A 144,179-nucleotide genomic window follows, 5' to 3' on the forward strand; every position below is an offset into this window, starting at 1 on the left:
CGGATTGCACCAAGCCCAGAGTTCTGCAGAAATTGTGTACTGTAATATCTAAAACCTTTTTCCTGCAGAGTTACAGAGTAGAAATTGAATGTTTCCAGACAATACAAAGATCTGTAATTGACACAGAGGAGGATAATATAATGTTACAGAGAGATCTGGGGAAGCTGGAGGCTAGGGCAGACAAATTAAGTTTAATGTGGATAAATGTAAGATTATGCACTTGGGCTGAGGCAAAAAGATGGATGACTATGTGGTTAATAGTAGTAATAACACTGGGTAAAACTACTTCTGAAAGGTATTTGGAGATATTTGTGGACAGTAAGCTCAACATTAGCCACCAGTGCCATGCAGTCATGTAGATTCTCATTAGAAGAACATTATTTTGTCTCTATAGAAAACACCACTGGTAAGATAGACTAACATGCTTGGGGTTATTTACACTGTACTGTAGTTTAAAGGAAAGATGTCTTAGCAGTGATCTGATTACCATGTACAAATATATGAATGGAGAGTACAGAAATATTTGTAGTGATCTTTTTATACCTAGGCCGGTAACCATGACAAGGGCCTCATCTATGTCTAGACAAAAAAAAAATTCACCATCATCAGAGACAGAGATTCTTTTACTTAAGAAGATATTATGATGTCTGATTCAAGTTCAAGATGGGCCTGGATGCCTTTCTTGAAAACTATAGTATTATTAGTAGAGATGAGCGAATCGAATCAGACAAATCCGTATTCATTACAAATTTCCTGTAAAATTCAATTATAAGCATCAGGGGGCACTGAGAGGCAGGGGCTGGAACAGGTTGTAGCTTGCCTTGCGGCGGACCGCCAGCTCGATGCTCACCAGACTAGTCCTCCAATGGGTCCTCAAAAACCTCCAGTGATTCTAGTAGCGACGCCTGTAATCTGCATGTCATACTGAATAACAGTATTATTTCACTAACCCAGCACACTCCCTATGCTTTTTACAGTAAGGCAAAGTGTTCTACACCCCTATTGAGGCTCTCTGTAGCCCAGAAATAGCCATTTTTAATAGCTATTCACCGCAAATAAATTTGGATCAAACCAAATTTTTTTTAGAAAATTCGGCAAATTGGCCAAACAGAATTTTTCAAAAAATTGCACATCTCTAATTAAAAGTAATGTTTAATAGGTTTCTAGAGGTGGAACATTGATGCAGGGATTTATTCTGATTGCCATATTTGGAGTGGAGAAAGATTTTTTTTCCCCTGGTATGGGGCAATTGGTATCTTGTTTTTTTTTTTGTTTGTTTTTTTGCCTTCCCCTGGATCAACACCATGGAGTTATAGACTGAATTTGATGGACTCAAATTTAACAGACTTTTTTATCCTTAACCTTAACTCTTAGGTGAAAGCTTCAGGTTTTCTTGGTTGTTACAGTTTTATTGTTCACAGTAATTGTTTTTAGTCTGCAACTACAAGGATTTTTTGTTGCTTGGTACCTCCCTCATCATCCCTATCCTTCTAGGGGTAAATGAAAACCATACACTACCATAAAAATTAGTGTAGCTGATAAAATCTAGGGGTCTGCATATTTGTGTGTCTTAAGTCACATAACTTAGTAATGTAATGTACACATTCTAGGCCAAGTTTATGCTTTATGTTACTTTTATTTGAGCATTTCTAGTCTATTCGTGAACTGGCCTGAATCTTTCAAAAAGCTGTGGAGTGTAATGAAACAGTTTTGCAAGAATGTGTCAAAGTAATGAGACAAGTTGAATTAATTGTGGAGATGATGGAGTGGCCTGGGGGGTTACTAAGGGACTTATGGATTTTGGGCCAGTAATGGGTGGATTTTCTAAAGTGGTTACTTTCTTTGATTTTTACTGAGGTATTCCCATCTGGGACATAGGATATGCAATAAACATCTGATAGTTGTCCCACCCACACCTATCTCAAGATCAACACACACCCAGCCATCTCTGGCCTGTTTCAGGCAGCCAGAGGTTAGAAACCTGCCAAGTGGGCTTTTTTTTACACAGTTTGCATAACTACCTTAGAAGTTTAGGGGGTTGTGTAAATTCTATTTCTTTAACTCAGGGCTTATGTAAACAACATAGCTTGTGGTACACTATTTATGAAAATGTCAGCTGTATTTTCTGCTAAAATCTGCAGACACTGTTGGATAGTTGTTAGAGTGTAAAAGCAAAATATACATTTCCTGGTGCTGAACGTGGTTGCCATACTTATCGGTGGTGCAAAAAACAAGCCTTATATGGGACTGTAGGTGAAAAAGCAAAAGTGTTATGGCTATAAGAAGGCGAGGAATATAGCAGCTAATTTTTTATTTAAGTTGATAAATTTGTTTGCCCCCCCCCCCCAAACGATTTTATAAAAATATTGTTTGATAGATGGTTTACAAGATCATAGTGATATAAATATATATCCCTAAGCAAAAAGAACAGGGTCCCAGTTCTGTACATTCACAGTGGAATGGCCCCAAGGGGTTAAGGCATATTTATCTAATTCAGCTATTCCCGGATAACCCCTTTAAGATAGCATTCAGCAAAGTTTACTTTTTCATCTTCCCTGAATTCAGGAAAATTTTAGTAATTTGTAAATATAAAAAGCTCTTATCAAAATTTATGGAACAAAACAAAACTTGCTGCAAGTGAATAATTTCCATGTTTGTTAAATGCTACCACTTTCTGCCAATTCATGTAGCAATTCATTTTACAGCTATTTACCCATCTTTTCATATTTCCCATTACTTAGTATGATGAAAGAGAGGTGATCTTGTTCCTTCCAAATCATTAGAAAACAATGGCCTCAAACCCTTTTAAGAGGTAAAACACCAGGCATCCTCAAGCGGAGAGCAGGATGGAATAAGAGCATCAAAATGTTTTAACAGAATAATAATGACATTAATATTAAATAATAATGGACTCAATAATATCACAGGACTGGATACTTACTTAGGATAAAAGAGAGATAGAAAACACTGCTGTGTAAAGTAAAGGAATCCAATCAAAGGATATTCTTATTGTTGTTCATAATTTACCTGAACATTTTCTTTTGATGATCTCTTCTTAAATTTAGGGTAAAATTGTTAATTTAAAAAAATGTATAAAGACAATTTTTTTTACCCCTTTTCCATCATCTTAGGAGAAGGTCTACTGTGATTCATTATATATTAGATCATGTAGAAGACATAAGTCCAGATTAACTTTTTTACAGATATTTCTTTTCTCCGATGGACCAGAATTGTGGTGCACAACAACAAGACACAATTTTAGGCCAAGTGCATCAAAATTAAACTTTTAAGCAGTCTACAGATGTGCCAGACCTGTGCCAGACTCAGCCTGAGCCACTTTGATAAATCTGGCTCATTTGTAGACTGTCCATCCGAAGGCCCTTATGCATGGGCTGATTATGGGGTTAATGAATGTTCCTATGATTGCTCATTTCCAATAATTGTCCCATGTAAAAAGGCCACCAATCATCTGACAAACATGCTCATTCATCATCAGACATCATCGTTTGTATGGCCAATAAAATAATTCCCCTTTGGAAATGGGATGGCTGATAATTATGAAATTAGAGGGCTCAATGACTAATTAAACCTTGTGAAGGCTTAGCTATTGAATGCCAGTATCCAAAATTGACATGTGTTATCTTTAACCCCACAAGTCATCTAAAAGGGCTCTGTTACATATGTTTCTTACCTGGCTCCAGTGCCACTTCTATCCTTTTCTCAGCACTCCCAGAGGCTCCTACCATCACCTTGACAACATCTTTGCATGTAAAAGGCAGCAGATGATATAAACTTACAGGGGCAAATTATATAAACTGATCCACATCTAGTCCTATGCCTGTGATTGTGCTTTGTCCTGTCCCTGCGTTCCTATATTATTTGACTTCCTGTGACGTGACCTTTGCCTGATCCCTGACTTTGTACTTTACTGCTTTTTAGGTTTGACCATTGTCTGTCCAACTGATATTGCACTTAGATACCTCTTGGCTTGCTCCTGGTAACTCTTTGTCTCTTTGACACTCACTGATGCCCCTGCACTTAGTTAAGCTTAGGGACCATTGCCCAGTTATGGGCCGCCATTTAGGGCTGATCACTCATGTAGGTAGGGACAGGGGTTAGGCATAGATCCATGTTTGCACTAATTCCTTCTCCCGGAGTCCTACATTTTTTTTGAATGATAACGTTTTAGTAAATCTGGACCATTCTCTCCTCATGTTGCCATATTTATAGTCAGAGGTATAACAGACCTCTAAGTCTCAATGCAACATCTGTAACAGAACTTCCAACTATAGGGGTCTTTGTCTTCTTATGTGGCAAAAAGGTCTCTCAGCCCCCTCGGGCACCAGAGAACATATGTGTCTTCTACTTCTAAATCCTTTATAGCTATGCCTGATGCATGGGTATATTAGAGGAAATATAATAAAAATCAACCCAACAAAAGTGTTTTCATACATCTAAGGCCATATGCAATGTAATACAGGGCATTGCACACATGTCTTTAAATAAATAAGCAATCTGAACCAAACTGATGGCAATATCTTTCATATTAATCCTGGTTTTATATCTAAGTGCAAAGCACAATAATTTTTTATCTGATTTGGTGACATTCATTGGTGGCAAAATTCAATTTGGTAGTTCCAGCCATACTAAACAAGCCAGAGATCATATTTATAATAAATTGGGTATATAGATTGGTATCGAAGGTCACTGGCAAATGTCAATCGTCTCATTACATTCCCTTTAGCAATATAAAATGCTAAAGCAATACCATTAAATTATTAACTAATGTCTGGGATTACACTTTGTAAATCAATTTTCAAAGCCTAACATGTGTGTATAAACATATAGGACACAGATGAAACAACCATACAGAGGTTGCACTCTGCTAAATGAATATGCTGATGGAAGAAAGATTAGAATGCAGTGGCAGTGCTCATCCTTTTGCATCGTAAGGATAGAAGAACATTATATACCATAACACAATGATATTGGGGGACATTTATCAATGTTTGCTTATGTATTCCTTTTTTTAGTTATTTTTTCCTTTTTTTGCTTATGTGCGACTTATTTATCAACTGGTTTCAGCCTGTTGTAAAATTTCTTTCACGTGAGTATTTTAAATTGTTTTTGCTTTGGTAGTGGCTTTTTCTGCTCCATGTCTGAGCTGGAGTAAATTTAGTAGGTTTTTTCATGCAATGCGACTTTTTTGCGACTTTTGCACTTGAGAAATCTCTGACCACTGCAAGTCAAAAATCCCTTTTTGCTTTGGTAAGCAAGATTGTTATTTTTTGCTTAGGACACTACATAATCAAAAAGTCGCAGAAAAAAAGAGTGTAGTCGCACTTGCGACTTTTTGCAACAATTTTAAGCAAAACAAATCTACAAAATGCTTTGATAAATGTCCCCCATTAAGTTTGAGGATGACACATAAAAGTTCAAATGCAAAGAGGTCCCATAGGTGCCAACCAAAGACAGCGAGTAAAGACTCAAAGAATACACAAGCTTTTTTTTATTATTATTAAGGGATAATTTGTCTGTTCATTACAAAGAGACCCATATTATCCAGAAATGTGTCACCTTTTTAATAATTTAGAATATTTTCTTACTGTTCTGTTTTAACTTAGAGCTCCACTAATGTTAAATAGTGTTGAGCATGCCGCTATATTCGAGTTTGCGATATTTCGCGAATATATGGACGAATATTCGTCATATATTCGCTAAATTCGCATATTCATAATATTTGCGTTTTATTTTCGCATATGCGAACATTCGCATATGCTGATTTTCGCATATGCGAAAATTTGCACGCCAGTCTCACACAGTAGTATTAGAGCCTTCTTTACACCACACAAGCTGAAAGCAGAGAGGGATGATCACTATGATGTGTACTGTGAAAAAAACAAAACAAATATTCGCAATTACGAATATATAGTGCTATGTTCTCGAATATTCACGAATTCGCAAATATGTGATATTCGTGAATAAAATTTGCATTGCGAATATTTGCGAGCAACACTAATGTTAAAGTCCATTCTCCCCTTTTTAGTCACAGTTACATACATTGTTACATACTCTTCTTAGTCACAGTTACATACATTGTTACATCAGTTTTGAAAGAAAAAAAAGGAGCAAAAGACTGATGCGCATCTAAGCGCGATTATCCTTTTATAAGATAATATATATGATGGGGAAAAAGGTTTGCTCACTTACTAGTGTTGTACTTTGAACACAACCCCATTGCAGACTTGATACCACTGTCTGTGGTGCAAAGGAGGAGTGCAGCCAGCACCGGTCCCGTTCTCAGCTGGCAGAGTATGGTCATGAGAAATAGCAGATGGGGAGAGAGATTCTCCAAAAAAAGGTGTCTCTTTTAGCGCTCTCCTCCAGAAGGTCTGTGCCTTGATTGGAGCAAATGAAAGACCAAAATGGACTTAAAATTTTTATTTATTTATTCAGAGTATGCAAGTAAAACAACGCGTTTTGAAGGGCGGGACCCCCTCTTCATCAGGTTTTCTGATTGGAAGTTGGAAATGACGTGCTTTATATATCCAACAAGCCTGTGAAAAACATGTTTGAATATTATATATCCGGCAAGCCCGTGAAAAACATGTTTGAATATTATATAATATATAACATAAAATAAAATCCATACAATACAAAGTCATGAAAAGATCATAAAAATGGGAAAACGTTTTTATGTGTAGCTAAATGTGATTTAGACAGTTTTTTTACAATGTTCACAACTCATATCATTGAAGAGGCAGTGTGTTATTAAATTGCGGTATTCACTGCAGTGATTTATTTGGTGATAGAAACCAGCGCACCCTGTTGGGGGCATACTCTTGTCATACATGATTCTGTATTGTTAAGCAGATAGAAGTCCAGTCACAAATGTGATGGGGGACTGTATTACAAGAGTCAAATGATCAGAAGGTTAAAACAGTGGGAGAAAAATAATTTTCCTACAGCGCTTCATACATTATACATGGATGACAGACGGAATGAAGAAAAGCCGCTATGGAAGGTGAATTTAAACTTAATTTCTTGGTGATACATTGGCCCCCTCATTCTGAACGGGGGAATTGTTCAGCTGGACAGGTTCGGGCATTACTCAGCTGGACGGGTTTGGCCGCAACAGATCACGGCCGGCGTATTATACATGAATAGATCGTGGCCGACATATTATACAAGGACAGATCACAGCCGGGATCTTGCGCATAATTATTAAAACTTCCATAGGTGAGTGGCTTTTACGATGGTGATATTTAAAGAGCGAGATCATATCAAAGAGAAATATATTTGGAGATATATTTAGACATTATTTAGCTAAATGTTGTAGGTGACCGGCCAGAAGAGCACAGGCTTAGGCGGTGGGCGAACATAGTGTTCCTGCAGCGCTTCAAAAAATGAGCCCGCAGGTGGAAGAAGCTAGGGATTTTTAGTATTACAGTAGTAGAATTTTCTATATAGTAAAAAAGTCTGTTTCAATAAGAATATGTTATTATTTAGACAGAATGAGGTATATGACTTATAGGTAAATGTAGATGTAGTGTTATACTGCATCTAACGGGTGGGCATGGATAAATACATTAAACAAATGAGGATGGATTGTAAGAGGGATACAGAACTGAATATTATGCTGATATAATTATTATTATTTGGACAGCGATGGTGTTCTAATGTGAATGGGGGACTGTAGGGACTTGTGTGTGACATGAGAATGGGGAAAGGGAGGGGAAAGCAGATGGAGAAAAAAGAAGGAAATAAGTCGTAATAATTATTGATCTGAAAATATTAGCATATGAGTTCCACAGCTTCATTTAGCCCAAACAGGTGCAAAGTCTGGAGACTGTAAATCCAGAACATCTATTTGCAAGACAGGGTCTGCAATCTAGTTTTGTTTCCCAATGGAATATGTTCCAGGGGTGTGATGGAGAATGTTGCAACTTCTCCATCATGTGCTAAAGTAAAATGCCTGGATAGACCATGTTGCATGAATTTCCTTTTGATATTTGACTGGTGTTGATTTAGTCTAAGATGTAGGGGTTGGGTAGTCCGTCCGATATATTGTTTTTTACAGTGGCATTGTATAAGATAGATGACAAAATCGGTTTGGCAAGTGCGATACTGTTAAATGGGGAAAGATTCCCCCGAATATGTACTGGAAAAAGTTTTGCCTCCATGATTTATAGTTTTACAGCATAAACACCTTGATTTTTTGCATTTGAAGACTCCAGGATTCCCTTTTTTCTGAAAGATCCTTTGGGAGTGAATGATGGTGTTTTAGATTGCTTGGGGCAATCATTCCTTTAATAGTGGGAGCACATCTAAAAGACCAGGATTCTTCGGTAAAATTTTGGCCAAATGGGGTCGGATAACAGTATCTGCCAGTGTTTTTTTTTTTTTTTTTTTTTTCTAATATTTTGCTGGCCTGCTGAGTATATAGTAATGAACTTGCATTTGTATTTGTCTTCTTTGACAGTTTTTCTTTTTTTGCCAGGACTGGATCATTCCGAATCAAGTTTGTCCAAGCAGTCATCCTGAGTAAGTGTGTGTGTTTTTTCGTAGGCATTATTTACTAGACCTTTTGGATATCCTTTTCCACTTTTATTGAACAATTAAATACCCTAAAATCTCAGTTCATGGCAAAAGGATATCCAAAAGATCTAGTAAATAATGCCTACGAAAAAACACACACTTACTCAGGATGACTGCTTGGACAAACTTGTGTTTGCTAGCATGGTAGCTTCCTACAGAGGGAGAAGTCCAACACCAGTTATTTCCATCCAATAAGTAAGGTAATAGAACCATACATAGCTGGACCATAAAAAAATAAAAAAATAAAAGATACCTTGAAATTCTTATAGCAAAATCTGAAATATGATTTTACTTAGCATGTGCCATTTATAATACTGGAGTGTTCCAATGTGGTATAAAAGCTTCCCAGCCTCCCCAGGCACCAGGACTGGGGTGCACCTCCACAACCCCAATTATTACACTATAATCTCTGCTCCTGGACTGTAGCTGCAAAAACTGCCTTTTTGACACAAGGTTTTGGCAATAACTGGGCACCAATCATATGATATATGAATATAGAAAATAAAGAATTCTAAACAAAATGTAATGGGTGAGATGCTAATCCAAAATATACTTCACCAAAAAAAAAAAACACACTGTACTATAACAACTGACAATTACTATGAACCCAAGGGAAACTAGGCATACATGATCTGGTGTAAAAATATTTTTCTGTAAATTTAGCATTGTCATTGAGTAATATTTTTTTTGTTATATTTTTGTTGTTCTGAAAGCCATTGAACTTACCTGTACTAAATTAAAACTTTGCTTGTAGACACTAAATTTATTACAGTCTGAAACATTCCCACAGCAGGGACTCACTTTTTTTAAGCACAATCCATTTGTCAACTATTTTCTATCACTGCACCGTTTGTAATATTTTTTTGTATCCATAAAACATAAGAACTAGAAACCGCACTAATAAGGGGAGTGCACAGCAGCAATACTGCAAAGGCATTAGGATGTCATTTTTTGTTCCTATGACAGGTCCTAGACCACAGTATATGATCAGTACACCCTTTCTTGAATTAATATACTGTGATGTTAGTGCCTTCACAGTAAAGGGAAAAAAACTAAAGTCTGACCTGCTGATAACAGTAATTTGACAGTAAAGGCATAAAAAATAGAGAGAGGGCAATGAAGGTACATACTGTCACTTCAGTCTCCCTTTGAAACAGGGGTGACAGATTAAGGATTAAGGATGTGGAGTGTCCCTATCACTGGGGGAAAAAAAACTGTTCTCAGCTTAACAAATCATTTTAGAATCTTGAGGTGTATGGGTTTAAGTCAGTTCAATATGACCAACATGTCCTTTTCAGAATTCATTTTCTAGCAGACACTGAAACAAACATTTAGTAGTTGTTAAGGCCAACAAAGAAATCATTGGGAAGCAAAAGAACAAATACACATTTTATGGAGTCTAAAAGTGAGAACAGACACAAATTAGAAATATTTCAGAAGGCTGGGAAAAATCCTCCCGAGATGTCAGGTTAAGCAAGACATGGTGGCCTCTTCTTCTCCTTCTCCTCTCTCAAAAAGTTATTTGCAGAAGAAAGTTGTAAATAAAGTTTCAATTTTATAATCTTATGAGGAACCTATGAAGGCATGAGGGCATGCTAATCTTAAGCTTCTTGGTACCTTCAAGATGAATCATTTATTCCTATCATCTGCAGATCCTTTTTCTTTCCGGTATTGTGTCAAGAGTTACTTGATTGTCTCATTGTAAAGAAAAATGCTTTTAAGATTTTATAGACATTGTTCTTTTTTTGTTAGTAAGTGCTTAAACTCCATTTTCCATGTTCCCTCTAATAAACTCATTGTCATAAACATCACTGTGTCAAAATCATGTCTCTCTTGCCTTCTCGTAATAAAGAAAAAAATGGAAACATTTATCATTTACAAGTGAGTTTCTTCTCTCTTTTATGATTATTCTCTGCAGATTGTTCTCATTTACATCCCAAATCAATTCTTTTGGCTCTTGACTACAATAGTTAGACCTTGCCTCCATTATCTGACCTTCTGTAAATGGCATAAAAAAAGAAGAGACAATAAGAATTGCAGCATGGAGAAGCTTAATTATTATTTGCCATCGTTTTCATGGCTCAATGTTCAGAGCTTTCATGAAGAGAAATGAGAACGTAACCTTGCTCAACCAGACTGAGAACACCTATGTACAGATTATGACAATGTAATGTAAACACTTGAAATAATGCTTACAACTAATCTAATGAGGGACAGCTCAAGTAAAGAGGTTTGTCCATGAAAAAAAAAAGTTGCACTACAAAAGACAAAGTGGCACAATTGTGGATGTCCTAACAAAAGCTGCAGGACAACAACTCATTCATATGTCATGCGGGAAATCTGGGTCCTAAGCCTGCGAGTCCGGAGGTCCTGGGAACCAAAGAACTCATAGTCACAATAAAGTATGCTCAAGAAGAAAAGCACACACTGCTAACCTTCAGTGGAACGACTCCGCTGTATCGGCTCTCACGGACGTCTCGGGTGTTAGACCCGCTGCAGGGTGCTCAGAGGCGACTGCCGGCTGGTTTTGTGCTGGTTGCGCTTCTTCCGACCTCGCAAGAAAAAAAAAGTTACTTACTTTCTGTTAAAATGTAATTTAATGAAACTTTCTTACAGATTGTAATTCTGAAAGTTGTAACACTCCCATACATCAGCGAAGGTCCCCGGGTTACATAACCCCTAATTTCTGGTTGATCTACACACAACAAAGTGTTTTTTCAGCACTATAAGTGTGAATGATGAGCTGGAAGGGGTCTAGGTGTGTGGCTCAGAACACAAACTAAGCCAACCCCCTTTCAGCTCATCTTTGATACAGAATTCACAGTAGTATGTGTTGTGTCAAGAGCAACCCAAAACTGGAGGTTAGGGAATTAGCACTGATAAGTGAACACATGGCAGCTTTCATTAATACAAAGGTGGTTATTTACTAATGTGATCCCGACTCTTTTTTCTCGGATTCTGTGCCCAAATTGTGCCCCCCCCCCCCCCCCCGATGTATCGATAAATCACAGTTCAGCTAATGAGCTTTGGCAAAGGGAAAGCTGAGCTGTGATTGGTTGCTGTGGGAAAATCACAAACATTTTTTCTCTCACACAGTTTGATAAATCTGGGCCATGATGTGTATCTTAATAATCCCCATGTCTGTAAAGGCTGTCCATTACATGGTTCTGCAGAAAATAAACTTTTATTTTTGTATGCGTTATATTAAAATTAGGGCTAACTACTCATTGGGGCAGGCACCTAACTGTAAAAAGTCACTGTGCACAGCCAATGCGCATGCACAAAGAAAGGGGCGCTTCTGGACATGCATGTGAAATGCATGTGAAAAAAAGTGATGAGGTAGGCACCATCTGCCTTGTCAATCATGCCTATTGAGATGTGATTGGATTGGTGACCCTGTGAATTTTTGCGGTAAGGTTCCCACCCCAATGAGTAGTGGGCCCTGATTGAAATTCTGCACATGAACACAATTTTTTTTTTTTACTGTACCAAAGTAGGGTAGAGATCTTTATTAAGAAATCTATTATGTATAAATGGCCTGTATCGTATGATAAACATGTTGATAGGTTATCTTTAACTCCTCCCACTTCTCAAAATACTCAGCACCTTCAGCTTTCCACATGTACATGGCAAACAAAATCAATTATGGATTTTGCAATGAATCATCCACACATATTACAAGTCGTATGTCACAGATTTTTGCTGCAGTTTTGCCTTCGCAAATCCAATGCAATACAGCTAAATAATAGACATGGAACAGAATTAGAAATCCGATTCAGTGCTGTACTGTAATTTGGTGCAGTTTTTCAATGTAAAATGTGCAGAAAATCTGCTTCATCTACTTGAAACTGAACTTTCTGTTTTAATAAACAACTTAAACATAATGGCCCTCATTTACTAAGAAAATCGGGTTGTAAGTCTATGTTGCTTTCTTACCCGACTGCTTTTTTCCCCTGGTATTTATTATTATGTCGCATCCTGTTTGTCGCACGTGGGTTTTGTAGGTTTTGGTTTCCAACTCCTCTGAGCTGTCGGGAAAAAATCCACAACAATTCAACAAATTCGGGTTGGAAACCTTAATAAATGCGTGGGAAAGCTCAGAAATGTCGGGTAACGCCCCTTTTTCGGGTTTGGGAGAATCCACATCGGGTCCGTCGGGAAAAAATGTCGCATAGTGTCGCAGACTGGCGCACGATGTCTGCGACATGGCGCAGACAAAGATGCGACAAAAAAACCCGACAAAAGAGGTCCGGTTTAGAATAGTAAATGAGGGCCAATATGATTTAATATTGGCAAAGAATGAAATGTGAAAATTTATCAGGAATGTAAACTTTTATTATATGCACTGTAACTGTTTAATGCAAGTAAAATAATAAAGTATGAATACACTGTGAGTTTTGACCTTTACTTGTTTGTTTTTGTCAAGGCTGAATGTTTTACTTTTATATTGAACAATATGAATTCCTTTTTTATGCTTTATTTGAAATAGTTGTTGGGAATGTGTTTTTTTGCATTAATCTTAGACTTCAGAAAATGATAAAGTAAAGAGGCATAACTATAGAGAGAGTACATAGGTAGCAGAAGCACCTGGGCCCTGATGTACCACAAGCCGCTATGTCACATGAGAAAACATCAGTATTGTAAAAGGAACATGGAAGATGAGGACCCTGTAATAGATTTTGCACTGGGGCAATAGTACTAGTAGTGTGCTGATTGCATACACCAATACAATGCATAAGTATTGCATTGACCTATATAACCAATGGAATAATTACTTATAAAAGCCCCCTAGGGGGACAAAAAAAAACTTCACCCCCTTTTCAACCATTTTCCAAATAATGGGGGTGTTTAGTTTTTTTTTTTTTTATAATATAACAAAAGCATACAAATTTGATATTGTTGGAATAGTAATGTCCTCTAATATAAAGTTAGCACATCAGTTTTACCCCCACAAAATTGTGCAATTGTGTGTTTTGTTTTTCAATTTTGGCCCACATTTTTTTTTTCCTGGCTTTGAAATACATTATATAATAAAGTGAAGGGTGCCAGTAACAAGTAAAACGAATCCAGCAAAATATAAGCACGCATAACGCTCTGTCAGTAGTAAAATAAAAACATTATGTGACTTAGAAGTTGAGACAGCAAATTATTGAATGTCACATTGGGCAGTAATATGTGCAGCCCTGAGCTGAATGATGGTCCCTATACTGAATGAGTGCAAGTCGCAGCGATGTCAAAACAATAAAATACAAACACAGTAAAATTAAGTCAGGGATCAGGTCAGGAAACAAGGGGTTAACAACAAACTGAACGGCAAGCAGGACAATAGATGAAGCACAAACCAAACGTATAAGCAATTTCAACAAGCCGTGTTGGTAACAGAGATAGAGGCACAGTACAGAAATATTAAGCAAAAAGAGTAGTTAGAAAACAAGCCAAGAATAAATCCAGGTAAACTAGGAGATACAATCCCAAAGTCAGTAACAAGGAAGGGTCTAATAGTGCAGACATGAAACACTGAAGTGAGTGGAATATTGAGAGCCTAGAGAGATACCAGGACAAAATTATTTTGGACCAGACTCCAGGTTTGGGAGCATTACAGCTGCAGGGATGCTGTCAGGGAAACGAACAACGCCCACTACGCACACAGGAGAAAATAGAACTGCTAGATCCCAGGAGAAGCATAGATATGACATAAAAATTCAGGGGTTTAGGAAGTGGCTAATCTCTAAAATCAAATGTGTAACTGACCAGTGTGCATAGAAAATAAACAATAGTTACAACTTTCAAATTTTTCAGCATTTTTCAAAAAAGTCTGATTTGTCTGAATCTGAATATTTTGTCCTTTACTGTACAGGAGCAGTGACTGATGTCAAAAACAGGAGTCCCTGCTCTTGAACTTATTGATCATTGAGGTATAAATTTTATGCCTGCGGCTCAGTTCACATTTATTGGTCCAGATGTAGATCACCAGGCTAAGGGAGATCCATGTAGCACCATTATCCCTATGATAGTAAAGGATGTACGTGTAGGATGTACATGTAAAGGATGTACGTGCAGGCACAACACTGTTAAAAGCATGTAAGCTGCCAAGGATGCCTTGTTCTGGAGGTGGAAGCCACTTGCATTAGATACCAGCAGGGAGGGCGTTAGGGTGGGGCAATCCGGGCAATTGCCCAGAGCCCATCCCCCAGGGGGCCCCCTGTGGGCTGCTCACTGGCAGATCCAGGGGGGATCTGCCAGTGAGCAGCCCGCAGGGGGCCCCATCACATTTGGGACATCCCTGAGTCCCAAAGGATCTTTTTGGGACACAAGGATGCCCCAGTTACCTTTCTGCGGCCCCACGTTACCTTAAAAACGCAGGTGCCACTGGGAGGTAGCGCACACAGGGACATCCCTGACATCCTGTGCGTGCGCCCATAGGAACAGAGGAGCGAAGCATCGGTGCATCGAGGAGGAGGACATATGCACCTGGTAAGTTACCTGCACATCATCTTCAGGCACGTCATCTTCAGTGCTCCAACCACCGCTCCTCCGGTCCCGGGACCTGCTGCTATGGCCTATAGACCATAGCAGTAGAGTGTGACCCCTGACCGGAGGAGCAGTGGACGAAGCACTGAAGTGGGGCACTACACAGACATACAGCCTCCAGCCATACACTGTATGTGGCTGAAGGTTGTATGTCTGTGGGGGAGCTATACTGCACCTAATGTGGGGAACTATACAGAACCTAATGTGGGGGAGCTATACTGCGCCTAATCTGGGGGAACTATACTGCACCTAATGTGGGGGAACTTTACTGCATCTAATGTGGGGGAACTTTACTGCATCTAATGTGGGGAACTATACTGCACCTAATGTGGGGGGGACTATACTGCACCTAATGTGGGGAACTTTACTGCACCTAATGTGTGAGAACTATACTGCACCTAATGTGGAGGGACTATACTGCACCTAATGTGGTGGGAACTATACTGCACCTAATGTGGGGGAACTATATTGCACCTAATGTGGGGGAACTATACTGCAACTAATGTGGGGAAACTATACTGCACCTAATTTGGGGGAACTATACTGGATCTAATGTGGGGGAACTATACTGCACCTAATGTGGGGGGAACTATACTGCACCTAATGTGGGGGAACTTTACTGCACCTAATGTGAGGGAACTATACTGTATCTAATGTGGGGGAACTACAACCTAATGTGGGGAACTATACTGCACCTAATGTGGGGGAACTATACTGCACCTAATGTGGGGGAACTATACTGCACCTAATGTGGGGAAACTATACTGCACCTAATCTGGGGGGGAACTATACTGCACCTAATGTGGGGGAACTATACTGAACGTAATGTGGGGAAACTATACTGCCAACCTAATGTGGGGGAACTATACTGCACCTAATGTGGGGGAACTACAACCTAATGTGGGGAACTATACTGCACCTAATGTGGGGGAACTATACTGCACCTAATGTGGGGGGAACTAAACTGCACCTAATGTGGGGGAACTATACTGCCAGCCTAATGTGGGGGAACTATACTGACAACCTAATGTGGGGGAACTATACTGACAACCTAATGTGGGGGGAACTATACTGCCATCCTAATGTGGGGAAACTACAACCTAATGTGGGGGGAACTATACTGCCAGCCTAATGTGGGGGAACTGTGTTACCAATCTAATGTGGGGGAACTACAAACTAATGTGGGGGGAACTACAACCTAATGTGGGGGAACTATGCTGCCAACCTAATGTGGGAGAACTATACTGACAACCTAATGTGGGGAACTATACTGCCAACCTAATGTGGGGGGAATTACACAAAAATATAAAATTGTACTATTCTAATGCCTATAACTATTATTTTTCTGTATATGGGGATGTATGTGATTTGTAGTTTTTATCGGTACCATTTTTGTTTTGATAGGACTTCTCAATTGCTTTTTAAATATTTTTTTATGGTATTTGAAGTGACCAAAACATGTGCAAATCTGGTTAGTGCACTATTACGACTTTTGGGCCCCACTTTTGATTTTACCCAGGGCAACGCTAAGCCTAAAACAGGCCCTGGATACCAGGTCCAAAATTAGAGTGGTTGAGAGCAGTAGAAAGGTGGACAGGAATTCAGCAGAATTTGGTTGTCACAGTACAGTGCTCACCGGCGGATGCACTTATGAGCAGTAGTGATAAGATAAAGGATATTCCTCATTGTGCACAATGCATTTCTGAAATGCATTGTCCACAATAAAAAATATTGCGAATCTTATCGTTAATGCTCATATGTAATCTTTGCACCTGCTGGTAAGCCTTGTACTGCACTGCAACAACTGAATTTTTAAGGAATTCTGCCAAATTCTGTCTTACTTGCTACTACATAGATTTGAGTAACTCAGAGAAGCTATAAGACAGCAGCGGACCCTCCCACCCCAAATCATCTGCTGTGGCTGGGAGCTTATTTCCGCCACATGGGGAAATATAGATACTATCTCATCCTATTCAATACCTTCCTGTGTGCCGTTGTTCATGGCACTAAGTACTGCACATATGGGTGAACTTTTATCCCACATGTGAGCAAAAATGAAATGGTAAAAAAAATAAAAAATAAATATAAAAATATAAAATAAATAAAAAATGCATCGTAAAAAGCAGTCTCTTTGTCCTTGTTCTTCTCCTTGCATAGGCCAAGGCCAACCAGTAGTATCATTATCATCACAACCATGCACCAAGATCTGTTTCCTCCATGGCTTTTTGATCTAAAATTCCTGTTTTCACCTCTCTCATTGTGAATGTGACAGTAAAGGTTATTCAATTTGCTGTGAGGTCCCTGGCAAGGCCACGGCTTGAATGTAACTCAAGTAAACATGATGAGATCCAATTCAGCGCCCATTCATTGAAGAGAAGTTTCATCTTTAACACACACTGAATGCTTTTCAGCAACTCATTTACATGATGAAATGTTTTTTTTAAACAGAAATGTATTCTAAACATACAGTATTATACCGAAAAAATAATTTATGGATAAGAGCAAAACACGCTGCACTTGTCATATTGTCTGTCAGCTATCGACTCTCTTTAATATGTATTGCACTCGAGTTCTGCCGCTATATAACTCACTTGCTATCACACCTCTCACTTTCGTCATTCATGTCTGTATTGCTCTGGCCCTATCTTATATATCAACAATGTTATGTAGCTTTTATTGCCATAAGAAATATGTTACTGTTATTTTATTCCCTTTACCGGTGAAGGTAGGAGCAGACTGGCAGCTCTTTTTTCTTCTTTGAGGCATAAAAAATATTATCCCAAATATTCTATAGATATTCCTTCTAGAAACAGACATCAGGTATTCACAATGTGGGCATCCACTGGGCAGTTGCAGGCAAATCTTCAGGGGATTTGTGAAGGGCATGAATGGTGGATGCTGGCAGCCCATATGACCAAGATGAGATCTAACTATTCTCCACACAGCTCCAGCATCAGGGCTTGTTCTGCCAAGAGCGCCCTCTTGATGAGGGGGCTGCTCTGTCCACTGGAAGAAAGTTAGCAGCCAGACAGCATCCAAAGCACCCACCACTTATCGGAAGCACCAATGTCGCACATCCCCCCGGTACCATAGTAATCTTCATTGTTCAGCCTGCTGGACTAGTGCAGTGCCACCTCTGAGGCCAGACAGACAGGTCAGCTCCGTACAGCAACCTGACATCGCACTCGCCTACATACATCCGCCCCATGAGGAGGAGATTTGTTAGAGTGTCACCCCAGTAGTAAGGTAGGGCATGTCAAAGGGTGGAGTCAAGGGACAGAAAAATAAGCTTTCACCTCGGGTGGCTAAAATCCCCTTGCACCAGCCCTGTCCAGCATCCAGTAGCCATGACCTGCACAGGCATTATGGTCAATCTCTTTGGTCTCTTGCTTCAGTCTCTGAAAACTTACTTTTCTATTCATTCTTTCTGTAGTGGTTCATGCACCTACCATTGTCCCACATTTCAAAGTTCATTTCCTTTGCTTATCTTGTGTCGAACCTAATGTCCACAAAAAATTAAGTCAAAATATCATATATAGAGCCACACAGTGCCCATACAGCATATCCAGTGTCTACATATACTCACATAGTGCCCCTATAAAGTCCAATGATAAAAATTAAGGGCCATATTCTCATACAGCAGGACAAACTGTGGCAGATATTGTATTTCACAGTGTCCACATAGTGCCAAACATTCACAAATAGTGTCCAGAGATTTCATAATTTACCTGGTGGCTGATGGTGGCTACCCAGTGATTACAGTGCCCAAATATAAACTAGTATTGTTGAGCCAGCCACGGCATGGAGTTGTGGCCATTTGGGAAAGATACCTGAAAAACTTTGTGCAACCCTGAAAAACATTGTTGGTCAGTCAGATGTCGCCATGTGTAATCATGGGATATGTGGCCAACAATGATGTAAATAAAGGGCCACACAAACAATTTAACTGTCATTTAGCTGTGTAAAAGGCTCATTAAGGGTAGTGTCACATGTAGCGCCTCCACAGCAATATTTGACTGCTACTGCCCGTCCTTAGAGTATGCCTCCAGCTGTGCCCGTGTGTCTTGCTCACAGCAACAATCCGCCGCTGTGAGCAGACACAGAGGAAGCTCCAAGTGTACTACATCACAGCCGCTCTCAGCCTAGCTCAGGGATCAGGGGAAGCGGCCACTATGTCTGGAGACACAGCTCCCTCTGTGTCTGTTTGTAGTGGCGGATTGCCTCTGCGAGCAGGACACACGGGCATAGCAGAAGGCACACGCTAGGGACAGGCAGTAGCGCAAAAATTAAAAAGCTGAAATTCCATAGTGTGAATCCATCCTTATCGGGCTCTTAGTCTAAAGGCCAACACCTGTACTGGCTCTATAAAATAAGGTTTATATAGATTCACAATTGTAAAGTGCTGTGTAATTTGTTGGCACTATATAAAGAAATATTAGTAGTAGTAGTAGTAGTAGTAGTAGCAGTAGTAGTATTCTATAAACTGAATAAAAACAATAATCTTTACATAAAAGTCAGATTCTATATTTATTGTACTATAACTAAATCTGGAGCTCAGTTCATTATATTGCATAACTTACGATAAAAATCATATCTCCCAAGATCCAGTGTTATTCCTTTCCATTCTAATTCTCCATCTGCACCATTACTCAACTCCAGTTGCACTTCCTTTTATTGGCCTTGACTAATCCTGTGACCGTATATCGATCTGCTACTACTTCAGGAGCAAAGCTGCCATTACTAGTAGGTGAAGAATCTTGGAAATGGGCCCATGATGGGAAAGTTAATACCTCCATAAAGGGTTAAAGGGGTACTCCGGTGCTTAGACATCTTATCCCCTATCCAAAGGATAGGGGATCAGATGCCTGATTGCGGGGATCCCGCTGCTGGGGACCTTCGTGATCTTGCACGCGGCACTCCGTTTAAAATCAGTCCCCGATGCGTGTTTGCTCTGTGTCTGATTACTGTCGATCACGGGGCTGGAGCGTTGTGACATCAAGGCTCCGCCCCATGTGACATCACGCTCTGCCCCCCATAGGCTTGCATTTAAGGGGCGGAGCGTGACGTCACACGTAGAGGAGCCTTGACGTCACAACGCTCTGGCCCCGTGATCGACAGTAATCAGACCCGGAGCGAACATGCTCCGGGGACTAATTTTAAATGGGGTGCGGCGTGCAAGATCACGGGGGTCCCCAGCGACGGGACCCCCGCGATCAGGCATCTTATCCCCTATCCTTTGGATAGAGGAGAAGATGTCTAAGCGCCGGAGAACCCCTTTAAGGGTGACAAACTGAAGGGTTTCTTAGACAGGAACATTCCATGACTAAACCTCTTTAGCAGCCAAACCCTTTTCAAGGTAGAAAAAACATTTGACCTGATGCAGCGATATCTATGTATATTTTCAGTAAATATTGCTACCTGTAGTCATATCTACTTATACAAACCCAATTACCTCCTAAGTATTCCATTGGGTTTATTGTTTATGCCTTCCATTATAGTAAGATGTATCTGCCCACAGCATCATAGCCTTCATTGGGTGGATGGAAGGTGGTGAATACCATTATTTATGCAGTTATTCACAGCGGTATCACTTAACTGGCCATTTTAATTTAAGGTAATGGTAAAATATCAATAGGAATCATATCTTCGCTGTTATTGCTGTCGTTTAAAAAGACCTTTCCAAGTCTCGTTGTAATTAAATTACAATTTCCAATTATTTCAGTCTGTTAACTTATTTAAATTTATCAGCATGGAGGTAAAGTCATTTCTTTCGTTAAACTTACATTCATTTTCCTGCGGTGCGATAATTTTGCATTATTTTCAACAATGCATCCTCCCTGTGCCAGTGATTTGGTATTTGTGTATTTCGGTTAACTTCTAAAAACCCCTGCATACAGATAAAACGTGTTCATGTAGATGGCGATGAGGAAAGGGAAGGGGGGCTTGATTTTTTTTTCCCCCTGTAAACCGGTATTATTTAGTCATGCGTATAATTAAAAAAAAATAATGTGTCCTTGGTCTTGATGTAAAAATAAACTTCTGTAGGAGTGAGCAATCACCCTCCTTTACAAAGTAACGCGGCTGCTCGAATGTTAAGAGCTACCATGACAATAACCTTCTTATTGCTAAACCTTAAAATATAACATGGATGTGATTACATTCCCTCTTAACATTAATCTAAGCAATCTCGGCAGTGTTAAAAGAGCAACCTGATCTCTACTCCATTCGAAGTGCTATCATTCCCATTTGTAGGATTTTTTAGTAGGTATTCAAAGAGCTTTTCCAGGACCCCCATAGTTGCAGAGGCAGCATGGTTCCTGGTACAAAATCTCACTCTGTATTTCATTTTACCATTACAGGTCTTTTTTTTTTTAACCTGTGACTCACAAATCCTCTAGCTGGGTTTAATGTATTCTAAAAATTACTTAATCATATATGTCATATGGCAGAGTGGTAATAAACCAATGTTTCTCTGCTACCCATAACCTTTTGTCAGTGAAACTATTTCCATCTGCAAAGTGCAGGAATGAGACCTCTTAAAGGGGTACTCCGTTGCCCCAGCATTTGGAACATTTTGTTCCGAACGCTTGGAGCGGGGGGTCGTGACGTCACAGTCACTTTCCTTGTGATGTTACACCAAGTCCCCTCAATGCAAATCTATGGGAGGGGGCATGGTGGCCGCTACACCCCCTCCCATAGACTTGCATTTAGGGGGCGTGGCGGCCACCCGCACCCAGAGTTCTAAACGAACGCCTGGTGCTGTACAGAGATCGCGGGACTCCCAGCTATGGGACCGCCGCGATCAGACATCTTATCCCTATCCTTTAGATAGGGGATACGATGTCTAGGGGCGGAGTACCCCTTTAACAACAGGATTCAGTGAAATAACTTGTAAATGTCACTGAACTCCTTTCACAATTTTTATTTTAAAAGCATATACAGATGCTTTAGTACAGCTTTGTTGGTTACAACTTTGGAGTAAGGAGAATAGAGATTTGGTCACTGTCCCTTTGATTAGCGCTATTATAAAATCTTTGCTGGATTAAGTCATCCTGAGATGAAAACTGCAGGGGCATGTGCAGGTATATACAAGGCATCTGTAAACTTTTCAGACCCTTTCACTTATTTTTCTTTTTGTTAGGTTGTGACCTTGTATTACAGTTAAAAAAAAAAGACAAATAAATTGATATATATATATATATATATATATATATATATATATAAAATATGTTTCCCATCATTTCCCACTCAATAGTCGATAATAAGAATGTTGTATTTTTTGCAAATTGATTAAAACTAGAAAAGCTTATATTTCGTATTGACATAAGTATTCAGACCCCTTGCTTTGACACTTGAAATTCAGCTCTGATTTTTCTTGATAATCTTTAATATATTTCTACAACTTGATTGTAGAGGTTTATTATGATGTCATATTGGAGACAGGAATTTTTCCTCTCTGTCTTGGGGCATCATCGTCATGGGTTTGTTTGTTATTTGCCTCCTCTGGATCAACACAGTAGGGTTTAATGTTGCATTTGATGGACTCATCTTAGTTTTCAGCCTTGCAAACTATGTTATCTGTGGTAAATTAAGTTAATTGAACAAGATCTAGAAAGATACAGCCTTGTCTACATAAGGTCTCACAAATAACAATGCATATCAGAGCAAAAAGAAAGCCATTAGGGGGAAGGAGCTGCCTGTAGAGCTCAGAGACAGGGTTGCGTAGAGTCACAGTAATCAGGTAAGAAGGGCCTTGCTAAGAGAGATGAACAATAACCTGATGGTTGTGCTAAATAACCTGTGTGCAGTCAGGAGACACCTTCAGAAGGTCAACTATCCTCCAAATCTTGGTATGTACTCTTGTACTATGCTTTGCCAATTTTAGTCTCTGGGAACAACAAGCAATAATTAAAGATCTTCATGTGAACGAGTCAGCTTCTTTTTACCAAAATTACAAAAATTTGCAATATTAAAAGGGAGGGTAAGCAGGCCCTGATATATGATTAGGGTCACACTACTCCATTAGAACGACTGCTCCAAGCTTGAGATCCAGGCTGGAGCAGTCAAGCGCCGAAAACACTGCTCAATAATATGCTATGGCATAGCATTGACCAGTGCTGGCAATCAGTGTAATGCATGTTATAGTCCCCTCCCTATGGGGGCTATAACATTGCAAAAAAAAAGTGAAAAAAAAGTTAATAAATATGATTTAACCCCTTTCCTAGTAAAATTTTGAATCACTCCCCCCCCCTCCATTTCCCATGTAAAAAAAAAAAAAACTGTGTTAGTAAAAATAAATCTAAACATATGTGGTATCGCTGCATGTGTGAATGTCTGAACTATAAAAATGTTTCATTAATTAAACTGCATGGTCAATGGCGTAAACATTAAAAAAAATTCCAAAAATCAAATATTGCCTATTTTTGGTCACTTTTTATACCATAACAAAATAAATAAAAAGCGATCAAAAAGTCAGATCAAAACAAAAATGGTACAGATAAAACTTCAGACACATGGCACAAAAGTGATACTACCCTTATTATACTATATCAGGGCTATGTGTGTCATACTACTACTACCATTATACTATTTTAGTGCTTTGTTTCATACTACTGCTACTCCATCATAACATACCTGTGGTATGTGTGTCACACTAGAACCCCTATAATACCGCACCAGTCCTTCATGTGTCATACCACTACTACTACCCCCATCATACTATACCATAACTATGTGTTATACTATTACTACCCCCATTATACTTTACCAGTGCTATGTGTGTCACACTACTACTACTTCCACTATTATACTATGACAGTGCTATGTGTGTCACACTACTACTACTTCCACTATTATACTATGACAGTGCTATGTGTCTTGGTCAGACCACTACTACAACCATTATACTATACTAGTGCTATATTTGTCGCTCATACTATTACATTATACTATACTAGTGCTATATGTTTAGGTCATACTACTACTACCAATAAATAAATAAAAAAATTATCATTGTTGTTGTTGTTTTGTCATTAAATATTAAGATGTTCTTTAACTGATCCCTAATGCATTTAACTGGCAAGCGGTGGCTGAATGGATGATAGATAGATATGCACAGCAGAAAATGCAGCAGCACTCATGGAGAGCATTCAAGTGTGTGGCTTTTATTTACCAAAATGCAGTATAAAGCAACATTTCGGCCATCTCACATGGCCATTGCCAAGCTCTGTGCGACATAGCTGAAACGTCACTGTATACTGCCTTTTGGTGAATAAAAGCCACACACTTGAATGCTATCCGTGAGTGCTGCTGAATTTTCTGCTGTGGATACTATCAGGTCCTGGGACTTGGCCCTTGGTTGAGCCTGCACCGTGCACCTTGCTGTCACGGATCGGCAGGCTGGAGGTGGATCCTCTGTGTCAGAGAGGGTTTGGCGTGGACCGTGTTGGTGGACCGGTTCTAAGTAGCTACTGGTTTTCACCAGAGCCCGCCGCAAAGCGGGATGGTCTTGCAGCGGCGGTAGCAACCAGGTCGTATCCACCGGCAACGGCTCAACCTCTCTGACTGCTGAGATAGGCATGGTACAAGGGATAAGGCAAGAGCAAGGTCAGACGTAGCAGAAGGTCTGGGCAGGCAGCAAGGATCGTAGTTAGGGGCAACGGCAGGAGGTCTGGAACACAGGCTAGGAACACACAAGGGAACGCTTTCACTAGGCACAAGGGCAACAAGATCCGGCAAGGGAGTGCAGGGGAAGTGAGGTATAAGTAGGGAGTGCACAGGTGGAAACTAATCAGGAAGATTGGGCCAGGCACCATCATTGGTGCACTGGCCCTTTAAATCTCAGAGAGCTGGCGCGCGCGCGCCCTAGAGAGACAGCCGGGGACCGGGACAGGTAAGTGACTTGGGACGCGATTGTCAGTGCAGCGCTCCCGGTCAGCGGGACCGACCGGGGCGCTGCAGGGAGAGAGACGCCGTGAGCGCTCCGGGGAGGAGCGGGGACCCGGAGCGCTCGGCGTAACAGTACCCCCCCCCTTGGGTCTCCCCCTCTTCTTGGAGCCTGAGAACCTGAGGATAAGACTTTTGTCCAGGATGTTGTCCTCAGGTTCCCAAGATCTCTCCTCTGAGCACTCGACTACAAAGGGTCCAAGATAACGTGGTCCGAGATAAAAACTGGGGACACGGAAGCCGATATACTTGGCAGAGAGCCACACAAAAACAGGAGGAGCTCTTCTCTTTTTTCCGGCAAGCTTCTTCACCCGGGATGAGGCCAGCATGAGGAATTTCAGAGTCTTTTTCCAGAAGGTGGCGAAGCCCCGGGAAACCACATCAACAGCGGGCACACAAGAAGGCGTGGGGGTGGGGAGGGAGGGAAGAGGGTCAAGCCCGGCACGGGGCAGAGTGTCAACAGGACGGGAGCCGTGAGGAGGAGACACAGCATAGTCCAGACAAGCCTTGGGGAGGCCAGGTAAAGGGGGAGACACAGAGGCTTGACTGACGGGACTGGGAGCAGACGTGAGGCACTTTCTGTGGCAAGAAGCACCCCAGCTCCCGATCTCCCCGGTGGTCCAGACAAGGGCAGAGGATGGGGGTTGGAGCCATGGCAGACCGAGGAGGACATCAGAGGAGCATTTGGGGAAAACAAAAAGTTCCATGCTCAAGAGCAGGGGTTCTGTGCGGTAACGCACAGTGCAGTATAGAAGTAAATCTTCTTTCTTCCTGCGGCGAGTCCTCTCTTCAGGGGTCAGGCGGGACCGATCCACTTGCATAGCCTCCTCGGCGGGAGGCACAGGGGTGGATTGCAAAGGATACTGTGAGAGAGGTGCTCCGGGCGGTGTGGCACATGGCAGGGCCTTCCCAGGCAGGAGACCACGGCAGAGTCTAGAGTCCCCATCAAATTTGTCCGGCAGGGACAAGCAGGTGTTAGGAGCGGCCGGTCGCTGCGGAGGAGTTGCAGGAGCCGGCGGAGGAGATGGTTGTTGCAGTTGCAGCTGCTGTGTCTGTGACTGAAGTTGCTGTATCTGCGGCAGCAGCTGCTGTATCTGTGACTGAAGTTGCTGTGTCACGGAGGTCAAGTATGCCAGCTGGTGATTTCGTTGGGTGATCATTAGGGATTGCTGGGCAATCACCGTGGAAATGTCGGCAAGACTTGACAGCGGCACCTCAGCGGAATCCATGGCCGGATCTACTGTCACGGATCGGCAGGCTGGAGGTGGATCCTCTGTGTCAGAGAGGGTTTGGCGTGGACCGTGTTGGTGGACCGGTTCTAAGTAGCTACTGGTTTTAACCAGAGCCCGCCGCAAAGCGGGATGGTCTTGCAGCGGCGGTAGCAACCAGGTCGTATCCACCGGCAACGGCTCAACCTCTCTGACTGCTGAGATAGGCATGGTACAAGGGATAAGGCAAGAGCAAGGTCGGACGTAGCAGAAGGTCAGGGCAGGCAGCAAGGATCGTAGTCAGGGGCAACGGCAGGAGGTCTGGAACACAGGCTAGGAACACACAAGGGAACGCTTTCACTAGGCACAAGGGCAACAAGATCCGGCAAGGGAGTGCAGGGGAAGTGAGGTATAAGTAGGGAGTGCACAGGTGGAAACTAATCAGGAAGATTGGGCCAGGCACCATCATTGGTGCACTGGCCCTTTAAATCTCAGAGAGCTGGCGCGCGCACGCCCTAGAGAGACAGCCGGGGACCGGGACAGGTAAGTGACTTGGGACGCGATTGTCAGTGCAGCGCTCCCGGTCAGCGGGACCGACCGGGGCGCTGCAGGGAGAGAGACGCCGTGAGCGCTCCGGGGAGGAGCGGGGACCCGGAGCGCTCGGCGTAACACTTGCTTTATCCTGAATGTGCTGCTCCTCTTTTGAACTAGATAGATAGATAAATAGATAGATATGATATTAGATAGATAGATAGATAGATAGATAATGGATAGATAGATAGATAATGGATAGATAGATAGCAACAGAAGAATGCAGCAGCACACTGCCAGCACAAGGATATAGGTGAAACATGAACATGCAGATAAAACATGGAGAGCTATACAGCTATGGTGTAATAGATGCAAATGTGAAACTATGAAATAGTGAGGCACTTAGCTCGCAAATTTGTCTCCGCCGGCGGTCAAATAGCTTGGACCGTCCCACCGCGACAAGGTGGCCTCTGTGTGAACAGTTCAGTAAGCATGGCAGGATCTAGAACATCCAAGACACCTTATATACACACCTGATAGAGGTGGGTGGGGTGCAAGGCCAACATGGAGATAGCCACTCCCCCGTATGTGTAATACAGACAAAGAATAAATCAGCCAGCACCTGACTGTGCTGGCTGACTTATTCTTTGTCTAGATAGATAGATAGATAGATAGATAGATAGATAGATAGATAGATAGATAGATAGATAGATAGATAGATAGATAGAAACTGTAGATAGATGATAGATAGATAATAGATAGATAGATATTAGATGGATACTAGATAGATAGATAGATAGATAGATAGATACAACCAAAGAATAAGTTGGCCAGCACTATTGATTCCAAACTATTGTAAAGACCTGGCTTGCAGGTGCAGGCTGCTGGGCTAAATATACAGCAACAGGAGAATACAGTAGCACACTGCTAGCACAAAGATATAGATGAAACATGAGTATATAGATAAAACATGAGTATATAGATAGAACATGAAAAGCTATACAGCTGTAGTGCAATAAATGAAAATATGAAACGATGAAATTATGACGTACTTAGCTTGCAAATTTGGCGCCAAATAGCGTGGACTGTCCCACCACAGTATATACTCATGTTTTATATATATACTCATCTTTCATCTATATCTTTGTGCTAGCAGTGTGCTGCTGTATTCTCCTGTTGCTGTATATTTAGCCCAGTAGCCTGCACCTGTAAGCCAGGTCTTTACAATAATTTGGAATCAATAGTGCTGGCCAATTTATCCTTTGGTTGTATTACACATACGGGGGAGTGGCTACCCCCATGTTGGCTCTTGCACACCACCCACCTCTATTAGGTGTATATAAGGTGCCTTGGATGTTTCAGACCTTGCAATGCCTGCTGAACTGTTCACACAGAGGCATATTCATAATGTAGGGTCCGTCCCAGAAAGAGGTCACCTTACTGTGGTGGGACGGTCCACGCTATTTGGCGCCAAATTTGCAAGCTAAGTACCTCATAATTTCATAGTTTCATATTTTCATTTATTGCACTACAGCTGTATAGCTTTTCATGTTCTATCTATATACTCATGTTTTATCTATATACTCATGTTTCATCTATATCTTTGTGCTAGCAGTGTGCTGCTGTATTCTCCTGTTGATAGATAGATTCACTAATCTAGTTACTACAAATTTATAATAAAAGTATGATGTGTGTGTTTTATTAACTACTATGTAATAACAAAATCTAAAAAACATATTACCTGTTTAGTTAGCTATTTATGTAGATAATAATCTATAATCAAACAAAATAATAGATGGCTGAAAGTGACCCTCATAGTATTCTGTAATCTCAGGCTGTCAACACCTGCAATTAGGATACATGAAATGGTTATCATCAATACTGTATAATTGTGTGAGGGGACTAGGGCCTGTGATGTACCCGGGTGACTGTCCCCTCATTAATCCGTCTTATTGTGTCACTGCTCTCTGAATAGTTCAAGCTGCTAATTACACTGAGGGTCCTCACATCTATGAGAGTCTATATATGTAACAGGCTGTTCTATATTATCATCTGGAAGAACTGGACTTCTGGGGTTATTATGGAGAACACTTTTTTGGCTGTTGAGAGTAAAGAACAGTATTCATGTTATACCAATTATTGTAGTATTTTCTTCATTATACATAATGTCTGTACATCATGTTCTGGAGGAGATTAAAAAAGTCTGTATAACTCTTAGGCCCCTTTCCCACTGCCGGTATGACCCATCAAATACGGCCGGCAAACTCCTTTTTTTTTTTTTGCAGTTTGACGGCCATAATTTTGACAGGTCATAACGGGCAATAATGGGTCCCGATGAACCCCATTATAGTCAATGGGGTCCATCGGGCACTGTTTTTTTTCGGAGAGAAAACCCAGAGAAAGAGACGGTACAAGCACTATTTATTCTAGATGTATAACAGTGGCGCAGGCAGTTTGAAAAGTTAGGGGCATCTTTAGACCGTCTAACCTAAGTTTGCACAGTTTGTGGCAGTGTCCTAGTATACATGTATTTTTTTATGGTTTGATGAAGGACCAACCAACCATATCATACTGTAGCATAATGCATTATACAGTGGTTAAATTGTGCTTTTATTGTTTCCAGGAAATGGTGTTAAATTAATTTACCTCCATCCACTTACATGTATTTACATAAACTCACATTCAAATACACTTACTGCTCTTTGCTGCCCTGCCACCTCTGGTGGAGCAGCATAACTATTACTTTCTAACACGCTTTCATTTTCTCCAGAATTTACCAAAACGTTTCCTTATTTAACAAGTTTATCCAGGAATAGAAAACTTTGCTGATTTCTTAAAAATAAAAAATAAACAATTGTCCACAGGTTGTGTGTGGTATTACTTAATTGAAACCAAGCTTCAATACCACACACAACCTGAGGATTTTTATGAAGAAATTAGCTCAGTTTTGCTAATCCTGGAGTACCCCTTTAAATCTTTGCCTTTGTGGACTTCTGGGTGGGCCAGATGAACATTTCCTGTTGGTAGCCAACCTTAACAGTTTTTCAAAGTCTTCAGGGTATTCACCAAACTTAGGAACTGCTCTAAAGAACATCTACACTCCACATCATCTACCATCTGACATCATCTATATCAGGTACTGTTTTGTAATATTAAAGATCTTTGTAATATTAAAGCCACAGCCATATCTTAAAAAGGTCTCATTCAGGAACCTTATTTCAGACCCTTATCAATTTCCCTAGAGATTACAATAATATTGGGGTTCACATCAGCAAGACACCCTGTCATGAATTGACCATCAAGGTACTTTCTTAACCCCTTAAGGACTCAGCCCATTTGGACAATTTTATTTTTATGTTTTCATTTTTTCCTCCTTACCTTCTAAAAATTATAACTCTTTTATATTTTCATCCACAGTTTAGTATGAGGGCTTGTTTTTTTTGCGCGACCAGTTGTCCTTTGTAAGGACATCACCCACATCAAAAAATACTATTTGTATGGGGAAATTGTTTTTTATTTTTAAACGCAATTTAGCAAATTGTGGAAGGTTTTGTTTTCATGCTGTACAGTTTATGCTAAAATTAGACCTGTTTTCTTCATTCTTTGGGTCAATACGATTAAAATGGTACCCATGATTACATACTCTTCTATTGTTATACTGCTTTAAAAAATCGCAAACTTTTAAACCAAATTAGTGCGTTTAAAATCCCTCCATTTTGCTGACCAATAACTTTTTCATTTTTCTGTATAAGCGGCGGTATGAGGGCTCATATTTTGCACCATGATCTGTAATTTTTTTATACCACATTTGCATATATATAACTTCATTTTTTATCAATTTTATTTGGAATAAAATGTTATAAAAAAAAAATCTGCAATTTGGAATTTTTACCTTCCCGCCGTTCACTATACGGGATAATTAAAGGGGTTATCCAGGAAAAAACTATTTTTTTTATATCAACTGGCTCCAGAAAGTTAAACAGATTTGTAAATTACTTCTATTAAAAAATCTTAATCCTTTCAGTACTTATGAGCTGATGAAGTTGAGTTGTTCTTTTCTGTCTAAGTGCTCTCTGATGACACATGTCTCGGGAACCACCCAGTTTAGAAGCAAATCCCCATAGCAAACCTCTTCTACTCTGCGCAGTTCCCAAGACAAGCAGAGATGTCAGCAGAGAGCACTGTTGACAGACAGAAAACAATAACTCAACTTCAGCAGCTGATAATTATTGAAATGATTAAGATTTTTTAATAGAAGTAATTTACAAATCTGTTTCTGGAGCCAGTTGATGAAAAAAAAAAAGTTTTTTTTTTTTCATTGGAATGCCCCTTTAACAATATATTTTAATAGTTTGGATATTTACGATACCAAATATGTTTATTAAAAAATGTTTTTACACTTTTTGGGGGTAAAATGGCGAAAAACGGACTATTTACATTTACATTTTTATTGGGGGGGGAGGGGTTTTTTCAAATTTTTTTACTTTTATTTTTTACTTTTTTTACTTTTACACATTAATAGTCCCCATAGGGAACTATTTATGACAATCATTTGATAGGGCATAGGGCATAGTACTGATCAGTGTTATCGGTCATCTTCTGCTCTGATCTGCTCAATCGCAACACAAAATAGAGTTGAATATACAGCCACAAACAGTACCGCATAGAAACTGTTAAAAAACAGTGTCAAAGCTCAATCAATACCGCCAATTCTTTTGATTGTGGGCTATCTTCTTTCAAGAGTTGCGATTGTCTTGTGCATATATTATACCTCCCTGATGACACCACCAAGACTGGTGGCAGAAACGTGTTGGCGGTATTGATTGAGCTTTGACACTGTTTTTTAACAGTTTCTATGCGGTACTGTGTGTGGCTGGGCCCAGCCACACCGGGTTAGCATATATTCAACTCTATTTTGTGTTGACATCGTGCAAAGTCATATTATAAACACTAAGAAATTTTTTTAAACATTAAATTAGTAAAGGTTACGTTTTATAGCACATCCTGAGAAATCATCTCCTATTTTTTCATAATAATTGCTGGATAGGATTGTCTCTTTATCTAGTGGCTTACGTAAGACGGCTTACATTTATTCTTATGTTTATGATTTATTGACTTAGAAAAAGGTAAGTTTAGCTTTGTGTAACTATAACATTGGGCCTTGGCATGTTACAAAAAAATGAAAAATAAACACTTCCATCAGATAACCCCTTTAAGTGTTAAGGGACATTACATGACACAGGAATTATTTCATGATTTGTTTTCATAGTCCCTGCAATGTGCATTTTACAATGTTTCCAATTGGTATGAGGTGTTCTTTATAGATTTTAGATAATGATAGGGACCTGTAAGACTGTGTAGGCTGGGATAACCCTCTACAAATATAACACTCTAATCCAATTTAAGATCTGATTATTTTAATTGCATAATGAGTATTTAGACATCAGTTTTTCAATCCCATGTAAAGAGCGAATACAATTTGTTTCTAATTATTCCTTTGCTGACATCTGAACACATGCAGCAAACATCACAATGGCTGAAAAAAATAATTTTCTTGTGTTTAGGTTCAGACTTCACAGTTGTAGTAAAATGTTAGCATTGAGTGACCTCAATGTGTAGCTGTGAAAATTTCCGAGACTTAAAGGGGTTCTCCGCTGCTAGACATCTTATCCCCTATCCAAAGGATAGGGGATAAGATGTCTGCTTGTGGGGGTTTCTCTGCTGGGGCCCATTGATCTCCTGCAGCTCCCGAAATTCTTAACAAACACCAGGTTTCTGTTGCAGTGATTGTGATGTCATGACCATGCCCACTCTTGATGTCATGCCACGCCCCCTCCATTTATGTTGATGGGAGGGGCATATCGGCTGACACCAAATGTTCAGAATGCTGGAGCACTGGAGTACCCCTTTAAAAGAATCATGAGGATGTGTTTCCATGTTTTGTGTAATGGACTTCCCTGTTCAAGTTCCTACTGCACGGGTTGGCTGCCTACCCCATAATTGCCTTCCCCCAGCCCCCACCTCCCCCAGACACACACACACAGTTCTTGTTAAAAACTGCCTCACAAAAACCTGAACACAGAGACATCCTTAGAACTCTGTTAGAAATATGCATTGCATCAAGGCTCATGTCACATGACCTTTTCCCAAAATTTCTCCGGAAACTTTACATGCCACAATTGTAAATAAATAATCTTTAAAGACAAAGATTATTATTATTATTATTATTATTATTAATAATAATAATAATAATAATAATAACAAACCTATTAACAATAATAATAACATTCAATTTATTGGCAGCAAATAATACATTGTGTTAAATTCATAAATAATCAAACAAAAATTCTACCTGAGAAGTGTGAGAATTTTTTTATTCTTACACATGATAAATGCTCATTTGTCTCTATTAATGATGTAAAGGGTCGTCGGTGGCACTTACCCCTGGCTGTTTGATGGATTACCCATTTGAAAGTATATTTAATAGGACTTAATATGTTTTATGGAGGAAACAAGCAGGTGTCAGCTGTGCTTCCCCTCTAGATTTTATGTAACTTTTTCATGGTTTTTATGTTGTTTTTCTGCAGAGGTTATGAATTAGCCCTTTTCTTAAAGCGCCCTCAAACATTATAAATGATCAGATACATGTGCTGTTTTGATTTATTTCAACATATTTTTTGTTAGAGATTTCTTTACTTTAAGATCATTTGAAAAAATAATCTTTTATTTTACATTTACTTTTTTTTTATAATCTCGTATTTTTCGCCGTATAAGACGCACTTTTTCTTCCCCAAAACTGGGGGGAAAAAGTCGGTGCGTCTTATACGACGAATACACCCCTATCGCGGCGGTCCCTGCGGCCATCAACGGCCGGGACCCGCGGCTAATACAGGGCATCACCGATCGCGGTGATGCCCTGTATTAACCCTTCAGACGCGGCGATCAAAGCTGACCGCCGCGTCTGAAGGGAAAGTGACACTAACCCGGCTGTTCAGTCGGGCTGTTCGGGACCGAACAGCCCGACTGAATAGCCGGGTTAGTGCTTACAGGACACCGGGAGGGACCTTACCTGCCTCCTCGGTGTCTGCTCCGTGCCGGGATCCCCTGTATAGCCGGCGCTCTCCTTCCTCGTCATCAAGTCGTCGCCTACGTACGTCGGCGTGCGTAACGACGTGATGGCGGCGACGGAGAGCGAGGATACCCGGCCGGCAGCAGAGACGTTCCGGAGCGACGGGGACACGGTGACAGCGATGGAGCGACATCCAGGGCAGCGGTGACGGGTCCGGAGCGGCGGGGACACGTGAGTATTACCTCCTCCTGCAGTGGTCTTCAATCTGCGGACCTCCAGATGTTGTAAAACTACAACTCCCAGCATGCCTGGACAGCCAACGGCTGTCCGGGCATGCTGGGAGTTGTAGTTTTGCAACATCTGGAGGTCCGCAGGTTGAAGACCACTATTGGGTTCAAAATCTTTATTTTTTAAGATTTTGCCCCTAAAAATTGGGTGCGTCTTATACGCCGGTGCGTCCTATAGGACGAAAAATACGGTAGAATAGATCTGTTTGACAGGAAAAATACATTACAAAATTTTAATTTTTGCAATAAATTAAAGAGAAAATAAATAAAGGAAAAAAAATTGTTAATATTAACTGATTAATTTTTTTCACTAAAATGAATAATTTAAATATTAATAAAAGTAAATCTAGTTACAAGATGAATCGACTGACTGATAAAACAATACATTCACATGGATTCATTAGAGAGATATGACAGCTTTGCCAGGTCTGTTTACTAAGGCTGTGTTCACACTAGAGTTGAGTGAGCCAAGCGCGGTGAGCATTGTGGTGACAGCGACTCACTGTACTTAGGAACCAGAACTTTGGGGTGGCTCGCTGAACTTACGAACATGCAAGCTGAGCCAAGCAACAGTGGCAATAATGAGGAACACATGATGTTTTGGCATATGAATGAATGGAGAAGGTACTGAGAACTCTGAGATGACTTTAGGGTAGCCCAGCATGCCTTGCAGCATTCAGCAAGATCGCATGACCCCTGGTTATCTGATCATTGCTTAGCATTATGTGGCATACAGCTCCTAGGCCAATGAGGACACAGAATAGGGGTGGGTATAAGAGGCTGATAATGCCTGTACAAATCCAATAGCATTTTAAAGCAAGCTTACCAAAGCATTACTCAGTGGGCTGACTTCCGACACTGACCTCCTGTCACCTGCAGTGCTGTGTCCAGTTGGTCCACTACAAATCCCAGCAGTGAATGAGCCCATAAAATCTATCACATTACAATATTTTAACATAAAAATACATTTAAAAATATACACATTTTATGGAATACACATTTTAATCTAACATATAGTATTTATGAATGGGTTTAACATAACTATACATTTAAAAGTGTTGAAAGGGAATGTGTAATAGCCTTCTAAGGCTGTTACCTGTATTTTCTGAGTTTAATCAAACATAATGTATTTCTACATGGGTTTCAAAAAAACTATTAATTTAAATGAGCCAATGATCAGACTTCAGAAGTTCATACTGAGAGACGTGATGGGGACGATGAGGAGGAGTTTGATGATGAGGATGTTGGCGGGCCTATTTGTCTGATCAGGTGAGCGTGATGCTGTTGCATCTTCCGGATTGAGAAAAAAAGCCTTCCAGAGGAGGAGCACAATTGGGTGGTGGTGTACCTATGTCTTTATGGTATTCTGGGGTTTGAAAATTCTCTTCTATCTTACCAGGAGCAGAAAATTAGGCACAGTGACATCTCTTCAAATAGAAGGTAAAACATAGCCAGGGTCTGAGTTTAGGAATTAAATGGGCACCGTCAGATACAATAACTTTTGATATGTTATAAAGCATGCAAAAACAATGTTTTGAAATTGGTTTCATCTGAAAATGTTTGGTATTTCATACCTAAAAAGCCAGTCAAGAAAGTGTGTGCTATGGGTCCCGCTGCCTCCTGGGACACATACAAGTCCTGCAGTGTCCAGTGCCTAGATTTATCCCTTTACAGTACACTAATATATATATATATATATATATATATATATATATATATATATTTTTTTTTTTTTTTTCTCAATATATATTTCGAAGAAATAAATTGCTACTGTATTTCACTATGCTGGAGCAATTTATATATGTGTCAATTTTCCATGCATTAAAATACTGTATATGTCTATATAAGTCATACATTTACCAAGTAACAATAGTATGGGAGGAAAGGAAATATTACCATCACACTGTAACTGACCAAGTCCTCTATACTTAGACTGATATTAACAATAATGGCACTATAAAAGGAGGAACATTATCACCATACATATTACCATCATACTGTTACTAACCATATCCTGTATACTGAACAATATTACCAATAATACCAGTATACAAGGAGGAATATTATCACCATTTATATTACCATGATACTGTTACTGATCAAATCCTGTATACCAGTGTTTCCCAACCTTTTTCGGCTCGGGGCACCCCTCCGAAAAAAAATTTCGCCGGGCACCCTGACCGAAGTTGACGAGCAAAAAAAAAAAATAATATATTTTTTTGAAAAGCCACAATGCACACAAATTTGACAAAGGGGTGTAGAGGAGTGTACATAAGTGACAGAGGGGGGTAGAGGAGTGTACATAGATGACAGATGGGTGTACATGGGTGACAGATGGGTGTAGAGGAGTGTACATGGGTGACAGAGGGGTGTAGAGGAGTGGCAGAGGGGTTTAGAGGAGATTACATGGGTGGCAGAGGGGTATAAAGGGGTGTACATAGCTGACAGAGGGGTTTACATGGGTGACAGAGGGGTGTAGAGGAGTGCACAGCAGTGTACATGGGTGGCAAAGGGGTGTACATGGGCGACAGATGGGTGTAGAGGAGTGTACATGGGTGACAGATGGGTGTACGGGTGTACATGGGTGACAGATGGGTGTAGAGGAGTGGCAGAGGGGTTTAGAGGAGATTACATGGGTGGCAGAGGGGTGTACGTGGGTGACAGAGGGGTGTAGAGGAGTGTATATGGGTGACAGAGGGGTGCAGAGGAGTGACAGAGGGGTGTAAAGGGGTGTACATGGGTGACAGAGGGGTGTACATGGGTGACAAGGGTGTAGAGCAGTGTACATAGGTGGCAGAGAGGTGTACATGGGTAGCAGAGGAGTGTAGAGCAGTGTACATGGGTGGCAGAGGGGTGTAGAGGAGTGTACATGGGTGGCAGAGGGGTGTACATGGGTGACAGAGGGGTGTACATGGGTGACAGAGGGTTTTAGAGGAGTGTACATGGGTGGCAGAGGGGTGTACATGGGTTGCAGAGGGGTATAGAGGAGTGTACATGGGTGGAAGAGGGGTGTAGAGCAGTGTACATGGGTGACAGGGGTGTACATGGGTGGCAGAGGGGTGTAGAAGACTGTACATGGGTGACAGGGGGCATCAGGGGTGGACAGGAGGGACAACGTGGTAACAGGGGGGGGCAGAGAGATGTGCATGGGTGGCAGAGGGGTGTAGAGGAGTGTACATGGGTGGCAGAGGAGTGTACATGGTTGACAGATGGGTGTACATGGGTGACAGAGGGGTGTAGAAGACTGTACATGGGTGACGAGGGGCGTCGGGGGTGACAGGGGTGGGCAGGAGTGACAAGGTGGTAACAGGGGTGACTAAGGGACAGAGGGGTGTACATGGGTGACAAGTATGTGGTCAGAGGGGTGGACAATGGGGGGTGAACATGGGTGACACAAGGATGGACAGGGATGACAGAGGGGTGGACAAGGGTGACAAGCGGTTAAAAGAGGGGTGGACAGGAGTGACAAAGAAGGGTGGACTGGGGTGACAGAGGGGTGAATGGGGGTGGACATAGGTGACAGGTGTAGACTGGGGGGGGTGGTCAGAGGGATGGACAGGGGGGTGAACATGGGTGACAGGGGGATGGACAGGGGTGACAGAGGGGTGGCCAAGGTAGACATGGATGACAGGAGGGTGGACACGGGAGATATGGGGGTAAACAGGGATGACAGGAGGGTGGACAAGGATGACAAGAAGGATAAAAGAGGGGTAACAAAGGGACAGAGGGGTGAATAGGGGGGTGGACATGGGTGAAAGGGATGGACAGGGGGTGGACAAGGTGGATATGGATGACAGGAGGATAGATATGGGTGTGGGGGGATGGACATGGGTGAGGGGGGAGGATGGACATGGGTGAGGGGGGGAATGGACATGGGTGAGGGGGGAGGATGGACATAGGTGAGGGGGGGAGGATGGACATGGGTGAGAGGGGGAGGATGGATATGGGTGAGGGGGGGATGGACATAGGTGAGGGGGGAGGATGGACATGGGTGAGGGGGGGATGGACATGGGTGAGGGGGGAGGATGGACATGGGTGAGGGGGGAGGATGGACATGGGTGAGGGGGGGAGGATGGACATGGGTGAGAGGGGGGATGGAAATGGGTGAGGGAGGAGGATGGACATGGTTGAGGGGGGGAGGATGGACATGGGTGAGAGGGGGGGATGGAAATGGGTGAGAGGGGGGAGGATGGACATGGGTGAGAGGGGGGGAGGATGGACATGGGTGAGCGGGGGGTAGACATCAGTGAGGGAGGGGGGGTAGACATGGGTGAGGGAGGGGGGATGGACATGGGTGAGGGAGGGGGGATAGACATGGGTGAGGGAGGGGGGGATGGACATGGGTGAGGGAGGGGGGGATGGACATGGGTGAGGGAGGGTGGGATGGATGGACATGGGTGAGGGAGGGGGGGGGGGGATGGACATGGTACAGTACCTTAAGCAAGCCATTTTTCTTCCCCGTTCTTCCCCTCTCCGGCAGGACACCGACTCAGGGCTTGTGTGAGTGAGCAGCCACCTGCCGGCCCACTGTCCGGTCGGCCTACCAGGAATTTTCCCGGTATCCCGCTAAGCCAGTCCGGCCCTGACACGTCATGGACACCATGAGTGATTGACAGGGCTGCAGGCAGGTCCAGAGCTGCTGTGCTTGCTGCCGGCCCTCTGTGAGTCAGAGCAGAGTGAGGGAGGGTGAGGAGTCATCACAGTGAGGAGAAGAGAGGGACATGCCCCATGCCTCTACATGGACAGAAACCTCTTTGAGCAATGATGGCAAGAAATTAAAGGTAATTCTGAGAGAAATATAGGTCGTAGACACATAAAATTAGATGTACATGATCAGGATGAGGTACTAAGCAACATATAACAGTTTTTTTTTTTTTTTGGGGGGGGGGGCGATCTGACAAGTACACTTTGAGGCTCTATGTTAGCACATGGCTAGAAGTATCAGTAGTCCACCATTGCCTGTTATCTGCTGGCTATTACAACTATCACCATTCTACTACTGCCTGCTGTCCACTGGATACTACAACTCCCACCAGTCCGCCACTGCCTGTTGTCCCCTGGATACTACAACTCCCACCAGTCCACCAATGTCTGATGTCTGCTGGCCACTACACCTACAACCAGTCCACCACAGCCTGCTATTCTGCTGGCCACTACAACTCCTACCAGTCCACCATGGCATACTGTTTGCAGGACAATTTTGAGTTCTGAATTGTATTTTTTTTTTCACATATTTTGTTATAGATTTCTTTTCATCCCTATCTGTAATTTATTTATTGTTTTGTTTGGATTAAAGAATCACATATCGTTTCTGCTTTAGTTATGTTGCTGAAATATGGATGCACAACAACAGAACAAATGCATTTTTAAATTCATCCCATTGACTTCCTTAGGCTAAACACAGCAACAATATAGATCAGTTGCAAGCATGTTTGTGTTATTTAGGTACCTTATGGTGGTATTTACTTTGATGCTATGTAATGTACTGTAATGGTACGTTATAAGATACTTCATTATACACATCCTTCTGGATAATACATTGATGGTGGTGCCAACATAAGATGTTAATTAGAGATAGAAAGCAAACAGTATTGGTCTAATAACCAATATAAACAGGTTTATCATTTCAGATAAACACTCACAAAGATCAATAAAATAGCAGTATAGGCCAAAAGAGGAATTACTGCATCAATTAAGAGATGCAATCCAATCTGGGATCTGCTGCAGGTGTCCTGGATTTGATTTTGGGTGCCCCATGGCCTTTGTTTCATCACTTATGTCAATTTGTAGCCTGGAAGAATCATTTCTCATTAAATATTCAAAACAAACTTCGGTACATCTACACCATAGATGTGAACTCTATTGAAAATCTGCAGTCTCCTGGTGCCTAAGAATAATAATTAACATCAGCATTATCTGAACATTTCTAGCGAGAACATTTTTTCCACGTCTCATTGATAGAGCAATGTAACAAATTGCTGAAAATTAAAAGTGACTGGTTTTGTTTTATTCTTTATTTAATATAACAATATCTGTTCACTCAGTAGAACTGGTTCAGTTTAGTATCAAGAAAATCACAATTATTAAAATTGAAGCAAACTATTGAGTTTGTACAAAATAGCTTAAAGCTTATGCTAATGTTAAAAAAAATCATGATAAAAATATTAATAATATTATTATTTTATTATAACACTTTCATTTTTTACCAAATCAATGTAAGTCAACATATAGAAAATATGTTCATCAGACATTAGGCACTCAACCTAAAATGAAAGGTGCTGTCATTGGATTGGCCACGAATAGGTTCTGAAGACACGTAAAAGCTATTAAAGTCATATATTGATATATCACCTGGTATGGGGATTTTTGACACCCCTGAGCAATGAGGTTCCTTGTGTTCCTGGGTTGTTTGTAAAGAATATTTTGTTTCTTATACAATTAAAGCAACTGAAATGTGGGAAATGTTGCTAACTGAGGACATTTTATCATAACTGCTGATAAATACTGTATATATGGTCTGAAGTATATATGGTATGAAGTATTAGCTTCACTTTTACAGGGCCTTTTCAGCAGTGTTCCAAAACTCCTTTACTTACTTGCTAATATGTAAAGATTCTAGAAATAATAATTATTAATACTGGCGCAAAAAACATTAGGACTTCCTGTTTAAGGTGCTTTTATTGTTGTTAGGAGAAGTTTTAACAGGTTGATATTGCACAATCCGTGAATAAATACTTAAAAAATACTTGTGGTTGTCCTGTGTTTGCTAAAAATGGAAAAAAAAATATTGAGATATATATTGTTTTATATGCACACTATTCGTACTGGTGATAATGCCTTTAGTGTGACAGACTGGGGTTACCTACCTCCTGAATGGCCGTATGTTATGTATCAGGTGAAGGCTCGTAGGAATAATAAAGTGCAATTGTGTTGTCACAGGGGTCTAAAGGAAAAATCAATTAAATATAACTGAATGGTGGTAAAACTAATATAGAAAAGAGATTGATCATTTTCCCCATGCAAGCAGGTGTAGCTAAATATAGGCTAACTCTCACCCCATATTATGTGTAGCCGATGATTTAGCAACTCAACTCAACTCATAGAATCCAGATAAAGTTTTTACCAATGCGGGGTATCTCCGTTTCTTCATACATAAATTATATATGATGAAGCAAGCGTCTCCCGCTGCGTTCCACTTATTAATCGACATGTACAAATGGTAGCTTGAGATTTAAATGTCCGTGCTCGTCTCTTGATCCGAAAGTCCGTTTCATACAGGTAAGCTGAGAGGATGCAGGATACTGCTAATGGGAGTGGACGGGAGACTGCCCTGGCTGGTGGCGTCTCTTCCATATTGTATTCTAGCTGGAGCACAAACTGGTCAGGTGTTCACCACTACATAGTGGCAGAATGTCCAAAAGACCTCAACGCGTTTCAAAGGCATTGCTGTCTCCTTCGTCCCTATTTGGTCTCCTTCGTCCTTCGGTCTCCTTCGTCTATATTAGTTTCACCACCATTCAGTTATATTGAATTGCTTTTTCCTTTAGACCCCTGTGACAACACAATTGCACTTTATTATTTTTACCGAGCCTTCACCTGATGCATAACATACGGCCATTCAGGAGGTAGGTAACCCCAGTCTGTCACACTAAAGGCATTATCACCAGTAAGAAAAATGTGCATATAAAACAATATATATCTCAATTATTTATTTCTATTTTTAGCAAACACAGGACAACCACAAGTATTTTAAAAGCATTTATTCACGGATTGTGCAATATCAACCTTTTAAAACTTCTCCTGACAACAATAAAAGCACCTTATACAGTAAGTCCTATTGTTTTTTGCACCATTATTAATTATTATTATTTCTAGAACCTTTAATTTATATGAGCACCCGGGTCAATATATATATTATACCAGGCAGCAAAATAGGCATGTATTCCAGGGAGCGCTTGTGAGACACCTGCTTTATAATATGTAAAGATGCCCAGGGTGACAGAGGGTTAAACTTTTCCCATATAAGAACTTTCTTACAGCATTAAAACATTACAATTGGCGAGATTTTGTATACAAAATTGAATGGGTTGGTTTATATATCCTTGGCATCTTGAAAGGCACTCATGCCTGTGAATCGGTGCCAATGTAAGAGTTTCTCGGAATTGATGTTATAGTTCGTTCAAGAAGGGGCACTCATACAGGTATTGGGCTTTTGCTTCTTGGGCGCTCCAGATTGTGTCTACATAGTAGACAGTGGTTGGTGGAAAAACAGGAGCGTTATTAGTGGTCAGAGATGGCAGTGGACCAGTAGAAAAGTGGACAATAACACTGGGTGCCAAGTAGACTGGGTGACTGTATGTATCGCAACCAGACCCTCCATGAACTCTGTTGTGATGGTGTCTAATAGTGCCGGAGTGTGATGACATATCATATGATGAAAACTTTCCTATGTTAGTGCAAGTTCAATGAGCTACTGTTGAGTTTTCTTCCACTGACCAGAGGTTTGATAGAATTTTGCCAAATAACTATAAGCAGATGGTCAGTTCTGACTACTTTGTGACTGCTGTAAGTTTGGAGATAAATACATCCAGACTTTCTCAGTTATACAAATCCTTCACCATGTTATTGTATTGTTAATAGGATGCAGTTCATAACTCATATTTTGTTTGCATATGGGGCATCCTGAGGGACTTGGCCCGTTGTTTAGATGTTGAGACTTTCCAGCTGCTGATATTGGTGCTTAGACAACCATACAAGCTGAATTCCATCCATGGTTGTTGGTAGTAGCTCCTAATCTAAAAACATCCCTCACTGTTGTCAACAGAAGGTTAGACTTTGGACAAGGGAATATTTTGTGTACAGATCCATATCCAAGTCTAACCCAGCCAAATTCATTTGTGGTTTCTAATGTTAATAAATGGCAAAGCTTAATCTGATTATGAATGTTGTCTTTTTTTTTTTTTCAAGAGGGGAATGAATCAGCCATGCAAGTGCATGAACAATAATGCTAATCCATCTAAACCATACTCTCCCCTGGTGGATTATATGCAAAGTGTGAGCTCAAGAAGCCCTTATACTAATGAATGTCATAAAACACTTTTATGTTTGATTTCTGCTAAAATAAAACATGGGATTAACACTGCAGTGGCCTGTACAAATTTTAATACGTCATGACTTTGTTCTGCCTGGATTCTAATAATCACCTCCAGTGTTCTGTGAATTATTAAGCATTAATAGCAGTGCATTATTTGCAAGATGTAATTCACTCATAAAACATTAATCCTCAGCAGTTACCAGAGCATAGATACCACTGCTGGTTACGGAGAGTTAAAGGACAACTAAATTCCAAAACTGACATTTACATCTGTGAAGAATGAATGTCAAAACCATTAAAGGGGCTCTAAAGTTTTAATACAGATATATCTCATTTAAGGGAAGACTCTGGCAGGAAGACAAAGTAAAAGCTGATCCTTCATGGTAAAAAATCTAGAGTACTGAACCCAAATTGCTCTGACTGAAGGGGTATAGCTATAGGGGTTGCAGAAGTAGCAGTCACAACCCTTACCTTGTGTCAAAGACCCTTCTACCACATTAGTGGTCATTTTAAATAACGCAAGGGTAGACCCTGTACCAATTGTGCGCTGGGGCACAGAAGCTTTGTCAGAAGGTATGTCAAGTTATATTCAGACCTGGAGACCATCATCCATCTTCTCAATATCAATCCTAGGGATGGTGCTTCATACATCAGCATTTCTACAGACTGATGGGAGACCGCATGTCTTCAGGGTCGGTTCTGCCTATATGCAAAATAGGCAGCCTCCTAGAGCACCCTCTTGATGGGGGCGCCTCTCTGCCTGCTGCAAGAAAGTTAGTAGCCGGCCAGCATCCAAAGCACCCACTCCTCCAAAGCACTCATCCAGCCAGCAGCACTGGTGCACCCTGGTACCATAATAATCTGCATTCTTCAGCCAGTGCCAGGAGCGCTGTGCCAGTAAACACAAAAAAAAAAAGATGACACGAAGAGGAGGTTGTTAAAGTGTGTCATCCCAGTAGTAATGAGATAACATGAGGAGGAGATTTGTAATAGTGTGTCACCCCAGTAGTAAGGTAATTACATGAGGAGGAGGTTTGTTACAGTGTATCACCCCAGTAGTAATGAGATAACATGAGGAGGAGGTTTGTTACAGTGTGTCACCACAGTAGTAAGGTAATTACATGAGGAGGAGGTTTGTTACAGTGTGTCACCCCAGTAGTAAGGTGATTACATGACGAGGAGGTTTGTTACAGTGTATCACCCCAGAAGAAAGGTGGGGCGTATCAAAGGACAGAGCCAATGGGCAGGGTAAGGGGGAGGCAACATTTAGTTTTGCCTAGGGTGGCAAAAATCCTTCCACCAACCCGGCATGTCTTATGCCAGTCTTGATAAAAAAAAGTGCACTAAGTTAAGATGCACCCTAATGCGTCTTAAATTCAGCACATCTTTTATTGTTTGTGCACCAGAGTTTCAAATCTGCACCAGCTATAAGAACACTGCTGAAAAAAATGAAGGGAACACTAAAATAACAAATCCTAGATCTGAATGAATGAACTAATTGTATGGAATACTTTCGTCCTTACATAGTTGAATGTGCTGACAACAAAATCACAGAAAAATTATCAATGGAAATCAAATTTATCAACCCAAGGAGGTCTGGATATGGAATCACACTCAAAATCAAAGTGGAAAACCACACTACAGGCTGATCCAACTTTGATGTAATGTCCTTAAAACAAGTCAAAATGAGGCTCAGTAGTGTGTGTGGCCTCCATGTGCCCGTATGACCTCCCTACAATGCCTGGGCATGCTCCTGATGAGGTGGCGGATGTCTCCTGAGGGATGTCCTCCCAGACCTGGACTAAAGCATCTGCCAACTCCAGGACAGTCTGTGGTGCAACATGGCATTGGTGGATAGTGCGAGACATGATGTCCCAGATGTGCTCAATCGGATTCTGGTCTGGGGAACGGGCAGGCCAGTCCATAGCATCAATGCCTTCCTCTTGCAGGAACTGCTGACACACTCCAGCCACATGAGGTCTAGCATTGTCTTGCATTAGGAGGAACCAAGGGCCAGCATATGGTCTTACAAGGGGTCTCATCTCAGTACCTAATGGCAGTCAGGCTACCTCTGGCAAGCACATGGAGGGCTGTGCGGCCCCCCAAAGAAATGTCACCCCACACCATTACTGACCCACTGCCAAACCGGTCATGCTGAAGGATGTTGCAGGCAGCAGAACGTTCTACACGGTGTCTCCAGGCTCTGTCACATCTGTCACATGTGCTCAGTGTGAACCTGCTGTAATCTGTGATGAGCACAGGGTGCCATTGGCGAATTTGCCAATCTTGGTGTTCTCTGGCAAATGCCAAACATCCTGCACATTGTTGGGCTGTAAGCACAACCCCCACCTGTGGACGTCTGGCCCTCCAACCATCCTCAAGGAGTCTGTTTGAGTGAGCACATGTACATTTGTGGCCTGCTGGAGGTCATTTTTCAGGGCTCTGGAAGTGCTCCTCCTGCTCCTCCTTGCACAAAGACGAAGGTAGCGGTCCTGCTGCTGGGTTGTTGCCCTACTATGGCCTCCTTCACGTGTGTTGATGTACTGGCCTGTCTCCTGGTAGCGCCTCCATGCTCTGGACACTACGCTGACAGACACAGTAAACCTTTTTGCCACAGCTGGCATTGATGTGCCATCCTGGATGAGCTGCACTACCTGAGCCACTTGTGTGGGTTGTAGACTCCGTCTCATGCTACCACTAGAGTGAAGGCATTGCCAGCATTCAAAAGTGACCAAAACATCAGCCAAGAAGCATAGGAACTGAGAAGGAGTATGTGGTCACCACCTGCAGGACCACTCCTTTATTGGGTGTGTCTTACTAATTGCCTGTAATTTCCACCTGTTGTCTGTTCCATTTGCACAACAGCATGTGAAATTGATTGTCAATCAGTGTTGCTTCCTGAGTGGACAGTGTGATTTCACAGAAGTGTGATTGACTTGGAGTTACATTGTGTTGTTTGTTTCCTTTATTTTTTGAGCAGTGTAATTAATTTGATATTAGTGCAGTCAACTGCAGTGGTGGAGTCATACCTTATTTTAAGAATAGCACCGCTGTTTTTCCATACCCTTAGTGAAAAATTCTAGTATTTGATTTGAGTGGATTTCATTCACAATTTACACCAATGTCTGCCTTAAAGGGGTTGTGTGCTGCGGTCATGCCCCCTTCCCATAGACTTTCATTGAGGGGGCGGGCGCGACGTCACGAGCGGCCGGGCGTGACGTCACGAGGGGGAGGCCGCGAACACGGAAGCCCACACACAGCGTTCGGAGTAATGAACTTCCAGACGCTGCGAGCGGAGCTCCAAAAGGCAGGGCAGCGCACCACCCCTTTAAAAGGGGTACCCCAGCTTTGAACTCTGCTTAAAAAAATTCTGCCCAGCCTGCCTGCAACCCAAAAAAAATCTGGACTTATGTCCTGCCATTCCCCTGTCCTTCTTGCATCTTAAGACTGTACAACCCTTACTGCAGTCTTCTTCCTGGTTGCCACAGTGATGTCTCGCCTCGGCAAGAGATTGCCTAGCAGCAGTGTGATGTACAGAGCCCCGGCCCCAGTCTTCTTGCTGGTGCCAGAGCCTAATACGTCCTACTGTCACTGAGCCATTCACTGTCCAAGCAGGACATTCCTGCAGCTGGCAATTAGCTGAGGTGCAGTCTGACCTGTCGACTCTGGACAACCAGAAAGAAGGACTACACCTGAGGTCGGGTGTAGGATTCCTGAGGCAGGGAAGCAGAGGGAGGTGAGTTAAGTTTTTTTTTTTTTTTATGCTGGCAGCCATGGCAGGATTAAAAACAAAGGTGTGTGCTGGAGTACTCTTTTAAATTATTTAAATCCACCAGGCTGCGGGAGGGCACATTTTCTCCTGCTAATACTCTCCAACTTTATTTAAAAGTTGCAAAAATTATGTAAAAATGTTAAAAAGTTTAAATTCTTGTGCACAATGAGGCTTATGCAGAGAACTAGTATGAACCTTGATAAATCCTCCCCCCCCCCCCCCCCCATAAGCTACAAAATATTTGCAAATAAGATAGAGGGATAGTTATGACTCTGTCCATGGAATGTAAAGGATGAGCAAACAAGCTCTTGGTGCTCCAGTTAAAATGCTAGAGTGAGAGAGAGAGAAGCTTTAATGAGCTTAAAGGGGTTATCCCCCATAAGGTGATTTTCGGACAGTAAAGGTCATTCTTAGGAAGGATCCGTGCTTGTTGTGTTTTGAGTCTACCATAAGCTTTTGATTTCTTTTTTTCCCCTCTTAGGGTATGTTCACACTGAGGAATTGGGGCGGAAATCACGCTGAAGATTCTGCACAAATTCCGCGTCAATTCCACACGGATTCCGCGTGGAAATGCTTCTGACTGAAAAAAAAATAACATTGATCTCTATGGGAGAACGACGCTGATTCCGCCTGAAAGAAATAACATGTTCTTTCTTCAAGCGGAACAGACTTCCTCATCAGAATTCTGCTTGAGGAAATTCCTCAGTGTGAACTGAGGGCAGAAATTCTGTACAACTCTATGGGGTTTTCACTGCTGAATGATTTGGAGAGGAAAAAGCGAGCAGATTACTCGTGGAAATTCCTCCCCAATTCCTCAGTGTGAACATACCCTTACCTCCAACTACAAGTCCCAGGATCCCTTGTTCCTAAGTGTGTGGTCACTTTTCTCACTCCCACACATCAGCCACCCCACCCACTGGAGCACAACTGAGGTACAATTCCCTGCAGCCCTGTGAAGAATGATCTCCCCTCCTGATAGCGGTCACTTTACCCATTTAAGCAGACTGGCTCTCTTCCAACACCTGACTAGTGATGTAATGTATTGGGCCGCACTGCAACCTGGGAAAATCTAAGACAACATTTAGTATGCTGTTAAAATAAACATCAAGACAATAATTATATGACCAACCATCAAACACAGGTGCACACACTATATTTTGAACTACACTAACTTTACAACCCCTGTAGCACAGTTAAATAAATAAAAAATCCCCACTTAATTTTTTTTGCTATTGATCCTTCTCACATATTTGTACCATAATAACAGTAGCACTGACCTACTAAAACTTACTTTTTGATATCATGTCCTAAAAACTAAATTGGGCAAGGTATTTAGGTCTTAACTCTACTTGAGAAATCTGCCTACAAATGTAGAAGAATATAAAAATAAATGTCCCAAATTTCCTAAAAAACTGAAAACACTTCCAAGTGTATCTTAGTTCCTAAGTGTTTAATTAGAAAGTAATTTGATTTAAACTCCTATGTGCTGCGAGTAGCAGGGGGTATAATTGCGACGTGATCAGCTAAATTTACGGCTTTTTATGTAAATAGGAAATTAAATATTGAAAATATAAAATATTAGGACAGCGCAAATGAAATTTGGGCTCCGTTTGTTTTCAATGATTTTCATACAAAGTCGTACACATGAGGAGAAAGGTAAGAAACAGAAAATTAACGTCATCATATCAAAGATCTGAATCTTGGCATAAACCTCAATGATGAAAAGGTTAAATGTAAACAAAAAAAATGTAGACTGAAAGTCAACATTGCATTTTGCTAAAGTTCAAGGCAGCTTACAGTGTACCAGTAGCAGAGTTGGCCCAAAACAGTTAATTCTGAAGCTGCCAAAAAATAATCAGAGCTGCAGATAAGATTTATTACCTAACACTTCTATATAACCCACTTGGGTCACTGAGGCTCTTAAAAAAAATTTTTCCTTTAAAGTTGTACGGTACGCGACTGTTCTGGGGAAAGATATGGCCCACACATTCTCAGATAGCAGAAATACACAATTTAAATGTACTATATTCCTTGATTTATCAAGCTGGGTTAGTTGTAAATGGGATAAACCCAATTTTTCATCTTACCTAAAATTGTGTATGTATGCCTTTAAGAGGTGTTTATTGTTCTAATATTTAAACATATTGTTATAATATTTAAACATATTGTTATAATATTTCTGTAGTACTGTGTTAAGTTGCGTCTTACACTGATGGTCCACATGCTGACCACATGCTAAGTTGTGCAGTGATTGTTGACTTGCTGACCAGTCGTTATTTAAGACTGCTATACACAGCTGTGCCACCATACCCTGTCAGAGGAACATACCATAAGAAAATATGGCTGCCAGTGTCAGTGTGGGCTAAGGATAAGAAGAACCTGACACTGTAATGCAATATAATGATAAGTGTTGTAGAACTTACATTATACCATAATGATACTAGAAGAGGCAGAGGGGTGTCCATAAAAGCATGGTAGTGGCTTCACTAGTGAGTTTATGGAAAGACCACCCAAGGTATCAGAGTATGTGGAGATTAGGCTTGGAACCAGCCGGTTCCTATTCATCCCTATAGCCTACTCTACACACAGGGAGAGCATACTGAAGTGAACTGGAACTTAGAACTTATCCTAGGACCTACATATGTACCAGGTAGGCTGTTATTTATTCACTTAACTAGCTGAGTACCCGGCGTTGGCCGGTTTTTCCTTCCTAATCCTTGTTGGGGAGGAAAATAAACAAAGGAGGAAGCTTTTGACTTCATGTCCAGTCCTCACATATTGTTGTCTTATCCCAACCCCATATCCCAGCCTCCTATCCCGTCCTCCTAGCTCGACCTCCTATCCCGACCTCCTGTCCCGACCTCCTGTCCCGACCTCCTATACCTTCCTCCTATCCCAACCTCCTATCTCGACCTCCTATCCCAATCTCCTATCCTGACCTCCTATCCTGACCTCATATCTCGACCTCCTATCCCATCCTCCTATCCCGTCCCCCTATCCCGACCTCCTATCCCGTCCTCCTAACCCATCCTCCTATCCCGTCCCCCTATCCCGTTCCTCTATCCTGTCCCCCTATCCCATCCTCCTATCCCATCCTCCTTTCCCGACCTCCTTTCCCGTCCCCCTATCCTGTCCTCCTATCCCGACCTCCCATCCCGTCCTCATATCCCCACCCGTAATATGTGTACCAGGTATCGAAATATCTCCAGCCGTTACTTCCTAATGCTTGTTGGGGAGGAAAATAAACAAAGGAGGAAGCTTTTAAAAGGCTTCCAGTCCTCATATATTGTCATATCCCGATCTCCTATCCCGACCTCCTATGCCGTCCTCCTATCCCGACCTCATATCCCGACCTCTTATCCCGACCTCCTTTCCTGCCCTCCTTTCCGGACCTCCGATCCTATCCTCTTATCCCGTCCTCCTATCCCGACCTCTTATCTCGACCTCCTATCCTGTCCTCCTATCCCGTCCTCCTATCCTGTCCTCCTATCCCATCCTCCTATCCCATCCTCCTATCCCATCCTCCTTTCCTGACCTCCTTTCCCGACCTCCTTTCCCGTTCTCCTTTCCCGTCCTCATATCTTGACCTCCTATCCCGACCTCCTATCCCGACCTCCTATCCCGTCCTCCTATCCCGACCTCCTATCCCGACCTCCTATCCCGACCTCCTATCCCGACCTCCTTTCCTGTCCTCCTATCTAGACCTCCTATCTAGACCTCCTATCCTGACCTCCTATCCTGACCTCACGTCCCGACCTCATATCCCGACCCATAATATGTGTACCAGGTATTGAAATATCTCCAGCCGTACGGAAGTTATGTGAGAGCATACATTTCCCATTGATTTGCATGAGACTTTAAACAAAAAACCTGACAGTCACAAATGGGGGTAGTTAAGGGTTAAATTAACTATCCTATATTTTAAGTGGACATATAAGTAACATTTGACCAAGTATTATCGAAATATCTCCAGCCGCATAACTTCCAAACGGCTGGAGATATTTCGATAATACTTGGTCAAATGTTACTTATATGTCCACTTAAAATATAGGATAGTTAATTTAACCCTTAACTACCCCCATTTGTGAGGGTCGGGGTTTTTGTTTAAAGTCCCATGCAAATCAATGGAAAATGTATATTCCCATATAATTTCCGTACGGCTGGAGATATTTCAATACCTGGTACACATATTACAGGTCGGGATACGAGGACGGGATGGGAGGTCGGGATAGGAGGTCAGGTAGGAGGTCGGGATAGGAGGACGGGATATGAGGACCGGATATGAGGACAGGATAGGAGGTCTGGATAGGAGGTCAAGATATGAGGACGGGAAAGGAGGATGGGAAAGGAGGACGGAATAGGAGGACGGGATAGGAGGACAGGATAGGAGGTCGGGATAGGAGGTTGAGATAGGAGGTCGAGAAAGGAGGACGGGATTGGAGGTCGGGATAGGAGCTCGAGATTGGAGGACAGGATAGGAGGGGGGGATAGGAGGACGGGATAGGAGGATGACATAGGAGGATGGGATAGGATGACGGGATAGGAGGTCGGGATAGAAGGTCGGGATAGGAGGACGGTATAGGAGGTCGGGACAGGAGGTCGAGATAGGAGGACGGGATAGGAGGTACAGGTCGGGATATGAGGAGGGGATGGGAGGTCGGGATGGGAGGATAGGATAGGAGATCATGTAGGATGTCGGTATAGGAGTACAGGATAGGAGGACGGGATATGAGGACGGGATAGGAGGTCTGGATAGGAGGTCGAGATATGAGGACGGGAAAGGAGGATGGGAAAGGAGGATAGGATAGGAGGACGGGATAGGAGGTCGGGATAGGATGTCGAGATAGGAGGTTGAGATAGGAGGTCGAGAAAGGAGGACGTAATAGGAGGACAGGATAGGAGGACGGGATAGGAGGACGGGATATGAGGACGGTATAGGAGGTCGAGATAGGAGGGCGGGATAGGAGGTCGGGATAGGAGGTCGGGATAGGAGGACGGGATAGGAGGACAGGATAGGAGGTCGAGATAGGAGGGCGGGATAGGAGGTAGAGATAGGAGGTCGGGACAGGAGGTCGAGATAGGAGGACGGGATAGGAGGTCGGGATGTGGGGTTGGGATATGACAACAATATATGAGGACGGGATATGAAGTCAAAAGCTTCCTCCTTTGTTTATTTTCCTACCCAACAAGGATTAGGAAGGAAAACCGGGCAACACCGGGTACTCAGCTAGTCTATATATATAAAACTCAACGTGTGTGTGTGTGTGTGTATGTATGTATGTATGTATGTGTGTTCCAGCATCACGTTCAAACGGCTAAAGATATTAACATGAAACTTGGCACACATGTTACTTATATGTCAACAACAAACATAGGATAGGTGATTTAACCCTTACTCACCCCCATTTGCCAGGGGCAGGGTTTATGTTCAAAGTCCTATACAAGTCTATGGGAAATACATGTTACTGCATAACTTCAAAACGACTTGAGATATTTCGATAATACTTGGTCACATGTTACTTATATATCCACTTAAAATATAGGATAGTTAATTTAACAATTAACTACCCCCATTTGTGAAGATCAGGGTTTTTGTTTAAAGTCCCATGCAAATCAATGGGAAATGTATGTTCCCACATAACTTCCGTACGGCTGGAGATATTTCAATACCTGGTACACATATTACGGGTCAGGATAGGAGGTCGGGATAGGAGGACAGGATTGGAGGACGAGATAGGAGGTCAGGATAGGAGTACGGGATAGGAGTACGGGATAGGAGTACGGGATAGGAGGTCGGGATAGGAGGTCGAGATTGGAGGACAGGATAGGAGGGGGGGATAGGAGGACGGGATAGGAGGATGACATAGGAGGATGGGATAGGATGACGGGATAGGAGGTCGGGATAGAAGGTCGGGATAGGAGGACGGTATAGGAGGTCGGGACAGGAGGTCGAGATAGGAGGACGGGATAGGAGGTACAGGTCGGGATATGAGGAGGGGATGGGAGGTCGGGATGGGAGGATGGGATAGGAGGTCAGGTAGGAGGTCGATATAGGAGTACAGGATAGGAGAACGGGATATGAGGACGGGATAGGAGGTCTGGATAGGAGGTCGAGATATGAGGACGGGAAAGGAGGATGGGAAAGGAGGATAGGATAGGAGGACGGGATAGGAGGTCGGGATAGGATGTCGAGATAGGAGGTTGAGATAGGAGGTCGAGAAAGGAGGACGGAATAGGAGGACAGGATAGGAGGACGGGATAGGAGGACGGGATATGAGGACGGTATAGGAGGTCGAGATAGGAGGGCAGGATAGGAGGTCGGGATAGGAGGTCGGGATAGGAGGACGGGATAGGAGGACAGGATAGGAGGTCGAGATAGGAGGGCGGGATAGGAGGTAGAGATAGGAGGTCGGGACAGGAGGTCGAGATAGGAGGACGGGATAGGAGGTCGGGATGTGGGGTTGGGATATGACAACAATATATGAGGACGGGATATGAAGTCAAAAGCTTCCTCCTTTGTTTATTTTCCTACCCAACAAGGATTAGGAAGGAAAACCGGGCAACACCGGGCACTCAGCTAGTCTATATATATAAAACTCAACGTGTGTGTGTGTGTGTGTGTGTGTGTGTGTGTATGTATGTATGTATGTATGTGTGTTCCAGCATCACGTTCAAACGGCTAAAGATATTAACATGAAACTTGGCACACATGTTACTTATATGTCAAAAACAAACATAGGATAGGTGATTTAACCCTTACTCACCCCCATTTGCCAGGGGCAGGGTTTATGTTTAAAGTCCTATACAAGTCTATGGGAAATATATGTTACTGCATAACTTCAAAACGACTTGAGATATTTCGATAATACTTGGTCAAATGTTACTTATATATCCACTTAAAATATAGGATAGTTAATTTAACCCTTAACTACCCCCATTTGTGAAGATCAGGGTTTTCGTTTAAAGTCCCATGCAAATCAATGGGAAATGTATGTTCCCACATAACTTCCGTACGGCTGGAGATATTTCAATACCTGGTACACATATTACGGGTCAGGATAGGAGGTCGGGATAGGAGGACAGGATTGGAGGACGAGATAGGAGGTCAGGATAGGAGTACAGGATAGGAGTACGGGATAGGAGTACGGGATAGGAGGTCGGGATAGGAGGTCGAGATAGGAGGTCGGGATAGGAGGTCGGGATAGGAGGTCGGGATAGGAGGTCGAGATAGGAGGACGGTATAGGCGGACGGTATAGGAGGACGGGATAGGAGGTCGGGATAGAAGGACGGGATAGGAGGTCGGGATAGGAGGTCGGGATAGGAGGACGGGATAGGAGGTCGAGATAGGAGGACGGGATAGGAGGTCAAGATATGAGAACGGGATAGGAGGTCGTGATAGGAGGACAGGATAGGAGGTCGAGATAGGAGGTCGGGATAGGAGGTCGAGATAGGAGGTCGGGATAGGAGGTCGAGATAGGAGGACGGTATAGGCGGACGGTATAGGAGGACGGGATAGGAGTTCGGGATAGAAGGACGGGATAGGTGGACGGGATAGGAGGTCGGGATAGTAGGACGGGATAGGAGGTCAAGATAGGAGGACAGGATAGGAGGTCAAGATATGAGGACGGGATAGGAGGTCGTGATAGGAGGACAGGATAGGAGGTCGAGATAGGAGGACGGCATAGGAGGTCGGGATGGTAGGACGGGATAGGAGGATGGGATAGGAGGACAGGATAGATGGACTGGATAGGAGGACGGGATAGGAGGACGGGATAGGAGGACAGAAAAGGAGGACGGGAAAGGAGGACACGAAAGGAGGTCGAGATATGAGGACGGGAAAGGAGGACGAGATAGGAGGACGGAATAGGAGGACAGGAAAGGAGGACTGGATAGAAGGATGGGATAGGAGGACGGGATAGGAGGACAGGATAGATGGATGGGATAGGAGGAAGGGATAGGAGGAAGGGAAAGGAGGTCGAGATAGGAGGACAGGAAAGGAGGTCAAGATAGGAGGACGGGAAATGAGGTCGAGATATGAGGACGGGAAAGGAGGACAAGATAGGAGGAGGGGATAGGAGGACGTGATAGGAGGACGGGATAGGAGGACGGGATAGGAGGGCAGGATAGGAGGTTGGGATAGGAGGGCAGGATATGTTGACGAGATAGGAGATAGGAGGTCGGGATATGACAACAATATATGAGGACGGGATATGAAGTCAAAAGCTTCCTCCTTTGTTTTTTTCCTCCCCAACAAGGATTAGGAAGGAAAAACCGGGCAACGCCGGGTACTCAGCTAGTATATATAGATAAAAGTAAATAATACAGTTATATAATTTTAAGGCACCTATTGTACGGGGGCCCAAGCCTGGCCACTTAACTCACCATATTCCTTAGTGCTCTAACCCCCCACTTTTGGAGATGAGAGTGTCGGGTCACTAAGCCAATCACCAGCTGAGACAGGACTGTCACACAAACGTGTTTCAAAAGGTGGAAGCCGAAGCGCTCAGGGGAGAAGCTGTTAAATGGTAGGTATAGCATGAGAGCTGGGCCCTGAGTAGAAGTTTGGGGAGGTCCCCACAGTCAGGCCCCCTGCGCTCAGACACTTATCCCCGATTCTGCAGATAGGGGAAATTTGTTTTATTTTTTAGGCCCCATGGGGGCCTTTTTAAAGTGTAATCTGTGATTCATATGTATAGTCTGCGAGAAAGTAGACCGTGCACATGGATCCTGGAAGAGCGACATGGAGAAGGTAAAGAGACCTTTAGATACTGTGATCACTATAGATCAAGGAATCTGCAGGGGTTAATGCAATAATACTGTGATAATAATTATACATGGGGTCCAGGCTGCTATCAGCTGTTATCAGGAGTCAGATTGTTCCGATCACCGTGTGGAGAGATGTTGCTCGTGTAGGGGGTACATGTGTCCTCTAGGGGTTAAGACAAGAATGGTGTTGATTAGGTATAACAAATAACAATCATACTTGTCTATCAAAAAGGTTAACTCATGAAGACACCCCTGAAAGCTCTGGTGACTTTCATTCAGCTACACATTTAAATGATTTCCCTCTTTGTTTTTGTTTTTTGCTCTGGAAAATAAAACAAATGTAACAAATGAGTGGTGACATTCTCCCTCTTGTGATGTCATGTGTGAGGGGGTGGCATCTTCTGAACACAGGATTATTTCTCTCTGGTTCTTTCTTAATTTTCTTGATATTCTTTTAACAAGCAAATGATTCAAAAACTCTCAACGTGAAGCTATTAATCTCAATGTGAGCTTCAATGTCAATCTTTTTGTAATATTCAGCATTCATTGGAATATATTTCCCAGAGAAGTTAAATTTTTATTTCAAAATCCTTAAGTGTTGATATAAATGCTGTTGATTTAGTGATCTGTATGTGGGATCTATAGCTGAGACAATAATTTCAATGCTTTGTTTGACATCCTGCATTTCCCAATTTAAAGGGGGTACACTCTAAGGAAAGTAAATGGAGGTACACTGTCACTCTCTACCCTGATCTCAAGAGCCATTCCTTAACCAATTCCACCTTTTTAGCACCCTACCACCCATGCAGTCCGCAATGTGCCTGGACTTAACAATGTTGCTTAAAGGGGTATTCCAGGACAAAACATTTTTTTATATATCAACTGGCTCCGGAAAGTTAAACAGATTTGTAAATTACTTCTATTAAAAAATCTTAATCCTTCCAATAGTTATTAGCTTCCAAAGTTGAGTTGTTATTTCTGTCTAACTGCTCTCTGATGACTCACGTACCGGGAGCTGTGCAGTTCCTATGGGGATGTTTTCCCATCAAGCACAGCTCCCGGGACGTGATATCATCATTGAGCAGTTAGACAGAAAACTTCAGAAGCTAATAACGATTGGAAGGATTCATATTTTTTAATAGAAGTAATTTACAAATCTGTTTAACTTTCCGGAGCCAGTTGATATACATAAAAATAAGGTTTTGCCTGGAATACCCCTTTAACACAGCAAAACACAAGATGAACCAAATTCTATTTTAAAGTCTTTCTATGTTAGAATCCTGTTTACTCCAAAAGTCACACCCAGGACTGTGTTACTTCACACAGACCTGAACCTTGTTCTCACATATTGGATTTGCAAATCAACATCAAATTCAACAATATTATCAATCTCGTGTGCATGAGGCTTTTGTGAACACTTCATGCCACGGAGAATTCCTTGCATACTTTTGCGCTGCTGCAGTAAAAAAAAAAAAAAAAACTTGAAAATAAGTAGCATGCACAGAAAAGCCAGATCTACAGCACCACAAGCTGCAAAACTACAGCACATCAGCGCCAGAGATCTAAGTTAAAGGGGTTATCCAACATAAGGTGTCTTTAGTACTTTCCTGCCGAACAGTAATAGACATGCTTAGGAAGGATCTGTGCTTTTCTTGGGGTCGGCCCCGACAGCTATCAATGGCCAGGACCCATGGCTAATACTGGACATCACTGATCGCATTGATGCCCGGTATTAACCCTTCAGACACAGCGATCAACTTTGAAAGTTAAAGTAAAGCCTTCCCGGCAGATCAGTCAGGCTGATCGGGACCACCATGGTGAGGACACAATGTGAAAAAGACAAAAAACAACAAGGTGCGCTCCTAGTGTGGACGGTATAGCAGAGTGGCTTCAATGTGCACAAAAATTGAAGGCTTACCACATCGTGTTGTGCTAAGAGCACAACACCTCAGCAGGCATATAGACTTGCAGGAAGAAATGGAGGTCAGCAGCCACGGTTTCCTTTCCAGGTTCCTCTCGGTCGCTGGATGGGCAATGAAAAGTGGTGGATAAAATCCAGGAAAACAGGAATTACCATACGGCGCTTTTACTCCTTGGACAGATGCAGGCAACAGTCCATATGACAGGTTAGTTCTTTATTGTGCAACTTCAAGTTTCGAGCTCGTGCTGAGCTCTTCGTCAGGCATATGATCAATAACATTAAAGACAGGTGATTTAAAAGCCCGGGGAAGGAACATCTTCCGGGTCACCAGGTCATTACAATCAATTAATTCAATTCAATACCATGTTTAAACTTAATATAATTTCACAAATATCAATGTACATGTGAAACATAGGTTAAACTTGATTACATGTGTACGGCAGATCTTAAAAAAGGGGGCTTTAAAAACACTATATAGCGCTGCTACCTCCGTATGTTGCCCACGCCAGCCACCTCTGGATGAATGAATTCCAGAGCGAGGCTGGGTAAACAAACTAGAGTAATGTTCCATTCGCTAGATTGTGGCTGCCGGCGGATGTAACAACTCTCATACTGTGTAGGTGTGAGATGAAAGACACGCGCAAACCTGTCAGGCAGCGCTAATACTGAAGGCAATAAGTATTGTAGTGTCTGATCAATGGTGTGCTCTGATTGACAAACATATTGCACGGGGATCACTGCTATTTGGCTGACACCTTTATAGTGTATTATAAAAAATATAATTTAAAAAAATTAAAAAAAAATTTAAAAAATAATAATAATTTCCCTTTATAAAATAGGTGTGTTATGCACCAATCAGCCGCCCTGAAGTCTGTAAGCTGTTTCTTCTTGCAGTCATAACAAACAAGATGTGACGCTCACATCTAATACAGTAAAATGAATGGATGCAATTAAATCACATTACAAAATGTATTACAAAATGTACAGTGGCAAGGAATTGTATGACAGTTTAAAAAACTGGAACAATTAATGGACACAAAATATTGAACCATGATAGACTCTAATATTGTCAGGAACAATATATTACATTTAAAAAAAAAAAAAAAAAAAAATTTTTTTTTTTTTTTCCCTTCTTACTTTTTCTCTTTCTTTTTTTTTTTTTTTATTTATTTTTTTTTTCCTTCTTTCCCTTCACTCAACCATTGGAAGACAAAAGTAACCGTATAAAAATATTTAACATTTCAAAATATCAGTTAACCCCATATGAGATGACCTTGTTGGGAAAGGGACTTTCGTTTTGCCCCTCCAATAATGTGGACGACTTCCAACTCTTTCTTGATTTTAATCGGTTTATAAGAAAACTGACCCTTCAACGTTTTTTTTTTTTTGACAAAACCAGAACAAGCTGGAACAATATACCTGACAAACATCTCTAAGGATCCTTCGGATTTATCAAAGCACCAACCAGTTAAGCTTGCCTCCACGTTTTATCCAATACACGCACAGGGAGCGCATATTAAAGTTTTTCAAGATTTGGTCTTTGAGGACATAAAGGCAAAAAAAGTGAAAAAAGTAATCTCACACAGAAAGAGAAACTTGCTCTACAGACTCTGAAAAGGAACAAAAATATTGTATTGAGGTCAGCGGATAAAGGAGGGGGTGTAGTTGTCATGGATCTCGAATATTATGAACAAGAAGCCATGAACATATTATCGGACGAAACCTTTTATGAAAAAAGCGGCAAGGATCCTTTTAAAGACATCCAACTAAAATACCAAATCATTATAGAATCAGCTATGCAAAACAATCTTCTGGACAAAAACGAACAGAAGTATCTGCAATTTCAACACACTAATAAACCATATTTTTATTTCCTTCCAAAAATCCACAAGTCCATCCATAACCCACCTGGTCGTCCTATCATTTCAAATACGAATTGTCTTGCTTGCCATCTCTCACATTATATCGATCTATTTCTCCAGGAGCACGTCATTCGGTTATCCAGCTATTTACGTGACTCTACGCAATTAATAGAAACACTTAGGACAATGAAATGGGAACCAGGAACTTTCCTCATCACTTGTGACGTAACATCTTTATATACCAACATTGGTCACAAGATTGGGCTTAAATGCATCCAAGAATTTCTTGCAGCCGACCTAACTATTACGCAACCCCACAGAGAATTCATACTCAAGGGTTTACAGTTTATTCTTGAAAATTATTATTTTTTATACAATGGCACAATCTACCATCAACCGAAAGGGACCACAATGGGGTCCAAGGTGGCCCCAGCTTATGCAAACCTTTTCATGGGGGCGTTTGAGAAGGAACACATTATTAATAACACAGAATTCTCACCCTACATTAAGCTATTTTGTCGCTACATTGACGACCTTTTCTTTCTGTGGAAGGGACCTAGAGAATCTATTGATAGATTCCTGGGGGTACTTAACAGCAATCAATGGGGTATCAGCTTCACCTTGGAAGCAAGTGAACAACAGGTACACTTCCTGGATCTCACTATCACACATAATGAAGAAATGTACATCACATCCACCTTTTTCAAACAGGTGGATGTGAATAGCTACCTAGACTACCATAGTGCCCACTACAGACAGTGGCTCAAAAATGTCCCGTATGGGCAATATAAAAGAATCAGGAAGAATTGCACTGATGATGACACCTTCAGGAAGCAAGCAGGAATATTGTCCAAACGGTTTAAAGAGAAGAATTATCCTGTGCCCATTATTAGAGACGCATATAACAGAGTGAAAAATAAAAGCCAAACTGAATGTCTAACATCAGTGAAAACTATCAATACCATCAAAGATCAGGATGACAAACGCAAATTAAATTTCATTACCACATACTGTAACTCTGCTACGGAAATTAAGAGTATTTTGGTAAAACATTGGCACATCCTGCAAAATGATGACTTGCTGTGCACAAAGCTACCGAGTGCACCACAGGTCACATATAGGCGGGCTCCTACACTGAAAAGTATTCTTGCTCCCAGTATTATACAACAACATAAAACCTTGAACACCCCTTCCACAACATCTCCAGGTTCATTTCGATGCAACCATGTTAGATGTCTGTGTTGCAAAGAGATAAGAAATGGGATCAAAACATTCCACTCTAATAGTACTGGTGAAGAATTTAAATTAAAACATAGGCTTACCTGTCAGTCTTCCTTCGTTATTTATTTGCTTGATTGTGTCTGCGGGTTACAATACGTAGGTCGGACCATTCAGCCGCTCAGGAACCGTCTAAATAAGCATAGACAGAACATTAGAAACAGCTTCATGCTACAAAGTGTTTCTAGACATTGTGCCAATCTACATACCGGAGGACAAAACTTAATTTCAGTGACACCGATAGATCATGTGTTGTGCCATATTGTTAACCGTTTTGAAACCTTAAAAAAGAAAGAGGTCTACTGGATGTATAAGTTGTCCACAATCTCTCCTAAAGGGCTGAATGAAGTAGTGGAAACTATTATTTGAGTTCTGGATAGAACATGAGTGACAATGAATAATTCATGGTCCATATCCTCAACCCTTATTAATTATATTATATATATTTTTTTTATTTTTTTTTATTTTTTTTATTTTTTATTTTATATTTTTTATTTATTTATTTATTTATTTTCGTTAAAAGTTAAAATATATTTTATGAGTTGGTTTTCCTTCAGCTAATGTATAAATAATACGTCTTTTTGCTACAATTCGTAACAATTATTATTATTATTATTATTATTATAATACAACAATTATTATTATAACCGTCTGTGTATATGAATTTTTAAATTATTTTACTTTATGTTCCAGCCAGTATTGGCTTTATATTTATATTTACCCATGAATGGTCTTTTTGACATTTATCATCATTCTTTTTATTTGAAGGGAAAGAAGGAAAAAAAAGAAAAAAAAAAAAAAGAAAGAGAAAAAGTAAAAAGGGGGAAAAAAAAAAAAAAGAAAAAAAAAACTGACCCCTATAACTTTTTTATTTTTCCACGTACAGGGCGGTATTAGGGCTCATTTTTTGCGACGTGATCTGAAGTTTTTATCGGTATGAATTTTGTTTTGATCGGACTTTTTGATCACTTTTTATTCATTTTTTAATGGTATAAAAAGTGACCAAAATACGCTTTTTTGGACTTTGGAATTTTTTTGCGCGTACGCCATTGACCGTGCGGTTTAATTAATGATATATTTTTATAGTTCGGACATTTATGCACGCGGCGATACCACATATGTTTATTTTTATTTTTTTTTACACTGTTTTATTTTTTTTATGGGAAAAGGGGGGTGATTCAAACTTTTATTAGGGAAGGGGTTAAGTGACCTTTATTAACACTTTTTTTTTACATTTTTTTTGCAGTGTTATAGGTCCCATAGGGACCTATAACACTGCACACACTGATCTTTTACACAGATCACAGGCGTGTATTAACACGCCTGTGATCAGTGTTATCGGCGCTTGACTGCTCCTGCCTGGATCTCAGGCACGGAGCATTCATTCGTCGATCAGACACCGAGGAGGCAGGTAAGGGCCCTCCCGGTGTCCGGTCAGACTGAGCAGCCGGGTGACTTTCACTTTAGAAGCGGCGGTCAGCTTTGACCGCCGCTTCTAAAGGGTTAATACCGCACATCGCCGCGATCGGCGATGTGTGGTATTAGCCGCGGGTCCCGACGCGATATGATGCTTCATATCGCGGGAGCCGACGCAGGACGTAAACATACGTCCTGCGTCGCTAAGGGGTTAAAGAGTTAAATAAAATTTGGCGCAAAGATCATATAAGAATTTCAATTTTTTCAGCCATCAAACAGGTATACATGCTATATTATGAACTACACTAACTTTACAGCCACTGTAGCACAGTTACATACAATAAACAATCCTGGAATACCCCTTTAAGTCCTAACTTCTTCAGACCGCTTCTTGGGGAATTGCTCTTCTGGCCTAACTTCTGCATCTCTGGTCAGCATAGGGGACCTCTGCATGCTTTCTTGAAGTTTTGAAGTAGCTCTATGTATATCTTCTACAACAGTTAAATAAGGTTTAGCCCCTTACAAGGGAAATCTTCAAAGCAGTTCTCACTATTCTGTAATTCTGTCTGACTGATCTTGCCTAGGTTGCATACGGCTTTAGTAGGACACAGAAAAAAGTGAGTTAAAGGTATCAACCTATACAATTTCTGGAATTTTATGTGGTATATATGTGGCTATTTAATTCTGCCAGGTATAGCTTTAGCAGTAAGGCACAGGGGCTTCAAACTACACTTCTGATCACATGCTTTAATAAACCAAAGAAAAACAGAGAATGAGAATGTAATCAGGGGATACTACCATTTCTAACCAAAGAAAAGATCAAATTATTTTTGAAGTTGAAGACACAGACAGTCAGAGATTAGAGTCCTGCCAAAAGAAAAAAAAAAAACATAAAAGAAAAGGGTCTGCTTTTAATGCTTATATTCTCTTTGCTTAAGTTATTAGGATCTTTCGAGTATAAATAACAGAAGGCTCAACCCTCAGTACAGCGGCCGTTGTAAGCTGAACATGAGGACAGTTCAGAGAAGGAAAACAGGAGAGATGCTGAAGGTTCATTGGGAAAACAGCAGGTGATAAACTTCAATGGCTGAACGCATTCAAAAAGACAACAAACAGGGATGTGTGTAAAAAAGACCTGGCTTCTCAGCACTGGTAATGGCCGGCAGAAAAAAAAAAAAAAAAAAGATTTGTTTTCTTCAGCCAAAGGACCTTTTAATATATTTACTCTGTGGATCTTTGGGTTAAAGATCAGGCTATGACTTCATATCAAAGTGTGGAAGAAATCTCCACGAAAGCATGTATTACAAGAAGGGCATAAAATAAATTTAGAAATGTGTTAAAGCTTTATTATTGTTTGAACATCTCATGAAGAGTTGCCAACACAATTCTTTTAAATTCAAACATTCTGCTGTATTCAGGGCCATTTGAAGGAATTTGGGGGCACCAAGCAAAATAGACATGGATGTTCGTGCACGTCGCGCTCTCAGAATACCTAGGGCCGGCGTCAGGATGTAGTAACGCCGGCCCTTGAATTCTGGGAGTGTGACATGATGTGAGCTGTACGGCACTTAACTGGGGGTGTGGACATCCTGAGTTCCCAGCAACTACAGGTGAGCCGGGCACAAAAATAGGAGCCGGAGGCCTAGTGGCTTTAGTCTCTGCCTCCCGCTCCAGGCTCTCGCACTGCTGCTCCAGGCTCTCACACTGCTGGAACCGGGATAGGGGCAGAAAAATAGCCAGCACAACTACCTAATATACGGGTGCACGCTGATGTGGCAAACACAGAGTACCCTTTGTAGCCGTGCACCCCTCCCCTTTTTCACAGGAGGTATTTTAAATTGATAATGGATCCAGTATGTCACCCAGTAAGAGGCTATATGCCCAGCAGAGGTGAGTGTTATGAGTGTTAGACTCAGAATATGTGTTAGGGTCCGATCCGAAATGAGGCCACCTCCACGTGGTAGATGGGGGGGGGGGGGACACGTTTTGATCTAAAAGTGCACTAAGAGCCTCAATTTTTTGGACAAGAGTGCTGCTGCAACCTTCTTTTTTTGTATACTCTGTATTTGCCACAGCAGCGTGCACCTGTGTATTAGGTAGTTGTGCTGGCTATTTTTCTTCCATTTTTTTTTCTTCTTTTTTTTGTGTATTTAAAGTTAACCTGTCCGGTGTTTTTTTGTGAACAGTATATGATAGAGGGAGAGAAACTGAGCTTTGAGATGTACCAGTTTATATAACTGGAAGCAAGTGAAAAAGCAGAGTAAATCCTGACTGGACTCCTAGGAGAGATGGTGAATCTGTTTACCCCGCCCACACACAATGATTGTATAAACTAGCTGTCACTTACCATGTGGACTCTCTCACTGTCTATCCTAGGAGTTCAGTCAGGATTTACACAGAAATCCTGCTCAAATTATATACACCTGTATATCACAAAGCTCTTCTCTCCCTCTATTATATGTTATTCTCAGAGAGGACAGTTAAGATCACCTGACAGGTCTGCTGTAAGATCCAAAACTGATGACAAAACAACGTAATGCAATGTGACAGTGCCATATATTTCACTGTCCTGAGGAACAAAGTTGTAGGTTATTCTGTAGTGAAGAAATCTCATGATTGTCAAGTGGCACTTAAAGGTTGTTCCCAATTTAGCAATGTTCAGAACCCCATAGATAAAGAGAAGACCACAGGCCACACTATTCATTCAGGGGACAATTTTCCTCCATTCCCATGATTGGTGGAGGGCTCAGTGGTTGAACCCTCCAGATCAGTTTGTAATCCTCTATCCTGTGGATACGGGATAACGTTTTGAGGTGGGAATGCCCCTTTAACATGAAGTTACATGTAAACATTGTAATTATCCTCTGATTTGTAACTTCCATGTCTTCTGCATCAAGAGTGGATCATTGAGTTGTACGGACTACTAGGTCTTGTTTGTCTGGAACTGTACAGAAACTATAGAAAGAAAAGGGAACAGAAAAAAAGCGCAGCAATGTGCTGTTACTCCTAATAACTGAGGGTAAATGAGAAGAGAAGCAGTTCTGCTCACCTTTGGGTGTTGCACTACGGGTACAACACCATATAGCGTAGTGAATAGAAAGTCCGGGAGTGCTGCCACGTCACCTTCTCCGTCTTAGGATGATCCTTGATGATCATGTGACAGGAATGGGCGGGCCTATTTATCCAGCAGTCAGGGCTGTTGTGTTGTGTCTGGTGATCTCCGCTCCTCTGCAGTAAGTATAAATGACGACATCTCCATCTGCATAACCATTGGACCTGACGAAGAAGGGATCACGCCCTTCGAAACGCGTTGTCCCACCCCCCATGTTATGGCCTTTTTTCACTATCCCCATTTTATTATTTTATGTTAAATAAAATCCTTTTGCCTATATATCATTTCCCATTTTGGATTTGATTTGTATCCAACCTTGGATTGATCTACACTTTCGAGGAGAGCGTCTGAACGCACTGGCATTTTCTGCTGTAATGCAGACCACATTTCCCTCTGGAACTGTACAGGAACTCTTTGTAAAGCCCTACTTAAATGGTCTTTGGCTGGTTGTGGGGTCCTGTGGCTAGCACTATATGGAAACTCAATGCCTAGAGCGGTCACTGCATCACATTAAATGGTTGCTTTGATGCTGGCTTGGTTATGGAGAAACTGTCACATGTGCTATTATAGGGGCAAGACTAAAGTTGCAATGCTGTGGTGTCAATGCTGTGGTGTCAATGTTGTGGTGTCAATGCTGTGGTGTCAATGCTGTGGTGTCATTGACTGTTGCTTGTCATTATGTGAACCAAAAAATGCAACAGGGAAAGTTTTAGGAGCATAGAGTGGCTGATAAGTGTGCATATTCGTCTGGGTATGGAGATAATTAGCACATAAAAATATCTGACCCCATGATCCCTTCCTTTTCCCATATACCTTCATGATTTAACAAGCGGGGAATTTACTTCTTTGCATAGGATGATAAGGTTCAGATAGCTTTTTTTATCATAATAAATGTAACAATCACTGGAAAATTTCATCTTGTGTTAACTTGTACTAAATATTATATTTTGTGTTATGATCTGAAACATATAAGAGTGACAAATAATTAAAAAAAATGTATCAGGAAAGGGTCAAATATTTTTGTTGCACAGCACTGTATATATATATATATATATATATATATATATATATATATATATATATATATTTTACTCAGATGTCTTCACAAATAATATAAAACCTTTCTTTCTTTCTTTCAATCCTGTGGTCACAAAAGGGTTGAAAACGATACGTACCCTTGAGTACAATAGCGTATGAGGTCACATTTCCCCTTTAACAGAAATGTCACAGATTGACAATAGATGTTTAAAAGAATGTCTTCCAAGAATTCAAAGTTTGTTCTGCAGTTTTGTTGGACAAAGTTATCCTGCTGTGGTCAGAAGATAAAAGTCAATCTTTCCTGCAAGAGAATCCTTCATGCGGATCTCCTACTGACCAAGGGCAAGTACAAATGCATAAGAAAATGGCTTCCCTGATGAGACAAGTCATAGGTCATGGACTCTGACTTTCTTTTTTCAGGCTACTGTCTTGTACTTCAGAAAATCGAGAAACTGAGAAAACAAAAGTAACAACTTTTTTTTTAGACTGATCTGATGGTACTGCTGAGAACACTGTGTTAGGTAAGTCCATTTGTTTCCTCTGCTGCTAGTCTACTCTAGTGGGTTCTCTTGGACTTCATAAACAGAGCAGAATGAGCCAAGCATGTCAGGACCTTAAATGGCTCATAAATCCCCTATTCAAATATATCCCCAAATATTGATTTCAATAAATGTATCTTTGAGGACAGTGTTTTCTGTAAGTTCTTCCACGAGGGGTTATTTATAGTGTAAGGGCTGAGGGGCAGCATTCGACATAGAGGTTGTTGCATTGTATTATTTAAAACCATGTGTCATCCACCACCCCAGGACCTGCAGAAGCCATAACAAAGCTGTAACATTCATGGGCTGTTGGTATTCCGTTATTCACCACCTCCAGTTACCAGTCTAAATCTCTTTCTCCGGCTATCACCACACTGCCTCCAGATTTCTTGGCTTGGCTCTTAGGGTGCATGTGAGCTCCCATTTAAGTAATTTAAAGGACCAGAACATGCATCTCTAGTGTGGATCCTAGTGTCCATAGCAAATGTGTGCTACTTCTGATCCTGGTTTTCATGTATTACCAGTGCCTGTGTCCTCCTACTCTGACCCCTGTGTACTGTATTGTCTCTACAGTATTGTCTCTCCTGTGTTTGACCTAGACTGTTGATCCTGAATCTGTGCCACTTGTCACAACCTCTCTGCCTGTTCCTGTTTTTTTGTGATCTTGTCACCTGTCCACGACTGATGTCTGAATCCCAACTTGACCTATAGTGCCTCCTATTGGTTTCTTCTGGTGCACTGGGCCAGCTGCTAACCCCACTGGGACAACTCTTGGGTAGTAACTTGGCACCTTTTAGCAGAACAATTACGGCTTACTGGACCATGAATGCCTAGAGGGTATCTAACCTCCACTCTAGAGTGTGCCCTAGTCTAACCAGATGGGGTGTATAGCAGGTCCACAACCATTGCTTTGATGTAACAGAATCAGTGTTACCTAAACTAAAGTATGTTTCCTGAATTGATGGCATATACATAGAATGTATGTATGATTGGTAAAATCATAAACCCCAGGACCCTCAATAGTCAACAAAACTAAGTACCATCACTGCAAACTTACCTTTGCGGCTGTGCCTGTTACTGCACTCCAGTATGTGGTGTTGCCCCTTTGTTCTGTTGACTACTGAAAGTCCTTGGAGTTGCACCAATAACAATCATTGACAGCCTACCCTATTTAAGGTTAGCCTATTTATAATTATCCCATTTCACACATTTATGACATGTGATATGACATGACCCCATTTGCTAGTTGAAATCATCCATTCTTGTCACCTGCTGTACTCTTGTATCTATGGGAGTATAGAATGAGCTAAGCAAGCAGCATTAAAAAAAAATCCAGGTTATTCCTGTTTTACTTGATTGGACTATTATTTCCACCTTTTTCTACTAGTTGTAATAGGATGGCACTATAATTTTATATAGCTAGACAGGAAATGTAATAGAATAAGCTTATAGTGTTAATTATACCGTCCTGCAATTATCCTACCTACTCCAACTAAATAAGAAGTTTCACCAAAAAATGTAGGCTCCATTAATAGTCGCGGGATAATCGGAAGCTAAATAGCACAATCATCTAAATAGTAATCATGCTTCCAAATTGAATTTACTTATTATAGATAAAATACATTTCTGTGTCAGTGTTATACTCTCCATAGAAAATAAATGAGTTTAATATAATTATAAACTTCATTAACAGGGTCTTACATTTTTTCATGAAATTGGAAAAAGAAATGCTAAGGAAATATGTAAAATTAAAGAAAATGTTGCTGTTTAGCAAAAGCTTTATAATTAGATGTATGATGGCTAGAAAGTATATTACATACACCAGGAAGCACAGGCTGAACAGTACGAAGTGTTGTTCCACAGTAAATAAAATACATTAGTATTTATATACAAATTCTTTACAGGGATTGTACATTATTAAAAACAAACATGACTGCTTTCTTCCATAAACATTGCCATACCTGCCATGGGTTAAGTCTGGTTTTACAGCTCAACTCCATTGAGAACTAAGTTGCAATACATCCGTCAGGAAAAGTGTAAGGTTATGCAGCCCTAAACTTTACCCATAACTCCTGCCTCTGTCTACTTTGATGAGCCGTCCTAGATAGCAACCCCCAACTGGGCGATGGTCCCTTTCCTGGCTAAAGTGCAAAAGGAGAGGGATAGGAAAGACTCAGAGTCAGTAAAGCAGGGTGTGAACCAGGATATCACATCAAGGTCCAAATTAGAAGGATGATCAGAATAAAGACGGGTCAAGAAGAGTATGTCAGGTGAAAATCCCAGGGCAAAAGGGGTAAATCATGTCATGAGAGAGAAGTCAGAATCGGGCCTCTTTAATATAAATTGATATGAGATAGCTTATATTCTGATAGACTATCCATACCACAATATTTTATTACAACTGATCTCATTTTGGTTTGATACCACATTAACTAATGTACATTTGTATGGTGCGATTATCAATATTTAATACAAATCTCTGTTCTCAGTACAAATCTATCAAGAGTAGAAACAAAGCTCAATCAATTGTCTATGTTCTCCCTTTACCACTAACACACATAGATCAGAAAATGTTACAAGCTAGTGAATAGAATATATTTTAAAGCATTGGTGGCCGAACAGTTAATTGGTAAACCTAACGGCCAGAGCACCTTTCAACTGTGGGATATAGCATACAGTCGGTGAACAGTCCAAGATAGAATAACCAATCTAGTAAGTCATTGTCATACTTAAAAGAAAACTGTGAGCTTTCTCCCCACGCACTAACCAGTGGTACTGGCTGATAGTGTGGGGGACGCTGATCAGTTTGATTCTTACTGTGCCCAGATCCGCCCAGCTGATATCTTCGTTTATCCCTATATGCTACTGGCACAGGCGGCGTTAACTGGCACTCTGACATCACCGCTGCTGGCCGCAGCACCGCCCAGCTCATCAATATTCCTCCCCTCCCTCCGCCTCTCCCTCTTCATTACAGAGTGGAGAGAAGAGGGAGAGGCGGAGGGAGGGGAGGAATATTGATGAGCTGGGCAGTGCTGCAGCCAGCGGCGGTGATGTCAGAGTGCCAGTTAACGCCGCCTGTGCCAGTTAGCAGTTCATTAGCATATAGGGAAAAACAAAGATATCGGCCGAACTGCCGGGCGGATCCGGGCAAAGTAAGCATCAAACTGATGAGCATCCCCCACACTATCAGCTAGTACCGCTGGTTAGTGCGGGGGGAGCAAGCTCACAGTTTTCCTTTAATATGCAATAATATCAAACTCACAGAAACATGAATGCCAGGAGCTAAGGTTTTCCAGCAGAACATTGTTCAGAGCATCATATTGCTCCATCACCTTGCTTTTTCCCCATAATGTACACCTGTGACGATTAATCCAAAAGTGGTATACTCATTATATAGTGCAGTACATAACACCAAAGCACAGAGTGACTGCATTATCCTATAGAGCCTGGGTTCTCAACCCGTGCCTAGGGGTACGCCACAGGTTGAGCGGGGATACGCCAAAGCGCTGACTAATACCGGCCATGCATTGGGCTACTGTAAGGGAGCTGCGTCGTTGCCGGGGAGATGTGTGACCTCCCCTGACGTTGCGCGGAGGTGCCACACAGCGCAGAAGGACGTCACACGTCAGTGCGGCCCTGCCGAGCGCTGCACGAAGGAGCAGGCAACAGGACCGCAGGGTGCCCAGTAAAGTAAAAAAGTTTTAAAGTTTAAAAGTTTAAAATAAAAGTGTATGGGATGGAGGGAGGGCATTAAAATGGGGGGGGGTCGTATGAGACGGAGCACAAGGCATTAAGATGGAGGGGGAAAGGGATAATGGCGGAGGGGGGATGGGGAGAAATAAAGCACAATGCATTAAGATGGAGGGGGAGAGGGATTATGGAAAAGGGGATTAGATGGAAGGGGGGTAATGGCACAAGGGGATTGGTTAATCCTCCCCCCTCCTCCATCACATTGTGCCATTATCCCCCCCTCCCTCTGATTCCCTTTTGCCATATCCAATAATAATAGCACAAGGGGATTAAGATGGAGGAGGGAATATTGGCACAGGGGGATTAATATGGAGGTGGGGGGGATTAATGATTAACCCCATCTTAATCTCTTGTGCCATTATTCATCCCTCCCTCTGATCCTCTTGCATCATTCCCCCCCCCTCCATCTTAATCCCCTTGTGCCATTCCCCCCCCCCCTTCCTCTGATCCCTTTTTGCCATATTGGACAAGGGGATTAAAATGGAGGGGGAAATAGCACAAGGGGATTAAGATGGAGGGGGGAAATAGCACAAGGGGATTAAGATGGAGGGGGAAAAATAGCACAAGGGGATTAAGATGGAGGGGGGAAATGGCACAAGCGGATCAGAGGAAGGGATGAATAATGGCACAAGAGATTAAGATGGAGGGGGGGTTAATCATTACTCCCCCCCCCCACCTCCAGATTAATCCCCCTGTGCCAATATTCCCTCCTCCATCTTAATCCCCTTGTGCTATTATTCCCCCTCCATTTTAATCCTCTTGTGCCATTTCCCCCTCTCCATCTTAATCCCCTTGTGCCATCCCCCCCCCCCTTCCTCTGATCCCCTTTTGCCATATAGGATAATAATGGCACAAGGGGATAAAGATGGAGGGGGTAATAATGGCACAAGGGGATTAAATTGGAGGGGGGAAATAGCACAAGAGGATTCAGATGAAGGGGGAAAAATGGCACAAGAGGATTAAGATGGAGGGGGAAAAATAGCACAAGGGGATTAAGATGGAGGAGGAATAATGGCACAAGGGGATTAAAATGGAGGGGGAAAAATAGCACAAGGGGATTAAGTATCACATTAGTAAGAAAGTAAGAACACGCCTTTTGTCCGCGGGTACCCCTCATGCATAAATTCCGCACAAAGGGTATATATTTTAAGTATAGGACTTCTGTAAACATATAAATCCATGAAAAATTATGTAAAATGGACAGCTGGTTTTGAGATAACTGATGTATAGTCCTAATAAAACATAGGTTATATAATGACGTGATTAAACTGATTAAAAATATAGCCACCCAGCATACAGTTATGCAGTAGGGTGCCAGTAGTACAGCAATCCATAATCGATCCCTCACCACATCTTACACTGTTTGGGTGAAACCAATTGGATCACACCCAGCATTAATTTGAGCTCTTACTCACCATTGATGGAGATCATCCACCAAGATGTGGACCACATCTTTTTGATCAAATGTTTCTTTTTATTGGGTAAGGCTAGGGGATAAGTGTCCAATCACAGGGGGTATGACCTCTGGGACCTCCTGCAATCTCTAGAACGGGTCCCCAACAATACCCGCTGAATGGTGCTATAGGTCAGCACACACTCCTTGTCTAAGGGAATGCCAGAGATACCCAAGAACATTGCTAACATATCTCCCACGCTTTCATGAGCAAAGGAAGCATCTGCTGACCCACCGCTCTATTCAGAGGGGAGAGTCAGGCTCCATTCTAGAGATTGCAGGGGGTCTTAGAGGTCGCACCCCATGATCAGACACATATCCTATCCTTTGGGTAGGGGATACACTTTTAGGACTGGAATACCCCTTTAATGAATAATGCAGTAAAGCAGCTATGTGAGCCATTAAACATGGAGATTTGGGCATATGAAGCAGAAACATAAGTAAATCCCCTTGGATAAACCAAGTATATTAGAGATGACCACTCAGGCCTCCACCCCCTGCACTTGTGCATGGACTGGCCAGCAGTGGCTCTGGCCCAACAAGGATGCCCAACAAAAGAAATGTCCAGTGCAAGTTATGCAGCAAAAATAGAAACACTTTAAATAATAAGTATAGTGTTCCCACTTTTACTGCATAACTTGTGCTGAACATTTCTCCTGTTAAATATATCAGAGTGTAATGTGAAGAAACTGATTTATTTTTAATTTTTTTTTTCTCTATGAAATACAGATCAGTCATTCCATTTCAATGCTATAAGAAAGGACAAAATGCCCCACCAAAAGAGAGGGCAAAACAGTTTAATAGAATTATGAAAATATCAATGAAAATATAAATATTTTGTTTTATAATCACACTTTCCCTTAAATAAATTCTAAGTTTCATATATTTAAATTAAATAACACTACACCAATAGATATAAATACAATACAAAAAATTCAAATATTTGAAATACAATACATATTAATGTAGTGTTTAAAAAAAAAAAGTTTCTGCGATGAGCGACACTAAGTACATTGACTGATTGTCCCAGTCAGGAAAAAAAATGAATAAATAGAAAAAAAGAAAGCTTTTCAGCAATATAATAATGGCATGTGCCAAGAGGAGCAGATTCAGCAAAGCTTGGTGTGGATGAAACATTTCTGTCGGCAGTGTTCCAGTGATTTTCTGAACAGAATACAATTGTGGAAAAGGAAATGAGCTTCTCAGAACACATTTCAAAAGTGAACAAGCTGTCAAGGAACCTCGAAGAAGTCCAACAGAGACAGAAGGAAAGATAAATCGTGTGGGACATTGAGTGGGCACATCCGAAGAACATATCAACTTCAAACACTCTGTGTTGTGAAAAGGAACAAAATGTGGATCGTTTTTGGGCAGCGTGGGGGACAGTTTCTCATATTATCACAATTTGGTTTGTTAAGTAATTTTCTCTCCCCTTTCTCTCGCTCTTTCTTTGCGTCCGCCCGGTGTGGATCATTTCATTTCAGCAGAGCTGTCTGTACCATGTTTATAGCTTTAGTCTGTTCTTTTTTCAGTGTCATTTTCTCCTGCTTGCGGAGACAACACAGTGTCCATTTTTCGACTAGAATCCCATGCTGTTCTTATTTATTTATTTCCCAACACACAAAGATGTGATATCTTAATGGTAAAAATAAAAAAGAACAGAGCCTCTTATCTGTCTTATTGGTGTAGTGCTGTGACTTAAAGGCCCTGTCTGCTCTCCTGACAGTGTGTTTAAGTAAATAACAATTCTGGAAAATCTTTTTTTAAACTCTGCACTCTGTAATTCTGTATGGAAATGCATGAATAAATGATTAATTGGGTGTTACTATTCACTTTATCTATGGTATGTGTCCCTCCACACTGATACTGTCCAATAAGTGCTAGTAATGTCAGACTATTTAGAAACCCACCCTATAGGCAGGGGGGGGGGTAACTCCCAGTAGTCAGTTTATTCATACTCTTCCAGGAGGAATAACAGAGGAATGGCACAATGCAAAGTTTAAAGAAGGTGGTGGAGGGGGAGTGCAAGTATGAACTAAAACATATATGTCAGGAGAGATAACCAGGAGAAAGAAACCTTAGGTTGGGTTCTGTATAAAACTTGGCACATATTTTAATTAACACACTGAATTCCCTGAAAAATGCGTCCGTGATATTTAAATTGTTTAAAATAAAATACAAGCAGAAAGATTTACGTTGTACGAATCCAGCCTTTAAAGGGGTACTCCGGCGCTAGACATCTTATCCCCTATCTCCACTGCAGGAACCCCTGTGATCTCCGCGCACCACCCAGCGTTCTGAATGAACACTGGGTTCCAATGGCAGTGGTCGTGAATTCACACTATACCCCCTCGTGATGTCACACCACACCCTCTTCATGCATTTCTATGGGAGGGGACATGACATGCATAGAGTGGCGTGATGTCACGAGGGGGCATGGCCTAATGTCACGACCACTGCCGCCGAAACCCAGTGTTTGTTCAGAATGCTGGGTGCGGCACAGAGATCACAGGGTTTAGGGGATAAGATGTTTAGTGCCGTAGTACCCCTTTAAAGGGGTAAGCCGGTGGAAAACAAATTTTTCTAATCAACTGGTGCCAGAAAGTTAAACAGATTTGTAAATTACTTCTATATAAAAATCTTAATCCTTCCAGTACTTATCACCTGCTGTATGCTCCACAGGAAGCTGAGTAGTTCATTTCAGTCTGACCACAGTGCTCTCTGCTGTCACCTCTGTCCATGCCAGGAACTGTCCAGAGCAGCATAGGTTTGCTATGGGAATTTGTTCCTGCCCTGGACAGTTCCTGACATGGACAGAGGTGTCAGACTGAAATGAACTACTCAACTTCCTGTGGAGCATACAGCAGGTGATAAGTACTGAAAGGATTAAGATTTTTAAATAGAAGTAATTTACAAGTCAGTTTAACTTTTTAGCAACAGTTGATTAAAAAAAAATGTTTTCAACCAGAGTTCCCCTTTAAGGACACAACCAATTTTCATTTCTGTTTTAATTTTTTGTTCCTTGCCTTTCAAGAGATATATATGTTCTTGCTTTTTACATGACCAACTCTAATGCAAAGCAAAAAATCTATATATTAGGTGGCATTGAAAAAAAAAGCAATTCTGCAAATTTCAGGGGCTATGTTTCCATGTCAATTATTATAGAGAATATCTGACATACCGAGAAGGGGGAGGGATTTACTAACATTGGGATTCACATGCCAATCTTAAAGCATTCCTGTCTAGAGATGAGTGAGCCAAATCCGGTGAACCTGGATTTGACACAAACTTTTGGATTTTTCCGGCTCGGCGAACATTCAACCTTTTACCGATTCAGCTCACACGAGCCAGTAAATAGCGCGAAAAATCTGAAAGCATGTTTTTTTAGCAGATGGAAGTAGAAGGGCGGGCAGGGGGCAGTGAGATGACGTAGGGACATCAGCAGATCACTATCATGTGATTTGCTGCTTACTGTGTGAATTGGCATACAGGCCAATAGGACTTAGCCGGATACACAGATAAAAGGGCAATGACATCACCCACAGTGTTCAGAGCGCTTGGAACTTCTGCAGAGAGGATAAGGAAAAAGAGAGAGAGCGAGAGGGCCAGACATAGGGACAGTTAGTGTTTAGAAAGATAGAGACTGAGATACAGATTACAAAGAGATAAGAAATAGATACAGTTAGGGATTAGAAAGACAGAGAAGAAGATAAGAATGAGAGACCTTAGGCGTATGTGTCTGTGTCACGTCTGGGCAGGGAAGGAGTGCACACCATTCATGTCCACTCCCCTGTCCCTGCCTACTTAAGTACCTGCCCTAGATGACAGGTCCATAACCACGGTAACAGTCCCTTTCGAAATAAGTGAGGGACAGTCAAAAAGTCAAAACAATAAACTACAAAACTGACAAAAGGTCAGGAAAGGCTGGAGGTACACGACTAACAGAAAACAAACCTAAACACGCACACACAAAAATACGTAGTCAGAGGGCCGAGTCTAAACCTGAACAGCACGAAGTACAGTAACAGAGTATCAAAGGGAAGTCAAAAGCCAAGCCAAAAGTCACAAAACCAGAATAAACAGAATGAGCACAGAGATCGCTAGGTAAGTTACTAAGAACTATAACAAGCAGAGAATAACTGAAAAGGGCCTCCTTATATATGCCTGAGCTGCAATCAGGAGGGCTCTAAATTGCTCAGCAAGCTTAACAACACCCAGGTGCACAGAGGTGTCATCCCAGCAACCAAAAACAAACAACAGTGCTAGAAATCATTAACCCTATGGGTTCTGGCAGAACCAGTCATCACAGTACCCCCCCCCCCCCTTTTATGAGGGACCACCAGACCCTTACAAATTTTAGAGGGTCGAGACACAGACGGACCACCGATCTCCTCTATCGTGTCCGCATCCTCAATATCACACCATTCATTGATGTCATCTAGTTCAATATAACTCGACAGCTCTATGTCCCTGTTTTAATGTACGCAGCTGAGGCTCAGCATACGCAGCTCGGTCAGGTCCTGCATACAGAAGACCCAAACCAGCAAACAGAGCGTCCACAGAGGACAACTCAGGGGCATCAGGATGAAGAGAAAACACCCCTCCTTGGGGGCCTCCTTGCAAAAGAGACATAATAATACCAACTTTTTGGGCCTCAGTACAAGACGAATTGGGTCTTAACTGAAAGTATAGCTTGGAACTTTCACTAAAGGTTTTAAAAACTTTTTGGTTCCCGGAAAAATGCTCAGGAAGACTAACCTGAAATTCCAAAGGAGCGGAAAGATAAGTAGGAACAATTGAGCGTCAAGACTCAAGCTCCAAGATTCTGGACAACAACCTCTGATTCAGCTGCTCCTGATGTTCAAGCCTCTCAATCAAGTCCTGGTTTAGTCTAGACTGAGATTGAGACGACTCTTGCTGTACCTTCTCAGCTAAATCCTGGACCAACTGAGTTAGGTTCTGCATCTGACCAACAACAGCTGTCATGGGATCCATGACTAACAACAAAACAGATGCAGTAGTTGGGCTTGTGATAATGTCACGTCTGGGCAGGAAAGGAGTGCACACTATTCTCGCCACCTCCCCTGTCCCTGCCTACTTACGTACCTGCCCTAGATGACAGGTCTGTAACTACGGAGACAGTCCCTTCCTAAATATGTGTTGGACAGTCAAAAAGTCAAAATAATAAAGAACAAAACTGACAAAAGGTTGGGAAAAGCTGGAGGTACACAACTAACAGAAAACAAACCTAAACATGCACACACAAAAATACGTAGTCAGAGGGCCGAGTCTAAATCGGGAGATCATGAAGTACAGTAACAGAGTATCAAAGGGAAGTCAAAAGCCAAGCCAAAAGTCACAAAACCAGAATAAACAGAATGAGCACAGAGATAGCTAGGTAAGTTACTAAGAACTATCACAAGCAGAGATTTAATGAAAAGGGCCTCCTTATATATGCCTGAGCTGCAACCAGGAGGACTCTAATTGGCTCAGCAAGCTTAGCCACCCCAAGGAGCACAGAGGCGTCATTACAGAAACCAAAAACAAACAACAGGGCTAGAAATCATAACCCTATGGGTTCTGGCAGAACCAGTCATCACAGTGTGTGTGTGTGTGTAGAAACAAGATTCCCCCTTACAAGAATGCTGTAGGGGCTCCTATACACCAAAACAGCATATAAGGGGACATCTTAAGCACAGCCCCTGAAGGGCTCATCTTTTGCTACCACAAATTCAAAGCCTTTTTCAAGGCTCATACCTGCATATACCGGAATTGAATAGTGTTCCTGAAGCTGCTACAGTAGCCAGTGAGGTGCATTGATCTGTGCCACCCACCCACAAAGCGTAATCAAGTGGAGTCTATAGACCTAAAGGGCCTGTCAACACAATAGTGAAAATTATAGATTTCCGCAAACACCTTCAGAACGCATTGTGCTGTTGTCTCTGCCATGCAAATAGCGTGTTGAAGTTACACGTATCTAGCCTGTAGTGTTATACCGTTTTGGTGCATTTAAGATTGTTCCACAAACACCTGCAGTACTTTTTGGGCTTTTATCCCTGCCACGTAAAAAAGCATGTTGAAGTTACATGTAACTAGTCTGTAGTGATATACAGTTCTGGTGCATTTAATACTGTTCCACAAACACCTTCAGTGCTCATTGTGTTGTCCTCTCTGCCACGCAAAAAGCACTTAAATCGTTGAAAGTTAGATTTGACAAGTAGGTTGGTGAAAATTCACCCAAAAAGGATAAAAGCAACCAAAAAAAAATGTTCGTGGCAGTACTTGTACAGTACTGATATGTCAGCAAGAAAAACGGTGACATTGGGGATGTAATGTCCGTGATATTCCTTTTGGAGCAGATGTTGGCGGTGATGATGGTAGAAGGAGGGATAAAAGAGATTACATGTCTTGATGGCAGCAGTACGGATGTTCTCCTTGAGGAGGAGGAGTTGGATGAGGAGGTATTGGAACCTGAGGAGGAGAATTTGGAGATTAACTATGGAAGAGAGAGGGGACGAGGACCTGACACTAATGAGGAAAAGGAGCAGCATTCCAACCTTGGCAGTATGGGAGGGACATGAAACAAGCTGGGCACTCAGAAAAGCTGGCAAGGATGGCTAGGTGTCTGCTTTCCTGCTTGCACAATAAAAAGCATATTGTGGAATTGAAGGAAAGAGAAGAGTACTGGATAGCCACACTCTTAGAATCTCGATATAAACCCAAAATGGGGGATTTTTTCTGGCCTACCTCCGCAGTGTCCTTTCTCTGACAGACACCATGAGCCCAGACCCCATAGACTTCTGGCTCACAACATTAGACCATTGTTCAGAACTTGCCCAGAGCTGCTGGCCAAATTCAAATTGATCTGTTTGAAAATCTGCTACTTTCAGCCAGACCTGGGCTGCCTGGCTGGTTGGGGCAAAATTCAAATTGATTGTGGTTGCTTTTGCAAATACCCTGCGGCCAGCCAGGGCTGCTGGCCAAATTCAAAAAGATTTTTTGGAAACCTGCTGAAAGGGGACCCAGTCTCCCCTTTCCGCAGAGTCAATACTACACCATCTCTGCCAGCAAAATTCCAATTGATTGCAGTTGCTTTTGCAAACAGCCTGCCGCCAGCCAGGGCTGCTGGCCAAATTCAAATTCATTGCAGACTACTACCACTTTCTCCAGTAAACCACTATGACATGTTCTGTTAGTAGTTTCAGCAGGGTCTAGACATACAAAACCCAGGCATTGTCAGCATCACCATGAGCCATATATATTTTTTTTCAAAATAAAAAAATGCTTTTAAAACATTTTCAAATTTAATTTAAAAACTATCACTTTCTTACTACTACTAGTCCGCCATCTCATGCTGTACACTAGTACCATCAGTCAGTCACCACCTGCTGTACGCTGGCTACTAATAATAACACCAATCCACCATCACCCTACTCTCAGCCAGGCCTACATGTGTCTTCCCATGCCTTCATGTGCATATTAACACTGGCAGGCATCTACCCACCCCCAGCGATACTTTATGCCGCTTTATTTTGGTGTGAATAGGCCTAAAAATGGGCGAGCTGTAATAATTACCATGGATTACCGCATGTTGCCATAACTGAGCCTTAAAACACTTTAAAACTACTTGAATACATTCCTGACAGTGTTAGACGGGGGTTTAGAGGTTTTAGGAAGTGTTATCAACATGTTTAAGGGCTTATTTCATTGCCGGTTCGAGTCAAGCCAAGCCGAACCAAACTCGCAATTTCCGAAAAGTTTGGCAAGTATGGGGAGAAATCCCTTAAAACTTGTACACATATATTCTGCTCAGCCGAGAGTTAAAAGAAAAAAGAAAGCACCTGCAGTATGCTTATCACATATGGACTGATGCTGCTGATATAAAATAATTTAACATATGCCTTCCCTACATGTTTTGTGGCACCAGCCATGTGTTCAGGAGTATAGTGGCATCTTTACTGTGACATCCACTGCTCAGGAAAATGCGAGGTGTCCAAGGCAAGCACTGAGGTTGCCCTCACTCACCATGCATTCAATTACTCCCTGAGTCTGCTGTGCTGTGCCTGGTCTTTTCATCCAATCACTGCAGGCTGTAACCCCTTCCTCTATCAAACAGGAGTCTGATAGACAAGACCCAGATGAGCACAAAGGAGTGCTAGTCCTGCCCTCACTTCCTGGACTTTGTCCCAGCCGATGCTTGAGCTGAGACAAAGATGCTAAAGCCAGACAGGATTATGTTCTGGACAGTATGGGGACCCCTAGTGGTCTTTTTTATAAACCAGGATTTCTATAAAAAGAAGATAAATATTTTCTTGAAATATATTAGAAAGGTGCCTATTTAAGTAAAGTCCGGCTAGGTTTCAGATTTGCGCATACATCTTAATAAATTTGGTACATCTGTGTCTTACAGCTGGCATAGATTTCAGCTAAAACTTGTGCCTGTTTGCAGAGTAAATCGAAAGAGGACACATCACTTTCTGCTAAGTTTCAACTACTTGGCTATAGTAGCATAAAGTCGTAAAAAGTGACAACATTTTGTGCAAAATGGGGCTTGCAAAAAAAAATTGTTTTTTTGATGCCAATTAGTGTTGAGCGGCATAGGCCATATTCGAATTTGCGAATATTCGCGAATATATGGACGAATATTCGTCATATATTCACGAATATTCGCATATTCGTTATATTCCCGTTTTATTTTCGCATATGCGAAAATACGCATATGCGAAAATTAGCACATGTGACAATTCGCATATGCGAAAATTAACATATGTTAATTTTCGTATATGCGAATTTTCGCACGCCAGTCTCACACAGTAGTATTACAGCCTTCTTTACACCACACAAGCTGGAAGCAGAGAGGGATGATCACTGTGATGTGTACTGTGAAGAAAAAAATAAATAAAAAACGAATATTCGTAATTACAAATATATAGCGCTATATTCGCGAAATTCGCGAATTCGCGAATATGCGATATTCGCGAATAATATTCGAATTGCGAATATTCGCGAGCAACACTAATGCCAATACACTGGCATACTTATTGGCATGATATATTCCTTGTGTGATTACACAGATACCCAAGTAATACAGTTTTTATTATGTGTTACTACTTTCAAAAAATGAAAAACTTTTTTCAATTGCTTACTCTTTCTGTACTAAATTGCTTACTCTTACTGTATAACTGTTCTATTTTTTCCTTTTTTCTTTACCCTGTGTAATTCTCGGCTTTCCAATAAATGTGATTAAAGGGAACCAATCAGCAGATTTTAGCATATATAGCACTTAACAATGCATTATATATGCTAAAATCTTTATCCTCGCCCTCCCCAGGAATGTTCCTGCCCCCAGGGATGTTGAAGATATGAAGTTATAAAGTCCCCTTTGGCCGCCCCATAAGTAGTCCCCTTAGCGGGGACTTATACTTACCGGGTAGCATCCTTTCGCCCACGGTTCCACTCCTTCATCTTGATTGATGGCTCACATCACCGCTCTGCTCCATCTGCTTAGGGAACAGAGCAATGACGTGGGCCATCAATCAAGATGAGGGGGTGAAACCAACCTGGATTGATGAGACCCGGTAAGTATAAGCCCCTGCACAGGGTACTAATTCTGGAGCCGCTGGAAGGGACTTTATAACTTAATTTCTTCAGCATCCCTAGGGGCAGGAATGTCAACCAGGGATGATGAGGATTAGTGATGAGCGGCATATGCCATATTCGAATTTGCGATATTTTGCGAATATGAGGATGAATATTCGTCCCATATTCGTGAAATTCGAATATTCGTGATATTCGTGATAATATTTTTTTATGGTGAAATTTCGCTCGTCTGCGCATGCGCGCTATGACCTCATGCGAGAACGGAGATCATTTCCTGGTTCTTTGCCAGTTGCTTTTCGCATCGCGATTTTCTGCTACCCTGCGAAGCAAAGATGGTGGGGAGTAACTTTTCACCAAGTGAGGAAAAACTGCTGATTTGTGTAAGTAATTTCACCACTGTTATTTAATTATATTTAACTGCATTTTAGACTAGTTTAAAAGTTATGATATAAGATCAGATAGCAGTGTTTCCCAAACAATGTGTCTCCAGCTGTTGCAAAACTACAACTCCCAGCATGCCTGGACAGCTGGAGGCACCCTGGTTGGGAAACATGTGTTTAGGTAGGGTCGCCACTTTCCATGCTAATTAGCATAATTAACATTGTACTCAGAGAGTTATCACGGTGTTATCTGTGGTGTTACATAGGACTGCAGTTCACATCAACTACAATATCTGTACTCAGAGAATTATCACTGTGTTATCTGTGGTGTTACATAGGACTGCAGTTCACATCAACTACAATATCTGTACTCAGAGAATTATCACTGTGTTATCTGTGGTGTTACATAGGACTGCAGTTCACATCTACTACATAATCTGTACTCAGATCTTTGCTTTGAAAAAAGCAGTTGGGTCTAAGGTAGTACTATGAAGCACAAAGCTCAAAGCTCAAAGGACGCTGGAAAAATGACAGAAGCCGCTCCACTCTCAAAACCACCATGTGAATCTGCCAGGAAATACTGCTGGGAGTGATCTTATATACTGGTCGTGCCAGCAAGTTTCTCTTGGTTGCAAGGGAGGTTGCTAACCTCTGACAACTGTGATTGCAGAACTATCATTGGCTCCGAGGCATAAGAAGGGCGTGGAAAATATTCGCGAATATTCGCAATACAAATATTTGCAATGCGAATATTCGTATGCACAAACTAATCGCCTCAGCTTCTCCCCCCATGGTCTCTAATCATACCAGCAATGCATTTATCCGTCGATGGAGATCACTATAATGTGATCTGTGTTTAAACAAGTTTGGGAAAAAAACGAATATTCGTAATCGCAAATATTATTTGCAATATTAAACATTTTCGCGAATTCTCGAATATGCTATATTCGCGACGAATATTCGCATTGCAAATATTCGTGAGCAACACTAATGAGGATGAAGATTTTAGCATGTATAATGCGTTGTCAAGCTTTATATATGCTAAAATCTTCTGATTGGTTCCCTTTAGTTCCCTTTGCCACAGTAAAATCCTGATTTAACAAGGGGGACAATTATTTTTTCACATAGGGCCATGAAGGTTTGGATAGCTTTTAGCCCATAATAACTGAAATGATAACTTGAAAAATGTATTTTGTGTTTACTTGAGTTATCTTTCTGTAATATTAAAATGTGTTTTATGACTTGAAACATTTAAGTGTGACAAATGAGCAAAAAATAAATAAAAAAAACCAGGAAAGGGGCAAATACTTATTCACAGTGCTGTAGGTAGTACGTGTCAAAGTGACTCTCTCTCTCTCTCTACCCAGTAGACATTTCATCCAAACACTCATTAATTATAAACGATTGCAGCATGTTCTGCTACTTTCCAGACTGACTCTAAATAGTGCAAATTAAAAAAAGCGAATATGTAGTGCTATAATGTATACTAATATTGAAAAATGAAAAATTATTACAAATAATGGGTAGGATAAAATGAGTTCTTAGAGTCTCTTTTTAGCGACTTTGAACTTTGGCTAATCCATCATTAGAGCCAATATTCTCCACACAGCTACATTACTCCCCAGAGCTTCAAATTAAATTATTTGTACAACTGATAAGACTATAATACTAAGATGAATTTACTTATTGAAGAAAATATTCTGGGAAATAATAACGATAAAATGCATTAATGTCAAATAAAAAGACTGCTGAACCCAAAAATGTCTTCATTTATAACAGACGGAGAGGATACTGTCCTCTTTCTTCTCAGCTCATGTGACATTCCATTTCTCATCTATACCAAGTAAGAAAATAATAGAGGGAAAAAGAAGACAAGTTTGAGAACCAGTGACAGGGTGTTCCAAATCATAGATAAAAATGAAGCCCCTTTCAGGAACTGCTTGACACTATTGCATTCTTATTCACTCTGGGCCGGAAGTCCCAGTGCCCCCATCCCCTTGTCAATACTACAGTACATTTTCAGCCTGTTTGCTTCCAATTCTGCATCAAAGGAACCTAAATTACAAGGTCTGTCCACCCATTTTAATGGGAAATAGGACAACCTGGTCCATAGGATGCCCACTGAATCCACAAAGGCTGTGTTTACGGTAGATATACCTATGGCTAGTCAGATACTTCCAGCCAGAGGCATACGCAATGAAAGCTGGTTTTGGGGTTGTAACCCTGATTCGGGAATTAGTTGTTGGTTATCTCTGATATAGTTTTTTTTTTTTTACCTGCAGCCATCACTTTATGCTATGAAGTACTTAAAAGCGAGATGATGTCTCACAGAGCATGGTGTGCTTAGATAATAGAGAAGAACCTGCAGTGTATACATGTTAAGGCTGACTTATCTTTGTTGTGCTAGAGGGCACAACAATGACAACATAGTCATCAGAAGACAAGCTACAGGCATGAATGTGGCTCAGTAAATCATTAAGCACGAAAAACACTTTTGGTCAATGTTGGATTGAAGAATGAATTTAAAAGGGTTATTTAAAAAAAAAAAAAAACAGGCTCAGGATAAAAATTAAAGGGGTACTCCGCCCCTGGACATCTCATCCCCTATCCAAAGCATAGGGGATAAGATGTCTGATCGCAGGGGTCCCGCCGCTGGGGACCCCCACGATCTCCCTGTTGCACCCAGCATTCGTTTAAAACGTTGGGTGCAGCACCAGAAGCTCGTGACTTCAGGGCCAGGCTCCCTCAATGCTAGTGTATGGGAGGGGGCGTGATGGATGTCACATCCCCTCCCATAGACTTGCATTGAGGGGGCATGGTCGTGACATCACAAGCAGGGCGTGACCATGACATCACGAGCCTCTGCCCAAAGTTCACCAGAAGCCTCGCCAGAATTTCGCTCCATGCACCACATGTCTGGGGTGCCGCAGTCGAGATGGCGGGGGTCATGATGTCAGCGGTGGGGGTCCCCAGCGGTGGGACCCCCGCAATCAGACATCATATCCCCTATCCTTTGAATAGGGGATAAGATGTCTAGGGGCAGAGTACCCCTTTAAGGTATACTCACCTAGTGGATATCTTGCCCCTGCCGTTCCAGGGGTGTTCAGTCAACGCCTATTTGTGCTTTTGGTACCCCATCTTGAAACAAGAGAAGGCCATGGCATTTATCAAATGCTAGTACACACATGGGCTCTGCTGTGCTTTAAAGAGGTTACCCTGAAATAGAAAAACAGAGAAAATATCTTCCAATACAGCACTACATTTGTCTTCAGGTTGTGTGTGGTACTACAATTTGGCTTTGTTCACTTCAATGGAACTAAACTGCAATACCACTCACCACTATCTGCTGGGGCATGGAAATGGAGAAACAGCTGCAAGCCCGAGGTCGCAGGAGTTGGTAGTCCAGTCCTGAAGAACAACTAAAGGAAGGTATAGGAGACCTCTACATCAGGCACTGCTTGTATCCCACAAATGAAAAGTAATCGGGCCAGAGACGTTTAACATATTATCAGAAACAGTGCCCCGATCTCTCCAAACCAGCATTGCTCTCTCCCTTTTAGCTGTCCTGACCGGACGCATTTTCAGGTTTTTTATTTTATGCAGATTTAAAAGCTTTAAAGGGTCTTCTCTTTTGGTTATTCAACCATATGATCATAAAAGTCCTCTGAGGGGAAGGGGGGGATTTTCTCACTCAAAAGCATTTTTATTAGTGTTGATTTTATTATTTCTGATCACCTGGCCAGGAAGTAGGAAGCAGTATTGTTTCCTGCAGAGCGGCATGCACAGCACTCATTAAGCACTGTCTATACAGCAACTGGGAAGCAAAGGGCTGTAATAAATAGTCTCTATGGAGCATCTGCATGACACTGACAGACGGCATTATTTTCATGCTACTGGAATACTCAGCATGGCTGTTCCAAACCAACCATACTAAGACAATTTGACAACTGCCTTGACATGTATAGTCTATAGTTAAAGGGGTACTCCGGTGGAAAACTTTTTTTTTAAGATCAACTGGTGCCAGAAAGTTAAACAGATTTGTAAATTATTTCTATAAAAAAAATATCAATCCTTCCAGTACTTATTAGCTGATGAATAGTACAGAGGAAATTATTTTCTTTTTGGAACACAGAGCTTTCTGCTGATATCACGAGCACGGTGCTCTCTGCTGACAACTCTGTCCATTTTAGGAACTGTCCAGAGCAGCATATGTTTTCTATGGGGATTTTCTTCTACTCTGGACAGTTCCTAAAATGGATAGAAGTGTCAGCAGAAAGCACAGTGCTGGTGATTCAGCAGAGAGCCCTGTGTTCCAAAAATAAAATAATTTCCTCTGTAGTATTCAGCAGCTAATAAGTACTGGAAGGATTAAGATTTTTTAATAGAAGTAATTCCCAAATCTGTTTAACTTTCTGGCACCAGTTGATTAAAAACCACCGGAGTACCCCATCTATATAGTTAAAGTAGCAAATTCTGAAGTTCATGGCCTCTGAAGTGTTCTAGGAATGCCACTTAAATTGAAAAAATATGGCATTGCTCCTGGTAAGGTTGGATCTAAAATCCAAAACTAAAAATAGGAGCTGGATGTTGGGGTTGTACTACACTGTATGCATACCTCCCAACCGGCCCGGATCTGGCGGGACATTCACGTTTTTGGGGTCATGTCCCGCCGTCCCGAAACAGCCCACACATGTCCCACTTCTGTGATTTCCTGCTGGTGCACGGTGCCTCAGTGTAATCAATACTCACTGTACAAAACGGAGTTCGGAGTCCATTCAGTGTCTGCTCTGTCATGTGATCTCCCCTGTACTAACAGAAGGCACTCATTGGTCCTGCAGTTTGGGAGAGGCCCCTGCATCAACCAATCAGAGGCTTCCTGTCATAGGAGGGAAGGGGGGGATGCCGGCAGATGGAGGAGCACATCGGTCTGTGTGTGGAGGAGCAGACGATCAGCGGTAAAGTGCACAATGTCCTGGATAATAGTAATGGCTGATATAGATCCTATACTGGGCAGAGGGGACACTGTTGGCAGCTTCACTGGCTAGAGAGGAGGAGACGCTCTAGGGCATCAGCTGTGAAGGCATAGACCCTCCTAGCACATGGAGCTGGGACTGCTGCAGGCTGTATGCTCCCTCTGCCATGGTGCCCCTCCGCCCACATGTATGCTCCCTCTGCCATCATGTCCCTTCACCCATATGTATGCTGTATGCTCCCTCTGCCAGGATGCCCCTCAACCCATATGTATGCTGTATGCTCCCTCTGCCATGGTACCCCGCCACCCACATGTATGCTCCCTCTGCCATGGTGCCCCTCCACCCACATGTATGCTCCCTCTGCCATGGTTCCCCACCACCCACATGTATGCTCACTCTGCCATGATGCCCCTCCACCGATATGTATGCTGGATGCTCCTTCTGCCATGATGCCTCTCCCCCCACATGTTCTCATGTCCTCTCTTACCTTTACATCTGATCCCTTTAGAATCCAGCATCTTTTCCTCTAACTTACTTCCTCTAGATCAGCATTTTCCAACCACTGGCATGCTGGGAGATGTAGTTTTGCAACAGCTGGAGGCACTGTTTGGGGAACACTGATCTAGACCTTAACCTCTTCAGGACATAGGGCGTATGGATACGCCCTGCATCCCGAGTCCTTAAGGACCGAGGGCGTATCCATACGCCCGTGGGAATTCCGGCCCCCACCGCTAGCCGGTTGGGGACCGGAGCCGGATGCCTGCTGAAATCGTTCAGCAGGCATCCCGGCATATCGCCCAGGGGGGTCATTATGCCCCCCCATGTCGGCGATCGCCGCAGATCGCTGGACAATTCAGTCCAGCGATCTGCGGCGATTCCGGGTCAATCGGGTCTCCAGTGACCCGATGACCCGGAATTACTGGCTGTTCGGGGCCGTCTCTGACGGCCCCGAACAGCCAGAGCCTGCAGGGGTGAGGTGGCACTGGTGCCACCTCACGATCGCCCTGATTCGTCGGCCGGATTACCGGCCGACCAATCAGGGCGCCTGCTGCGGGTGTCACTCCCGCACCCGCTCCGCCCCTCTTCTGGAGGACGTAAACGGGTGCGGGATGTGCACCCCGCAAACTTTCTGCTGCAGCTCAAATTGCCAGCGAGAAACTACTGTGAACCCCCGCCCGTGCGACTGTACCCTAAAAACACTACACTACACTAACACAAAAAATAAAATAAAAAGTAAAAAACACTACATATACACATACCCCTACACAGCCCCCCTCCCCTCCCCAATAAAAATGAAAAACGTCTGGTACGCCACTGTTTCCAGAACGGAGCCTCCAGCTGTTGCTAAACAACTCCCAGTATTGTCGGACAGCCGTTGACTGTCCAGGCATGCTGGGAGTTTTGCAACAGCTGGAGGCACCCTGTTTTGGAATCACTGGCGTAGAATACCCCTATGTCCACCCCTATGCAATCCCTAATTTAGGCCTCAAATGCGCATGGCACTCTCACTTTGGAGCCCTGTCGTATTTCAAGGCGACAGTTTAGGGTCACATATGGGGTATCGCCGTACTGGGGAGAAATTGTGTTACAAATTTTGGGGGGTATTTTCTGCTTTTACCCTTTTTAAAAATGTAAAATTTTTGGGAAAACAAGCATTTTAGGTAAAAAAAAAATTTTTTTTTACATATGCAAAAGTCGTGAAACACCTGTGGGGTATAAAGGTTCACTTAACCCCTTGTTACGTTCCCCGAGGGGTCTAGTTATCAAAATGGTATGCCATGTGGGGTTTTTTTTTGCTGTCCTGGCACCATAGGGGCTTCCTAAATGCGGCATGCCCCCAGAGAAAAATTTGCGTTCAAAAAGCCAAATGTGACTCCTTCTCTTCCGAGACCTGTAGTGCGTCAGCAGAGCACTTTTCACCCCCATATGGGGTGTTTTCTGAATCGGGAGAAATTGGGCTTCAAATTTTTAGGGGTATTTTCTGCTATTACCCTTTTTAAAACTAAAATTTTTTTGGGAAAACAAGCATTTTAGGTAAAATCTTTTTTTTTTTTTTTACATTTGCAAAAGTCGTGAAACACCTGTGGGGTATTAAGGTTCACTTTATCCCATGTTACATTCCCCGAGGGGTCTAGTTTCCAAAATGGTATGCCATGTGTTTTTTTTTTGCTGTTCTGGCACCATAAGGGCTTCCTAAAGGTAACATGCCCCCCAAAAACCATTTCAGAAAAACGTACTCTCCAAAATCCCCTTGTCGCTCCTTCCCTTCTGAGCCCTCTACTGCGCCCGCCGAACACTTTACATAGACATATGAGGTATGTCCTTACTCGAGAGAAATTGGGCTACAAATACAAGTAAAAATTTTGTCCTTTTACCCCTTGTAAAAATTCAAAAATTGGGTCTACAAGAACATGTGAGTGTAAAAAATGAAGATTGTGAATTTTCTCCTTCACTTTTCTGCTATTCGTGTGAAACACCTAAAGGGTTAAAATGCTGACTGAATGTCATTTTGAATACTTTGGGGGGTGTAGTTTTTATAATGGGGTCATTTATGGGGTATTTCTAATATGAAGACCCTTCAAATCCACTTCAAACCTGAACTGGTCCCTGAAAAATACTGAGTTTGAAAATTTTGTGAAAAATCGGAAAATTGCTGCTGACCGTTGAAGCCCTCTGGTGTCTTCCAAAAGTAAAAATACGTCAATTTTATGATGCAAACATAAAGTAGACATATTGTATATGTGAACCAAAAAAAATGTATTCGTAATATCCATTTTCCTTACAAGCAGAGAGCTTCAAAGTTAGAAAAATGCAAAATTTTCAAATTTTTCATCAAATTTACGGATTTTTCACCAAGAAAGGATGCAAGTATCGACAAAAATTTACCACTATGTTAAAGTAGAATATGTCACGAAAAAACAATCTCGGAATCAGAATGATAACTAAAAGCATTCCAGAGTTATTAATGTTTAAAGTGACAGTGGTCAGATGTGCAAAAAACGCTCCGGTCCTTAAGGCCAAAATGGGCTCCGTTCTGAAGGGGTTAAAGGGGTACTCCACTGGAAAAAAAATTTTTTTAAATCAACTGGTGCCAGAAAGTTAAACAGACTTGTAAATTATAAGCAATGAAGAAACATGAAAACGGAGCAACTCACCACACTGACCCAGGTGTTCTATGCAACCTCTTGCATAGAAAGGAATCATCCGAAACACGTGTCGAGGTCGCAGGAGTATCACTGGGAGGCTGTCAGCATGTCACAACTAGGTAAAGTGTTTTAAGACATTGTTCTATTATACGCTGACCAAACCTATATTGTAGGATTGTGCTATTGACAATATATGTGATATTGTACTTGTCCCAGAGATACCCTGCTCAGCTTTTTGTTGGGGATTTTTTAAGGGTGGGTTATTTTAAGGGTTTTTTCTACCTGTTTTGTATTCATAATAAAGAGTAAATTTTTGAACATAAGTTTGGGCTAATTTTGTAGGTTGTTTGATTATTATTAGCCTTTTGGGCTCTGTAGGTAATATATGTTCTATGCAAGTGGTTCTTTATTCCAAAGCTTCAACCATGGAAGACCGGCAGGGTAGAGTGAGAGCGGGACGCGGGGGTATCCACTCGGTGACAGGACCGTTTGGCGCCTAAGCGCTTCGTCAGGCTTGTAAATTACTTTGATTAAAAAATCTTAATCCTTTCAGTACTTATCAGATGCTGTATGATCCACAGGAAGTTCTTTTCTTTTTCAATTTCCTTTCTGCCTGACCACAGTGCTCTCTGCTAACACCTCTGTCCATTTTAGGAACTGTCCAGAGTAGGAGCAAATCCCCATAGAAAACCTATTCTGCTCTGGATAGTTACTAAAATGGACAGAGGTGTCAGCAGAGAGCACTGTGGTCAGGCAGAAAGGAAATTCAAAAAGAAAAAAAACTTCCTGTGGATCATAGTACTGGAAGATTTTTTTTATAGAAGTGATTTACAAATCTGTTTAACTTTCTGGCACCAGTTGATAAAAAAAAGTGGAGTATCCCTTTCCAGTGGAGTACCCCTTTTAACTGTGTAATTGTTGGTTTAGTTGTTATGCATTTGTATTGTGTCTATGTGTGGAGAGCACAGTATGTGTATGTATTATGTGCGGTGGTTGTATGCATGGTGAGTTAACAAACAAGTAGAAAAAAAAAAGGAAATTAAAGCCAAGATTTAAAAAAAAAAGAAAAGAGAGAAATTCCAAAAAAACTAATAAAAAGATGAAAAATGTAATATTAAAAGCTACTAAGGGGACAAAGTAACAGGATTTTCAAAAGAACCCACACTTTTTAACAGATTCCCCACACCTCAGGGCAGTTGGGTTTTCAAGTTCAGTAATTCACAATTTTTCTGGTGGGTTTTTAAATACAACTGTCGGGTTTTCAGGAAAATGTCGGGAACAAGCCCCTAATTATGCAAACCACACCCCTTTAGTCAGGTTAAATAAATACTAGGTTTTTACTAGTAAAATGTGTCGCACAAAGTGTGGCAGAGGACGTGCGACACAAATTGTCGGGATCATGTTAGTAAATCAGGGCTTATGTGTTTTAACTTGTGTGTATTTGGGCGGGACAGTCCTGCTTTTGAGCCCTGGCTCACCATCACACTTTTGGCTGCTGCTGTCCCGCTTCGCAGTACAAGCTTTGACAGAGAGAAGAGCCATTGACTCTTCGCCACCGTCATTCTCTCCTGTGGCCGCCAATTTTCTGTAAGAGTAGTTAACCTTGCCCGGGTAACAAACCCTTGGCAGGATTGTCCAGTTTCTATACACCCCTCTTCCCATCATGTCTCCTCTCCTCCTTTTAGCTGCTGACTCAAACTTAAGGCTGCTACCTACAGGGAAAAGGGGGCAACTATCTACAAGGGGCCAACTATCTAGGGCGGTTTCCTTACAGGGGGACAGCAATCTAGGGACTTCTGCTTACAGTGGCCAACTATCTCCAGTGGGTCTACCTACAGGTGCCAACTATCTCTGGGGGCTGTACCTAAAGGGGACAGCTATCTGGAGGGGGTTCTATCTACAACAGGCTGCTATCTAGGTGGGGTCTACCTACAGGGGGCAGCTATCTCTGGGTGTAAACCTATGTAAAGGGGGAAACTATGGGAGGGGACCTGACTAACTACTAGAGCGACCTAACTACCCAATGGGGGAACCTATCTACTTACTCTTAGTGGGAAACCAAGGGGGGATTACTACTCTTTGAGACACTATAGGTCTTGTAAAAATGCAGAGCCAAAAATGTTTTTTCTGGTAGGTTCTCCATGGATGAGTTGTAGCTGGAAATCGTCATGATGGTCTGAGCCGGAGAGAGAAGAAAAAGGAAAGTAAACAACGATCAGAGAAGACGTCACCTGCAAGTCATTGGATCTAACTGTATGTATACAGTTGGGGGTTGTTGTCAGTCTGTTAGTCTAGGAGGTCCTCCTAAACTGAGATTACAGACTCACAATATTATTGCTGGTGTTCCCATTCCACATGTGTGGGTGGGGCTGAGGGTGTGGCAAGGGGCATGGCTTTGCTTCTCCCTCTTTGCTCTCAACAAAAGTTGGGAGGTATGCTGTATGTGTAATGTAGCGCTCAGCCAGCAGGAATTGCCTTGGCTTTGTACAATGTACACTATGTTGCTGATATGTGTTGCTGTTGATAAAGAATAAAGATGGCTGAGGCCAGTTTGAGATGAGCATTGCTGTGTTTAGACTACAGTTCCTGGTGTGTCAACCATCTCAGACCATAGAGAAGGCAATCCCAGTGACAGAGTGGCCACAAAGTTGAAACAATAAGTAATAATAAGGGATTGTTTTGGTCAGGTGACACGTGCCCTCCTTTCAACATTGATTTGTTACTATTCAGATTGGTAATTGGTTGTGAGCAGCAAACGGACGGAATGCCACCTTGAGTATTTTTTTTTGAATGTATTTTGACTCCTTGAAGATGGAACCTCTTTGTAAACTAACAAGAAGATAAGTTATAGATTACAGGCACGTCTGAAAAATTCATTGAATAATTCTTTATACATTTCTCCGGGCACAGAGTTGCATGACTTATGTTTGATTTAGAGCAATCTGCTGGAAAATGCTTACCTTGTATGTTTTCTGGTACAAGTTAGAGGTTGGAGGAATATGTAGGAGTCTATTAAAAGATAATCATTCTGAGATCCTGTTAGGAAATCATTTTATATTATTTAACATCCTTTTGAATGAAAACATGGCCTTCAGGAAAACATACATCTCTAGATGTCATGGGACCTGCTTTCTTTATAGAATACTAGACCAATGTTCAAAAGTTTTTAATAACCAAAGGCACATTTGCAGGTACTTGGTAAGTATAATATAGCTATCTATACTCCAAGGAATTCTTACGGAGAAAAAGAGAAATACAACTATAATACAAAACCTGTATTCATTTCCAACATGCTATTAAAGCAGATTACATTTGCAGACTCCATCAGTTAAAGTAGAATCCACATAGGATGAGGTCCTACGCATGAGGCTAGGGCTACAGAGAGATTAGCATTTTTTTTTCATGGCCATCTTCACGTTTGTACATTTATTATACATGCATGCCAATTTTGGACACATTTGTGCCTTGCTCACCATTTTTACTTCCTGACAGATGTTGGCTTAGTTGGACGAACGTTTTTAAATATTTATTATATGGGACCACACAGTGGAGTGAAGAACAAACAAATGATAAATCCTTCCTGTACGTTCAGCTTCTGAAACCTCCAGTAATAAGTTGTTTGTCAGAGGAGGTTCAGGGTAGTTGCGGTATGTTGTATTATATTGGTGACCATTCAAAAGTTATAATGGATGGATCATACCCACCTGAAAATACTCTCTTCTTTGGATCATGAAGTGGTTTCCAAAAGTATGAAATTCCAGTATAGGGCATGCTTTTTTAACTTAATGAAGTCTTGGTTTAACCTAAATTGTAACTTTTTATTTATTACAGTCAAATGAACCTTCTCTTTTATTAAATGAGAACTTATTAAGATATAATAAACAATTATTGTCCCATAAATAAAAAAAATTAACATTGAAATGGTCAAGCTTCTCTTATACTTGTCTTAGCTTAAGCAGTTCCTAAATAGTCCCTTAGGCCATCATTGTTGAGATCTTCACTACTATTCAGATATTATTCTTATGGTAAATCCAAAACAGCTCGTTAGAGCAAATTACAGCTTATTATATAGCCTATAAGGGTGACTTTCAATTTCAAACAAGTCTGTCGTTATAGAGTCTTAGGACTAATAATCAATATAGTCCTGGAAAAGCCAATGCATTTCGGACAGCTCACTGTCCTTAAAGGGGTACTCCACTGCTCATCGTTTGGAACAAACTGCTGGAGCCGGCGCCGGGGGCTTGTGACGTCATAGACCCGCCACCTCATGACATCATGCCCCGCCCCCTCAATGCAAGTCTATGGGAGGGGGAGTGACAGCCGTCACACCCCCTCCCATAGACTTGCATTGAGGGGGTGGGGCGTGACATCATGACAGGCGGGGCTATGATGTCATGAGCTCCTGGTGCCGGCACCTGCTCCAGAATTCAGAACAGTTTGTTCCAAACGCTGAGCAGCGGAGTACCCATTTAATCATGGCTAAAGATCTTAACAAATAGTAAGAAAATAATGTGCTACAAAAAATGCATATTGGGGGAAATTCATCAAGACCTGCGCTGAAAAAAACGTTGACCAGTTGCCCATAGCAAAAAATCAGATCACCTCTTTTATTTTACAGAGGCATTTTCAAAAATGAAAGACATGATCTAATTGGTTGCTATGGGTAAATGGTCAACTTTTTATCTGCACAGATTCGATGAATCTCCCCCATAGTGTATGAAAACTAGATGTAGTCACATGTTCTCATTTTCGTAAACTATTAGATAAATTCCATAAAGGAAAAACATATAATAGTTTAGAGGTAATTCAGTCTCAGGGAAATGTGCCACGTTATCATTATTGTCAATGCTTGCTATTTCTTCTTTATTGAATCTACATAAAACGGCTTATTCCCACTTCAGAACACAAGAATAAGATATGACTTGTTTTGTATTAGTCAATGACTAAGGCATAATACAAAAATATTGTCTAGAAAAAGAAAAAAGCTAGTGGCCATGAAATATTGCACACCATCCTCAAAAATAATCATGTACAATAATTGTTTATTATGCACAAAATATCACAAAGACCCAAGAAAAAACATCTACAATTAAAATCATTTAAAACAGAAATGACACATGGGTTGGGGAATATAATCCCACCCCCCACCCCCCTCGGCCCTGCTCCAATAATAATGTGGTGTAGAAATATACTAGAATGTACAGAAATGACCAAAATCCTGCCTGTTTGCACAAGGTTGCTGCTCTATCACAGGTCGTAGCCCATAGCAACTGTAAAAAAAAAGGGGAATACAAGGTGCAAGTGCTAACTATAAATAGACTACAAATACATAGACAATGAGTGCAGCTATACTCGGTATGCCCTAACAGACAATAAAGTGTACTATTGCAATGGAAAATCCCTAAGGCAATATGCAAGCGCCGATGCAGACACAGGCAGAACAGGTAACAAACATGGCAGAATAAAGAAAGTATATCACCACAGGCCGGGGGGGGGGGGGAACAGCTCGCTCCACGCATTCCGCCGCTCTCTACAGAAGCTTCATCGGGAGTGATAATGAATTCTCTAAGGTCAGTTTTATAGTACTAAATCTATAGCAATCATCATATTCACCTGTCCATAAACCGCGTCGTGCCTCCGTTACACCAATCCTCCATGTTGACACCCACGTCACTGCCTCCGGAAGTGGGGCAGGCAGTGCGTTCTCCTCTGCCGGAAGTGTGGCAGTATGAACCACTGCGCCTGTGTTACAGTATGTGAACGCCGCGCACCAGTTAGAAAACTGGTGCGCTTGCGCAGCATTCCACTCAAAGACGAGCCTGCGCACTTGTCAGTGCCCATCTCGTCTCCCAAATGACCAATGCGCCTGCGCAAAGAGTTCCCTCCTGCGCCTGCGCATATGGTCACAACAGTTCAAAAAACCACATAAGGCTGGGTCCACACTACGTTTTGTCCCATACGGGAGCGCATACGGCAGGAGGGAGCTAAAACCTCGCGCTCCCGTATGTGACCGTATGCGCTCCCGTATGCCATTCACTTCAATGAGCCGACCGGAGTGAAACGTTCGGTCCGGTCGGCTCATTTTTGCGCCGTATGCGCTTTTACAACCGGACCTAAAACCGTGGTTGACCCCCCCAACAGGTGTATATAGGTCAGACAACGCAAGAGTTATGTAAGAGGATACAGAAACATTTGTCCACAATTACCCTGGCAGAAAGGGACTTCAGAAGTGATCGCACGTTGACGTCAGTAGCAGCACACTTCAGGAACAGACACTCAGGTAGGCCTCGGGGGATGAGGGTTGTGGGGTTGGAGAAGGTATCCTGTGGGATTCGGGGGGGAGATGTTGCCCCCCTCCTTTTGAGGCGGGAATCCAAATGGATTTTTGATTTAAATACAGTTATGCCGCAAGGCCTCAATGAAGAGTTATTGTTTACAGGTTTTTTGGGTTGAGTACCATATTTTTAATGTTTTTTCATATTTTTTTATATTTTGATATACTTTTGTATTTCTATATTCTATTTACTTTTATTTTCTGAAAAATTAGAACATATATATTTTTTCATTATAGTTTTTTTTTTTTTTCATACGTTGTCACATATATTCACATGCACATCTGTCACACTCAGGCATAGTTTAGGGTATATTTAGGTGGGAGCACTCATTTACACATACATTTAGTGTAGCAATTTTTTATAGTTTTTCACACTACAGCTAACTCTCCACCCCCCCCCCTTTTTTACACGCTCACTCCCATTTCCACATTTTTCTCTTCACGTCCTTACACAATTTTTATACACTTCTCATGTTTTATTTTTCACTTTTTAGGTTTTTCTTTTTATTTTTATATTCATCTTTATTCTATTTTGATTTATACTTTTCATGTTTATTTTTATTCATTTTTCTACATTTTTCATCTTTTCTATTTTTATTTTCATGTGTGAGCACGCATGTGTGATTTTGTGATTATTTCACTAACTTCTTCATATATATATTTTTTTTTTCCCTTTTCCCCTCCCTTTTATGGTCTTTTTCTTCCTTTTCTTTGTATTTATTCATTTTTTTATTTATTCATTTACTGATGCTTTATTTATTCAGTATATGTATTTATCTATTTTTGTATTTAGCCGTACACATCCTTGACCACGGGGTTACCCACATTACAGTTGACTCATCCTGGGACCTCAACTTGGATACTTGGAGGAGGGTCAATGGATTCTCCAGTAGCTACAAGAAGCTCCTTTTCCTAGTGGGAGTATTCTGCTCTGCAAAAAGCTTTCCCAAATTTTGATGGGGTGAAGTGCCTCTGACTGTTTCTTGCAAGTGATACATAGACCAATTGATTGTGGTTGAACTCATGGAGGAACACTATATACTCCTTGAGGAAGCGATCTTGAGTATGGATCTAACTGTGCCTGAACCTATGGCCTAATTATGGAGTTTTAATTAGCACCACTTTTGAGAACAACGGAAGAATATTAAAAGGAACTCGGTTGCCGGATTTGGACTTTTTGCCTTTCCACGTATATGGGTGCGTCTATTTGACGTACCCGAGGATGCATCCTCCTAAGATACAGGATAATAGTGCCTTTATATCATTATATATAGTTTGTTGCTGTGCATTTTTTTGTAGATATGATGTATTTTATGTATACATTGTCATTGGTTATGTACACTCTGTTACATTGTTCCTCCTGTTGACCATAATGTACACCAATGGGGACTTTGGTCCTCTATGGTGGACATTCGTCGGTCCAACATACGTTTTTTTTTTCCACTCTGTTGTACCAATCCCCAGGTTACTTATTATTGGGGGTTGGTTCTTGATTATTATTTACTTTGTCATGCCGCGGAGGATCTATTTGTATCCGAGGTGTATTATGTGGTTTTTTGAACTGTTGTGACCATATGCGCAGGCGCAGGAGGGAACTCTTTGCGCAGGTGCATTGGTCATTTGGGAGACGAGATGGGCACTGACGAGTGCGCAGGCTCGTCTTTGAGTGGAATGCTGCGCAAGCGCACCAGCTTCTAACTGGTGCGCGGCGTTCACATACTGTAACAAAGGCGCAGTGGTTCATACTCTGCCACACTTCCGGCAGAGGAGAATGCGCTGCCTGCCCCACTTCCGGCGGCAGTGACGTGGGTGTCAACATGGAGGATTGGTGTAACGGAGGCACGACGCGGTTTATGGACAGGTGAATATGATGATTGTTATAGATTTAGTACTATAAAACTGACCTTAGAGAATTAATTATCACTCCTGATGAAGCTGCTGTAGAGAGCGGCGGAACTCGTGGAGCGAGCTGTCCCGCCCCGACCCCCCCCCCCGCCGGCCTGTGGTGATATACTTTCTTTATTCTGCCATGTTTGTTACCTGTTCTGCCTGTGTCTGCATCGGCGCTTGCATATTGCCTTAGGGATTTTCCATTGCAATAGTACACTTTATTGTCTGTTAGGGCATACCGAGTATAGCTGCACTCATTGTCTATGTATTTATAGTTAGCACTTGCACATTGTATTCCCCTTTTTTTTACCGTTGCTATTGGCTACGACCTGTGATAGAGCAGCAACCTTGTGCAAACAGGCAGGATTTTGGTGGTTTCTGTACATTCTAGTATATTTCTACACCACATTATTATTGGAGCAGGGCCGAGGGGGGTGGGGGGCGGGAATATATTCCCCAACCCATGTGTCATTTCTGTTTTAAATGGTTTTAATTGTAGATGTTTTTTCTTGGGTCTTTGTGATATTTTGTGCATAATAAACAATTATTGTACATGATTATTTTTGTGGATGGTGCGCAATATTTCATGGCCACTAGCTTTTTTCTTTTTCTAGACAATTGACCATTGTTAGGCATAATACTAAGGCGCAAATGCTATTCTTGTGTTACATGGTGGGTGTAAGTGGTTTTATGCATCTTTATGAAAGAAGAACTAGCAAGCATTCTCCATTGTGCTGGGCGTTACATTCTTTCCTGACTGCCATCACAGTTGAGGCTCCAACACCCGTCCATGCACTTGGGAGTTGCAGTGGAGGAGGTAAGCTGGTGTTCTACTTGTACTTTATGCATTATTATTGCTACGGTATTTAGGTGCCATATCTTTAAACAGACCGTAATGGGTCTGTATTCATGTATATATAACAAAGAACATATATATGTAAATGCATACTTATTCCTATGTATACACCATGTGGACACACTGATTTATTTGGGATATTGAAGTTGAATGCCCCCTGTTTACCTTATAGAGCACATTGATCAGTGGTATCCAAACAGTGGCTCTCTGGATATTGCAAAATGTTAACTCACAGCATGTCCAGATGACCAATGGCTAGGAGTTGTAGTTTTGCAACATCCAGAGGGCCACAGTTTGGAGACCACTGCCTTTGCATCTCCCTCAGCAGTAGGTGACATCAACAATGGGCCAGAACCATCTAGGCTGCAGCACAAAGCACTTCCACCAAATGAAAACACAGCTTCTGGTATATATGCAATGCAATGTCTATTAATGGACAATAATGATATGCAGGAATGAACTTGATATGCCTAGGAATAAAAGCCCAAATAAATATGTATGAATTAAGCCACACAATGAAATGTACTGTATATTATGTACTGAATTGGCAAGTGGACAGCCATGGTACTGACCCATAGATTATAAAATATAAATGAATTGGTTAATACCCAATCATGATAATAAATGCATTCTAGGTTACTGATAAATTATTAATAAATTCATAAATAATTACAGTAAAAATATGATGATATCAGAACATTAATAACGCATAAAAATAATAAATATTACATTCAGACATATATCAACTCGAATTGTTAAAAAAAAAATCATTGGCTCCAAAAGTGCTCTCTCTACAGTACAATTCTTAAGAATAGGCGGGAAATGCTGCAGATATATGCAGTAGAATTTATGCCATTATTACCACCCAGATCAACCCATAAAAGTTAGATGTTCAATAGATGCTGCTGCACTTGGCATTCATTTAGAGTGTCAGGTGCAGTGCCAGAGGCTCGTGACATCACGGCCATGCCCCCTAAATACAAGTCTATGGGAGGAGGCGTGACGGCCTAATTGCCGAATTTTCGCTATTAAAAATGTTTGAGAGCCACAATAGGGGTATAGAACACTTTGCCTTGCTGTAACACTCATAGGATGTGTGTTGGGTTAGTAAAATAATACTGTTATTCAGTATGACATGCACATCAGAGGCATAGCTATTAGAATCACTGTCGCAGAGCTGCACAATGACAGAACCTGGAGGTGGTGGCAGCATGAGGAGAACATATAGTGGCTGAATGATACAGCCTGGAGTTGGCAGCAGCATATAGTGGCTGAATGACACAGCCTGGAGGTGGTGGAAGCATGAGGAGACCATATAGTGGCTGAATGACACAGCGTGGAGGTGGCGGCAGCATGAGGAGACAAGATAGTGCCAGAAAGACACAGCCTGGAGTTGGTGGCAGCATGAGGAGACCATATAGTAGCTGAATGACACAGCCTGTAGTTGGCGGCAGCATGAGGAGAACATATAGTGGCTGAATGACACAGCGTGGACGTAGCAGAAGCATAAGGAGACAGTATAGTGGCTGAATGACACAGCCTGGAGGTGGCGGCAGCATGAGGAGATCCTATAGTGGCTGAATGACACAGTGTGGAGGTGGCAGCAGCATCAGGAGTCCTGAAAGTGACCCGATGACAGAGTGGTGCGGTGGGTGGCAATACCAGTACCCGGTGACGAAGGTGGGTGAAAAAAGGAGAACTTAGCATCAGATGTGTGGCATCAGGCAGGTGGCATGATTAGAATAGTAGCTGAGGAAGGTAGGCAGAAGAAAACGGTCTCTTTAGTAAAAGTGTTAGTGTGCACAAGTAAGCATTGAGGATATGCATTACGTAAAACGTAACTTTTAATAATATGCTTAAGATAAAATATATGGACCCGAATTTTTTTTTAAATCAAACAAAAGGAAAGGTGTGCAAAAAACACCATGTGCCACCTACACCACCAAGTATTGATGTGATGCAAAGGCCTCTAATAGGTGGAAGGAACAACGTATGGTCCATTGTAACCAGTGGGGGTAAAAACTTCCTCTGTAAGGCCCTACACTCGCATTATTAATTCCCTTCTTGGCAAGTGTTACTCGCCCTAAAAAGGGCGGCCTCACACAGGAACCTTTCCCTATTTCCACCTACAAACATTGCCATTTCCCAGGGTTTTTAGGGGGGAATGGGGATTGGTTCCTGTGTTGGGCAGCACTTTTTAAGACGAAAAACACTTTCCTCAAAAAGGTGGAAGGGAACAATGTATTTTCCATTGTAGCAGGTGGGGGTAAAACTTCCCCTGTATTTCCCTCTCGCCCTATTAATTCCCTTCTTGGCAATTGTTACTCACCCTAAAAAGGGCGGCCCCACACAGGAAACTCTCTATTTCCACCTAAAAACCCTGGGAAATGGAAATGTGTTTGTAGGGAGAGGGATAGATAGATAGAAATAGGGAGAGGTTCCTGTGTGGGGCCCCCCTTTTTAGGGCGAGTAATAGTTGCCAAGAAGGGAATTAATAATGCGAGAGTAGGGCCTTACAGGGGACGTTTTTACCCCCAATGGTTACAATGGACCATACAGTGTTCCCTTCCAAGAGGTCTTTGCAACACATCAATACTTGGTGGTGTAGGTGGCACATGGTGTTTTTTGCACACCTTTCCTTTTGTTTGATTTCAAAAAATATTTTGGGTACATATATTTTATCCTAAGAATATTATTAAGAGTTAAGTTTTACATAATGCATATTCTCAATACATACTTGTGGTCTGTTGCGGAGGAATATCTGTAACTGGGAAGCAGCACCTTAAATATGTTTAGCACTATCCATATTTGTGAAGTGTTGGTGTGGCACCATGGTAAATCTACTCTGAGGCATCAGGCATTGGTGGGTGGAAATCCTGGCTGATCCAATGCTTGATTCATCTTCACAAAGGTGAGTCTCTCCACATTTTTAGTGGACCGACGAGTTCTCCTTGGGGTGACTGTGGCCCCCGCCGCACTAAACACACGCTGATTGCACACTACTGATGGGCAGGACAGCTTTTCCAGGGCAAACTCTGCTAGTTGCGGCCACAAATCAAGTTTGGCTGCCCAGAAGTCCAGTGGATCTTCAAGGTGTGTTGGCATGGTCATGTCAAGGTATGCCACCACCTGCTGGTTGAGGTCCTGCTCCAGGTCCACCTGCTGCTGATGAGTTGCTTCACTATGCGGGTGAAGAAAGCTACTCTTCAGCGACTGTAGACTCAGGCTGATGCTGATGGAGCTGGTACTGCTCCTGCAACCCCTCCCAGTAGCCATGGCAGTGAAAGGTGAGCACAGAGGGCCCCCTGAGTCAGACCTGCAAGAGGATGGACGATGGCGCAAATAGGCATCGGCCAACTGACTATTTAGGATGTCTCTGTAGTAGGTCAGTTTGTCCTCCCTCTCAGTGAGTGTAAAAAAAGGCCCCCATTTTGCGCCAGTAGCAAGGGTCTAATAAGGTGGAGAGCCAGAAGTTATCCCGCTGCCAAATGGTGACAATTCGGCGGTCACTACACAAGCAAGTGAGTATGCATCGTGCCATTTGTGCAAGTGACTCGGGGGGGACTCACTGCCTCCATTTCCACTGCATACTGCCACGGTGTGTCTGGGTCCTCTGTCTCACCTTCCTCATAACCCTCTAGCCCCTTTAGCTGCTCTTGCTCCTCCTCTCCTGTCAGATGACTTGAAAAGCCGCCCATCTCGTGAAACCTAAACTGTGCTCCACAGTTCCCCTCCCCCTCCTCCTCCAGTTCAGCCCCCACAGGGCTCATGTGGCCATGAGATGTAGGCACCATGTCTCTAGTGCCCTCGCCAGCCATTGTTTCCAACACTTGTTGTATGTAACCAAAAGATAGGACCAAAGTGTCTGATACCTGAAAAATACTTGTTCAGTGCATAATATACTAATAGTAATCAACTATCAAGAATAACACCAAACATAAAATGAGTCATCTTTATTAAACATACATGATTATATAAAACATGATTGAAAAGGTTCAATAACAGTCAGAAAGATGTGCAGAGATCAGATACATGTTATTCTCTTGAAAAAGCACCAATAAATCTACCATGGTATGGGGTTGACAGGTATAATGCAACATGCAAACAACACAAGTACCAAAAGGTGCCACAAGGTGCACAGGGAGAATGAAGCAAGCATAACATGATGAGCACAAGAGAACAAAAGGTGTGGTAAACCGAATGTCTGTGATGTGATGTGGGAGCTGGAATAAAAGGGGATACGAGATGCCCTGAGGCAGAGTCGCTATACAGCCACTAGCACTATCACATCATACTGTCCCCCAGCCAAGAACCAACCAATATCAGACTACCACATCACAATCAGAGTCACCCTGTTATACTCACTGGATCTGGTCACGCACTACCCCTACGCCGTTTTGCTACTCACTTCATCAGGGAGTGTCTTAAGACTAGTTAGAGTGTGATATTTATATAAAAACTGACCAATCAACAATGAAATGTAACATTACCTATAGAGAACAGCTGTGGTCCATGCCGCCATGTGTTAAAAATGCCGGCGCCATCTTGTAGTCAAAGGTGCATGCGTGCTGTAAAGCCATGCCGTTTGTGCACCAACGTCATCATGCAACAAGCGGGTGCATGAGCAGATGAGTCCAAAGATGATGACGTGCATATAAAAGCTGCGCCTGCACAGCAAGTGCGGCATCAGAGCGAATCGCTCCACCAATGGAATCCCGCAGCATCAGACCAACGAGAACATAAACTCAATACATCGGAATTCTTTAGTGGATTATTCACATGTTAGATATACAGTGGTCCCTCAATATACGATGGTAATTCGTTCCAAACGACCCATCGTTTGTCGAATCCATCGTATGTTGAGGGATCCGTGCAATGTAAAGTATAAGAAGTTATACTCACCTGTCCCCGCCGCTCCGGACCGCATCCTCACCGCTCCCGATGCTGTCCCAGGGGCTCCCGATGCTGTCCCGATGCTCTGGCGTCTTCTTCGGGATCCTCCGGCTTCTTCCCCATCTTCTGCAGGGTCCGGGCCTCGCTTTCTGGTGACGTTCTTACGCTGCTGCGCCGGCACGGTGTGCGTAGTAACATAATAACGACGCCAGAAAGTGAGGCCTGGACCCTGGAGAAGATGTGGAAGACGCCGGAGGATCCCGAAGTGGACATGGAGCAGCGGGAATAGGATAGCGAACCTGTCCGGGATGCTTAAACTGCTATCCGACAGCAGCTTAAGCATTTTGCGCTGTCGTATAGCAGTTAATGCGATGGCCCCGACATATAAAAGCATCGTATGTCGATGCTGACATCGACATGCAATGGCCTCTGAGAGGCCATCGTATGTCGATTTCATCATATGTCGGGGCCTCGTAGGTCGGGGGTTACTGTATATGGAGGTTGCTCACACTAAGTACATGCATGACACACATAGCCAGTGCCAGTGCTAAAAATAAAGGTGAAAAACTCACAAAACAACGTGAAAAACATACAAATGAGTAACGTTCTTTTATAAATATATGCAAATTCTCATGAGCAATATATGAAAATAACAACTAAGTGTGTAAATAGTGATTAACTGAATTATGATATATAATATCATGATTAAATAAATGAAATCATGTGAAAAGAGTATTTATGCTTGCCATATTTGTTCAAATGGTAAGAAAAATATCATCTATTACATATTATACTATGTGATATATTATAAAGTGATACAACAAATATAATGTGTCATAATACAGCATGATAAAAGTGTATGGTGTTGTATTAGATCATAAATGCGCATCATCAGATGCAACATCATGAATATATGTGCAAATCGCTATGTGCTACTAACAGTAAAGTGCATAAATATAAGGTGCTAAGTGCAATGAGGCTTATTTTTGAAAAGAACCTATTAAATATAATAATACACATACAATTATAAAAAGCTTGATATTACGAACCAATGTGAGCAGCCCAATTCATTTGTTTATCTAGGACCAATCATGAATGTTTTATATTCATTACACTTACCATTTCGTCTCTCCCTCTCCTCTCCCTTTCTCTCTCTCTCTCTCTCTCTCTCTCTCTCTCTCTCTCTCTCTCTCTCTCTCTCTCTCTCTCTCTCTCTCCCTCTCTCTCTCTCTCTCTCTCTTTCTTTTTTTTTTTTGTTTTTTCTCTCTCCTTTTCAGATCCTGGAACAAGTGTCACTGGACTACGGATAGAGCCGCAACCAAGGAATTAATTTATCTACCTTATTTTGGGCTGCTCCCATTGGCTCGTTACATTGAGCTTTTTATAATTGTATGTATATTATTATATTTAATAGGTTCTGTTAAAAAATAAGCCTCATTGCACTTAGCACCTTATATTTATGCACTTTACTGTTAGTAGCACATAGCGATTTGCACATATATTCATGATGTTGCATCTGATGATGCACATTTATGATCTAATGCAACACCATACACTTTTATCATGCTGTATTATGACACATTATATTTGTTGTATCACTTCATAATATATCACATAGTATAATATGTAATAGATGGTATTTTTCTTACCATTTGAACAAATATGGCAATTATTTAATCATGATATTACATATCATAATTCAGTTAATCACTATTTACATGAGAATTTGCATATATTTATAAAAGAACGTTGCTCGTTTTTATGTTTTTCATGTTGTTTTGTGTGTTTTTCACCTTTATTTTTAGCACGAGCACTGGCACTTTCACTATTTATTTATTCTTATTTTCATTTCCCATGTCTATGTACTATGTGTGTCATGCATGTACTTAGTGTGAGCAACCTCCATATATATCTAACATGTGGATAATCCACTAAAGAATTCCGATGTATTGAGTTTATGTTCTCGTCGGTCTGATACTGCGGGATTCCATTGGTGGAGCGATTCGCTCTGATGCGCAGCTTGTATATGCACGTCATCATCTTTGGACTCATCTGCTCATGCACCCGCTTGTTGTGTGATGACGTTGGTGCACACACGTCATGGCCTTATAGCACGCATGCACTGTTGACTCCAAGATGGTGCCATCGTTTTTAACACATGGTACTTGTGTTGTTTGCATGTTGCATTATACCTGTCAACACCATACCATGGTAGATTTTTTTGGCGCTTTTTCAAGAGAATAACATGTATCTGATCTCTGCACATCTTTCTGACTGTTATTGATCCTTTTTAATCATGTTTTATATAATCATGTATGTGTCACGATTCGGCTTCCAGGTAGTGGATCCTCTGTGTCAGCGAGGGATTGGCGTGGACCGTGCTAGTGGACCGGTTCTAAGAGGCTACTGGTTTTCACCAGAGCCCGCCGCAAAGCGGGATGGTCTTGCTGCGGCAGTAGCAACCAGGTCGTATCCACTAGCAACGGCTCTACCTCGCTGACTGCTGAGAAGGCGTGGAACAGAAGGACTAGGCAGAGGCAAGGTCAGACGTAGCAGAAGGTCGGGGGCAGGCGGCAAGGTTCGTAGTCAGGATGGGTAGCAGAAGTTCAGGTACACAGGCTTTGGACAACACTAAACGCTTTCACTGGCACAAGGCAACAAGATCCGCCAAGGGAGTGCAAGGGAGGAGACTAGATATAGCCAGGGAACAGGTGGGAGCCAATTAAGCTAATTGGGCCAGGCACCAATCATTGGTGCACTGGCCCTTTAAGTCTCAGAGAGCTGGCGCGCGCGCGCCCTAGAGAGCGGAGCCGCGCGCGCCAGCACATGACAGCAGGGGACCGGGACGGGTAAGTGACCTGGGATGCGATTCGCGAGCGGGCGCGTCCCGCTGTGCGAATCGCATCCCCAACGGCCATGACAGTGCGGCGCTCCCGGTCAGCGGGACCGACCGGAGCGCTGCAGGGAGAAAGACGCCGTGAGCGCTCCGGGGAGGAGCGGGGACCCGGAGCGCTAGGCGTAACAGTATGCTTAATAAAGATCATTTTATGTGCATTTTATGTTTGGTGCTATTCTTGATAGGTGATCCACACTGTTGTAGTAGATGAAGCAGTGGAATGACATTGTTCATCCCGTAATCCTGGTGACTGACTAATAATGTGGCTTCCTCAAAGGGCCTGAGCAAACGGCAGGTGTCACGTTTGAGAAGCCACTGGTTGACATTGAAGTTACACAGGGGAGTACCCCTATCCGCTTGGATCATCAAGAAATCGGTGATGGCTTTTCTCTGTTCGTATAGTCGGTCAAACATATGGAGGGTGGAATTCCAACGTGTGGCAACGTCACAAATTAGACTATGTTGGGGTATACCTTTTTGATGCTGCAGCTCAAGGAGGGTGTGCTTTGCGGTGTACGAGTGGCTGAAGTGCATGCAGTTTACTTAGGATGTCTTGCAGATGGGGAGAACACTTCAGGAACCGCTTGACAACCAGATTGAACATTTGTGCCATGCTGGGTGCATGGCTCAGGCTTCCTTGTCGCAGCATAGACAATATGTTCTTCCCGTTGTCGGTCACCATGGTTCCCATTTCCAGTTTTCATGGAGTAAACCATGATTCAATTTATTCCTGAATGACTTTTAGCAGTTCCTCCCCTGTGTGACTCCGTTCACGAAGGCAAACCATGTGAAGGAAAGCGTGACACTGCCGTGCCTTGCACACATGGTATGCTGTAGGGGCACTGAGACTTGTCCGTGCAGTGAAGGCTGAGGACATGGTGGAGGATGAGGAGGTGGAGTCGCACTCTGTCAAAGGACCAACGGCCTGAGAGTGTGGAGGAGGAAGCGGCGTGACCTGTCCAAGTTGCTGTTGTGGCTTAATAGGAACCACATTCACCCAGTGGGCCGTAAAGGACATGTATTGTCCCTGACCATAGTTACAGCTCCAGATGTCAATGCTGCCATGCACTTTGGTACACACCGACAGGCTCAAGGGCTGGCCCACTTTCTGTTCCACAAAATTATGCAGGGCTTGTACTGCCTTCTTCGCACAGAAATGATGGCTTGGCACTCTCCACCTTGGCTCGGCACAAGCCATCAGTTCTCTGAAAGGTGCAATGTCCACCATTTGAAAAGGGAGGGACTGCAGCACCAACAACTTGGACAGGAGCATGTTCAGCTTCTGTGCTGTTGGATGAGTTGGCACATACTGTTGTCTCTTGGACATGGCTTCATCGATGTTTTCCTGGCAGAATGACTGACTTGAAGTGGGAGGAGCAGGAGCATCTGGAGTGACAGAAGATGGGTATGACACACAACTCCCTGAGGTGGCGGAGCCTTGGCTGTCTGAAACAGGAAGCGGCTTGCCACTGGGTGATGCAGCAGGTTGGACCACTACATCGGAGCAACGTTTCACCCAGGCTGTTTTATGACGACACTGCATATGTTGACGAATGCCAACATTGGGACCCTGGCCATGCTTCACCTTCTGCCAGCACATCTTGCATGTGGCCATGTTGACCTCCTCTGGATGCTTGATGAAAAACTGCCACACTGCCGAGTAGTTGATTTTCCCACCAACAGTCCGCACTGATTGACTGCTACTGCCGCCAACAAAGTTAGGCTGCCACAAAACAGGTGGTCTACCCCGGACATGCTTGGCTCCAGACTTTCCACTTCTGCCACCATGCTGACTGCGAACTATGCTACTATACTGGCTCAGTTGCTGCCTCACGGGACACCTGCAACCCTCTTCTCCTGATGATGATGAAGCCCCTTCTGCACCCGGCTCCCAAGTGCGATCGGCTTCATCATCATCGAGTTGTGTCTGCATGTCACTTATGTCCTCCTCAGGTTCCTCAACAATGTCTATTTCAGGAGCCTGAACGCTTGGAACACCGCCTCCCACGCCACTCTCTTCATCACTAGTTGCCCGCCTCTCCTCCACTTCTTGGCTGGCCAGTAGCTGCTGACTGTCCTCTAGATCGTCCTCACTAAATAGTGGAGCTGAACCACAGAATAAGATACTTCTGTGGGGGAGGGAACAGCATAGGACAGAGGCAATGGGACGACAGGGACTGCTCCCGGGCCATGCCAACTAAGGGTTGTGTCAGAGAAAGCCACCAACTGTTGACTGGGGGTGTCAGATGTCACTTGTGATGAAGTGGATGACCGTGTTAACCAATCGATGACAGCAGATGGGTTGCTGGTGGAGACACGACCGCTAGCTGATACCGGGAGCTCAGGCCTCTTGCTGCGACTCCTGCTGCCACTCGCCCCTAATCTGCTGCGACTTCTGCCTGATGAATTTAGGCCACTCCTCTGTGCACGTCCTGGCACTTCTCTGCCTGACATACTTAGTGCGTATATGAGGGGAGTAGAATACGCTCCACTACGCTTAAAACAGTATTTGTGTACAACACCAGCTGATGTGTACTTTTGGATGGCCTTTCACAGTATCTAGGCCCTTAAGACTTTAACAGGAACTAAATAGTACACCACTTAGATGTACTTATGTGGTATGCATTTATGAGGGGAGGACAATGTTCTCCAGTAAGCTTAAAACAGTATCTGTCTACAACACTAGCCGGTGTGTACTTTTGGCTGGCCTTTCACAGTATCTAGGCCCTTAGGACTTTAACTGAAACAAAATAGTCCACCACTTAGATGTACCTATGTGGTATGCACTTATGAGGGGAGGACAATGCACTCCAGTACACTTTAAAAAAAAAATTGTGTACAACACCAGCAGTACACGCCAGTACTGAAGCACATAGTCGCAGTGTACTACACCCAAAAGTGCACTTTCTCTCTCAATCTCACTCCCTTCCCTATCAGTGCTTCTAGGCAGGATTTGGGCTTGAGGTGAATCGCTACTGTTCTGTGCAACACACTGTGCAACACGATGCTCTCTGTCCCTCTCTAGTAGAATGTTGTAGTGACTGGGAGGTGAATCGCTGCTGGAAAAATGCTTTTCTGTGCATTTTTCTGTCCCTCTCTATCTCTCTGCAATAAAAGGCTGAAGATGGCTGCCGATTATATAGAGCTGTGACATTACAGGGGTGGCTGGCTGCTGATAGGCTGCATGCAGACTGTGATTCAGGGTCATCCTGCCTACCCTTGTTCCCGCTTTCCCAGGATTCCTTGCCCCATGTCCTCACATGTGGATCCACCATTTTAGATGCCCTGGAGCCTGGACCACACTAAATGGAGTTTAATTAAGTTATTCACGTGATCGAATCGTGGTGATATTCGCATTCTTTGCAAATCAAATTTTTCCTGAAATTTGTAAGGAATTCGGATTCGTCAGATTTGATTCGCTCATCCCGTGACATCACGAGCGGGCGTGGCCGTGACGTCCCGGGCCTCCGCCCAGCATCGCTAGTCATCCGGCATCCGGCAAGTTCTCTCCATGCACTGGATGTCTGGTGTGACGCAGCCGAGATCGCGGGGGTTCCCAGTGGCCAGACCCCCCGCGATCAGACATCTTATCCCCTATGATTTGGATAGGGGATAAGATGTCTAGGGACAGAGTACCCCTTTAAATAGGACGTCAACATGTTTCTTGCTTAAACAGTATAAAGAGAGGTTTATTATAGTGCTGTCTACAGAATGCTCCTTAGTGATATCCTTTTGGGGCAGGGAGCTTTATTTGTTATTTTTTCCTTCCTGCCCTCCTTTTTTGTTTTTATTGTGTTTCTATTGTTTGTAGATTTCTGTTTCTTAGCTATGACTAAGAACAGTCAGCTGTCAGCTGAAAGGCGCCACTTTGACAGTGACATGTTTTTTCACAAGATGTCCAATAAAGTTTGAGAATTTCATAGGGCAGATGTTGAAGAAAAGAGGAATTGATCAATTGATTTCAACATACCTGATACTTTGCCTCCAGCTGTTTATTCCCCTTGTATATTGTGGAAACTAGCTGAGTACCAGGCGTTGCCCGGTTTTTCCTTCCCAATCCTTGTTGGGAAGGAAAATAAATAAAGGAGGAAGCTTTTGACTTCATATCCCGTCCTCATATATTGTTGTCATATCCCAACCCCCTATCCCGTCCTCCTATCCCGACCTCATATCCCGACCTCCTATCCCGACCTCCTATCCTGTCCTCCTATCCCGTCCTCCTATCTCGACCTCCTATCCCATCCTCCTATCCCGTCCTCCTATCTCGACCTCCTATCTCATCCTATCTCGTCCTCCTATCTCGTCCTCCTATCCCGACCTCCTATCCCGACCTCCTATTCTGACCTCCTATCTCGTCCTCCTATCCTTATGTCAACCTCCTATCTCGACCTTCTATCCCGACCTCCTATCCCGACCTCCTATTTCGACCTCCTATCCCGACCTTCTATCTCGACCTCCTATCTCGACCTCCTATCCAGACCTCCTATCCAGACCTCCTCTCCCGACCTCCAATCCCTACCTCCTATCCCGTCCTCCTATCCAATCAATCTATTCCAAACTCCTATCTTGACCTCCTATCCCGACCACCTATCCCGACCACCTATCCCATCCTCCTATCTCGACCTCCAATCCCGACCTCCTATCCCTACCTCCTATTCTGACCTCCTATCCCGTCCTCCTATCCAGTCCTCCTATCCCATCCTCCTATCCTTATCTCGACCTCCTATCTCGACCTCCTATCCCGACCTCCTATCCAGACCTCCTATCCAGACCTCCTCTCCCGACCTCCAATCCCGACCTCCAATCCCTACCTCCTATCCTGTCCTCCTATCCAATCCATCTATCCCAACCTCCTATCTCGACCTCCTATCCTGACCTCCTATCCCATCCTCATATACCCTACTCCTATCTCGACCTCCTATCTCGACCTCCTATCCTGATATCCTGACCTCCTATCCCAATCTCCTATCCCGTCCTCCTATGCAGTCCATCTATCCCAACCTCCTATCTCGACCTCCTATCCCGACCTCCTATCCCGACCTCCTATCCCGTCCTCCTATCCCATCCTCCTATCCCGACCTGCTATCACGACCTCCTATCCTGACCTCCTATCCCGTCCTCCTATCCCGTCCTCCTATCCAGACCTCCTCTCCCGACCTCCAATCCCGACCTCCAATCCCTACCTCCTATCCTGTCCTCCTATCCAATCCATCTATCCCAACCTCCTATCTCGACCTCCTATCCTGACCTCCTATCCCATCCTCATATACCCTACTCCTATCTCGACCTCCTATCTCGACCTCCTATCCTGATATCCTGACCTCCTATCCCAATCTCCTATCCCGTCCTCCTATGCAGTCCATCTATCCCAACCTCCTATCTCGACCTCCTATCCCGACCTCCTATCCCGACCTCCTATCCCGTCCTCCTATCCCATCCTCCTATCCCGACCTGCTATCACGACCTCCTATCCTGACCTCCTATCTCGTCCTCCTATCTCGTCCTCCTATCCCGACCTCCTATCCCGACCTCCTATTCTGACCTCCTATCTCGTCCTCCTATCCTTATGTCAACCTCCTATCTCGACCTTCTATCCCGACCTCCTATCCCGACCTCCTATTTCGACCTCCTATCCCGACCTTCTATCTCGACCTCCTATCTCGACCTCCTATCCAGACCTCCTATCCAGACCTCCTCTCCCGACCTCCAATCCCTACCTCCTATCCCGTCCTCCTATCCAATCAATCTATTCCAAACTCCTATCTTGACCTCCTATCCCGACCACCTATCCCGACCACCTATCCCATCCTCCTATCTCGACCTCCAATCCCGACCTCCTATCCCTACCTCCTATTCTGACCTCCTATCCCGTCCTCCTATCCAGTCCTCCTATCCCATCCTCCTATCCTTATCTCGACCTCCTATCTCGACCTCCTATCCCGACCTCCTATCCAGACCTCCTATCCAGACCTCCTCTCCCGACCTCCAATCCCGACCTCCAATCCCTACCTCCTATCCTGTCCTCCTATCCAATCCATCTATCCCAACCTCCTATCTCGACCTCCTATCCTGACCTCCTATCCCATCCTCATATACCCTACTCCTATCTCGACCTCCTATCTCGACCTCCTATCCTGATATCCTGACCTCCTATCCCAATCTCCTATCCCGTCCTCCTATGCAGTCCATCTATCCCAACCTCCTATCTCGACCTCCTATCCCGACCTCCTATCCCGACCTCCTATCCCGTCCTCCTATCCCATCCTCCTATCCCGACCTGCTATCACGACCTCCTATCCTGACCTCCTATCCCGTCCTCCTATCCCGTCCTCCTATCCTGTCCTCCTATCCCGTCCTCCTATTCCGACCTCCCATGTCGACCTCCTATCCCGAACCATAATATGTGTACCAGAATATTGAAATATCTCCAGCCGTACGAAAGTTATGTGGGAACATACATTTTCCATTGATTTGCATGGGACTTTAAACAAAAGTGATCATATTGTGCAGGTTTAAACCGTGCCTGTCTGCAATGTCCCATAGCTGCACAATGTTGCTGATGTTATGGGCACAGTGCATACCGATATGGCCTCGCCCATACATGACGTTTGCTACTTTATACCCGGCCCCTCTTGTCTCGGAAGAGATACGTCCGAGACATGCTTAAGGTGGAAGTTGACCAGTAAGGCTGGGTTCTCATATGTCCGGCATCCGGCATAGGTGAACTCGGCCTAAATCTCCCCGAAACTGATGAGAAGTTGTCAACAGTTGTATGATATCCGGTGTCCATTGTTTCTAGAAGGCAGACAGGGGAACACAGCAAGCTGCGTTCCCCTGTCCGGTACTGTCCTTCATGTCCAACGCTGGATGATTGTGAACTGTCCCATTGAATTGAATGGGATCAGGTCTAGCATCAGTTTCCCTCCGACGTGCACTATGCCGGACTCATGATATATGTGAACCCAATCTAATGCTTGCTGTACAACTATCCTTTAAGAAAAGTAAGGCAGGGTTCACATTACGGAATTTCAAAGCTGAATACCGAATTTCAGTCCGATATTCTGCTGCCTGAGGGTTTTCCATTCACCCACTCACACCGCAGATTTTTCTGGGTGGAAGTTCCATCTGAAATTCCGAACTAAAAATTCCATCACAACATTGAACTTGCTCAATCGTGCCTCCATGCCGCAGACATTGCCATCCTCCTATCTCGACCTCCTATCTCATCCTATCTCGTCCTCCTATCTCGTCCTCCTATCCCGACCTCCTATCCCGACCTCCTATTCTGACCTCCTATCCCGTCCTCCTATCCTTATGTCAACCTCCTATCTCGACCTTCTATCCCGACCTCCTATCCCGACCTCCTATTTCGACCTCCTATCCCGACCTTTTATCTCGACCTCCTATCTCGACCTCCTATCCAGACCTCCTATCCAGACCTCCTCTCCCGACCTCCAATCCCTACCTCCTATCCCGTCCTCCTATCCAATCAATCTATTCCAAACTCCTATCTTGACCTCCTATCCCGACCACCTATCCCGACCACCTATCCCATCCTCCTATCTCGACCTCCAATCCCGACCTCCTATCCCTACCTCCTATTCTGACCTCCTATCCCGTCCTCCTATCCAGTCCTCCTATCCCATCCTCCTATCCTTATCTCGACCTCCTATCTCGACCTCCTATCCCGACCTCCTATCCAGACCTCCTATCCAGACCTCCTCTCCCGACCTCCAATCCCGACCTCCAATCCCTACCTCCTATCCTGTCCTCCTATCCAATCCATCTATCCCAACCTCCTATCTCGACCTCCTATCCTGACCTCCTATCCCATCCTCATATACCCTGCTCCTATCTCGACCTCCTATCTCGACCTCCTATCCTGATATCCTGACCTCCTATCCCAATCTCCTATCCCGTCCTCCTATGCAGTCCATCTATCCCAACCTCCTATCTCGACCTCCTATCCCGACCTCCTATCCCGACCTCCTATCCCGTCCTCCTATCCCATCCTCCTATCCCGACCTGCTATCACGACCTCCTATCCTGACCTCCTATCCCGTCCTCCTATCCCGTCCTCCTATCCTGTCCTCCTATCCCGTCCTCCTATTCCGACCTCCCATGTCGACCTCCTATCCCGAACCATAATATGTGTACCAGAATATTGAAATATCTCCAGCCGTACGAAAGTTATGTGGGAACATACATTTTCCATTGATTTGCATGGGACTTTAAACAAAAGTGATCATATTGTGCAGGTTTAAACCGTGCCTGTCTGCAATGTCCAATAGCTGCACAATGTTGCTGATGTTATGGGCACAGTGCATACCGATATGGCCTCGCCCATACATGACGTTTGCTACTTTATACCCGGCCCCTCTTGTCTCGGAAGAGATACGTCCGAGACATGCTTAAGGTGGAAGTTGACCAGTAAGGCTGGGTTCTCATATGTCCGGCATCCGGCATAGGTGAACTCGGCCTAAATCTCCCCGAAACTGATGAGAAGTTGTCAACAGTTGTATGATATCCGGTGTCCATTGTTTCTAGAAGGCAGACAGGGGAACACAGCAAGCTGCGTTCCCCTGTCCGGTACTGTCCTTCATGTCCAACGCTGGATGATTGTGAACTGTCCCATTGAATTGAATGGGATCAGGTCTAGCATCAGTTTCCCTCCGACGTGCACTATGCCGGACTCATGATATATGTGAACCCAATCTAATGCTTGCTGTACAACTATCCTTTAAGAAAAGTAAGGCAGGGTTCACATTACGGAATTTCAAAGCTGAATACCGAATTTCAGTCCAATATTCTGCTGCCTGAGGGTTTTCCATTCACCCACTCACACCGCAGAATTTTCTGGGTGGAAGTTCCATCTGAAATTCCGAACTAAAAATTCCATCACAACATTGAACTTGCTCAATCGTGCCTCCATGCCGCAGACATTGCCATCTATCGGGGCGGCAATGTCCATGCAGTTCCATCGCTGACTGATTCAGTTGGACACATTCAGAAATTCGGAATTGTGAACCCAGCCTAAGTGTTTGACAGCTGTTTCATGTGGGCAACTTTACTAAAGGATAGCAAGATAAGTTTTCTCTTTCGGTCAATGCTTATCAAGAAACTCCAGGAAATAAGATAACGTAAGGAGGGGTGAAACAGCAACATAGAAGAAGGCCTATTTATCACTTGGGTTTGGAAAAATATGCAGGTGATTGAAAGAACATTAGATAAAAGAAGAAAACAAAGGATAACCGAGATTTCCGTAGCATCCACCTTTTGCTCCATTAAATAAACCTCTTCCCGTAGTGTCAGGTTCTTCTGCATTGTTTCTGTTCCTCGGAGTTAAACACACATATGAGCTCTATAAATTAATAATTAGGTATAAATCTTTAGCACACTGTTTAGCTTGAAAGAACAGTCAGCAGGGACAGAGTTATTATTTTTACTGGAGTTTTGCCAATATTTTACCCAGGTTGAGCAGTTGAAAATACATTCCAGGGTTGAAGGATTTCCCAGGGAAAATTAATTCCTTAGAAATGCTGAAAGCTGGAAAAAAAAATAGACGCAGCATTCGATAAAAGAATGGTAGATTTTGTTTCCTACCTTTTTTCTTATAAATATATTTCCTTCTTCTTTTCAAATCAATCCAAAAATGACAAAAGCTTATTTTACATATCACAGCATACTCTGTGCAATAACGTTTAAATGTATATGTGTGATTTATGTATCTAAAGGATTGTCAGGTATAGAAGACTCCTTTCAGAGGAGCTAGAGCGGTGGTCTCAAGCTGTGACCCCCCAGATGTTGTAAAACTTCAACTCTAAGCATGTCCGGACAGCCATTGGCTGTCCGGGCATGCTGGGAGTTGAAGTTTTGCAACATCTGGTGGGCAACAGTTTAAGACCACTGACTTACTTAGAGGAATCATCACCTGCAGGCCCTTAGTTGGTTACATAGACACAGCTACACATCCATATGAGTGGTTGTGTTTGGTACTACAGCTAAAGGTATGCCATGACTAAGGGCAGGATTGCCCGAAATGCGTAGGTGAGTGTGCCCTGCATTACTTTGTATCCTGTACTGTTCCAATAAAGAATACAGTTTTACCTGGAACTGCGGTGCTGGACCTCCATTCCTCCTACAGCTAAAGGTACCTACATACCTTCAAACACTAATTTGGTTAACCCCTTCCCGACAAATGACATACATGTACGTCATGAGTCGGCTCCCATTCTATAATGCGTTTCCTATGAGAAACCATTGATCAATGTAAAAGTTCAGTGTGTGCAGTGTTATAGCTCCCTATGGGGCTGGAAAAAAAAGTGAATAAACATTATTTAACCCCTTCCCTAATAAAAGTAGGATTCACCCCTCTTTTCCCATGTAAGAAAAAAAAAAGTGTAAATAAAAGTAAACATATGTGGTATTGCCGCGTGCGAAAATGTCCAAATTAAAAAAAATATATTGTTAATTAAACCACACGGTCATTGGCGTACGGGCAAAAAAAATTCCAAAGTCCAAAATATTGTATTTTTGGTCACTTTTTATATCATGAAAAAATGAATAAAAAGCGATCAAAAAGTCAGATCAATACAAAAATGGTACTGCTAAAAACTTCAGACCACAGTGCAAAAAAATTAGTCCTCACACTGCCCCGTATGCAGAAAAATGAAAAAGTTATAGGGGTCAGAATATTACAATTTTAAACTCATAAATTTTCCTGAATGTAGTTATGATTTTTTTCAGAAGTACGGACCTACAGAATAAAGGGAAGGTGTCATTTGTACTGAAAAATGTACTACGTAGAAAGAGAAGCCCCAAAAAGTTCCAAAATTGTGTTTTTTCTTCAGTTTTGTCACACAATGATTTTTTTTCTGTTTCGCCGTAGATGTTTGGGTAAAATGACTGATGTCATTACAAAGTAGAATTGGTGGCGCAAAAAATAAGCCATCATATGGATTTTTAGGTGCAAAATTTAAAGAGGTATGGTTTTTTAAAGGTAAGAAGTAAAAAACGAAAGTGCAAAAATGGAATAACGGGGTTAACAACTATTACTCTTGATTTTTCCATTTACTAAAGGTTCAGTCATTGAAATCTATTGAATATCAGTTGAGGAGCATCGAAAAGCCTATATATAAATAATAGGCAGTTGTCAGATCCGGCATGAATGACTTTTCAACTATAGCCCCGTCAACATTTTGAAGAACACCCACCACCAGCCTACATCTGTCATTCTTATTTATTATGTGAAAAGGTGCAATGGTCTAGAAAAATTGGTCTAAATTGACCTTTCCAACTGTCCAAAAACTCCTGTAAATAATGAGTTTGAAGGGGTTCATCCAGCAATAGAAAAAAAAAATGTTTCCAAAAACCGCTCCCCATCTGTCCCGAGTTTGGGGTGTTTCTACAGCTCAGTTTTATTGAAATGAATGGAGCCAAGTTGTAATACCACACCCAATCTGTGGACAGACAGGGAGCAGTTTATGAAACAAATTAGCTGTTTTTATATTCCTGGATAACGCCTTTAAAAAGAGTATTCCAACTTATACTTATCCCCTATGACAGGTCTTCTCTTTGTGCCGCCAACTCCAAGCTGTGCCATTCAGCCACTATTTGGTCTCCTCTTATTCTTACTGCCGCCAACTCCAGGCTGTGTCATTCAGCCACTATATAGTCTCCTCATGCTGCCACCAACTCCAGGATGTGTCATTCAGCCACTATATGGTCTCCTCATGCTGCTGGGACATTACCTAAACATTTTTATGGTAGCACTAACTACCATAATTCTTACATTTAATTGTGAAAATTCATTTTTTCATCTTAGGGATTGTGAGGCCCTATGGTCTCCTCTTGCTGCTGGCAATTCCAGGCTGTCATTATGCCAGATTATAATCTCCTCATGCTGCTGCCACCTCTAGGCTCTGTCATGGTGCTGCCATATGACATGTGACTCCTTATTGGATTTGGTCTTTTGTAACCACACATTGTATTATTAAATCTTAAATTTAAATTTAAAAAATAGATAGAGAGATAACAATGAATCATAACTGATATAATGAAACATTTGCACTTTCACAGTGAGGGGGCACTGAGAGGCTGGGGCTGGAACAGGTTATATGTCGCCTGGCGGAGGACCACCAGCTAGATTTTAAGATACAAGAACAAGCTTTTTCACTGCTGCCACTTCTAGCTTTATGCGCCCACTTATCCAATGGCACAGAAGCAGAATGTGCTCCTGTCCAAGTTGCTGGTACTGCAGTCCCTCCCTTTTCAAGTGGACACTCAGAGTATGGGGGTGCGCTGAGAGGCAGGGGTTGGAACAGGTGGCAGCTCGCCTCGCAGTGAACCGCCAGCTCGATGCTCACCAGAATGGGTAATCAAAAAATTAAAACAAATTTAAATTAACCTGTTGGGGAAGGAGGGCATACCTGTACATCCTTCGCCCACTACCTTTCTATAGCACGGGGCCATGCCGTGGCCCTGCGCATTGTGGGTTGGGCCAGGCCTCTAACAATGTAAAAGATCAGTGTGTGCAGTTTTATATCCCCCTATGGGAGCTATAACATTACAAAAAAAAAGTTAATAAAGATCATTTAACCCCTTCCCTAATAAAAGTTTGAATCACCCCCCTTTTCCCTTTTTAAAAAAAAAACTGTGTAATTAAAAATGTGATATTGCCGTGTGTGGAAATGTCCGAATTATAAAAATATATAGTTAATTAAACCACACGGTCAATGGCGTATGCGCAACGAAATTCTAAAGTCCAAAATAGTGTATTTTTGGTCACTTTTTACATCATGAAAAAATTAATAAAAAGCGATCAAAAAGTCCGATCAATACAACAATAGTACCGCTAAAAATTCAGATCACGGCACAAAAAAATGAGCCCTCATACCGCCCCGTACGCAGAAAAATAAAAAAGTTATAGGGGTCAGAAGATGACAATCTTAAACATATACATTTTCCTGTATCTGGATTGTGTATAAACTTTCTACCAAAACATTTTATTTGACGCTACGTTAAGGTGTATTTTGTATAAAAAACATTTTTCACACAGGTCACCAAAGTAAGAACCTGAAAAGCAGGTGTCCTAGATACATGATTCGTTTGTCATATTTCAGCCATTTACCAGAACAACTGGCTCACCTAAGTGATGATCGCAGCTCAAGAGCCAGATGCCAGTAATTATATCTGATTCATCGAGTCAACATCTGAGACAGCTTAACAAGGTTACCGATGTTTGTGTCCATTCTTCAAGCCCATTGACCTTCCAAATGAAAGTTTCCCTAATTAATACAGTCTACTGAATATCAGCAACCTTGAAAATATACTGTATGTTGTATGTGGAAGGGTCTCAAAAAGAAAAGCTTTAAGAAATAAATAAAGTATTCAGAGAAAAAAGAATAATCAAAAGATACAATAATGGCAAAAATAACATTACATATAACTGTGTATAACATTATTTGCACTTTTTTTCTCTTACAAAATAAATAAATTGTTTTTAATGAGATGGTTATTTACATTGTTTATATTGTTTGTGGATTATATTGTCAATGCCATTATAAATCTTGTGTTCTTCATAGTTTTGCCAAGCAGTGTCTAAAAATTTAAGGACTAAAGGGCAATCTAACCACAGCAAGTGCCAATGTCAACATGTGGCCTATGTACCTTGTAGGCCTTGGCTTGTGCATTGAGAGAACATCAGCGAGTTAACCCCTTAAGGACATAGCGTTATTCTGTTTTTGCACTTTCATTTTTTCCTCCTTGCAAATTTAAAAATCATAATCCTTTCAATTTTGCACCTAAAAATCCACATGAAGGCTTATTTTATGCGCCAATTCTACTTTGTAAGGACATCAGTAATTTTACCCAAAAATCTACGGTGAAACAGAAAATGAAATCACTGTGCGACAAAATTGAAGAAAAAACGCCATTTTGTAAATTTTGGGGGCTTCCGTTTCTACACAGTACATTTTTCGGTAAAAATGACATCTTATCTTTATTCTGTAGGTCCATGCAATTAAAATGTTTCCCTAATTATATAGGTTTGATTTTGTATTACTTCTGAAAAAAGTCCTAACTACGTGCAGGAAAATTGATATGTTTAAAATTGTCATCTTCTGACCCCAATAACATTTTTATTTTTCCATGTATGGGGCGGTATGAGGGCTCATTTTTTGCACCATGATCTGGAGTTTTTATCAGTACCATTTTTGTTTTGATCTGACTTTTAGATTTTGGAATTTTTTTTTTGTGCGTATGCCATTGACCATGCGGTTTAATTAATGACATTTTTTTACATTTCGGACATTTACGCACGTGGCGATACCACATATGTTTATTTTTGTTTATACAGTTGTTTTTTTCATGGGAAAAGGGGGGGTGATCCACTTTTATTAGGGAAGGGTTTTTTTTTTTTGCAATGTTATAGCCTCCATAGGAGACTATAACATGCAGTACATTGATTCAATACACTCAGTAAGGCATTGCATTGCAATGCATTGATCAGTGTTATCGGCGGTTGATTGCTCAAGCCTGGATTTCAGGAGGCAGGTAAGGCACCCTCCTGATGCGTCCTAGCTGATCGGGACATGGCGATTTTACTGCGATGGTCCCGATCAGCCCGACTGAGCTGCCTCGAAGCTTTCACTTTCACTTAAGATGCGTCTAAAGAGTTAATGCCGGACATCTACCTGAACGGCGATGTCCAACATTAGCCACTGTTTAGAAACTGCGTTTTTCGGCAAGGGGTTAAAGGGGAACTCTGGTGGAAAAAAAATCTAATCAACTGGTACAAGAAAGTTAAACAGATTTGTTAATCACTTATATTTACAAATCTTAACCCTTCTAGTACTTATCAGCTGCTGTATACTACAGATATACTACAGAGAAATTTGTGAAGTTCTTTTCTGTCTGACAACAGTCCTCTACTGAAATCTCTGTCAGTGTCAGGAACTGTCCAGAGCAGGAGAGGTTTTCTATGGGGATATGATTCAAATCTGGGCAGTTCCTGACACGGACAGGGGTGTCAGCAGAGAGCAATGTTGCCAGACAGAAAAGAAATTCACAAATTTCTCTGTTTTATACAGCAGCTAATAAGTACAGTGACCCCCTGACCTACGATGGCCCCGACATACAATAATTTCAACATGCGATGGCCTCTCATATGATGCTTTTGTATGTCGGGGCCATTGCATAAACGGCTATTCGGCAGCGCAGGCTATTTCAGCTGCCGCTGGATAGCCATTTACGGTGCCCCGTGTGCTCCGGTGATGGTCTCTTACCTGTCCTCGGGGCTCCGGAGCGTCCTCTTCGGGATCCCCTGCATCACCGTTGCTCTCCTTCGTCGTCATCACGTCGCCGCGCACGCCGTCCCGTCATCCAATAGGAGCAGCGTGTGTAGTAACGTGATGGTGGCGACAGAGAACGAGGATCCCGGGGAAGCAGAGGCATCTGGAGCATCGGGGACACCCCGGGGACGAGGCGACAGCGATGGAGGGCGACATCGAGGGCAGGGGTGACGGTCCGTAGCGGCAGGGACAGGTGAGTATAACTTCCTATTCTTTCCATTGCACGGATCCCTCAACATACGATGGTTTCAACAAATGATGGTTCATTTGGAACGGATTACCATCGTATGTTGAGGGACCACTGTACTGGAAGGATTAAGATTTTTTAATAGAAGTAATTTACAAATCTGTTTAACTTTCAGGCACTAGTTGATTTGAAAACATTCGTTTTCTACTTGTTTCCACTGGAGTTCCCCTGTAAAGACAAGAGCAACTTGCCTATTGTGTGGAAGTCAATGGGCTGGGGAAAGAGAGGTTTATCTCTTATGAGAGTGCCCTAGGCTGAAGGCCAGAGCAACTTGTCCATTGCAAGATCAATGGTGGTCTGGAAGCCAGAATGGTTTGTCCATTGTGAGTGTGTCAGTGGATGAGTCAGTGGGTATACATCTTTTTCTTGTTAACCTACATTGTAATGACATTCAATAATACCTTAGGAGGAGATTTATCAAAACCTGTCCAGAGGAAAAGTTGCTGAGCTGCCCATTGCGACCAATCAGATCGCTTCTTTCATTTTTGAAAAGTCTTTTGAAAAAATGAAAGAAGTGATCTGACTGGTTGCTATGGGCAACTCAGCAACTTTTCCTCTGGACAGATTTTGATAGCTTTCCCCCATAATTTATACATTTATATATCTCCAACATGTTCCACAAGAGAAAACAGAAATTGTCATCATTCACGCCGCTCCCTGTCTAAAATGAGGCTTACAATCTAAATTTCGAATTCTGCATGTTTTCAGTCTTTTACACAAAAATGTAAAGCAACTTTTCGTGCTAGTATTCTGGTCTCAAACATTATTAAATTCCACCTTTAGAAGTGATGTTTCTTAACAGTCTTTTTTCTAAGGAAGCATAAATATAAGCATATTTATTTATTGCCTATTTCGCCTTTTCTGTCTGGGTGCAGTTTCTTGAAATCTTTTATATTTTTTGTATTAGTTAGTAATTTTTTTTTACAGTAGCATATATGTACTTATGAAAGCTTTTGAGTCTGTGTATTTTGCAGATCCAGATAGCACTTTACTAATAAGGATTCTTAATGTGTCCTTATTTTATGATAGTACATTTGCCCATGCCTTACTTTAAGTTGTTTGCCTTTTATTATTTTGGACCTAAGGATTGTTGCCTGCTTTTTAATGCTTTTAACATTGTTCCCTGGTCCTAATATGGAATTAATAAACTTTTGACTATATATATATATATATATATATATATATATATATATATATATATTATTATTTTTTTTTATTATAATTTTTATTTTATTTTTTCATGTGTTTTTTTATTGAGTTTCTGTGTTTTGTGCTTTAATGACTCCAGATCCATATTCTAAATGAGAAGTCAAGTTTCCACTAGCCATTTAGAAAGGTTTACAAACCAGCAAAAAAAACTGCAGAAAATCTACCTGTGTAAACATACCCAAAGGAGGATGAACCTCAGTCAACCTGTAATTGCCTTTTACTGTCTATTGTTCAAATGTGCATACCTGTAAGAAACATTTATTGATGATATTTTGTACCATATTACAGGTAAATGTGTATTATGCCCCATGGAGTTTATGGATCGCCTAACTTGTTGGCTAAGATCTGGTGAACTCTTTGATTTAATCACAACAATTGTAACCTTTGGCGCCTAGTTAGTTAGTTAGTGCGTATGCACCGTAGGGGATGAAGTATAGGGATGTGCTCTAAAGTTGTAAAAAGAGCTGGCCTAGATCCAGACATGGGTCAGCATGCCATAGTGAACCCTATTTGTACATGTCATAGAAGGTACCAACTGGTCAAAACCACTAAGGGTGCATTCCCATGTGGCGTATTTTGCTGCGTATTTGCTGCGTATTTGGTGCTGCGTATTTTCCTACCCATTGACTTCAACAGAGAAAATAAAATACGCAGCAGCAAATACGCAGCAAATACGCTGTGTGGGAATGTTCCCTAAAGCTGTATTTTGAAGGCAAAATATTGCTGACTGTTGTGTTGCTCTGCTATGGCTGTTTAAAGCTCACCTTAAGCAGTACAGAAAGACCCTTTTATACAGGCTCTTATTAAGAAGCAGCACTATTGGTTCAGGCAGACACAAGCTGACCACCTGGGGGACCAGTAATGTTGTTCACAGTATTCTGAGCCCCCAGTAGGCAATGCAAAGAAAAACTGAGCAAACACCGGTGCTCTGGAACCACTAAGCATTTGTACAATTATGTAGAACAAACGAAGGTTGCAGCAGCACTCTTGGTCAAAATATGTAAGGCTCTTAGCGCACTTTTTGATCAAAATGTTTCCCCCATTCACCACATGGAGGTGGCCTCACTTTGGATAGGACCCTAACACGCTCACTATACCCAATTCTGCTGGGCATATAGCCTCTGACTGGGTGAATCCAGGATCCACTCAGTTTAAAATCCTCCTGTGGAAAGGGAGGGGTGCATGGCTCAGAAGGAGGGGTGCACGGCTCAAGCTGTGCATGTTGCTGTGGCTAATACACAATATGCAAAAAAAAAAGGTTGTAGCAACACTCTGGATCAAAAACTGTAAAGCTCTACAACTTATGAACTAGTTAGTAAAAGTAACTGTCAAACTTTGGTGCCTCTTTTAAAAAGGGTAAAAAAAAAGTCCTTTTTTTTACTACTAAAAGTTCAATATTTGAATGTAATTTAACCCACTTACTACTTGACCTCTCATAAGAATATGGAACATGAGTAATTTATGTCACTTTTCTCCATTATTCTGAAAATAAAAATTGTTTAAACCTATTTACCTGTCACCTAAGTCGCAATGCTAGCACTTTTGGGGGACGACAAAACTGCTGACAGAATCCCTTTAAAGTACATTTCATGTCCTTACCTACCTTAATCACAGATTATCGCTCTAGAAGATGCGCCTCAGGCTACGCACACAAATATAAGATTACAAAAACCATCTGAATCTCAGATTAAATTCCAAGTAATGTTTGGCTTCATTTGCATGATGTTCCTTCACACTAAGCCTCTGCCTGTCTTATTTCTCTGAGAATCTCCTTAAATTTCTAAGACGATTGTATGAATGTAATCAGAATTATATCACTAAGCAGAGTTTTCGAGACTTTTTAAAGCGAAGCATAGACGCACGTTGCCCTCGCCAACTTCTGGGCTTTGTTACGCACTGTTTGGTTTCACACTTCCCTTAATAATTCCTTATTTTGTTATATTTAAACACTAATGAAATAAAACACGGTCATTAGCATAATGAATTAATTGAGCTGTGCCATTAACTTTTCGGGTCCCATTTAGCCCAACCCGAAACAGTCGCAACGTTCATAAACATTTGGCGAATGGCACAAAATAAATTTTTCAACAAATGTAAACAATTTTCAATAATTAGCTGAAAACGAATCTACCTGAATGAATTCTCAGGTCTGACATATGTTGTGACTGCTCGAATTGCAGCGAGATGGAAGCCACAGTATTCAAGAAGTGTCAGTCAATGTTTTCATGCTATATAAATAATTCAGAACTTTGGAATTAGCATGCATAATGAAAGCATTTATGCAATTTGAGGAAAGGAAAAACTATTTACAAGAGTGCAAGAACCAGGGGAATAAAATATTCACTTAGTGGCGCTTGGTTGACACTTTTGTCAGTTTATAGTTTGTTGTATTCAATTCGTCTCCAGGTAAAATGTCAACTCAAATAGAAAAGATATCTCCCCAGGTGCAAAAATAAACACTGTGTCAAAAAAAAAATCAAAAAACCATAGAAAATATTAGCACAGACAAAAAGCAGCGCATTTGTAATTGACAATAAAACATTTTATATATTTTTGATTTGGTTTCAAATGTTGTCAATCCCTGTAGAATAACAATATTTTGTCCCATTGCAATGAAAGGGTCACGAATTGCGGAACATGATAGTCAGCACTGGTGTCACCTGAAGAAATAGATGTTGGAAATTTCGGAAATATGGGACTCTACCTTTAGACAGTATGGTTGGGGGGATCTGATCAAAGGCAGATATTATATGCAAAAGGATGTCCAGGTGTCCATGTGGGCACAGAATCTATGCTTGTTTAATCACTGTGGGATCCTGGTGACCTCGACAGCCAGACTCCCTCTGTAGTGTCCAGGGCTGAAAGAAAACTCTGGAAAACTCTAGTCTGCCCTATAATCTGAATCCTATCAATAGTTCCTGGCCCTATGTTATATGAAGGATCACCTTATGCTTTTCCCATGCATGTTTAAACTCCTTCACTGTATTTGCAGCAACCACTTCTGCAGGAAGTCTATTCCATGTATCCACTACTCCCTCAGTAAAGTAATACTTCCTGATATTACTTTTAAACCTTTGCCCCTCCAATATAAAAACTAAATCCTCTTGTGGTAGTTTTTCTTCTTTTAAATATGCTCTCCTCCTTTACCGTGTTGATTCCCTTTATATATTTAAAAGTCTCTATCATATCCCCTCTGTCTTTTCTTTCTTCCAAGCTATACATGTTAAGGTCCTTTAACCTTTCCTGGTAAGTTGTATCCTGCAATCCATGTACTAGTTTAGTAGCTCTTCTCTGAATTCTCTCTAAAGTATCTATATCCTTTTGGAGATACGGCCTCCAGTACTGCGCACAATACTCCAAGTGAGGTCTCACCAGTGTTCTGTACAGCAGCATGAGCACTTCTCTCTGCTTATACCTCTCCCTATACATCCAAGCAATTTGCTAGCGTTTCCTGCTGCTCTATTACATTGTCTTCCTACCTTCATGTCTTCTGAAATAATTACCCCTAAATCCCTTTCCTCAGATACTGAGGTCAGGACAGTGTCAAATATTCTATATTCTGCCCGAAAGTTTTTATGCCCCAGGTGCATTATCTTGTGCTTATCCACATTAAATTTCAGTTGCCAGAGTTCTGACCATTCTTCTAATTTTCCTAAATCCTTTTCCATTTGGCGTATCCCTTCAGTAACATCAACCCTGTTACATATCTTTGTGACATCAGCAAAAAGACATACCCTACCATCAGCAGTCAATAGCAAAAGCAGCATCTAAGCAGTTTGACAGAGGAAGAGGGTTCCTTCTTTTAATTCATTTAGTTCATCTGTGCTCTTGTAACATCAACAGAATAAAAGTAAATTACATAACATAAATCCACAAAAAATATTTTTTCATTGACCCTGAATTTAATTATTTTTTTTTCGAAAAAGAATTGGCCCTAATATCAAAAACCAGTAGACAAACAGGAGGAGACCAGGGGACACCCCTACATTTATCTGTAGTGGAAGAGAAAGTGTCTATGACGTATGTGTCTATTCAGATAGAAGGCCTCTAAGCTTTTCTGGGATAGTTGGAATCATACATCGAGAGACTTGGAGTGTGCCTGGCAAACATTTATCCCTGCAGGAGGTGTGGCAGGGCTACATGACCAGAATGGTTAAACAGCGTTGAGTTTGCCAAGCCTTGACAATTTTCGACTTCCCCTCCATGTTTGTATGCTATGTCAGAAGATAAAATGTATTATAACTCCTTCAAGGCATAACCTTTGGACTTTACTGCTTAAAGCATACCTTTCAGATGCCACAAACAAAACTGTTATATGTTACCTCATTGTAACACTCACGTTTCAGAAGACAGGAACTCCGGTGGATGTGAATCCGCTGGACCTGTTTGGCAGATAACTCGGACCATACCAGGGAGCAGAGTCTAAGATGCCGCTGGTTTTCACCAGAGCACGCAGCAAAGAGGGATGGACTTGCTGCCCAGGTCGCTACCTCTGGCACGGCTCGACCACACTAGCGGCTGAGGAGATGCGAGGTACAGGAGGGATAAGGCAGCTCGTAGTCAGGATAGCAGAAGGTCAAGGCAGGTGGAAACATAGCGTAGTAAGAACGTAGCAGGAGGTCAGTAGGCAGGCGGCAGAGGATCAAGGTCAAGTCACAGAGCAAAGGATCATATACACGGTAAGGCAACTCTCAGGAATGCTTTCTCTCAGGCACAAGGCAACAAAGATCCGGCAGGGAAGGGAGGAGGGTGGAGGAATTTATCAACGAGCACACTGGCCCTTTAAATCTTAAAGCTCTGGCGCGCGCGCCCTAGGGGATGGGGACATGCGTGCAGGAGCAGAGAGGCAGAGGTTGGGGCAGGAGAAGCACCAGGTGAGTGACGGATTGGGGCTAGCATGTGGGCGAGTCCCAGCCCCGCCGGCAGCAGCAGGTAATGGGACCATGCACTCACGGCCAGCACATAAAATAACAGTACCCCCCTTTGGTTTTCCCCTCATTTACGAGTCAGAAAACTCCTGAGGAGGTCACAGTCCAGGATGTTCTCCTCTGGATGTTCTCCTCTGTAACAGGGGATCTTGAAGTGGATGTACTTGGATAAAAGCCACACCATGTCACTAGGAGAGAAGGATGGAGGAGGTCTTCTACTTTTATCTGCTTGCTCCTACATGCGTGAAGAAGCTTGAGATAACGACTATTGGGTCTGTTGCCAGATGGAAGAGAAGTCACAGACCAGCTCATCAACAGCAGGCACACCGGAGGAGACTGGGAGAGGAAGAGGAGGATGGAGATGAGTTCGTAGACAACAAAAAAGGGAGACGACCTAGTGGACTCGGAATCCTTATGATTATATATTAATTCAGTCCAGGGAAGAAGGTCAACCCAATCATCTTGGCGAGCTGAAACAAAATGCTGAAGATAAGTCTCTAGGATTTGATTAATCGTCTCCACCTGACCGTTGGACTGAGGGTGGAAGGCCGAGGAGAAGTCCAGATTGATGTCTAGATGGTTACTAAGGGCTCACCAGAACTTAGAGACAAACTGCCCACCTCGATCCGAAATGATATGCTGAGGAAGACCATGTAAACGAAAGACATGCAACAAGAAATACTTCGCCAGCTGCAGAGCAGAAGGAAGACCTGGTAGGGGAATGAAATGAGCCATCTTGGAAAACCGATCTACAACGACCCAGATGACAGTGTTATTATGAGATGGTGGCAAATCGGTGATGAAATCCATGGCGATATGGGACCAAGTCTGGAATGGGTAAAGGCTGTAAGAGTCCTGCAGGTCTCTGTCAAGGAGTTATGTCATGGGCACAAGTTTCACAGGAACGAACAAAATCAGAAACATTATGTTCAAGATGGGGCCACTAGTAGTGCCGGGAGATAAGAAGTAGAGTCTTAGAGTCTTTCTTATTCCAGGATGTCCTGCTGTCAAGGAAGAATGACCCCATTTCAGGACCCTGCGTTTCAATCAGGCGAGCACAAAGGATTTTCTGGGAGGAGCTTGCTGAATCTCAGCAGGAGCTGCAGGAATCAAACGGTCGGGAGGAATATTATGCCAAGGCGTGGAGTCCAAACCAATGATGTCAGAGGACCTGGAGAGAGCATCAACCCTGATGTTCTTGTCTGCTGGAGGGAAGTGGATGAAGAAGTTGAACCTGGAAAAGAACAGTGACCACCTTGCCTGGCGGAGTTCAAATGCTGAGCAGACTGAAGGTATAGAAGATTCTTATGGTCGGAGTAGATGCTGACCGGATGAGAAGAACCTTCCAATTAATGTCGCCATTCCTCCAAAGCTAGCTTGATAGCGAGGAGTTCGCGATCTCCAATGAAGTAATTCCTCTCAGCAGGAGAAAAGGTCTTGGAGAAGAACCCACAAGTAACAGTCTTGCCCTTGGCATTTTTCTAAGCAAGAGCGGCACCAGCTCCAACAGATGAGGCATCAACCTCCAAAGCAAAGGGCCTCTCCAGATCAGGTCTTGTAAGCATGGGAGCAGAGGCAACACACAGACTTTAAACGGGAGAAGGCCTCTTCAGCCTCTTGAGGCCAAGATTTAGGATTAGATGTCTTCTTAGTGAGAGACACAATTGGAGCAACCAAGAATGAAAAATGTGGAATAAATTGACGATAATAGTTTGCGAACCCTAGAAAGCATTGAATAGCACGTAGGCCCGAAGGACAATTCAATACTGCAGACAATTTATCTGGATACAGGCGAAAAGGCATTTCTCCAGTTTGGCGTAGAGATGATTCTTCTGTAATCGCTGAAGAACCAGATGAACATGAGTACGATGCTCCTCTAAGTTGGAAGAGAACATCAAGATGTCATCTAGGTATACGACAACACAGGTGTAGAGAAGATCACTGTACATGTCATTGACAAACTCTTGAAAAACAGCTTCAGCATTGCAGAGACCAAATGGCATTATGAGATACTCAAAATGTCCATCACGAGTATTGAAAGCCGTTTTCCATTCATCTCCCTTGCGGATACGAATGAGGTTATACGCTCCACGTAAATCAAATTTGGAGAACACCTTGGCACCTCGTAGACGGTCAAAAGTTCTGAGATAAGAGGTAGAGGGTAACGGTTCTTGACCGTGATTTTGTAAAGTCCCCTGTAGTCAATGCATAGATGGAGTGAGCCATCCTTCTTTCCAACAAAGAAGAAACCAGCTCCAGCAGGAGAAGAGGACTTACGACTAAATCGCTTTTTGAGATTCTCCTGGATATACTCAGCCATGGCTTTGGTCTCAGGAACCAATAGAGGGCACCGTATTTATCGGCGTATAACACGCACTTTTAAAACTTAAATTTAAGGCAAAAAGCCTGCCTGCGTTTTATACGCCGATAAATTGACGGTCACTGATTTGCAGCAGCGGCTGCTTGTTAAGTATTAGCAGCACGGCCGCGGCCACTTTAAAACAGGGACCAGCGGTGTCTCCTCCCCGCTCTGGAAAACTGTCACTTGTTTTCTCCCGCACTATTCACAGCCCTACCTTGTCCGGATCTGCCCTACCTTTTAATCAGCGTCTCCCGCACTATCCACCAGTACCTGTGGATAGTGCAGGAGAAAACAAGTGACAGTTTTACTTTTTCTTTTTCCCTACCACCCCTCCCTCATCATTTCCCCTTTTCCCCAGCTTTGCATAGTTTTGTTTATTTTCCTTACCTGCCTATGCTTCGGCATGTCAGGTCAGGCCAGGCAGGGGGTCTTGCGGGCTGTGGTCAGTGAAGCAGATGAGTTACGTCCTCTGCCGGCTTCTCTGCGCGGCATCAGTGACGTCACTTTTCATTTCCTGTAGTAGCCGCCGAAAAGTGACATCCCTGATGCCGCGCAGAGAAGCCGGGAGAGGACATAACTCATCTGCTTCACTGACCGCAGCCTGCAAAACAGCCGAAACGCAGCCAGGTAAGGAAAGGGCAAGAGTGGGGGGGGGAATGATAGGTGGACATGATGAAACAGGGTGGGGGGATGATGAGACAGGGGGAAATGATGGTGGGAGAGGCACTAAATGCTTAATGTCTGTATGGCTAGTGGTGGTCTATGACAGAGGGAAATGATGAGACATGGGGGGGATGATGAGACATGGGGGGTGGCGATGAGAGGGGTAAATGTGGCACAGGGACTGATAAAAGGGAAGGAATAATGTGGCACTGGAGGGGACAGGACCAAACTGAGGTGCAGAAGAAAAGGAAGTTGGGGGGATGATGTGGCATTTAGTCCAAGTCATTTATTTTACTTTTTTTTTTTTTTACTTAAATCTCCCTGTTAACATGGGGGTGCGTGTTATACGCCAGTGCATGTTATACGCCGATAAATATATCCTTCCACAAGGAGGAGTGGTACCAGGCAGAAGATCAATAGGGCAATCGTAAGGATGATGTGGAGGCCGAGACTATTTCTTGCATAAAACGTCAGAGAAATGTTGGTAAGGCGATGGCATACCAGGTAAAGGAGGAGGGCGAAAAATTATTTTAGACTGGACTGATTGGGGGCAAAGATTTTGACACGATTGTCCCCAGCGAATAATTTCTCCAATTCTCCAATCCAGGTGCAGAGAATGGCATTGCTGCCAAGGAAGGCCAAGAAGAATCTCTGAAGTACAGTGTGGCAGTACATAGAATTCAATATTTTCTTTATGCAATTCACCCACTTGCATGACGAGAGATTCAGTACGGAAGTGAACCTTACAGTCCAGATTTTGTCCATTAACAGAGGAGATGAACAAGGGCTTGGCAAGGCGAGTGACAGGAAGATGATACTTGTGGACCAAAGAAGCATCAATAAAGTCACCTGCTGATCCAGAATCCAAAAATGCTGTAACACTGAAGGAAGTCTTGGCTGAAGCGAAGACTTGTACAGAAATAGTTAAGCATGGGGAGGTAGTATTCACACCTAGGGAAGCCTCTCCTACGTGCCCTAGGTGCAAGCGTTTTCCCGGATACTGTGGACGGACTGTTCTGTTCGCTAGGTGTGAATACTACCTTCCCATGCTTAACTATTTCTGTACAAGTCTTCGCTTCAGCCAAGTCTTCCTTCAGTGTTACAGCATTTTTGGATTCTGGATCAGCAAGTGACTTTATTGATGCTTCTTTGGTCCACAAGTATCATCTTCCTGTCACTCGCCTTGCCAAGCCATTGAGGAATTGTTCAGTACTAGCACAATACAAGCACAAATTCTCACTGCGTTGTCGTGATCTCTCCTGTTGCGTAAGATGGGAATGATCCACTTGCATAGCCTCTTTGGCAAGAGGCACAGGAAACTGTAGAGGTGGACGTTGAAACATAGGTGCCAGGCGAGAATATCTCCGTGTTCAGGCAGGTTCCCTCTCTAAGAGCAGTTCTTCCTGCCTTTCAGCAAAACGCACATCAACGTGTGTCCAAGTGGATAAATTCAGTCAAAGAAGATGGAGAATCACGTGCAGCAAGGGCATCATTAATCCTGCTAGTCAGTCCTTTTTTGAATGTGGCACACAAGGCCTCATCATTCCATTCTAGTTCTGAGGCTAGAGTGCAGAATTGAACCGCGTAGTCACCAACGGTAGAATTCCCTTGACATAGGTTCAGCAAAGCCGTCTCAGCAGAAGAGGCACGTGTGGGTTCCTCAAAGACACAGCGAAATTCTGCCAGAAAAGCTGTCAAGTTGGAAGCTACTGGATCAGCGCGGTCCCAAGGGGGTGTAGCCCAGGCCAGGGCTTTTCCGGACAGTACACTAATGACAAAGGCCACCTTTGCACGTTACATCAGAAACAGTTCAGACATGAGCTCCAAGTGCATGAAGCACTGTGTAACAAAGCCTCTGCATGATTTGGAATCCCCATCATACTTGGAAGGTAAAGGCAGATGTAGCTGGGAGCCAGAAGACACTGCAGGAGCTGGTGGTGGGAGTGGACCAGGTTGCGGTATCTGCTGCTGTTGCAAGAACAAAAGCTGTTGCATCACAGCTGAAAGTTGAGAAAGTTGCTGCGCCTGTTGGGCCAACTGCTGTGACTGATGTACCACAACAGAGGGAAGATCCGCGACTTCAGGCAGGGGTACCTCAGCGGGATTCATGGCCGGATCTTACTGTAACACTCACATTTCAGAAGACAGGAACTCCGGTGGATGTGGATCCGCTGGACCTGTGTGGCAGATGACTCGGACCGTACTAGGGAGCGGAGTCTAAGGTGCCGCTGGTTTTCACCAGAGCCCACCGCAAAACCGGATGGACTTGCTGCGGCAGCTGGCACCCAGGTCGCTAACCCAGACACGGCTCAACCTCACAGGTGGCTGAGGAGATGTGAGGCACAGGAGGGATAAGGCAGCTTGTTGTCAGGATAGCAGAAGGCCAAGGCAGGTGCCAAAGTAGAATAGTCAGGACGTAGCAGGAGGTCAGTAGGCAGGTGGCAGAGGAGCAAGGTCAAGTCACAGAGCAAAGGGTCAGATACACGGTAAGGCAACTCTCAGGAATGCTTTCTCTCAGGCACAAGGCAATAAAGATCTGGCAGGGAAGTGAGGAGGGTGGAGGAATTTATCAATGAGCCACAGGTGAATTACACTAATGAGCCTACTGGCCCTTTTCCATCTTGTCAAAGGGAGGGGGCATGTCCTTATATTGTCTGCACTGTGCTGATTCCTCCCCCTGCCTCATTATGCTGACTGACTGCTCTCTGGATGAGCCTGGCAACCTTGTTCTGTAACCCTTTCCTTTCTTGATTTATGCTGTACACACACACACACACACAATGATTATTGGAGATTGCCTTTACTCTACCACCAAAGACAATATTGTGAGTGTATAACTTACATCTTCCTATGTCATTCATGTGTACTATCCTTTGCCAGTCCTGTAATGCTGGGACTTATAGTTTTGAAATAGTTGGGGGTACAGTGTTTGGATAACTCTTTTTTGCAACAGTGTTGCCTTCAGCTGTGAGCCTACAGCTTTTGCAAAACTACAACTCCCAGCATGCCCAGACCTCCTTTGACTGTCCAGGCATGCTTGGAGTTGTAGTTTTGCAACAGCTGGAGGCACATGAGCAGTAAAACTCTGTGTTACAGCTGTGTTGCTGCAGGCTGTGTTCCTCCTGCAGCCTTGTCAATTAGTGTTGAGCGGCATAGGCCATATTCGAATTCACGAATATTCGCGAATATATGGACGAATATTCGTCATATTCGCGAATATTCGCATATTCGTAATAGTCTCGTTTTATTTTCGCATATGCGAATATTCGCGCATGCGAAAATTAGCATATACGAAAATTTGTATATACAAAAATTAACATATGCGAAAATTAGCATATGCACATTTTCGCATATGCGAAAATTCGCACACCAGTCTCACACAGTAGTATTAGAGCCTTCTTACACCACATAAGCTGGAAGCAGAGAGGGGTGATCACTGTGATGTCTACTGTGAAAAAAAAAAAAACGAATATTCGTAATTACGAATATATAGCGCTATATTCGCGAATTCGCGAATACGCGATATTTGCGAATAAAATTCGAATTGCGAATATTCGCGAGCAACATTATTGTCAATCAGCCATCTCATGTTCATGACCCTTGGACATGCTCATGCTGCTGTGGGACTCATCAGTGTCACAGGAGGTAAGGGGAAATGTGAAAAAATTTTCAACAAGTATATTAGAAAAACTATTGTTTTTCCACGCTGTACATAGTTTTTATATCTGACAGTGCCTATTTAACATTTTCAGATTCTTCTACACAATGACAACAGCATTATTATACACTAATATTATGTCTATTGGAGTTTTACCATATTTTCCGGTGTAAAAGATGACTGGGCGTATAAGACGACCCCCAACATTTAAAGTTAAAATATAGAGTTTGGGATATTCTCACCGTAAAGGACTACCCCTCCACCGCGATGTACGGCACCTTACCAGTGATTGGCTGGTTGTTGTATACAAAGCTTGCTTGGATTGGTCAGCTCTCCCTGCCTGCCCAGCTCTCCCTGTCTCCAAGACTATCAGAGCGGTACATGCCTCTTCCACCTGTCTGGCCCGCCCTTGTATCCCATTACCGTACCTCCTTCTCCACCTCTCTGTTCTCCCCACATTAGGTTGTCAGCATAGTCCCCCCCCCCACATTAGGTTGTCAGCATAGTTCCCCCCACATTAGGTTGTCAACATAGTTCCCCCCACATTAAGTTGTCAGCAAATTTCCCCCCACATTAAGTTGTCAGCATAGTTCCCCCCACATTCAGTTGTCAGCATAGTTCCCCCTACATTGGGTTGTCAGCATAGTTCCCCTTACATTAGGCTGGCAGTATAGTTCCCCCACATTAGGTTGTCAGAATTGTTCTCCCCATTAGGTTGTCAACATAGTTCCCTCACATTAGGTTGTCAGCATAGTTCCCTCACATTAGGTTGGCAGGCAGCATAGTTCCCCCACATTAGGTTGGCAGCATAGTTCACCCACATTAGGTTGTCAGCATAGTTCCCCCACGTTAGGTTGTCAGCATAGTTCCCACACATTATGTAGGCAGTATAGTTCCCCCACATTAGTTTGGCAGTATAGTTTCCCCCCACATTAGGTTGTCAGCATAGTTCTCCCCACATTAGGTTGTCAGCATAGTTCCCCCACATTAGGTTGGCAGTATAATTCCCCCACATTAGGTTGTAGTTCCGCCACATTAGGTTGGCAGTATAGCTCCCCCCACATTAGGCTGGCAGAATAATTTTTAATGTATGAGCAATTGCATGTATTATTTATTCACATGGTAGTGTTATTAAAAAAAATATGCCTATTGTTCGTTACTTTTAAAGAACATTTCTTCAGGTCCAGGTCATTTTAAGTGTATGTGTTGCAGAGTTGACCCTGTTATGTCTTTCTTAAAACAAGATGTTTTGGCTGGCTCTCTGCTGACCTCTGCTGACCATTTTTGGAACTGTCCAGAGCAGGAGAAAATACCCATAGCAAACATATGCTGCTCTGGACAGTTCCTAAAATGGACAGAAGAGGTCAGCAGAGATCACTGTGGTCATGACATCAGAGAAATCCAAAAAGAAAAGCATTTCCTCTGTAGTATACAGCCCATAAAATGTATTGGAAGGATTAAGATTTTTTAATAGAAGTACAAATCTGTTTAACTTTCTGGCACCAGATGATTTAAAAAAAAAGTTTTCCATGGAAGTACCCCTTTAAAGAAGCGATTTGCGTGATAGAATCATGGCGATATTCGCATTCCTTGCAAATCAAATTTTTCATGAAATTCGGATTCGGCAGCTTTGATTTGCTCCTCTGGAAACATGTGGAAAGCCTGAGTTTACCAGAATAAGGACTTTGTGAAGGACTCTTCTTTCTGGCTCATAGGGAGAGGCCTAATAGGTTGAGACCATATGCAAATCTGTGTGTGACATTATTCATTGTGGATGGAAGAGGTGCCTTCATCATTGTTTTTACTACATATGTTATAGAACTTTTTGAGGAAGGCCATAATAGGCAGAAACATCAATACAACCATTTGATTGGTCTAAAAAATTATTTATTAAAAGAATTCAGGAACGTAGCCAGGGGTCATCACCGGGAGATCAGTCAGAATGAAGCCACATCATGGTCGGGTGGGAATCATAGTCCATAAAACTCAGCCGAGGTCATATCCGGGGGATCATTCAGTAGGTGGATGGTTTCTCAGGTCTCTGGAGGATCCAGGCAGATGCTGTAAAAAACACAATGTTATTATTATACTAGATATAGCAGCAAAGCAGGGCCAGGAACAGCATCAAGAACAGAGTGCCGATAATAACGCTTCGTGGTATATACTGGAAGCGATCGCTTAGTGCTTGAATTTGTGAAGATATTGATCTCCGGATTCCTAAAAAACACAAAATCATGTTATTAAAACAGGTATTTATCTTATTTCCTACTATACACATACATAAACTATGGATATGAAAATTTACCCGGATTGAGTGTGTAAACAATTTGAGTTGTAAAGAGTGCAGAGTGTGCTTCAGTTTAGGTTCACACGTGCCGTATTTTGAGGCATTTTTAGCTGCATATTTTGTTCAGCTATAGGCAAAAATCTTACATCCAAATGTTTTTTACCACATGTATTTCCAAAAAATGGACCTTTCAATGGTCAACCAGAATGACTGCAACACCCAAACAATCTTGCAAAAAGGTTAACTTTTTAAGGTTAAAAAATCAGTCTACGTCCTTAAAAAGTCCCTCTTTTTTGCGTGTAAATTAACTTAGCAAATGTGTTCATATTTTGGTGAAAATGTTTTAAGAGGAAAACCTTTCGTTAATCTCATGACGCTTCCTTCTCTCATTATTATTTTGAATATTTCTGGGTTGACCTTGTTGAGAGATTTGTTCCAGTGAATATGGTGTGTGTTGCTGATATTATGAAACATCCAGCAATTCATTAATATTTACTTTTTAACCGCAAACAAATCAGCTTGTTTTGGCATAAGAAGCTGTTGACCTTCAACATATGTTGCCCTAGGTGTGGGGAAAATTTGAGCGCATAACTGGTTAAAGCCATGTATTTTGCCAACATTTCAATCTTGGAAAAACACAGTACATTGGAATTAACATACTATATTGTTTGGATCCTGGGGTTATGTCACTAAAGAAACAACCACTTAAACCAGTGATGTAGCCTAAAGCTCCTGGGCCCTGGTAAAAATGTTCAGCGGGGGATATTGCCTTTCCATGAAAGATTTGTTTGTTGGAAAAAAAAATTCACAACAGAAACAAACGGTAATCCACACTCACCGTTAAACTCCAAGCTTCCTGTTCCTACATGGAATCATTAATGGACTCAGTTGTCTGGGTCCGTGACTGATTCCATGTAGGAAATAGAAGCTTGGAGTTTAACGGTGAGTGTGGATTACCGTTTGTTTCTTTGCTAGTTTACTATTGATTTAGTCTTTTGTGGTTCTCCAGCACTGCCAGACTCAGCATTGGGACTAAGTTCTCCCATAGTAGCCGGTCTCCGTGACTCACCTGTACTCGCCCCAATTAAGTGTTAGTGCCACCTCGACTATCTTCTTGTGACACGTATAGACGCATAATCATTCTCTGTGGGGCTTCTGTACATTGCTCAGTTCCGTGATCCAGAAAGTACCTTTGGGTCATGGCAGGCCTGAAGATCTTTGTTAGGTTCATGGCTACCGGGCAATCCATGTGCCCATAGTTTGCTTTTATCATGTTCATGAGGTGTCAGTTGGTAGCAGAAAGATCCCCTTCCTCTGTTTAACCACTTACATACAGTGGTTGCTATTGACCATGGCATCTAAGGGGGTTGCAGTGAGAGCCCATTGTTCCATCAGCTTCCGTACCCATGCAAAGTAATCAGGAGGGGAAATATACCAAGAACCATGTATGTGCCTCATTTTGCTTTAAGACAGAGGTCTCCAAACTTTGGCCCTCCAGATGTTGTTAAACTCCACCTCCAATGGCTGTCCAGGCATTCTTGGAGTTGTAGTTTTGCAACATCTGGAGGGCCACAGTTTGGAGACCTCTGCTTTAAGGGATAAATGACTGCCACAAAGCACACAATGAGAATTGAAATACCATAATCTAAACATGTTTTTACAGCCCCCTTCTTGGCTGCATACAAACCTCCTGCTGGTTAAGATGACATGGCAGATAAGTATCACTCTCATGGGCCACTTATTAGTTAACATAGAAAATGCTGCAACTATCATCTGCCAACCCTCCCATCAGTGCTTAATTATTGTAAATTATTGTTATGATTAATGCCATTAGTCCTGACAAGGATGACTTCATAGCTGATCAATAGACTGTCTACACACTGGCTTTATGACCGCCTCAATTACCTTACGGATGACATTTGCTATACATGAAATTTTGAGTGATCTTACAGCAAAGCAGCACTGAATAGGAAGCATTTCTCCTGATACAGTCTGAGGTGTTGGTTTACAAAATGGACATTAAAAAGGAATGGGTTCTTTTTTGCTGTGAACTCTAGCATTTGCTTACACTGCCCGGCAGAATTTCTCATAAGGATGCCTCCTGTTTTATTGTCATCATCATCACATTCCAAGAGAAACAACTTATTTTAGTTTCTTACCAGCCGAGTACCTGGCGTTGCTTGGGTAACAATGAGATACATATGGCTGCTTCATTAGATAGGTAATCTGTTCAGGAGACTAAGACAGCTGGGGAAGTGCTGTGAGCCCTGGTCTGTGTGCTGCCTGCCAGTCAGCTTTCTCATTCTCTGAGAAGAATATTTGTCTGGTAAAGCAGCCATATGGGAGCTCTTCAGGAGATTGGGAAAGCTGGATGGCATTCCGTACACAGTGCAGTGCTCTCAGTATTTCCCTAGGTTTCCCAGACTGCTGAAAAGAATATATATCGGGGGGCGGAGCCTGACCGTTGAGCTGGATGGACGCATAGCTGTGTCGCTCTCCACGGCTTGAACCTGTACCCTTATAAAGCGGCACCTCAGACTACTGAAAATGGGCAAATCGGACAGGACACATGTAGGGGATACCCCTGGCTCCGTTAAACCGCAGAGAAATCAGGCGGACATGGCTAAATTCTTGAAGAAGAAGCAGTCTAATAGCCCGGCACGCCAAGCCAAGATGGCGCCGGCTCCCGCTTCCACAAGCGATGCAGAGAGAGAGGATGACTCGGAGGCGGAGAGCGGACCGGGTAGTCATTTGGACTCGGGCGGAGAGGACGCCAGGCTCTCTCTCACAAGGTCCTTTATACGGAAGGTAGTACAACAAGCGATCACCAAGTCTCTGCAGTCGGCCCTGACTCCGGTGCTACAGGAGTTGGCGGAAATTAAGGCAGACGTGCGTCAGGTTGGCCACCGCACTGAACAGATGGAATCTGTGCTTACCGAGACTGTAACCTTCTGCGACGCTACGGCACATCACTTGCAGGCCCAGGAATCGCAACTGAACAAAGCCTTCCTCCTCTTCGAAGATCAGGAGAACCGGAGCCGGCGAAAGAACATTAGGCTGAAAGGGGTCCCCGAGACTTACGCGGCTGAAGCATTACCGGGAGTGGCCATGCAGATATTCTCCACGCTTCTAGGTGAGGAGCGGGCCGGGAAGGTGGTCATAGAACGGGTGCATAGGGCTATACGGCCCAAACCGCAGACGGCAGAACCGCCCAGAGACATCATTTGCGGCCTCCTCAGTTTTGTGGATACTGCGGCTATTCTTAAGGCTAACAGGGAAGCTGATACCCTACAGTTCGAAGGGACTCCCATTAACCTGTTCCAGGACGTTGCCCCGTCCACCCTGGCTAAGCGCAGGGTCCTCAATCCCCTACTCCAGAAGCTACGGGAGTTGCGCTTACCTTATTCATGGCTGTACCCGTTCGGACTCTCTATCCTAAAAGATGGCCGGCGATTCGCCATAAGAGACCCTGATGATTTGGAGAGGGCCTGGCGCTTCCTGGATATACCCCCTATGGACATACCTTCATGGTTGCCGGTACAGCTTGGTCATCTGCTGCCGGCGCCCCCCAAGATCACCCCCTGGTCCAAGGTGGAGAAGCTCAAATCCCCGAAGCAACAGAAGAGGGCTGCCCAAAAGCTGCAGAACCGGGAAGACCCTACTCCTGCCTGAGCGTGGTTTACATCGTATGTTAACTGACCTGTTCCCCGCATTGATGCTAGCTCCGGTCCTCTTACTCGTGGGACACCCCTCGCGTCCCTCCTGAGAACTTCTCCTGCTGTTCGTGGCCCTGCAACCTACGAGCTCTGTTTCTTGAAAATAGACTGATGGGCCCCTGGCTCCCTCACCCTACACAGCCCCGTGGAGGCTACGGGTCCTATGCTACTGGACTACTTCAACCACGACTTTACCCCCCCCCCCCTCCCTCCCTCTCCCGGTTTCTCTTCCAAGGACCCATGGATCTACTCACCCATCCCCTACCCCATCCATCATCCCTCCTCGATGGACTTATCTGCAACCCAGGAGCGGCTCCTTCCCTCCCTACGGAGGGTCAAGTTCCTAGACCTGCAGCGACCTGAATACGGAGGACCCTCGTGTATACTCCCTTCCTCAAGCTTTCGTGGACTGCTGCTGGCCTCTGTTTTCCTGCTGTGAGACATTATTCCCTCCTGTGCTGACAATGATGAGTATAATTGGGACACTCTTTAAGATAAGGCTTCCCCTTAATTATCCCTATCCCTGCTGTGGTACAATGACCTCCCCGACTCGCCTTTCCTTGGATGGCCGGGGGCGGGGGGGAGGGCGGGGAATCCAAAAGAAGTCATACAATTTAAAAATATAACAAAAAAAAAAAAAAAAAAAAAAAAATATTAATATATATATGTGCATATATATATATATACATAAAAGAATTCATGTCTGGGTTATTGACCCCTTTATATCCTACATAGGAAGCCCTTTGATCTACAACCCCCCCCTTCCCTCCCTGACCCTTAGGCCAGCTCATTACTGGGCACTTCCCCCCGACACCCCTTCCCTCCACTCCCTCCCCTCCAGCCCCCCCCCCCCCCCCCCCCCCCCATCAGCCACATTGGTTATATCTTGAGCTGGCCCTTGGTTGCGACCGGACCGAGTAGTAGCGGGAATCTCAGGCCCCCGGAGCGAGCAATCATATGTTTTCAATCCTGTTGTAAATGTTCTGTTTATTCTGCTTTTCTTTACTTTTGCCGATTGATAGGTGGTTTGCCCAACCACATGTGTCCTGTTATGCTGGTGCCTTACGTTCACGCTAAACTTGACCTAATTTCCTCTACTTAAGGGTGCAGGAGGGCTGTCGGTACAGGTAGACCCTCCGTTCCCCCCCAGATTCTCTCTCTCCCTACTTGGAGAGACACTGCTTTTCCGGTGGTGACTGGCTCTACCGTGTCACCCTCTACATTAGTTTTCTACTCTCTACCCTTTCTCATCTAGTCTATTTCACTTCCCTTCTCTTTGCCTCTTTTTCTTGGTTTCTATTTTACTCTTGACTCGGCTGCAGACCCCCCCCCCCCCTACTTTTCTTTTTTCTCTATACTTTCTCCCCCCCCCCCCCACTCTACTTTCCCTCTGACCCCTTGGCTGCCCACTCTTCTTTCACTTATTCCTGCTCTCTCCCCTGGTCTCTGCCTTTCCCTTTCCTCAGTCTTGCTCTCCTTTCTTTACCCCATCCGTTCTTCCAGCCTACCCCCCCACCCCCCCCCCACTCTTTGTGGGCTGACTAACGATGCCCCCCCTCAGGTTTCTCACCTATAATGTGAAGGGGCTTAATTCACCGAGAAAGAGACACGGCCTCTTCTCATTACTGAAGAGGGACGGGGTCTCTATACTGTTTTTGCAGGAAACTCACTTTAAGAATGGTAGGATCCCGACTCTTCCCTCTAATTATTTTTCACTTTGGTTTCATAGTGGGAGCACGAACTCTTCGTCCAAAGGAGTCTCCATCGCACTCCACAGAGATGTCCCCTTTGTCTTTGAGTCCAGGTACGAGAGCGGCGACGGCAGAGCTTTGTTCTTGAAAGGTAGGATTGGGGGGGTGGCGTATACCCTGGCGAGCCTCTACGTTCCTAACAAACGACAGGTCCCGTGGCTCCTCGATACCCTCGAGAAGCTACGTTCCTTTGCGGAGGGCCCCATTATTTTTGGGGCGGACCTGAATCTGACGCTAGACCCCACATTTGATTCCTCCACCAGGAAATCCACTATTCCAGCCCTCTCACTTCGGACTCTCCGAAACAAATTACATGAATTAGGCCTAGTTGATGTGTGGCGTACACTACACCCAGGAGATAGGTCATACTCCTTTTTTTCCGCTACTCATCAATCCCACCACCGACTGGACTACATATTCTGCCATGACAGCTTACTACAGACTGTGGTTGACGCTGACATTGGTCCTCGGACCTTATCGGATCACTCACCTGCTCATGTAGACGTTGACTTGACGCACTTACCACGGAAGGACTGGACATGGCGACTTAACGAGTCACTACTGACCCACGACCCCGACCTTGACTCCCTCTCCTCACAACTGTCTTCTTACTTCACCATTAACATGACACCAGACGTCTCCATGCCGATGGTCTGGGAGGCCCACAAGGCTTATGTCCGGGGGCTGCTGATAGCCTTGGGATCTAGGAGAAAGAAAGAACGCTCCAAGCAAATTGCCGACCTGCTATCGCAGATAACAGTACTTGAGCGGCGGCAATACACTCAGGGCCCTCGTTTCAATGATAGGGAGCTGATTTCGGTCAGGGATAAGTTGAAGGATATTCTAAATAAGAAATATGCAGATAATGT

Source organism: Hyla sarda, chromosome 6, assembly GCF_029499605.1.
Source record: "Hyla sarda isolate aHylSar1 chromosome 6, aHylSar1.hap1, whole genome shotgun sequence".
Taxonomy (NCBI): Eukaryota; Metazoa; Chordata; class Amphibia; order Anura; family Hylidae; genus Hyla; species Hyla sarda.